At 35.3% G+C, this 144,179-nt stretch overlaps 1 pseudogene; it reads right to left on the reverse strand.

The window, feature by feature from the left end:
- Nucleotides 1-6,278: 6,278 nt before the first annotated feature.
- On the reverse strand, nucleotides 6,279-64,685 carry LOC105033373 (cellulose synthase-like protein G2; annotated as a pseudogene).
- Between the last annotated feature and the right edge of the window lie 79,494 nt (nucleotides 64,686-144,179).

Raw genomic sequence — 144,179 nt, forward strand, 5'->3', positions numbered from 1 at the left:
GTCGGCCGAAGTTCGGTTGGGGTGCCTGGCAGAGAGAGGTAGCTATCCATCTGAGAGGAGCTCGGATGTTGCAAATCCTGTTGGGTGCCTTGGGCGTCAAGACTGCATGCGAGGACCGCTTGCCATAGGAGCTCGGTCAGAGGCTTTCCACAGATGCAGTCCGATTTTGTGCAGACTTCGGCTGAGGGTCGACTGACGGTGGATGTCGGATGGTGCTGGAGAGGTTCATCCGTTGGAGGGGTCCAGCTGCTGGATTTCTTGAGCCCGGCATTTGCCCGCTTATAGAAGTTCGGTCGGAGTTCGATCTCCGTAGAAGTTCGGATGGGGATCATTTGTCTAGGAATCCTGGCCAAGGCCTGTCTGCAATAGAAATCCGAAAGGAATTCGTCCATAATGGAAGCTCGGGCGAAGGCTTACGGTGAGAATCCAGCACGGACCGCTCATGGTAGAAATTTGAAGTAGATCGTTTGTAGCGAAAACTCAGAGTGGGTCGCTTGCAGTAGAAGCTCGGAGTCCGGCCCTTGTAGGAGTTCGGGGTGAGATCTATCTGCAATAAAAATTTAGGGCGGAAGTCCGGCTCCCGTGGGAGCCCGGACGAAGTCTACCTGCAGTTGGAGTCGGAGGCGAAGTCGGGCTCCCGTAGGAGTCCGGATGAAATCTTCCTGCAGTCGGGGTCGGGGATGAAGTCCGGCTCCCGTAGGAGTCCGGATGAAGTCTTCCTGCAGTCGGAGTCGGAGATGAAGTCCAGCTCCCATAGGAGTCCGGATGAAGTCTTCCTACAATCGGGATCGGGGATGAAGTTCGGCTCCCGTAGGAGTCCGGATGAAGTCTTCCTGCAGCCGGAGTCGGGGACAAAGTCTGGCTCCCATAGGAGTCCGGATGAAGTCTACCTGCAGTCAGAGTCGGGGACGAAGTCCGGCTCCCGTAGGAGTCCGGATGAAGTCTACCTGCAGTTGAAGTCGGGGACGAAGTCCGGCTCCCGTAGGAGTCCGGATGAAGTCTTCCTGCAGTTGAAGTCGGGGACGAAGTCCGGCTCTCGTAGGAGTCCGGATGAAATCTTCCTGCAGTTGAAGTCGGGGACGAAGTCTGGCTCCCGTAGGAGTCCGGATGAAGTCTAGCAATAGAAACTTGGGTGGAGTCCGTCCGTCGTGAAGAATTCGATCGACACTGGTGGGGGTTTATCCGTCGGCAGAACTTGAGAACGTTGCAGAGGTTCGGCCATCGGAGAGGTTCGAAAAGATGTCGCCGAAGGTCGGACGTCGATAGAACCCCCGGAGGGTCACTCCTGACACGAACTTCAGCTGGGGGGGGATTTTATGCCCAACAAGCATAGATAGCTCTTTTTAGCATGTGCATGGTTCAGCCACTCCAAAATCTACATCCCGAATATAAATCTGAGGCATCCATGATATCATCGTAATACTACCTCCCTACTCCTGAATCTAAGAATCAGACGAAAAGAGTACCATTGAAATGATGCCTCGGGCCTAGGGATGTTCATCCATGCATCCCATTAAGGCATCTGTTCCTCATTCAATGCGAGCAGCGGAAGCAGCTTTGCTCTGCTCTTCATATGATTGGCAGCATGTGCACTTCTTGTAATGCGAGAGGTAGCGTGTGCTTAGCTCATCTTGTGAGCGGCAGCATGTACACTTCTCATTTTTATATGAGAGACTGTTTGTACCTATAGGCAGCATGTGCACTTCTCGTAATGTGAGAGGCAGCGTGTGCTCAGCTCATCTTGTGAGCAATAGCATGTGCACTTTTCATCCTCATATCATAGGTTGAGGGTCCTTATCGGTTAGCCCTTCGGAAGTCTCTTGGGGTCTCCCTCCGCTTCCCACACAACTCGGGCCCTGATGGAGTCTTATAAGTTAGCTCTGCCTCTAAGTCGCCCAGGTTTGCTCGCCAAATTATAGATCGAGGGTCTTATAAGTTAGTCTTTTGGAGGTCCCTTAGTGTCTCCCTCTACTTCTCACATGACTCAAGCTCTGATGGGATCTTGTAAGTTAGCCCTGCCTCTAAGTCGCCGAGGTTTAACCCGGATAAAGATCGATGGACTTTGGGGGACTTGAAAGTTAGCCCCCACTTGATCCAACCTTAGCTTTGGCTCAATTTGGCTTAGGGACCTATGGTCCTGTAAAAAGAAGAGAACAAAATAACGGATGAAGGATTTGAGAGCCTTTTCCCATGAGGGATTCCATTTGAGAGTCCTCTAATTTTGCTTAGCTTTTTATTTGTCTCGGATCGGCACACTCTCCACCTCAGCTTGATTTGCTCATATTGGTCTTTCGATGACCCTTTGAGGCTAGTTTCTTGAAGGTCTTGAAGATCTATTGTTCAAAAATAATAATATAGAATAATAAATAGGATCTGAAAGCTTTTTACCATGAGAGTTGTGAGCTCTGTTTGGGAGCTTTTGGGCTTTGTTTGACTCCTCTTGTTATTTATCTTAGTTTGAACTGGAACTTTACCTCAGTTTGGACTTATTTTTCTGCTTCGGATTAGTCTGATTTTTACCTCAAATCTGCATGCTTTCACCTTGGATTTGAATGATTTATCTCGGATCTGCATGCTTTTAGCTCAGATCTGCATCATTTACCTTGGATCTGCATGCTTGGATTTTGGATTTGCATGATTTACCTTAGATCTGCATGCTTTGATTTCGAATTTGCATGATTTACCTCAGATCTGCATGCTTTTAGCTCGGATCTGTATGATCTGCATGATTTACCTCGGATTTGCATGCTTTTAGCTTTGATCTGTATAATTTACCCCGAATCTGCATATTTTGACCTCAGATTTACATGATTTACTTTGGATCTGCATGCTTGGACCTTAAATTTATATGATTTATCTCGAATGGATTCGATTGGCCTGGATCTGAATGTCAAACCCATTTGATATGAATCTGGCTTTGCATTGGCCATGTTCCATGATTTTCATGCACTCTTGTGCTTCATTTTTTGACTTAGAATGTTGTGGGTCCACGTCCAGTATGTGCTCTACTATTTTCTCCTATAAGTTGTCCGCTTGGGTCACAATGAATGAAAATAACGTACCTTGGAGCCACTCATGGGTGGCCATGGCACTGTCGTAAGCCGGACTTCGGCTGTGGGTGATTTTAGTGCTATTGGAGGCAAGACACGCGAGCAGAGAGCATCACACGTTGATAACTTCGAATCTGCCACGATCTAATCCTCGGATCAGTCTCGATCTCAACTTCACGTTGATCAAATTTTTAGTTTGACCCAAACATGCTGCTTGAGGAGCTACAATCCTGCAAGAAAAAATAGAGATGTGAGCTTGAGAGAAAGATCTATTGCTCCGTCCAACCTATTTTTGATCTGGGTGGGCTTTTGCCCACGTGGAGGCCTCGGATGCATCCACAGGTGATCTCAGTGCAGTGGGCCCAAGGTCATTCTACCAGCGACCTTATTGGGATTGGGACCTCAGTTCAGCACCGTCGAGACCTTGGAGAGATCATCAAGAACTGGGGAGGCTTCAGCATCAATGGAGGCCTGGTGTGCATGAGAAGTACCTCGGCCTAGGTGAGCTTGGTATCGATGAGGCAAGGTCGGTAGTGATTCACTTGTGATCGTTAGAGGTGAGGTAGGAAAGTGGAGAGCTTAGAGGCTCAGATCTGGCAAGTTCGATACCGACAGAGGGGGTGCAAATGAGAGCCTGGATGGAGATCTCGGAGCTATCCACGTTGGGGTAGGAGGTGGCCTCCACCCCCAGATCCGTCTATAGGGGAAGGTCGGATGCGAGTGATGGGGATACGGTCGGCCTTGAAGAATGCGGCCATCTGAGCGGAGGTGATGCAGACATCGGGCCCATCTTGGGTTGAGCCTCTTGGCACCGTTGATGATGAGGTAAAAGTGGAGGGAGCACGGATCCAATGAGCTCGACATCGATAGGAGAGGCACGAGCGGGGAAGCACCTCGGGAGCTCGGATCCGACGAGCTTGGTGCCATTGAAAGTCAGGTGCACGCGGAGAAGACCCTAGGGCCACGGATCGGGGGACCTTGGCTCACGTGGGGAGGAACTCGAGGTTGGAGCTCGGAGAGATTAGCATCATCGGCCAAAGGGAGCTGGCCGTGCAGAGGCAGCCACAGGGGCCGTCGTGATGGACACCGGCCACGCAGGGGGCCCTGGATGCACCGGAGCGCAGGGGAATGCACGGGGGAGCCCCGCGACCTCCCCTTCCTCCTGCTTCCTCGTCGATGGGCCTCGGGGCCGGTCGAGCGCGTGTTAGACGCATGGGGGAGTCGTGAGGCCGCCGGTGCTGGCCTTGGCACGGGCCGAAGAGGCCTGAGGTTGCCGCGAGAGAGGTCGACCGGACGCGTGATGGCTTGCGGCCGCCGCTTTCTCCCCTCTTTCTTCTTTTCCTATCTTTCCTACTTCTCTATTTCTTTTCTCTTTTTTTTATCATATTAAGTGATGGGATGAGCATTATTGCACGCCGAGCTCTGTCGAGAGGCTTCGAGCTCTCCTCTTCTTCTTTGTTTTTGTTTTTTCCCTTTTTCCTTTTCTTTGGTTCGGATGTGATTCTTAGCCCGGATGCTCACGGTCCTATAGCTCTGTCAGTAAAAATAAAAATAAAATATTAAATAATAATTTAAAATTTTTTATTAGAAGAGTTTTGAGTTACAGAAACTCAAAGGAGTATCCTCTTTTGTTGGATTTCAGTCTGTTATAATTCTAGATATTGTAATATTTTTTTTTATTTGATTTTTTTTAAAAATTTAATTTTAAAATTAAAAAATTAAAAAAAATTTATTATCTCACTTTTATTTGGGCATCATAATCTCCTTCCCTATTTGAATTTGCTTAACGATATTAAAAATATATATAAAAAATTAAAATAATTCGAGGATCGAAAAATTTTCATATCCCCTTCCTCGTCTTATAGACTTTCTTGCCTTCATTGCAAGTAGGTGGCAAGTATTGCACCATAAAGATCGGGGTTGACATGGATGTGGGAGCAAGATATGTCTTCCACCACACATTGTTGTTCTGCCGTATTATTTAGATCGCAATGGTTTGGCATATATTCACCGAATCGGAGCATTGAGCTGATCCATGCTTATCTCCATGGCTGGCTGAGGTGGCGGTTCTGGTGGTGATGGCGATGCGGGGGAATCGCTACCAGAACAAGCTCCTCCATTTTTGGAAAAAGCATTGTTAGAATGCCATAAAGAAATTTTGCATGTCTCCATCGCATGCTCACTTGGCTTCCCGAAAAATAGACCTGAGCCCTCCTCCATGTGGAGGGGCCGGTTGTTGTGATGTCAGTACATGATTTTCTCCGACGTCGATAACAGTTCGAGAGGTGGTAGATCATCCCGATTATCTGGTGGTAGTTTTCTTTGGTGGCATGATGCAAAAGTATGCCCTTCCTCTACCTGTTACTGCTCGATTCGGTCGAGATCAGAGAGAAGATGGCTGAACCTCGTGCAAGGATGCTAACACTGGAGTGACCTGCAAAATAAGTCCAAATCGGAGATTTTTATTCCGAAGAGGATCCTTCGATGCTTAAGTTAGATTCAAAAAATAATACGAATACCAATGAATTCTTTGAGAGAGATTAATTGGCTTATCTTGATTCTCGGAGCTTTAGTTGTTTATATAGAAGACTGTCGAACAGCTGTTCACACAACTGTATGATCATACGATCTCGAGATTACAGGATTGCTACACATGTCATTGTGGGTGAGATAATCTAACCCTTAATCACTCCTATGGAGTGAGGAAGCTGTTACTAACAATATATTTAGTGAAGAATTTGAATATCCTCAGAGATCGTGCATGACCAATTGGCCTTCTTAAATTGAATGAATGGTGTTACCTTATAGTACATGAAGATCTCACCTCTTAATTGCATGGGTTGTCAATCAGGAGCTGAGAGTATGGGAGATCTTAGCCTTCGCATGCTTTCCATCTGGGGGTATTTATTATTTTTGACCTTTTCTACATGGTGTGGATGATTACCATGATATGAAGATGGCTAAGTATAGAAGGATAGCTCAGCTCAGTACATAACTCATGATAGCTCAACTCATATCAGCATAAATAGCTCTTTTTAGTACATAGCTCAGAATAGTTCAGCTCATATTAGCATAAATAACTCTTCTCAGCACATAGCTCAGGATAGCTAAGCTCATATCAAGATAGCTCATATCAGCATAGATAGCTCTTCTCAGCATATGCATGGCTCAGTCACTCCGAAATCTATATTCCGAATATAAATTCGAGGCATCTCTGATACCATCATAACAGAATATACTCTTTTTAATCATTGCTAGCTGATCTAACCCTTCCCTTTTACCACAAGAATCAATTATTTACAAGAATCGATTATTTTGCAAGACTGGAATGTTGTATACACCTCTCCGCTTACAAATGGGGATCGGTTCCGAGATAAGACCGATAGAGAGAGATAAGACTGATAGAGAGAGATTGTCATAGCTCTAAATGCATACAAACAGCTACAAAAATACATCAGGGTATAAAAACCTATGAAGAGTATGCTGTAGGCGCTTATTTAGTGAACAGAAACAAATAGAAAATACATGCCAACGTTAGAGACTGTCACCCAAACAAAAGCAGAAGGATCATAGTTAACATAATAGACCACAAAATGATGAAGGTTGGAACTCTACCCTTGTCTCTTCTTATTATGATCCCTTCAAGCACTGGATAGCTGATGACCAGTATAAAACACGAAATGTAGAGCTGTCCGAAAAAATCATGGAGGCTTTTCTGCATGATCACCCGACATCCCCCTCCAATCAATGTAGCCACATTTAGGATGCTGAGGGTTGTTAGTGGGATGAGTGATAGGGACGTTCCTTCAAAATCAAAAATCCCATTTTCATATCTTTGGATTTGCTTCTCCCTCACTGCTTTGTTCGTAAGAGCGAAGTTGATTCCCTTAATGCCAATAAGCTTCATGATTACATTTAAACATGCAAAGAGATAGGCTGTTACAGAAATTGTCATCCAAAATCTCTGCTCGTTCCACCATGTCCTTACAGATCCTTTGGTGTGAAACACCTCCCTTAGATGCTGAGATAAGGAAGATACGTGTACAGCCACGAAGACAGCAAACCATGGGCTGGAAACCTAGAACAGAAGCTTGAGTGGTTAAAGAGAAGTGCCAAATACAACTTGGATAGTGGAGATATTTTTTTTTTTTACCTCAGGAAACAAGGAGATGCCATTCAAGAAGCACAACTGGGGGATGATGCCATAGCACAACAAAGATAATGAGGTCAAGGGCAGGAATGCCTGCCAGGCATAGCACATATTCTGAAGCATACAATTTGCACTTGAAATACCAAATGTGAGAGGGCAAAATCTTGAGAATCCCACTTCGAGCAACCCAGACATCCATCTCCTTGTCTGAATCAGAGTGTCATTGAAGGTAGTGGGAACGCTGCCAAGAAATGCAAGCCTTGGAGGCATATAGTAGGCTGAGTTCCAACCTCGACAGTGCAAATGAAAGCCTGTGAAGTAGTCCTCAACTACTGAACCATACAAGAATCCTATCTGGGGAAAGAGATATGCAATCAGATAGCTATGAAGTCATTAAGAGCATCTTTACATATCATTTGCAAGAGGCTTGCCTGTTCACCCCATTGAGTGCCAGCCTCATATGTACAAGAAGCTAGAAGCGTGGCTTCTTGTGAGCATGTGTATGTCGTAGCTCCGGTGTCAAGGTCATGTCTTCTATTATTAAGAAACGAAGCGATAAACTCATTGGAGGAACCAAAACCTTGTTTGAGTTCTGCTATCTCTGTCGAGGTGAACCCTGCCAAAATAACATCTGATCTTTAGTACAGAGTAATGGAAACATGTAATGATCAATGGTCATCCAGGCTTCTTTCTATCAAAATGTCTAACATCACCTTCTCTGTTGACTTTTGGCCTGGTTTGGCACCATACAATGCATTTCGTTTGATGTAGAAGCCTGTCCCAGAGAGCATTGGTCCCTTGAGCCCATCACATCCCTTCCATAGAATCTGCAAGGAAACTCACTCTCCTTGTTGTTATCAAAATCCTTTAACATAGCACAAGCAGAACATTCTTCTTGGTTGGATATGTACCTTGAAAATCGTCCTCAATTCAGCACAATATGTCATTCTTGCTAATGTTGTGGAAACTCTGGGGGAATTGAACAAAAGCTAATGAAGGGGATAAATGGGGATCAAGGTGGAAGCACATTGCCTGTCATGCAGATGCCGGGTTGTTGGCATACATGTCACAATCTAGTACCAATATTATAGGAGAATTGCTTATTATGCTTGAGATGCGAAGCTGTAGGGAAGATAATGATGACCCTTATTGTTCTCATCAGACTATAAGAGAAAGAATACAAAGAGGTGAGGAAGAAAGCTCACAAGGACATTCAGTGCACCAGCCTTGAAGTGGTGAGGACAGTTCTTTCTTTTCTCACGGGAGACATGGACTAATAAAGGTATCTCTGCTTGTTTCTCAAAGAAGTTACTCATTTCTTGGTCACCTTTGATTATCTAAGTGAAAGCCAAAATGTTCTTAGATTCCCTGAGTCAGTTGCTTAATAGGAAAGTGATTAGTTTTCCTATTACATGGATGGTGAATTTGGAGTAAACTAACAAAACTAAATTTGAGCAAAAAGGGAAAAGGATTAATAGGACAACATATTAGCATATCATCATAATATGATGCTAATAAAAATAAACCAATAACATTAATCAACCTTTGACACTTAAAACATGATAACACCTTTTATGCAGATATTATCTCAAGGGACCCAAACTTTTCAGAACAATAAAATGCTGGTATGTGGAAATAATTATAATTAACTAGATGAAGACAAAATTAAAAGTTAAGTTACTGTTTTTTCTTTTTTTGAACGAAAGTGAGAGTAATCTATTAACTCAAAATCAATTATGTGATAAATTGAATCTGGCTCCAGCTCATTTCTCCAAAAAAAGAAGAAAAGAAAAAGAAAGAGACAATAAATTAAGATTTATTCATTGTTCTTTAAAATTAGCAAAACTAATAATGCTCATCTTAATTATAATTTTACAGCCAAACTAAGGTCACATTACTGCATGCCTGAAGAAATTTCTAATATATCTCTAGTTTCATATGTGAATAAATTATGAAAGGGATGATTGGCCTAATGATCTAATAAGATCTGTTTCATTTTTTACTTTTGTAGATTTGGGCCACACTTTTTCAGAAATTGTATGATTTTCAATGCAAAAACTTTTAAAGAGAACATTTGATTTTGTGGTTTGAAGTTGCTTAACCTTTTCTAGAGAACACACTTAAATTTGTTGATGGAAATCTGATCACCTTTTGTGCCTGTGACTATGCGAATTAGATAGTATTCAGAAATGTATGCAGATCATGAGCATGAGACTGTAGTTTGGAAATTCTTTATTATTTGAAAGGAAAACAATGACTTTTGTTTTTGTTAGGTCTTTCAGTTTGTCATGCCTCCAATCTGAGATTACAATCTAGGGGTCATCGCAATTGCTACATACTCATGAAAAACTATCTTAATAAGTATGCAAGACATTTTAAATACAATATCAATATATTACAGTAGAATTAATAATAAATTAAGTCTAAAATTTAACTAACTAAAATTATCAAATTCTAATGATATTCAAAGAATCTTACATCAGTTAAATCTTAAATAAAATATAATAATAAAATATATAAAATATAATAATAAATCTATATATAAACTCGGTTGATACTATCCACTCTTGCGCTAAACTTACTCCCAAGTACACACTTCTGCAATTAAGAATCTGAATCAAAGAAAAAAGGATAGGTAATGAGCTTGATAGTTAGTCTAGTAAGTAACGAATATTTCAACTATATATTTCAGATATTATCATAAAATATGATATTCAAAAGTAAATATCATGAATAAATATAAAAATATATTCTATGCTAATTAATATAAATTAAATTCTTTTAAATATTCATATACATACATAATTATAAATTGATTTGAAATAAATCACATATAACTCGACAGCCTTTGACTATAACCATACTCATACCCATAGTGGGGCTAGAACTTAATAATAATCAAAGTGTCAATGTGTAACCCCATTAGTAGGGTCCACGAATACCAACTGCATAACCCCCATTGGTAGGCTCCATTGATTAGCGATGCATAACCCTCATTGGTAGATCCATTGACCACCAATGAATAACACCCATTGGTAGGTCCACTGAATATAGATGAATAATCTCTATTGGTAGGATCCACTATACATAGTTATACTGAGAGTTAAAATCTAATGCATAAACAAAAATACTTTTGCAAAGTAATATATATATATATATATATATATGTCATAATTCCAATCAACGTATACATATTCCATAATAAATCAATAAATTATAATATTTCAAAAAATCTCAAATTTACAAATCACTCTCTATTTAAATAGAGTTTCATAAATCATACATAATTCAAAGAATAATTATTTGCTTTCAAAATAAACTATAAAATATCTCGAAAAGATGGTTCATTACTTATTATTACAAAAATAATGAACGGATAGATTTGATCAATCCTTAGAGAATTCTTCTGAACTTATTATTCAAAATATATTCTTTCATTAAAATTTAACATGAATATTTAAGATAAATCCTAAATTTCAATATCTTCACAAGATGGCGAAGCAATAATGTCCAACATCACAATCGGTCCAATCAAAAAAAATTCATTTGATCATTATTTGAATAGAAAATAAATGGTTCAATAGAGATTAATGATGATCAAATCTATTAGTGCCCAACAAAAGTCAAAGTGGAGGTCAGTACACTAATTGGCAATTAGAGATCAATTTTATCAAGTAGCTTCATCTTATTAGAATCACTGAAAATATAATGATTTAATAGAGATGAATAAGAGTCAGATTTTGCAATGCTCGATATAAGCTCGAATAGTGTGGATATATTGCCCAACTAACAAAGCAGTTCAAAATCTCTTATTAGAATCAACTCAGATTTAAAACAATAGGGTTTGGGATCGTTCACTGGGTTCATAGATTAAGTAGAGAAAGAATGTCAGAGGGAGAGAAATTAAGAGGGTGAAACAAGATTGATCAAGCAATACTATCCGACATCCCAATTGATCCAATCAAGATGATTTAATAAAATCATTATTGAACTAGTGTACATATAGTTCAATAGAAATCATGAATAATCGAATCTAGAACAAACTACTCTGACCAAGATCGGTGTTGGCATGCTATCTAGCAACTACGGATGAGGATCCTTTTCACTAGAATCAGATCAAAATCAGTGAAAGTAAACCTTTTACTAGATCAATCTTAGAGAAAAAAATCTTGAAGAGAGAGATAATCTAGAGAGAGAAAATTTTAGAGAGAAACTGAGAGAGTGAAACTTTCTAGAGAGAAAGTGGGATGCAAGCTAAGAGAGAAGGGAGAGAGGGAAGAAGAGAACCTCTCTCTCTCATTTTTTCTTTTCTTCTCTTCTTTTTTTCTTTTCTTTCTTCTTCATATCTTCTTTGGCAGAACAAGGGAATCACTTTGAATTACCCAATTCCCCAAAATAAAGGTCCTTCATGGGGATGATGGTGGCCAAGGATGCAACACAATAGTGCTATCAAGGATCCCCGGTCTGAGGATTAGTGGCAACGAATGGTGCTGGAAATCAAGGATAAATCATGGAAGAAAATAGTAGAACTATAATCAGATTTTTCATAAAGATTTTGGGCAACAATTGTGATGACATGGGCCTCTTTCTTTCCAATTGGGACAGCCCCTCTTTGACATGAAGAATGAGGACTTCTCCTCCTCCTTGGACTCTATTGGAGGCTAGGGAACCCAAGCCTCCACTCTATCTAAAGGACCCCAAACACCCCTTCAAGCCTCACATCGCCAACCGTCGTCACCCTTCTTCCTCTCTTCTTCCCTCTTAAGTTCATTATTTCCAATACTTGTCTGCTAAAAATTGGGGCTGAAGATACCATCGAAGCTAAGGTAAGCCCTGATCCTACCTTCTCTCTCTATTCACTTTCTTGCTATAACCCCATGCACTATCGCCGGCCATCAATGTCATCGAAAAAACCACCGAATAGAAGAATACCTATTCATCCTCTTTTTTTGGCTTTCTTTTCATCTTTTTTCAGCCACCAACATCGCTGTCCCTTGATGCTGACTAGTGGTCGAGTCGTCCAACCTCCCTATGAGCCTCCACAACAAGTCCATAGCCACTAGCAAGCAGCCAATGACCAAAGAACATCAAAATCTCCTATTTCTTATTTTATCCAATCCCTTTTTCATTGATTCTAGCCGACCAATCATCATCAGCAACCATCCACCGCTGCTAACTGTCGGCGACCTGCTGGTGCCACCCATTGCTTGACTTCCAACCATGAGACACCAGCCCCCTTCCTCTTTGTTCGGCCAAAGAAAGGAAGGAAAAGAAGAAGAGAAGAGAAGAAAAGAAAAGAAAAAGAAGAGAGAGAGAAAAGTTATCTCTCTCCTCTCTCTCTATTGTGTCTCACTCTCCTCTCTTATGTCTCTCTTTACCCTTTCTCCTTCTCTCTCTATCGATCTATGGACCCCTCTATTATCGTGCTCCCCTACAATGAATCAAGAAATTCTCTTAGAAAGGAGACTTGAAATCACTTTGATATCTATGTAGTATGTCGAATCCCAGCCCGACCCTTGCCAGGTATGCATAGAATCTTGATCACTATTAGCCTCTATTAAGTCACCCTGACATCACCTCTGATGATCTCGATCATGATTTCTTCTTTTAAGGGATATAAAAACTTGCTCTACTTTTCTTTCTAAGAAGACTTATGAATCCTAGTATCAAATCTGCTCTCATTATCTCATAGATTCATGTTGACCCTTGACTAGAAAGCCCTGAATTGCACAGGTGCCTAGATAACCTATTAAACCGACTGTCCAATCTGTAGTCTTCTTTCCTTACAATTGAATTTATCAAAAAAATTAATTATAATTTTAATTTTTTAAATAGATTCGATAAATTTGTCTAACAAAGTTTGAAGGGCAAAGGCAGAAGAGGTAAGTAACGTCGAGTCCCCAAATCTTCTTACTCGCTTTTTAATTATCGATTATTTTATCATAAAAAGAATCATTCTATATTTTCATAAAATAAGCATCGAGCATATGTATTATAAAGCTCATAATTTATCATAAAATAGTAATTCTATGAATGTTTTAATATAAATGACTTGTTTATAAAATATGAACTCTATATTTATGAGGTTTGTGCATTGTTATGAAATGAATGATTCCATGATTGTCTTATTATTAAAGATTATTTATGAATCATGCACTCTATAAAATTATTCAGTATCATTGAATCATGTAATCTATAAAATTATTCAGTGTCATATTCATGTACGATTTAAGAAAATGTGATTCAATAAGACCAATGTTATTGGAGCGGAAATTTCTGAGGGGATGTCGATGTCTCCTACTATTGTAGCTGACGAAAATGAGTATAATTTAATAATACTTATTTTAAAAAATATGATAAAAGACTCTCAGATAGCTATGTATGATCTCTAAAATTAGAGAAAATTGACATCCGAAGCTAGCAATCATACAGCCCTGCTAAATGGATAATAGTTGCTGGCATACGACCAAGCCAATGGATAATAGTAGTTGACATATGATCCTAGCAGTAAGTAATAGTAGTTGTACATAACCCTGCCAATGAAAATTAAAAGTTGGTATTTTATCGATTACGATCCTATCATGGGTATAATAATAACCTTAGTATTTAGTCTAAGAGAATTATTAAAAATTATGATATGAAAAAATGATAAATAATTTATGACTTTATCTATAAAATCAACATAATTTATGAATTTATTTATACTATGCAATAGAAACCATGTTTATGTAAATTGCATGATTTATGCACATACAAGAGTATGATTGATTTATGATATACTATTGTTATAAAAATTTTATCTTCTAATGATAATCATCTTCTTTAAAAGATTTATTGGTGCATATATAAAATTATGCTTGATCTAGTAAGATAGTATAAGATTTATTTATTAAGCTGGTGTAGCTCTTATCTCTTCATTTATCCTTTTCTTTTATACAGGAATAAGATTAGAAACGATGGATAATCCAAGCCTAGGGGTTTACGCTAGCAAGCTTAGAAATTATTGGATGATTATGGACTTATTGTCAATTTTTTTTATGAATTTTGAGATATGGATTTTAGTATTTGATTTTATATTTTGATGCTCTAAACCAATCTTGGTTTATTTACCTGATGAATGATCAAATTGAACCTCTTATTATATTTTGTTTCTAATGAATTTTAGCTGATTATGATTTGGGGCATGACATTTTGTCCCGAATTTGGGGCATGACATTTTGTGGTATCAGAGCAATGGATTTGATCATGAGTAGAACATAAGTTTAGGATTATAATTCATGGGATTAGGCAAATGAATAATATGGAAGAATTGATCTAGATTAGAATTATACAATGGAAATATGATGGAGTATTAGATGAAGATTAAGTAATCTTATTTATTTAGATAATAAAAATATGTTAAATTTTGAGGATGAAACTCTTTTAAGGAGGAAAGAAAATGACCTAGGCCTCTTTCTTTCAAATTAGTGCAGAGAACCTCTTTGACATGGAGAAGGACTTCTCCTCGAACTCTGTCAAAGGTTAGAGAACCCTAGCCTCCACTCTATATAAATGACCCCAAATCCGCCCTTGAAGCCTCATATCACTGACAATCATCACCCTTTCTTCCTCTCACTTCTTTCCTCTTGAGTTTGTTGTTTCCTATACTTGTGTCCACCAGATATTAGGGCCGGAGATGCCATTGGAGCCAAGATAAGCCCCGATCCCACCTCTCTCTATTCCCCTTCTTCCCATGAACTTGTGCACTATCAACGTCGTTGGAAAACCCATCGAAAAGAAGAATCCCTATTCATCATCTAATTTTAGCCTTCTTTTCTTCTTTTTCCAGCCATCAACACAGTCGTCCCTTAATGTCGGACTAGCAGTCGAGTCATCCAGCCTCCCTATGAGCCTCTGTAATGAGTCCATGGCTGCCGACGACTAGCCAATGGCCAAAGAACATTGAAAATTCCTATTCCATGTTTTATCTGGTCCCTTTTTCCTTTAATTTTGGCTGGCCAATCATCATCAGCAACTGTCTACTACTGCCTGCCATCGGCCGCCTACTGCCACCACCCATTACCAGACTTTCGACCATGAGCCACATGCCCCCTTCCTCCCCTATTTGGCCAAAGAAATGAAGAAGAAAGAAGAAGAAGAAGAGAAGAAAAGAAAAGAAAAGAAAAAGAGAGAGAAGTTGTCTCTCCCTTGTGTCTCTCTCTCCTCTCTTATGTCTCTCTCTATCCTCTCTCTTTTGATCTCTATTTGATCTATGGACCTCAGTGTCTATTGTCATGCTCTCCTACTATAAACCAACAAATTCTCTTAGAAAGGAGACTCAGAATCTTGGTTTGATATCCATGCAGTATGTTGAATTTCAGCCCGGCTCCAGTTAGATATTCATAGAATCTTGGTTACTATGAACCTCCGTTGAGTCACCCTAGCATAATCTCTGATGATCTCAATCATGATTTTTTCTTTTTAAAGGATATGAAGACTCTCTCCACTCTCTTTAAGAAGACCTAGAACCCTAGTATCGAGTCCCATCTCCTTGTCTCGTGGATTCGTGTTGATCCTCACCTAGGAAGCCCTTAATTGCCCTGGTGCCTATGTAGCCTATTGGACCAACTACCCAATCTACAGCCTTCTTTCTTTATGATTGAATTTATCGAATAAGAATTTATTATATTTTTAATATATTAAATAGATTTGATAAATTCATCTAGCAAAGTTTGAAGGATTAAGACTGAAGAGATAAGTAACCCTAACACTTCTGACTCACTTTTGAATTATCAATTATTTTATCAAAAAATAAATTATTCTATATTTTCATAAAATAAAGATTAAACATATGTTATGAAACTCATGATTTATCATAAAATAGTGATTCTATGAATATTTTAATATGAATGACTTATTTATGAAATATGAACTCCATATGTATGAAATTTATATTTTGTTATGAAAAAAATGATTTCATGATTGTTTTACTATCAAAGATGATTTATGGATCGTGACTCTATAAAATTATTCAAGATCCTATTTATGCATAATTTAAGAAAATATGATTCAATAAAATATAATTTAAGAATACTTATTCTAAGAAATATAGTAAAAGGCTCTCAGATAGCTATGTATGATCCCTAAAAATAGGAAAGATAGACATCCATACCTAGCATCTATATGACCTTGTCAATGGATAATAGTTGTTGGCATACGATCTTGCCAATGGTAATAGTAGTTGGTATATGATCCTACTAGTGGATAATATTAGTTGGTGTATGACCTTACGAATGGATAATAGTAGTTGATATTTTGTTAGTACGGCCCTATCATGGGTATAATACTAGCCATAGCATTTAGTCAGATAGAATTATTAAGAATTATGATATGGCAAAATGATAGATGATTTATGACTTTATCTATAAAGTTATCATGATTTATAAATTTGTTTATGTTATGCATTGAAAACCATATTTATATAAACTGCATGATTTACGCATATGCAAGAGTATGATTGATTTATGATGTACTATTATATGAAAGTTTTATCTTGCAATTATAATCATCTTCTTTAAAAGATTTATTGGTGCATGTATAAACTTATGCTTGATCCGATAAAATAGTATAAGGTTTACTTACTCAGCTGGTATAGCTCATGCCTCTTTATTTATCTTTTTTCTTTTATAAATGAATAAGATTAGAAATGATGGATAATCTAAACTTGGGGCTCTATGCTAGCAAGATTGAAAATTATTGGATGACTATAGACTTGTAGTCAATTATTTTTATGAATTTTGAAACATGGATTTTGATGTTTGATTTTAGATTTAGATGTTTTAAACCAATATTAGTTTATTTACTTGATGAATGATCAAATTGAACCTCTTATTATATTTTATTTGTGATGGCCAATAATTGGCTTAAATCCAAGCTTTAGGAACTATAAGAGATTAAGAGTAAGACGATTCAAGTGATTTATCTTGACTCTGATGAAGATTGGCTATGATTTTTAATGGCTGTAGTGAATCTAAATCACCGGCAATCAAGAGGAAAAGAGGGAGAAAAGGGTGGCAAACTATGGCAATCTCTGGTGAGAAAAAGTGAGGGATTGTGGCCTTTAAATAGACATGACATCAAGGATCCAATGCCCCTTGAATTAGAGTCCTTGGGCATTTAGACTCCATATCATAATAGAGGAAGAAGATGACTCCCTTTGGGTGTCCTCCTTCCATCATATTTTTCATCACATGCAATGCATGTACTGGCTTTTCCCTTTTGCTTTTTTCTAGTTGGACTTCTTTAGCTCGGGGCTGGGTATTATATTCTCCCCCCCACTAAAAATAAATAAATTTCATCCTTGAAATTTCTTATTTGGAATTTATAGTTCAAATCTCTTTTTTGAACATTTTGATATTCTAATATCAAATCATTTCATAAGAAAAAGGTCAATACCACCAAAAGTTGATCCAAATCAAAACCACTCATTTCTTGTAATTGAAATCAATATCTTCATTGTCGATAAAAATATCAATTTTTTTGTCCAAACATCAACTGCTGTTAATTAATCCATCCATCACATGATCATAAACATATTCTAACATATGAGTATAAAATATACGATCGATAAATAATCTCACATTCCTTTTAATAGATAGAGAAACATAAGCTTCAATTCTAAGAGAAAAAATCTATGCCAAAATATTCGAGATCCAAAATCAAGAACCAATAGTCAACTAGCCCTGAACTCAAGATGCTAAAAATTTTCTTGGCATGATAGATAGGAGACCTACTTGTGAAAATCACATAGCAACATCCAAAATAATCAAGAATTAAAACTATTATCCTTTTCATTATCAATGAATTTCATTTATGAGGAATATCAAATCATATCATCTATCATAAATTTTTAATTAAAGAATCAATATTGCTGACAGCTCAAAATAATCTAAATCATCATACTTTTATAGCACACCCTAATTTAAATCATTAAAATTTTTTAGATTCACGAAATAAATTTAATCAAAATATTACTCTATACTATAGATGAAAAAGTTGGACCGAGTAGAGCAGCGGAAACCAACGTATCCAAAAAAACCAGACCAAGTTGCTTGACTTATGAGCCTTCTTGGATCGTTCTTCCCTTTTTATGCTTCCAGATCCTCCATGAGCGTCTTCTCCTCTCGCATATTGCATTTCGGATATGAAGAGGGCTACCAGAGTCGTGGAGGATTTGGAAGCATAAAAAGGAAAGAATGATCCAAGAAGGCTCTCGATCTAAGAAGGCTCGTAAGTCAAGCAACTTGATCAGATTTTTTGGATACGTCGGCTTCCGCTGCTCTACTCATTCCAACAACATGTTTTTCCATCCTTGGACAATATAATTTTTTCTTGATATGCACCATTATCTTATCTCATCCAAAATGTCCAACAAGTCCATTATCTTGGGCTTCAAAAAGAATAGCTTGTTGCAACAAGCATTAAGATACATATAGCTGGTTACCCTTGAAAAGAAATTCCTTTTGATGATGAAATTGCCAATATGAAACTTCAGCACTAAGCTTCCAAATCTTTCCAAAATCTGGATCTTTCTTATACAATTCCTTGATAACTTCAAATCTAGCAACTCTCAGCTGCATAGTGGAAAAGAGTGCATGTCATCGACTCAAAGCAATCACTACTCGACTTTGGGTGCCCAATTTATGCTTGAGAAGCTAAGAAAAAGTTTAAAGGAACTCATTCCAAATGGCATATTGGCAGCCAGGTTTGTGTTAGGAATTCATATGCTTGAGTGCCTCATCGTTGAAGCAGAGAATAAACCATTAACGCAAAAGTTAATGACTCCCATGATCCAAAGTGTGTATGATAGCACACAAATATGCAGAATTCTTTGTCATACATTGAGTACTTGAGCTTGGCATTGTTCAATTTTTCACTGCAGAAAGCAATCGGATGGCCTTCTTGGTTGAGGATGGCACCAATTTAGATACTAGAAATATTGCAATCAACTTTGAAGACTAGGTCAAAGTTTGGAAGGTGCTAATACTGATGCTTTAGAAATCTTCTTCAATTCTTCAATGCTCCATTGTGCTTTGTTGATCCACCAAAATAGATCCCCCTTCATGTGCTTAGTCATTGGTGCACCAATAGAACTAAAATTCTTGATTAGTTGTTAATAAAAGGAAGCTCAGACATGAAATTTTCTCACCTCATCCAATTTCTAGGATATGGATCAGCTAGTGATGGCATTGGCTTTGCTAGGATCCACTTCAATATCTCAACTTGACATAACAAATCTGAGGAATACTAAGTTGTCGGTGAGTAATCCAAGTTGGCAAACAATTTTTGCTCTCTTAAAGCCTGAAAGATATGTTAGAGATGTGCCATGTGCTCTTCCTTCTCCTTGCTATAAAAAGGATAGCATCAAAATACACAATGAGAGAACTCCCAATGAATGGCCTGAAGACTTGATTCTTGAGATGCATGAAGGTACTTGGAGCATTGGAGAGACAAAACAGCATGATTGCCCACTTGTATAGACCATCTCTGGTCATGAGGGCAGTCTTCCACATTCATCACTTAAGCGTAGTTGAAAATCTGGTGATAACCACTTCAAAGAATGATGGTGATCCTTTTTTAATAGCATGACTATCGATACCATACACTATGATCCATCTTTCTTATATACTAGCAACACTGGTATGGCATAAGGACTGATGGTTTCTTGGACTAGCTTTTTCCCTATGAGCTCTTTCACTTGATGCTAATGTTCTGCATGCTCTTTGGGACTCATATGGTAAGCAGCTTTATTGGGGATGATAGCACTAGGTACAAAGTTGATGTAGTGTTGGATGTCCGTGTAAGAGGCAGTTTGGTTGGGATATCATCAGGCACAACATCAACAAATGCTTCAAGCAGTTTGATTTCCCTAGGATGATTCATGGGCTCCTTGCTCTCTTCTATCATGATCAGGATACATACAATCATGGTTCTCAAAACTATCCCGAACCGGACTGACGGGGAATCAAGATGGTTTCGGTGAAAAAAACGGCACACACCGATGCTAGAGAAGAAAGAGAGAGAAATAGAGAGGAAGAGAGAGAAGGAGAGGGAGAGGCCGATGGCCCTGTGCAGAAGCCGGTGGTGGCCCTCTGCAGCCACCCAAGGGTAGCGGAAGCCGCCGTGACTCGATTCTTCCGATGGGGCTACCACAATGATCGAAAAAGAGAGAGAGAGGGGAGAGACCACCGGAGATGGGAGGACGGGATGGCAGAGAGGCCGTCGGAGGTCTCTGGTTGGCCACCATGGCCATCGGACAGCAGAAGCAGTGTGGGTGGAGGCACGGAAGTGGTGGGCGTCGGTCATTTTTAAAAGGAAAAGACGAACAGTGAAGCTGACACTTGGTTTGCCGGCTTCATTGTTTTAGGATTTTTTTTTTAAAAGTTTAAAAATAGTGAAGTTGGCACTCGATTTGTCGGCTTCACTATTTCAAACTTTTTTAAAAAAACTCAGAAACAGTGAAGCCAACAATGAAAGCTGGTAAATCCATTGCTGGCTTCACTGTTATCAAGATTTTTTAAAAAAACCCATGAAACAGGGGCGATCGCTCCTATTTCACGTCGTAGAGCTGCAGGTGGTGTTTACGCCGTCCGACGTTCACGGCGGCTAGATGGAGGCCTTTCGACGACCCTCCCTCCCTCTTTCTCTTTCTCTCTCTTTCTCTTCCTCTCTTTTCCTTTCTCTTTTTCTCCTCCGATCCTTCCTCTGTTGGTTTGCGCCAGTTCAATCCAGAATGAAACCGTACCGGACCGTGCCATCGACCGATCGGAACGGCCACCGGTACTAGTTTTCAAAACCTTGCATGCAATAGTAGACTCCTTACATGCCTTGAGGAGTTTAGACATGGAGGTGAAGGCATTGATCTCTAATGGGCGCTTGGGAGGATGCTCCATCTTCAAGGGTACTAGGATGATCTTCACGCCATTCTTCATAAAGATACAAGAATTCTTGAAGCCGTCATGAATAGCTTTGCAATCATACTGCCAATAAGAATAACATTGCACTACACCTCGCCTTAATATCATTTTCCAATGAGGACTTGGACCAAACAATGCTTTGACATCTTTGCTTCATTGTCTTTCCTCAGCCACTATAACTTGAAGGCATAAGGATGATCTTCAGTAGGCAATTCTAACTTATCGACCATCAAAATTGCAATGACGTTCTCTCAGCCACCTCCATCTATGATGACATTGTGTACCTTGCTATGCGAGGTGCACTTAATATGGAAGATGTTATGGTATATCCAATCATCTTCATCACTATGATATCGTCAAGGGCAAGAATGGACCGCTCTCTTTGAAGGCCGAAAACACTAACTTGGCCAGGCCACTCTAAGGATACAGCACTTACATGCTCACTTGCAAACCCCGAATATCCACCAAACATAAGGAGAGAAACAATAAAGAGAAAATAATGGATGAATGATTTCTGTAATAGAATCTCCACTAATCATTATATCAAGTATCTCTAATATGATTACAAGACCCTCAATGGGGATATTTATAAGTAGTATAATATGACTTTTCATCAGGTTTTCAGTATAGTATTTCAAATCATATACTAACTTATAGAATCCTAACTATATTAGCATTCCTAATAATATTAAATATTTAAAAAAAATTCAAAAAAATCAAAACACCCTAGAATTATGTAACATCAAATTTTCCTAACACAACAAAACTCATGTTGGGTTTCTAGTCTCGTACATCTAGAACTAGCGACCTATGCAGCTGGGAACCATGACCTGTGCGGTCAGGATCTACAACACGTGCAGCAGCACATGCCCCTAGGTGCTCCAGCATCAGTTGGCCTATAAATGTCTTTCATTGTGTTTCCCTCAATCTTTTCTTCTTACTCCTCTCATTGAACATCTTCATATAATGTGGCCCCATATGATTCTGTTCATTAAACTCTTGTCATATTTTCTTCTAGAAAATTTTGGCTGAAATAAAAAAGTGTATGATAATCATAGCCGATAAAAATATATACACTCATTGCAAGTAGGGAACTTCAGAACCTTAAGTGAAGAGAAAGCAAGGCCATATGTCTAATATGGCTCTTCCGTTCTAGTCAAAACATTTAAGAATTAAAGTATAATCTTCACAATTAACCTTGTAAATATTTTATTGGACTTGAATGCCTCCACATGATTGATTATCATGATAAATTTATAGGCATACTTCTTGAATTCATTCATGTTTAAAGATTTGCAGGACAGGATGCAAGAGTCTTAGGAGGAGAAGTAGAAGTACAAGGTGTCACCATACTGAGAGGCCTTTGAGGTGAACTTCTAACTTCATAAATATGCTTAAGCGGCCCCTTTCCTTTAAACTAGTCTTATGGTTGCGAGGAACGAACAACTTCAGATGATAGTGATTGCTTATATCTAGGAGTTCTAAAAGCCATGATTTGTGATAGCATGGCTTGAAGCTGTCCAAAGCGATCTCAAATTTGTTTCCTTTTCTTTGAACTGATTATTTAGATCTTTAAGCTGATCAATTGCTACTTTTAAACATTCACCAACCCATCCTACTATTCTAGCCAAGAGTTCTTCATATTGATGTGATAACTCTTCATAATATGAATGAAGTTCATCATGCTTTTTGTTGTCTCAGATCATGATTTCAAGATGGAGATGTCTTCTTGAAGAAGAGAGGATAGCATAAAAGATAAAAGATCAATCTGATGTTCTAATGCTGACACCAAAAATAGCAGGGACTAATCAAAAGATGAGAAAGAGATAGTAATAGAGAAGAAACAAGTAACCAAAGGGAGAGCAGGATCCACCACTAAATTTAGATAGAATAACACAAATGGTACAAATTTGCACTTCACTAGATTTCTATATCCAGTACATATATATATATATATATATAGATAGAGAGAGAGAGAGACAGAGAGAAACAAGATGACCTTTCATATCACAATATATTAAAGCTTACAAAATTTTAAAACAAAAAGAATAATTGCTTTCTTAAATTATAGGAGACACATGTATGAACTATAATTAATAAAGCTTAAAAATACTAAGGGATGCAATTCCATATTTATAAATACATAATTAAAGCATAATAACCACTAGGTATTAATACAATATAAGAAAAACTAAATCAATTTAAAAGAAATAAAGTTTGGGACTTAGTTAAAAATGCTCAAGAGATCATCCTATTATTGGCACAAAATAAATCTTTAAAAATAAATTGGATGAACAAGATAATGTAATTAGAAATAGGGCTAGATTAGTTGCATAAGGTTGTAATAAAGAAGCAAGACTTGATTTTGATGGAATTTTTGCACCAGTAGCTAGACTTTGAAGCTAGTAGATTATTATTAGCTTTTGTATTCTTCATGAATTTCAAACTTTTTCAAATAGATATTAAAAGTATATTTTTAAATAATTACATTATGGAGAAAGTTTACATCGAACAATCTTCTGATTTTAAAGATATGAATTTTTAGATAATATTTTCAAATTAAACAAAGCTTTGTAGAGTTTAAAACAAGCACCTTAGGCTTAGTATGAAAGATTAAGTTTTTGCTTGAAAATGATTTTAAAAGAACAAATGTTGATACTATCTTGTTTATCAAAAGAAAGTTAAATAATCTCTTAATTGTGTAAATTTATGTTGATGACATAATTCTCGGTGCCACTAATGAAATCATGTTTCAAGATTTTGCTAAGCTAATACAAAAAGAGTTCGAGAGGAGTATGATAGGAGAGTTAACCATCTTCCTTAGACTTCAAATTAAGAAAATAGAGGAGGGGATCTTTATCAACCAAAGCAAGTATACAAGAGAAATTTTGAAGATGTTTGAGATGGAGATAGCCAAAGGAATTGGTTCATTTTTTTGTGAAACTAGACTTGAATACCTCTAACGGCCTTAGATCATGAATGAATATGAAAGTTGACACTCAAGTTGTTTAAAGCTTTCGAGAATCAAAACTATTAATACCTATGCTATGTTAGCTTTCAAAATATAAGAAAAGTTAGGCCTATATAATCTCTCAATCATTTTAGGAGCTTATTATTGCAAAGGAATAGGAGATTTCAAAAAAAGTTAATACTATTTTACACAAGTTTCCAGCACAAAATTTAAATGGCAACTTTTGCATGCTTCGGATATTTTTAACTAATAGTTCTATATGCAAAATTGGTGGTAATCTAAGGTGGTGATTGGAATGCATCCTTCAATTCAAGCACAGAAAAGGTTTCAAGGTTAATCACCATAACCTTTTAATCTGTTAAAGATAGTTGGAAATCTGAAGGTGGGACCACATAAATAATTTTAGCTTTTTTACTGTGGAGAAATATGATTGGAGAGAGCAAACAACTCTATGATAATTTTTGTTCCCCAAAAATAATACATTTAGTAAATTGAATATTATATGCTTATATATCTTTCAAACATCTTTTCAAGAATATAGATAAAGTGTGATCTTATAAATAATTTCTGAACTTTTTATATGGAGAAATAGAATTTGAGAGAGCAAATTACTCTATGGTGATTTTGTTGTCCAGAAAAAAAAATAGGTCAAAATTATATACTAAATAATCTTTTAAATGTTCTTATATATGAAAATTATTTAGACTTGTCAGAGTGCTTTTTTAGTTGAAAGAAAAGTGAGTTTTTGAAGAATAGCCAATGCATAGAAGTATTATTTGAGTGTCAAGAAATGAAGAAAGAAAGTCTCCCCTAGGTTGGACTTTGCTTATCATATCATTGATCATGAATAGTATGCTTGACATGTTTAGAGTTGACATGTGGAATATATTTTCTTCTAATTGTTGTTTCTGCAATAAATTAATCAGTTGGAATAGATGTAGGTTTAAATATATAAAATAGGGTTCTAGTTTTCTTTTAATTATGGATGTCCTTTGTTCTTCAGTGAAGAGGACAACAAATAAATACGATATAGAAACATAAGGCGGACAAATAAGGAGTTTGCACAATATCAAATTCAAAGGTGAACAACCCAATATGGAAATTCAAGTCATTGGATATAACCTACATGGTTTGAAATTTCAAAAAGACAAAAATGATCATATGTTTTGGAGGACTCTTACTTTCATAGTATAATAAGAAATTAATGTCCGATAGCGTGGTATGATATTTAAATTTTGGAATGTTTTGATCAGTAGATAAGGAATCTTCAGAACATATGATTTTCGTGGGCACTCTAGACCTTATGAATAATGCCCAATGTCCAGATTTCCTCTTTGCAACCTCCAGCTTTTATTTTAAGCTACAAGTAAGCCCTCCATTTTCTACCATTTTTTCGTTATGGCTCTGTCGTATCCACCTGCCCCCATATACATATGTAGTGGAAGAATTAAAAAAATGATTATTATTTATCTAAAATAGCTAGGATAATTTGTTATTTTGCATAAGTTGTTGAAATGCAAATCTGGTTCAAGTAAGATAGAGACATTTCTTTTTCCATCTTGCTTTAATTGAATCTTAATTAAACAATTAAAAGGACAAGAGGATGTTTCATCGAGAATCAAATTTAGGGTCTCATAGAAAGTCATCACTAGGATTTTGTTTTTTGAGAGTAAAAACTTTGCTATAGAAAAGTGTTGCCTTTATTTAACATATAATTACAAGATTTCTTCTCAACCATATTCAAAGTATGTCTCTTAAATTGAAGATGTTGTATCCATTATAAATGTAAAAATCATATTGAATATAAATAGTAAAGAGAAAATTTGGGCCAAAATTAGCTTGATAATTAGACAATGTCATTTACATCTACTTGATATTTAAGAATATCCTAAAGTTCCTTCAAAAAGAGGAGTTATACTTACATTAAAATTGATTGTACGAAGTGAGCCTTTCTACCATTTCCAGGCAACAAATGTGTGAGGACTTGTATAGGCATGCATTTAGTACTATATCGACTATGCATTGGATAGATATAGGATAATTATATAAGGCCAAGGAACCCAAATAATATCTTCTAGAGAGGCTCTATATTGATGTGTATTTAAGCCCATATCAACTATACAATGGAGAGATGTTGGGCACTTATATAGGACTAAGGAAGCCAAATAATATCTTCTAAGTAGCTTTTTTAAATGATGTCCTAGATTGTGATATATGGTATCAGAATGAACCCAACCTATAGCCTATGTAGACTATGGAACTATAGCATAGGACCCTTGGGACTGACCATGGGCCAATCATGGTGCTTGTGATTAAATTTGAATGGATTTGGATCCTTAGCCTTACAACAATGTTAGGGCTTAAACTGGAGCAGTACGTGAGGATCCATGTATGTATCTATTTAGTTCCACATCGACTACGTATTAGATAGATCTTAGGTACTTATATAGAGGTGAGGAAACCGAATAATACCTCCCAACTAGCCTTACTGAGTAAGGTCTCACAACTGCTATGCAATAAGGAGATCTTGGGTACATATATAGGATCAAAGAACCCAAATAATACCCTCTGGCTAGCGTTTTAAGGTGAGGTCCTAGATTGTGACAAATGATATCAAAGTAAACTAGCCATGGCCTATATAGAGACACTATAGCATAGGCCCAATAAGACTGACCACAGCCCAATTATGGTGCTTTTGATTAAATTTGAATAGATTTAGATCTTTAGCCTAATGAGGATACTGGGACTTAAATAGGAGTATGTAAGCATTTGTATGGATGTATATTTAATCCCATATTGACTATGCAATAGGGAGATCTTGGATATATATACAGGAATAAGGAGCCTAAATAATACTTTCTGGCTAGCATATCTGGATAATGTTCTATATCGTGAAAAATGGTATCAGAGTGTATCTGGTCTATGGCCTATGTGGACTAGGAAACTCTAAAGCACAGGCCCATTAGGATGGACCACAGGCCATGATTAGATTGGAATAGATTTAGACCCTTAGTCTGGCAAAGTTACTAGGGCTTAAATGGGCGGAGTATGTGAGGACCCATGCAGGCATATATTTAGTCTCACATCAGCTATGCATTGGATAGATCTTGGGTGTTTATACAGGGCCAAGGAATATGAATAATACATTATGGTGCCATGACTCTAAATTCACACTTTATCAAATCCTAAGTCATGACCAGCATAATGAACACTAAAGTATTCTTGAAATTTAACATCATCAAACAAAACCATATGATCAAAACATGTGTAACTATGGATATATTATAACCTATAGTAGTTAGACAACTGTCCACTTACAAACTTGACATCCTTTGGTACATACCACTATTATAACATTCAAAAGACGGGCACCTGGACAAAAGCTAAGATATTGTCAAATTCCTCTAACCACTGAAAATCCAAAGGCAACATTAAAATATAGAGTCTACCTCTTCAAAGAGATCCACTAATGCTTTTACTCATCACTTTGAAATATTGTATGAAAGAAAAAGTTAGCTATATATATCGACAAATAAGCTTCTTTGATCAAGAAATTTAGGTTTCCATGATAAACACATAACTCTACATTATAACACATTAACTAAATTATTACCAAAAATCTAAATGTGGGATCATTGAATTAAAATCAAAGGTTCCAATGTAAACAATATCATTGTGACAAGAATGAAAACACATGATTGTTTTGGAAGAGTTTGGATAATTTGTTGAATCAATTCAATAATGAATATTTTAGAAATTAAAACCCTTAGACAGAAAATGATCAAAACATGATACCTAAAAATTTGTTGTTTCACATTGTTTCATAATTTCTTATAAAATTTTCTTGTAACCATAAGACAACTTATATGCTTATTGCCATTGAAAGCGAGGCCACTTATATCCTAACTGATATTTCAGATGAAGCTACTCATTGTCCATGTTGCTAATGCGAATGGTCATGACACTTATACTTTTGGATACATTCTTACGACTTGAACAAGGGTGCACATATACAACATATCTAGCGGTTCCTTCTTGATGACTTGGGCGAGGCTACTTATATACCAATTATCTTAAAGTCCTCTTGTATTCTTCAATTAGAATATCCATTTACTTAATTAAAATTATTTTTGTAAATATCAAATAGAGTGTTTATTAGAAAGCTTCAACAAATTAGATATATGCAAAATTGTTTCTCTTGAGAACATATTCCCAGGTCAAATATGAGTTCTAGAATATGGAATGGAAGATTAATACAGATTTCATAATTTAATATGGAAATTATACATGAATTCAAGGTATCACAGGACCATAGAACAAGTCATGTTTAGAAAATGTGGAACAACTCTAAATAAAAAGTCAGCTTTAAGTAAAGATTAAATTATAGGAAACCCTAACTTTCAAAAGCTCACTAAGGGTTTAGCATATTAAAATAGTAAGGTATCTGAAAAAAATTGATGAAGTGTTTTCTCTCGAAATTCTAATGCAACAAAATATTTTGACATTAGGATTTCTAGGAATTTTTAGACTTGAAATAAAATCTAACTGGTTTTCAAGAGTTATAAAGAATTGTATAAATGAATCCCTGGATTTCATAATGAATTTGAGCTTTAGAAAATAACATCTAAACCTGAATAAATTTTCCAACTCAAAAACATAAAGCAATGTTAATTTCAAAATCATCAAACAATTTCTTATGGAAGAACCAAGTACGTGGCTTGAAGTTGATTGCATAACCCAAAACTTATGAAACTTAAATTCAATAAGCATGTAGATGCTACTTATAGTATATTGCATATGAAATCATTAATCCTTATCCAAGCTTTCCATCACTATCATCATTATCATCTGCCTTTTTTCCCCTACATAAGAATATTTGGTTTGGTCAGCTAGTAGATAGGTTTTTTTTTAATTTTTTTTATTTGTTTTTAGAGGACAGTAGGTATGGAAGTTGAACACATGTCTCAGCAAGTAGAAAATAAACCAAGAAGACACGGAATAGAAAGGCTTAAATGTCCCCATTTTAGTTTTATTTCAATTTCTATTTCTATTTACTTAAGATATTATATATAAATAAAAAACATCCCCTTTTTGACATCAATAAAAATACTCAAGCATTCCAATCCTTCGGAAATAAAATGTTGATTCCCCATCGTTAGTACAAAATCTAAATTTTTGTTTTCTGATCAAAATAGAATCTTTAAAATGCTCCTATATATATTTCTAAAATGTTAAGATCTCATAAATTTGTTTATACCAAAATATTTCTAAAATACAAATTTTCAATAGCAAAATCATATATTATGCCCTCCAATAGAATGTCTTCTAAAATGATGCTTGATAACACGTAGCACTTCAATAGACAAATACATTTTGAAGGTTATGCATACATATATACATATATGTGTTTTTCTAGTCATAGGTAGGTCTTTTCAAATGACTCAAATTAATCTTTACTAGGTTGATTTACTGTATTTTTCATCAAATCTAATTATTTTAAAACTTGAAGCATTAAGAATGGATATCATATGCCAGAAAAGAAGTTCTTTTCAGTTACGTGTTGCAATTGAGATTTGTATGGTATATATTTTATTTCCATACCCTCCTATAGATAAAAATTCTTGTAGTTAAATTCCTATTGGACTTGTTTAATGGTTTGGTAGATTTTAATGAGACTCGTCTAAATGTTTTTAGAGGAATTGTTGAAAAATTAAAGCTATCAAGAGAGTTTTTTAAAATGTAGCTTAAGAAGTAAATTATTATTTAGATATGATTACCTAGATAATTCAAGACTAAATTAAGAGGTAACAACCAAATAACTACTTTCTCTCTTGACAGAAGTGTATGATCTTATGGAACATTACTTATACCACTACTTATAGCTATTGGTCAAAAGAACACTGAGAGCCAACATTTATGTCCACCATTGTTCATGATGCTATTGTCGTAGTGGAATTTACCTCAATACAAGAAAGCTGATCTTCAATTCCTTTGGTCACAACTTGACTAATTTTAGACTTGTCTTTTGCCTTCTCCACATTTTCCTTAAAGGACTCATACAAAAGCTGCATTAATCAACATATAATTGATCATTATTAGTTATTCTTTATGCATAAATGTCTTAAAATTTATAAAGACAAATATCGTTTGTGTCCTTTAAAAAGTAGTCATGTATCAATGTAAGGGATATGAAGAGTTAAAAAGTAGTTTGTGTCCTTTAAAATAACATTTATGTCTTTCAAAATGTAATTATCTATTAATGTAAGAGACATAAAGAGTTATATAGTCTCTACATTAAGTCATATAGTACAAAATGAATAAAGAAATAAAAATAAGAGAGTTTATTTCTATGATTATAAAAGTTGATTCTACTATCTTCTCCTCTATCCCAATATCTCTTCCTCCTTTTTTTTTTTTTAATGCCCACAATTTTGACATTGGCTAGTACTAGAGCATCATTTCAATCTATTATCGCTTTATCCTATTTCTCTTACTGAAAATGCATTCCTTTCCAACATTATGGTATAGAAAAATGGAAATCATGAACTTCTTGAACATCATAAGGAATTACTTCACTTATATGAAGATGTCTTGGCCAGAAACAAAATGAAGAAATATACTATGATTCAAAAGACAAGCAAATAAGTTTAAAGGTCAAACAAGAAATTTTCAAGATTTTCTTGAGAAATCAATCCATGCTATTTCATCCCATTACACAACTAAGGTTCCTTCAGATGATAGACAATAATTAGATTGTCATTCGTTCCATGCAAATTCAATATCCACAAAAAGGAAAAGAGACAAATTAGACTTCTAATATTGCTCCTTTTGCCCCTTCAACAGCTAGTTAAGGTGTTTTAGCCATTCCTGAGGATATTTGAGGCTTAAAATTAAATGGGGGAAGACATCTAAGTGAAAGGAGGTGTATTTAAGAGAAAAACTTCAATGATTTCAGTGTGAAACATTGAATACACTTGAAAGGAACAAAAGGAAGAGTGAATGTGCATTGATTTGGAGTGAGCTACTATGAGTACATCCACAACCACCCCCACCTCTTTTACTCAAGCCTTGAAGAAGAGAAGTCAAAGCAATCAAGAGCAACTTACCTCAACTTCGCTGTGCCTCAAAGAGTTTTTAAATTTAGCTCGTAAAGGAGCTTTTGCTCATATTGTCATTCATTTTACTTGTATTTCCTTGTTTATAACAAGTTTTAAGAGAGTGGAACTTGGGAAAAGGTTGGTTCAAACCTTGAATTGGACGATATTATCGGACTAAGCCAAGGTAAGGCTTAGTTTATAGGTTTTGTTTGATTTCCTATTCAAAAACAACTAGGTTCATTGTGAGCCCATGCAAAATGATGAAACTATAATCAAGATTAAATATAGTTGAATTCTTAAGCAAGGGATCTTAGGGAGTGGATGTAAATACTGAATTTGGCATTGGGCCACTATAAAATAGTGTTTGTTTGTGATTGCCTCTTTCTCACTTGCAATTTTCTTTTCCCTGCATATCACTGCTTATGTTCATAGTTACCACTTTCACTTAATTAAGTAGAATTGGTGCATATAATTGCTTTGTGTTTTTAAGAACCCAAGTCATCCCCCCTCTTAGGTTGCATATCTTGATAACAAGTTGTATTAGTGCAAGCACCAATGAGCATTTGGTATCATTGATTAGCACATGCTAGCATGGATTTGATTTCAAAATTAGTTAGATAAGACTTAATAACCGATTTATCTTAAATTAATTTTGATAAAGATAAAATTTGTGATGCATGCCAAATAAGAAAATAAATTAGGATTTTGAGAGCGAGACAAGACACCTCCGGACCATAGTATAGGGCGACATCAAGGCTTTCACTGTAGAGGCTAAGTAGATCACCAAGCATATGCATGATATGCTGACTCAGGTCAAATATGAGTATGCACATTTGACAATCTCTCACCATGTTTGCTACTACACTCATCGACATCATTGGAAAAGTTGTTTGGGAGCTTGGGGTGACCAGACCTTCATAGCTTCCTTCAGCCCAGCTTGGACCTTCTTCCTCCCACCTCAGTGCTAGGAGACTTGGTCCTCACCATGGCTCATCCTTCTCATCACAGCAGTCATGTAGGGTTATCCCTTAGTATCCTAGGTTTTTGATCCCTAGATATATCATTTTGTATAGATTTTACTATATTGATTAGATTGACTATAGTGCATGATTAAGCATTTAGTTTCACTACATTCTGTACATTTTCACTTTTGTGTTAATGAATTTATCTTATTATTTAGTTATTCTTATTATGCTTACTTCTCATGCTTAGTATGTTTTTGCATTCTCCTATATATTGTGCTTTGTTTCTGATAATGACAAGAAGGAGGAGAATAAGTTAATTATGGAAGAATAAGCAAGGAGAATAAGTATGGAAGAAAAGCTAATCAAAGTACAATAGGTAAACAACAAAAGAATAATATTTATTGGAACTTAATGGGATCAAATGTTTATCACCCAAAAGAATCAAGTTTATTGTGGAATATGTTGCTATCAAGTAAAAGACTCAAATTGATTGAAATATTATAATGGAATCAGGCAGAAAGATAAATGAAATTGCATGAATTGTGTTCATTTATTTTAAGCACACATTGCCTTATTGCTTGATTCTCAAAAGTTTTATCATCATTAGAAAAGGAAAGATTGTTGACCCATGTTTAGATTTTGATGATACAAAACACTTAAGTACAAAGATGCTAATCATGTGTTTAAGAATGGTCATAGGACTTCTAAACAAGCTTAAAATTTTCAATTAAATTAATGAAGGAACTCACTCAAATCATTGAAGTCAAAAAGGATTTAAAAAAAAAATTAATAAATTTAAACTTAGAGGAGTCGACCCCAGATAGTCTAGAGCTAATCCTTGAACACCCATAGTATTAAACAAAAGACCCTTATTGCAGGAGGTTCCAAGAGTCAACCCAACACTTGAAACAGACCAGCACATTCCATGAGTCAACCCTAGGATTGGATGAGTCGACCCATCCACAAGATAAAGCATCAAAAATTAGCCCTCCTAAGATTCAACAGTAGAGCCTCATGAGCGAACCCTGGTCAACCATGAGTCAACTCCGACTTCAGATGAATCCACAACAATCCTAGAAAGAAGACAAAAAAGCATGAAAAAATAGCCCCTTTGAGAGTCGACCCTAGTGCTTTAAGAGTCGACCCATACCAAACATGAATCGACTCCAAAATAGTCTCAGACAAAAGATGAAGGACACTCAAAAATGCAGACTTCTAGATTTGATCCGAAGAGAAGAGGAGTCAGCCCTAAAGATGATGAGTGGATCCTTGAAGAAGTAGAGTTGATCCTTGTTGATCCAATTTTGATAAATACAAAATATTTGAATATAAATTTTGATACTAATAGGTTGTTGAAGTGCATATTAAGAATATTTCAGAAACCTAGGATCACTCTTAAGTAGATTCATGAGAATGCCAAATAAGAGAGCAAAAAAAAGCAGATTTTGGAAGCCACACCATGTGAAACTAAATTGATAAAGTCAAGCACTAACTCCAAACTTCAAAGAGTTGACTCTAACATGCAACATTCAAGTAGCATAGTCTGCAAGTCGACCTCTATGAAGTATAAGTCAACTCTCTCAAGCAAGATAGAGAGTTGAATTTTTCAGTTTGGAGATTGAGTCAACCCCAGACCAACCACAAGTCAACCCTCAATAGCCGAGCTGATTCTCTCAAAAAAGACAAAAAGTCAAAACTTTCAGACAGGATCTCAGGTCAATCCTAACTTATCTCGAGTCGACTATAAGTTAGCTGATGCGTAGTCGTTGATAGCACCAAAAATAACTCTACTCACTACGTAGGTAGGATGAGTCGAGATCATATCCTCAGGGACCTTGGGCTAAGTTGAGATTACAAAATAAAAGAAAGAAGTATTCTTTTGATTTAGAAAATAAATTATCTTAAAATTGATGTAATTAGAAAATAAAGAGCTCGGGAGTTTTGAATTAATTTTGCACTAGTAAAGTTGTATCTCTTTTATTAATTAAATAGATACGATTAATCTTAGGAAAAATATCTATCTTTCTTCGGCAGACCCCGTACCCGTAGATCACGGCGCGTCTCTGAAAAGTACTAGGTAAATAACTCTTCTTTCCTTGGCACGTCCCGTACCCATAGATCACGGTGCGTCTCCAGAAAGTAAAAGTTGTTCCTAATATTAATCTAACAGGAAAGCATAAATAAAAGCATATGAAAGAGAGCAAATAAAGAACTCATGATGATTTAAATAAAAAGTATAATCTTTATTGCATATAAAAAAATACAAGAAAGTTTAGAACAATAAACCCACTCTGTGTCATTACAAAATTTCTTCTCCACTTTCGAGACTGCTAGCCTAGCTGCTCATGGAGTAGTCTCTTTCTCTTCCTCTATGCAAGGCTTTAGAAGAATTTCTGGGCTCCCCCTCAAATGGGAGTACAAAAGCCTTTTTATAGGTGTTAGGAGGGAGGAGTTTTATATAATTTTTCAATGTGGGACTAAAGAAAATACTAAGGACTAAAAGATAGATGGATGAGATGGAAAGATCACAAGCAGATAAAAAAAATACAAATTCTTCCTCTTGAAGTATTTTCAAGTATTAAATTTTTTTTTTTTATTTTAAGATCCCTCTGTTCGCCACTGTGTCCGCCTTGCCAAACTCCCCACGTGCCTGCCTTGCCGCACCCGATGTCGCGATGTCGTGCCCGCTGCCGCGATGCCGCGCCCACGCGCCCTTCTGCGTGCTCCTTCCGCGTGAACCCATTAACTGTTTATACTCCTTTACAAAAAGAAACTTTTATTTCTTTAAAATGATGTCTATATCTTTTTTGGATTTCTTGCATAGTATCTTCATTTTCTATAATACCGTATGCATCCTTCTTTTATTTAAATTTTATTTTAAGTCCAATTTTTTTCAAACTTGAGTCTTTTTGATCTACGAATCGGACTTTTTGTATCGGCGATCATCTTTCCTATAAAACATAAAAAGAAGCATCAAATTTTTAATAAATAAAATAAATTAAATATAATTTTTTACTTTAAATGACTTAAATTAAGTGTTTATCACACCCTCCAACTTGAATTTTGCTCGTCCTTGAGTAAAATAGATATATCAGCATTGTGTACCGACTCGGTCTTGAATAAAAAGTTAGGTTAGGCATTCCAAAAGATAGATGATACCTGGTCAGACCATTAAGAGATACTTCATTAGATTATCAATTTGACCCAATTAGTGGCTGAATATTAACTAAAGAAATTTTAAGAGCTTTTCTTTCACCAACTCCCCACTTTACTCTTTAAATCCTCTAACTTAATATGAGAGAGGTTTATTATCTTCTTGAAATTTAGTCCCCTTATTATCCACTATTTTTTTTTTTTAATATTGCCCACCTTTTTACGCGAACCACAATGCTTACTTAGGCGAAGGAGCCCGGTTACTCAGTAGAAAACTAATATTTTTTTTTAAAATAAATTTTAAGGAAAATTTTTGCATACCTCGACCTTTCCACCCAATCTCTCATGAAGCAGATTTTTTATTGAGATCAGTAAGAAGAGGGTTGTAGAATCACTTCTAAAATTTGGTCTAGTCTAAACCCTATCATTCATTGAGTTTTTTTAATAATTTATTCCTCAGTATTTCTAAAATTATCTTGACTATTAATCATTCATTGATTAAGATGCCTAATTGACTCTTAATTAAAATAAAATTCGGATATACAAAACTAATTATTTCTGACCATACTCGAAGATTTGATTAATTTCCTTCTCCCCCCAACTTAATCTACATTGTCCTCAATGGAGTAGGAAAGCAAAGAAAATAAAAGGAGAGAGTGCACCTGGGATAATTTTACTTCGGAAGTTGAAGATAGCTTCATTGATTAATAGGCTCTTATTCTAAATTCCTGCAGCTGCAGTAAAGTAAAAATATAAAATCGTTGGGTTGCCTCCCAACAAGCGCTAAGTTTTACGTCTTCAGCCAGACGTCAAATTTATTATTCATTATAAAGTGGATCACACAGGTAGATGGTGTCGATTCGTTCTTTATGTGCAATTTCATCTACATATGGCTTCGGACGTTGGCCGTTTACCTTAAATATATTGCCATTCCGGGGGTCATGAATTTCAATTGCTCCATGTGAGAATATTTGTGTGACCATGAAAGGTCCATCCCATCGAGATCGAAGTTTACCGAGAAAAAGGCGTAACTTGGAATTGAAAAGCCATACCTTTTGATTTAGCTCAAATAATTTTCTAGAGATATATTTATCATGAAATACTTTGTTCAAGCCTTGTAAATTTGTGAACTCTCTATGCATCGTTGTGAAGTTCTTCCAGTTCATTGATTGCAACCTTCAATTAGAACCTGCATTCTTCATGTTAAAATTAAACTTCGTATGGCCCAGAGTGCATGATGTTCTAATTCAACCGGCAGATGGCAAGCTTTGCCATAAACTATCAGTAGGGTGACATACCCGATAGGGGTTTTAAAGCTATACGGTAAGCCCATAATGCATCATCTAAGCGAAGAGACCAATCCTTTCTATCGGGCCTAACCGTCTTTCTAGATATATTTAATCTCTTTATTTACACCTCTACCTGACCATTAGTTTGAGGGTGATATGGTGTGGCCACTTTATGTGTAATATTATATTTTTTATAAGTGCTTTCAAATGTTTATTCGTAAAATGAAGTCCCCATCATAATGATCACCCTTGGAAAGCCAAATCGACTAATGATGTTTCGTTGGATATAAACTAGTTACAACTTTTATTATCATTAGTCCGTGTAGCTATTGCCTCTACCCATTTTGACACGTAATCAACTGCCACCAGAATATAATTCAAATTCCAAACGAGGCTGAAAAGGTCCCATGAAATCAATCCCCCAAACATCGAAGATTCTACTACTAAATGGGGGTCAGCGCATCATATCCTTCTTGGATAAATTTTTGTTTGCTGACATTGTAGACAACTTCGGCCAAATTCATGTGCCATCTTGAAAAGTGTTGGCCAATAAAATCCCCTCTGCAGCACTTTTGCTGTAGTTTTTCTTCCATTAAAATGGTCCCCCCAATACCGAAGAATGGCAAAAAGTGAGAATGCTTTAGAATTCACTTCGGGACACAACGGTGAATAATTGGTCAGACAGTATTTGAATAGTTCAGGTTCCTCCAGAAATAATGTTTATTTGCAAGAAAAATCGATTATTTCTTGTTTTGTCCCGTGAAAGGTACTTATCTGTTGACAAGTAATTGACAATATGGGCAAACCATGGAGGACGGCTTAGAGAAGATTGCCAAAAGTTGTTCGTCAGAAAATTTTTCTTTGACCTCATCTATGCCTATTGGTGTCAACTAAGATCCTGGAGATGTGATCAACTACCCATTCTCGAACCCTTCTTATCTCGGATTTCTAGATCAATTCTTGTAAAGAAGGATCCATCTGATCAAACCCGGTTTAGTATCTTTCTTTGAGAGAAGATATTTCAGAGCTGCATGATCAGAGTAAACTAGAACCTTAGACCCTAACAGATATGAGCAAAATTTTTTCAAGGACGAACACTACTGCTAGTAGCTCTTTTTTTGTTGTTAGTGTAATTTAATTGGACATCGAAAGAGTCTTGCTAGCATAATAGATCACATGTGGCTTCCTTATTGATTTTTTGGCCTAAGATGGCACCCTATTGCAAAGTCAGAGGCATCACACATATCTCAAATGGAATGGACCAGTCAGGGGTTTTTATTAGGGTGCTGTTGTCAGGGCTGTTCGTAATGTGTTGAATGCTTTCAAACAGTCTTCGTCAAAGACAAATGGTGTTCCTTGGCCAACAGATTGCACAAGGGTCTTGAAATCTTGCTAAGTCTTTGATGAAGCGTCTATAAAATCCGGCATGACCTAAGAAGGATCATATTTGTCGGACCGAAGTAGGGGGTGGGAGTTTTTGAAATGACCTCAACTTTGGCTTTATCTACCTCGATCCCTCTTTCAGAAATAATATGTCCTAATACATTCCTTTCCGCACCATGAAATGGCTCTTTTCCCAACTAGGATAGATTTGATCTTCATACACCGTTTAAGAACTTTGAAAAGATTATGGAGACAATCCTCAAAGGTGGTTCCAAACAAGAAAAATCATCCATAAAAACTTCAAGACATTTGTCCACCATATCCGAAAAAATGGCCAGTATGCACCGTTGAAATGTAGTGGGTGCATTGCAGAGCCCGAATGGCATACGCCGAAAAGCGAAGGTGCCATAGGGGTAGGTGAAGGTAGTCTTTTCTTGATCATCTGAAAATACAGGTACTTGATTGTACCTGAATAACCATCAAGAAAATAGAAGAAACTTTGTCCTGCTAACCGTTCTAAGATTTGGTCGATGAAGGGCAATGAAAAATGTCCTTCCTAGTAACGGCATTTAGTTTTCTATAATCTATGCATACTCGCCATCCAGATGATATGCGAGTGGGGAGCAGTTCACCTTCTTCGTTCTTAACACAGTAATACTGATTTCTTAGGTACTTCTTGAGTGGAACTGACCCATTTACTATCGGATATGGGGTAGATGATTCCAGCATTTAACCACTTGACCACCTCTTTCTTTACTACTTCACGCATGTTTGGGTTCAATCTCCTCTGCATATCTCGATGGGGTTTGGCATTTACCTCAAAATGAATATGGTGCATGCAAATGGAGGGGTCAATTCCTTTTAAATGACAATGGACCAACCAATAGCCTCTTTGTTTCCTTCAGAATACCAACCAATTGTGTTTCCTGATTAGGGGTCAAGTCTGATGCAATGATTGCCGGGAGGGTGTCATTGGGTCCTAGAAATACATACTTGAGCGTAGCAGGAAGGGGTTTCAATTCTAACGTAGGTGGTGATTCTAAAGATGGGACTATTGGTGTACTGGCTAATGTGGACAATGACTCATACTTGATTGTCCATGGAGGAGTGGTTTATCGTGTGGTGTATCCACAAAGTGTTAACTTCTTTCATATATCCCTCAAGTCATACACTCCAAAGTGAGCCAAGCAAGTATCTAAGGGGTCTGGTGCTAGAATTGTGGGTGTTGCATCTTCTATAATGTCTTCTAGTGTAATCTACTTCGAAGCAACTATCCATTGATGGTCCTTGGAAGCACCAAACACATTCAATCTCATTTCTTATTCCCAAACGATACTCCATGACTCCTGTTCTACAATTAATGCATGCATTTGTCGTAGCTAGGAAGGGTCGTCCCAAGATAATGAGATTTATCTTGGGTTGCCACTTAGTTCCATGTCGAGAACCAGAAAATTAACTGAAAAGTAAAACTCATCTACCTTGACCAAGACATCCTCAAGCATTCCACGTGGTTCTTAATTGATCTGTCGGCTAATTGTAGTGTGACTGATGTGGGTTTCAGTTCTCCGAATCTAGTTCATACACTGAACTAGGTAAAAGATTCACACTTGCCCTTAAGTCCAGAAGAGCTTTTTCAATGTGATAATCTCCTATAACACAGAAAATGATGGGGGCTCCTGGGTCTTTAAGTTTTGGAGGAGTGGCATGCTGGAAGACAGAACTAGCCTGTTCAGTGAGGCATACTTTCTTTGGGATTTGTAATCTAGATTTACATTTTTGGGTGTAACAATCCTTCAAAATTTGACATAAGCAGGGACCTGTTTGATTGCGTCTAGAAGGAGAAGATTAATTTGGACTTGCTTAAACAATTCCAACATCTCGTCGAGTCTTCCTCCTTCTTATCTACAGGAATAGGGGCTTTCAGGGCATCCAAAAATGGGACTTTAGGCAATAAGATGATTCCGGTGCAGTTGGTTCATTCTCTATTTTTAAGGTCCTCCTTGTTCTTGGGTGATTTGGCTTCGGTTAGAGGTTTAGGGTTGGTCTCATTGGTTTTACTAGTGTGTTCAATGACCTTCCCACTTCTCAGAGTCATGATTGATTTGGCATGTTCAGAAAAAGCTTCTGGGGTATTAGAGCTCTCATCACAAATTGCCCTCTTGGGTTGCTCTCGGTTGGCTAGGTAATTTTTCCTTCCCTCCTACTGAATGCAGTTGCTAGTTGACCTATTTGGGTCTCTAGCTTAGCAATTGATTGTGTGTGGGAGTTAAGGGTCTGAGTGTTGACTTCTAATCGTTCTAGTGCTTTCAGAATTTTTTCCTCAAAAGCTGAGCTATGACCAGTAGTAGACGGTTGAGGAGCATTTTGAAATTGATGGTATGGTCCATGCCTATATGTTGGGTCCTGATATTGAGGTCGAGGTGCGGCAGGGCCAACCACTGGTTGTGGTCTCTAGAAAAATTTGGATGGTTTCTTCAGCCGGGGTTATAAGTATTCGAATATGGATCGTTTCCTGGTCTGCGAATTGTTGGACTTGAGCTTGCTGAACCTGCTCGTGCATAAACTCAGAAATTGAGGTGCGGCTGGGCATTCATTAACAAATGGTTCGGACTTGCACACAATGCACAAACTTTTAGATTGGGTTAGGTGGAATCGGGGATTGTCCAGTATTTAGAAGACGGTCTAATTTTTGAGACAGTTCATCTACCTTACTGTGGATATCCATGACGTTTTCAATCTGATAATTTCACTTCTTTTTTGTTGAAGCATGGGTTGTTCTCTAGAGATGGCAGACATATGATGTAGGAAATTCTCACTAAGTATTTCAAAGAGCTGCCAGGCTTTATCCTCACTCTTTAGCATGAATGTCCCACCATATGATGCATCAACCATTTATCGATATTTCTCCGATAGACCATCATAAAAACTGACCAAGTTACCATTTAGGGACAGCATGGTGTGGAATTTACGAATGAGGTCCCTTAACCTTTCTCATGTCTCATGAAAAAGTTCACCCTCTAATTGGAAAAACTAGTGATGCTTTTCTAATTTGATTTATTTTTCTAATTGAAAAGTATTTCTTGAGAAATTCTCTCTGAAGATGATCCCAAGTTGAAATGGTTATAGAGTCTAAGGAGTTTAACCAATGCTTGGCTTTGTCCTTAAGTGAGAAAGGGAATAGTTTCAACCTAAGGGCATCATCAGAGAAGTTTTAGATTTTTACCGTGGAACAAATTTCAAGAAATTCATCAAGTGTTGTATGGGTCCTCGTTACTAAGTCCATAGAATGATGGCAACATTTGAATAATGCTAGACTTAATCTCATATTGGGTAGCTTCTATTGGAGGTGCTTGAATGCATGGAGAGTAGGTATACGAGGATGAAGTGAAATATTCTCTCAATGAGCATGGAGGATCAGCTCACCAGGTGCAGCCATGTTTCTAACTCGGATAGTCCTAAGAGTCTTTTCTAATTCTTCGTCTAATGGTTGCAATTCGGGTTTTAGTGATCGTCGACCTAACATGCAACTAAAAGGTCTATGTAGGATATCCTAGTCTGTTAAGGATTTTTTTTTTTTATTAAGAGGAGAAGAGAAGAGAGAAAGAGTTCTAAGAAGAGATCCTAAGAAGTTCTAAAACTAATAGAAGAATTAGTTGTGGTTAGATTTTAATTACAATCAAGTTAGCACGCAGTGGACTCTCTATCTTAAAGTTATCCTAGTTTTAGACACTCCTAATTGTAGTTAGCCTTCAAGCCCTCCAAGTCAGAGCTTGACCAACCAACTGGCTAGAAAAGTGTAAGGTCGATGAGAGTCCCTCGTTGCTTTTCTTAAACACCAATTAAATTGGTCAGGTAGCGAATGGAACCAATTAAAAACCACCTTCCTTCGGGCCCAGTCATCCCGCAAACCACTTACCTAGACACCAGCTAGCTGACCAAGTCTAACCTGATTCAACTCTCAGGGTCACTTATCCTAATGAGCTCGAATCCTTAGGGGTCAATATTTAATTAATTTTAGATTAAGGTCTAGGTTATGCAATGCAAGGGAGTGATTTGTGGGCCAAGGAAGGGTGATCAAATCTCCACCTTATCTTAGTTAATCGGTTGCGCCCTTAAAGTTAATTATGGAGATGCAATGCAAAGAAACAAGGTATCCAATCAAGTTAGAAATTTTTATATTTGAGATTACATTATTTTAGTTAAGTGTTATGAAATGTCAGTGGTTTTTTTTTTTTTAATACAACCGTGCCAAGGTCTCCGGCAACGGTACCAAAATTTGATGCGTAGTCGTTGATAGCACCAACAATAACTCTACGCACTACGTAGGTAGGATGAGTCGAGATCATATCCTCAGGGACCTTGGGCTAAGTTGAGATTGCAAAATAAAAGAAAGAAGCGTTGTTTTGATTTAAAAAATAAATTATCTTAAAATTGATGTAATTAGAAAATAAAGAGCTCGGGAGTTTTGAATTAATTTTGCACTAGTAGAGTTGTATCTCTTTTTTTAATTAAATAGATGCGATTAATCTTAGAAAAATATCTATCTTTCCTCGACACATCCCATACCCATAGATCATGGTGCATCTTCGAAAAGTACTAGGTAAACAACTCTTCTTTCCTCGGCACGCTCCGTACCTGTAGATCACGGTGCATCTTCGGAAAGTAAAAGTTGTTCCTAAATTAATCTAACAAGAAAGCATAAATAAAAGCATATGAAAGAGAGCAAATAAAGAACTCACGATGATTTAAATAAAAAGAATAATTTTATTGCATATAAAGAAATACAAGAAAGTTTAGAATAATAAACCCACTCTGTGTCGTTATAAAATTTCTTCTCCACTCCCGAGTCTGCTAGCTGCTCATGGAGTAGTCCTTTCTCTTCCTCTATGCAAGGCTCTAGAAGAATTTCTGGGCTCCCCCTCAAATGGGAGTACAAAAGCCTTTTTATAGGTGTTAGGAGGAAGGAGTTTTACATGATTTTTCGATGTGGGACTAAAGAAAATATTAAGGACTAAAAGATGGATGGATGAGATGGAAAGATCACAAGCAGATAAAGAAAATACAAATTCTTCCTCTTGAAGTATTTTCAAGTATTAAATTTTTTCTTTTTATTTTAAGATCCCTCTGTTCGCCACTGTGTCCGCCTTGCCAAACTCCCCGCGAACCTGTGCACCCACCTTGCCGCGCCCGATGCCGCGATGCCGCGCCCGCTGCCGCACCCGCGCGCCCTTCCGCGTGCTCCTTCCGCGTGAACCCATTAACTATTTATACTCCTTTACAAAGGAAACTTTTGTTTCTTTAAAATGATGTTTATATTTTTTTTGAGTTCCTTGCATAGTATCTTCATTTTCTATAATACCGTATGCATCCTTTTTTTATTTAAATTTTATTTTAAGTCCAATTTTCTTCAAACTTAAGTCTTTTTGATCTACGAATCAGACTCTTTATATCGACGATCACCTTTTCTGTAAAACATAAAAAGAAGCATCAAATTTTTAATAAATAAATAAAATAAATATAATTTTTTTACTTTAAATGACTTAAATTAAGTGTTTATCATTAGCTCGAGTCAACCCTTACTTGATCCAAGTCTACTCGACTAAGGCTAACAACTCCAATAGTGAGCTTTGTAGAAGTTCTAGAATTATGCAGAATGACTATTATCTCTAGTTTTTGGTCTCTAATAGCTAGAAACTGATTTTTAAATATTTTAAGATGGTTTAAAGGCTACTAAACACATTGAAGAACATAGATAGAGAAAGACAAAGAGAAAATCTAAAAAACATTAAGTGCACATTCAAGAGAGAGAAATAACTTTCCAACCACTAAAATCTTAAAGTCTTTAGGGGTTTACATAAGAAGAAGAGAGTTTTCACTCCAAACCTTCCTCAACAAATCTCTCATGAGCTTTAATGACTTTTAATTTTGCTCTTTAGGAACTTTTATAATTGTGCTTGAAATTATATCTCTTTTCTTTGTACATGATTTTCAATTGGGATTGAAACTTTGGAAAAGACCCATCCAAGCCTTGAATTGAAGTGAACTTGTGTAAAAGCCTATGTTGCCTAGAAAGTTAGCGAGCCAAGAGGGGGTGAATTGAATTTTTCTAAAAACTTCTAGCAAATTTAAAATCTAAGCAATTATGTGCTTTAATCAAACTAACTTGAGTATTTGTGGTAAATATCCAATGTGCAGTAGTCAAATTAAGTCAATAAATGAAAGACAAGAATGTAAAAGCAAGAAAGACAAAGCACAACACAAACACTATAAATTTATAGTAGTTTGGTGCAACCCCACATCTATGTCCGCTCCCCAAGCTCCACTTGAAAATTTCACTATAATCACTTTGATTATAGTGCGATTGTTTTATCTAGACTCACAATCAAATCTAATTGATTTTTCGGACTCACCAATCAAAATCTTACATAATTAATTTTTAGGATCATAATCAACCTAGTTGATTTTTCGGACTGACCAACTAAAATTTTATAATATCCAATTTTGGCTTTGGACGGATCCAACCCAAGTTTCTTTCATCTCAAAGAAGCTTAAAAAGAAAATCCAAGAATACAAGATATAGAAATTTGAGAATAAAAATAAAATAGAAAAATAAAACTCTTTTAGATGTAAAGAAGTGGCTGAAGGATTGCTCTTTTGAAGCTCAAATTCTCTTCCTTGATGTTTGAGAGAATGTTTTTTGATGATGGAGAAGATCACTTTCCAAATGGTTCTCTAGCCTTTTATAAGCTAGAAAGTGGCTGGAGAGTGAGATTTGACTATTAGGAGGCTTGGACTTGCTATTCAAGTGGAGAAATATCCATTGGAGAAGTATAGAAAAACTAACTGTTATAGCTTTTTCATGTCAGAAGTTGACTCAAATTCCTCAAGAGTCGACTTGACCTCTTCAGGAATTGACTCGACCTCAGGGTTCAAAAATTCTACATTATATCTTTCATGAGAGAGTTGGCTCACCATCTTCATGAGTCGACTCACCTATCCAGAGGTCAATTCAACTATTTCAAGGGCGCCAAAAATTCAATCTTCTATCTTCATTGAGAGAGTCGGCTCTTTCTTTTCATGATTTGACTCACCATCCTTGCTAGTGCGTTCCAACATGCTAGAGTCAACTCGCCACTCCTAGGAGTTGACTTTTGAATTTTTTTTGAAACTCATTTTTATTCTATTTTCTATCTATTTCAATTCAGGGGTCAGGTTCAATGCTTTGGGGGTCGACTGCTCGCACTAAGTCAAAAGCCTAAAAATTCATCTTGAACCCTTTTGACTTAGTCCCTTTGAGAGGATTTATCCCATTGGCAAATTCTTCATTTTGAGCACCTAGAAAATCCTACATCCATCTTTGAAACATATGATTAGTACTATAATTACTCAATATTTTATGATCATCAAAATCAATCATAGGATCAACAGCATAGAAGTGACTTAGAGGGTAGTTTTGGTTGATCTCCACTATAAAAATCAACTAAAATTTGATTGTGGGCCACCAAAAATATCAAATTATAATCTAGGGAAGATTATAGTAGAATTTTCAAGAGTTGTCTAAGGAGTGGATATAGGTGCTGGTTGGCAACAAACCACCATAAATTTTATTATTTGTGGGCCTTGGTAGATTTCTATATTACTTTTCCTTGCATCTTCATGTCTACTTTCATATTGCATTGCTCTCATTTGGTTATTGCCTCACTTAGTTTAAATTCTATGCACATTAGTCTTTAAATTTTAAAAATCTAATTCATCCTCCTTTTTGATTGTCTATCCAGGTAATAAGTAGTATTAGAGCTTGATATTCAATCCTCTTTTGATCTAGCAATCAAAAGTTAAAGATTAGATGACAGTCCAAATTGGAGTATCTTTTGTCAAATAGCAATCGACAAATAAACCTTTGTTTAATGATATAAATTACACATATTAGAAAGCATGCATGCATATTTTCATCGAAGCACTTGATTATATTCTTTGGAGCATCATAATCTATGGCTCGAACATACCTACAATCATGGTAGATGGCATTATCACTCCCAAATCTGAAAAGGATTGGAGTGACTTAGATAAAAAAATGATCCAGCTTAATACAAAGGTCGTGAATATTTTTTATTGTTCATTAGATATAAATAAATTTAATAAAATTTCTACTTATGTTTCGGCCAAAGAAATATGAGATAGATTAGAGGTTAGCCATAAGGGTACTCATCAAGTTAAAGACTCTAAAATTAATATGTTTATCCATAAATATGAATTATTTAAAATAGAACAAAATAAAACTATTACTGAAATATTTACTAGATTTAGTGATATTATTTATGATCTTAAAGGTTTAGATAAATCTTACACTAACAATGAGTTTGTTCACGAAATTCTCAAATCATTTTCTAAAACATGGGAGACCAAAGTTATGCAATTCAAGAGGCCAAAGACCTTAACACTTTGCCACTAGAAGAGACCCAAGAAATAGAAGACCATAGCTCTCAAGTCCATAGCCAAAGATGAGAATGAGAGTGTGGAATTAAAAGAAGGGGATGACGATGAAGATATCGCACTAATCATCAAAAAATTTAGAAAGTTCATGAGAAAAAAGAGAAAAATTTTATAAAAAAGTCTTTTTCAAAGATTGAACCAAGCAAGGAGAATGAAAAAGAAAAAGAGCAGCCCATGTGCTATGAGGACAAGAAGCTCGGATACTTTAAGATTGACTGTCATCTTCTCAAGAAGTTTTTGAAGAAAATAAAAAAAAAAAGACTATGATGGCCACTTGAAGCGATAGTAAGGACTCAAGTTTGCATGAGAAAAATCAAGAAATAGCAAATTTTTGTCTTGTGGCACATGAGGAGGAGGTAATTTCTGAACTTAAAGCTGAATTCACTTTTGATAAATTACAAGATGCTTTTTCTGATTTTTTAGATGAGTTTAAAAAGTTTGGTTTAAAAATAAAGAAATAAAAAGAAGCAAACATATTTTGGCCAAGGAAAAGGAAGTGTTTGAAGAAAAATGAATCATTGCTTCAAGAAAATCAAATGTTAAAGAAAGAACTTGAAAATCTAAAAACCCATTATCGAAAAATACATTCTTAGCTTTGAAAAACTTCAAATAATATTAGGCAATCAAAGAGATATTTTTAACAAAGCTGGTCTTGATTTCAACCCTCTTACAAAATAGAAATTTTTGAAAAACTTCTTTGTAAAATCCACATCAATATCATCTTCAAATGTCCTTATTTTTGCAGCAAAAAACTCGGACACAAAGCATACTCATATGATTTCAAAAAATTAAATAAAAATATTATTAAAAAATTTGGATTTCCAGAGGAACCACTATGAATGACTATGCTAAAGGATCCAAGAAAGCTTAGGTACCTAAAATTATAATTTAATTTTTTTTATAGATATGTCTTGCAATCCAAGGAAGAAAAAGAAGATGGTATCTTAATAGTGACTACTTAAGACGTATGATAGATGATAGGTCATAATTTATCACCCTTGAAGCTAAGGTATGATAATATTTGGTGATAATGGCAAAGGATACATCATTAGAATTAAAAACATTTACATCACTCCTGCCTACATTGAAAATATTTTATGAATAGATGGTTTAAAATATAATTTATTAAGTATTAGTCAACTTTATGACAATGATTTTAAAATTGTCTTCTAATCTTTAATGTGTATTATTTTTAGTCCCAATGATGATGACATTGTGTTCATTAGACATAAACATGATAATATCTACATGGTAGATCTTCATGATCTTCCATGAAGAATGATCAATGTCTAGCTACAATAGATACCAAAATCAATGAGACCAATTAGCTATAACATCATAAATTAAGATATAGTAGGAAGTTCTTTCAAATCAAAAAATCTTTTTCAACTTTTAAACTGAAAAAAAAATTTGGGACTTAGTTAAAAGACCACCTTGTCATTGGAACCAAATGGATCTTTAGAAATAAGTGAGACAAACAAAGAAATATAATTAGAAATAAAGCTACTCTAGTTGCACAAGGATATAATCAAGAAGGAATTGATTTTGATGAAATATTTATAATTGTTACAAGATTAGAAGCAATTAAATTATTTAGCATTTGTATGCTTCATAAATTTTAAATTTTCATAAATGAATATTAAAAGTATGTTTTTAAATGATTTTATTATAAAAAATTTATATTGAACAACCTCTTGGTTTTGAAGATCATGAATTTTTCACTCACATTTTCAAATTGAATAAAGCTTTCTATGATTGAAACAAGTGCATAATATGAAAGATTAAGTTTTCACATGAAAATGATTTCAAAAGAAGAAACTTTGATACTGCTTTATTTATAAAAGGAAAATTAGATAACCTTTTGATTGTGCAAATTTATTTGATGATATTATATTTGGTGCTACTAATTAGAATATTAGATCATATGTCAAGAGTTTATCAAGCTAATACGGAGAGTTCGAGATGAGCATGATGAAAAAATTAACCTTCTTCCTTCGACTCCAAGTTAAGCAAACAGAAGAGGGGATCTTCATCAATGAAAGTAAATATACAAGAGAGATATTAAAGAAATTTGGGATGGAGAATACAAGTGGAATTGACTTCGTATGAGCTTTACTTGAAAGCTTAACTATATTAAAAATGGTAAATGTGTAGATTTCAAACATTATAGAGGTATGATGGGATCATATCATTATTTTATTTGATTACTACTAGAACTAATATTATATTTAGTGTATATGTATGTGCTAGATATCAATCTAATCCTAAAGAATCATATGTTATTATAGTTAAAAAAATTTTTAGATATTCAATTGAAACTCAAAATATTGGTTTGTAGTATTTTAAGCTTTCCTCTATTGATCTAATTAGATATTCAGATACTAATTTAGCTGGATGCAAGTTATATCAACAAAGTACTAATGGAACATCCTAATTTGTAGGAGAGAATTTGATCTCATAGTTCAGCGAAAAGTAATATTTGGCGGCCTTATCCATAGCGAAGCTAATTAAATATATTACAGCCAAAAATTATTGCACTCAAATCTTATAAATCAAACAACAAGAAGAAAATTATGACCTAAAATATAATAATATTTTTATAAAATATGATATACTAGTATAATAAATCTAACTAAGAATTCAATTCAATATTCTAAAACTAAATATATTAAAATTAGGTATCATTTTATTAGAGATCATGTACATAATAATAATGTTGTGCTTGATTTTGTTTCAACTAAAAAATAATTTGCTGAACCTTTGTGTGAAGATAGATTTTATATGATTAGAAAAGAATAAGGACTCTGTGATCTTTTTAGTTGAACCTAATTGTTAGAAATATTTATCTGGATTAACCAAAATTTCTTTCAGCATATTTTTGATGCTATTTGATTCCACTTGAATTGAATTCTCTATTGAATCAAATCTCTCTTTTGTTTGTTCTAGCTTGAGGAGTAAACCTCTGATGGGAATCAAGGTACTGCATCCAAGTCTGAATTTCAGGTTTATCGACGAAGATGATGCAGATTAGCAACCTAAAACAGACATGTGGATTTGAGGATTTTTATTTATTTTTGAAATTGTTTGTGTTATTTGAGTTTATCATATTTCTTTTAGATAAGTTCCTAGATTTGAAATTAAGAATTATCATCTTATCTAGATTTGAAATTAAACTATTTTTTTGATAGAGTTTATTATCCATGCATGTATTTAGTCTATAAAAACCCACAAGGCTTTTGGAATTAGAGACTTGATTGATTGATTAAATTAAATTCCAAAATTTAGAGTTTGGTTTTCTTTTTCAATTTTTTTTATTTTTTCATTTAGGAGTACTGCATCAATTTGGTATTAGAGCCACGCTCGAGCCCTCTCACACTTTCCAGAGCACTCGTGGATGTCCACTATCACCTCCTCTCGATCTCTTCGATGCCACCTCCTGTCAATCTTCGTTGTTGCCCCCTCCCCAAGAATCCTGACGCCACTTTTCGTTGGCCACTGCTGTCACCTCCTGCTGGTCTCCACCGTCGCCTTTCTCTCGATCGTCATGTGCGTCGGCCCTCCATTCCGATCTCCCTCAGGAGCCTCAATCGAGTGGGAGGCTCCGGACTCTTCACCCTTCTCCTCGATGCCACTTTTCGTCGATTGCTGTTGTCACCTCCTACTGGTCTCCACCATCACCTTCTTCCCGATCGTCACCAGCATCTGCCCTCCCTTCTAATCTCTTCAGGACTCTCAATCGGGTGGGAGGCTCTGAACCCTCCCTCCTCGATTTTCTTGATGCTACCTTCTGTCGGTCTCCACTGTCGCCTTCCTCCCTCATCGTCACTGACGTCGGCCCTTTCAATCTCCCTTAGGTGCTTTCCTTCCCATGAATCTCCTTCCTGTCACCCCACCGTCGGTCGTCTGCTCACTCGGTTGCCTCTTCCTATCGCCCCACTACCAGCCGACTGCGACCCTCCGAGCAAACCCTCGTTGGAGTCCATCGGAGAAAGGAATCCATCATAGAAGCCTTTGCGATCCATGGGCCGTCGTCATCCACAGGCACACGATCCACAGCTGCGGTCCATAGACTGTGTGTGAGCCATGGTCCATAGACCGCATGGTCCATAGACCTGATCCGCAGAAGAAAAAAAATAAAAATTCAAAAAAAAGAAGCAAAAAAATCTGGAAGCTCTTGTGGACTCCCTTGTCTTCAACCTGCAAGCACCACTAGGAGGTATTAGATTCTGTCTTGTGAAAGGTATGATCCCCTCATTAAAATTTGGATTTTAAATCATTAGATAATTTATATTCTTGCTTAGGTCCTTATTTTACCTTCCATCATATCTTTGCTGTTGCACGCATTAGACATTCCATTTTACCTTCCATCATATTTTTGCTTTTGCACGTACTAGACACATTGGCATTCTGTTTGACTTTACAATTTTATTGTGAGCATCGTAGCTAGAAATTTTTAGTATAAGTAATATTTTGCCTAATATAAAAAAAAATCCTTCTTTACTATCATGACTATTGGTAACCTGAAAGATGCACATACTACTATAGAAAAAGAACTTGAATCAGTCAAAAAGATCCAAACAGCATTCCAAGAAATCTTAAACCAAATATGCCAGTCATTAGACTAACTTCATACAGAGATTGATGAGCTTCGTGCTAACCAAGCAAATATTCGCATAGACATGACCAATCTCATAGGTCAACAGGTAGAACACCAACTATCCCTAAGAGAGTCAAAAAAGGCAAACAACCTCTGAAAGATGACCTTCCTAGTAGTCAGCCTATCCATCGATCTCTTTCACGATCTCTTAAACCTACTGGAGATCAGAGTCATGTCATGCATGCTAGTTAGTCTTTTCAAACATCCCCAATCCACACAACAGCCCCTCCGATTATCCATCATTCTATGCACAATTTTGAAGGTTCTCATAGGGGAGATGTATACGATTAAGGGGACTATGAAGGAGAAGTAGAGCCATCGAAGTCCGCCCCTAGGTATCCCAGGCAACCTTCTGGGTATGTACAAGGCCCTGGACACTTTAGACCCCAAGGACAATAATTTAGAGCATATCCAAAAAGAAATGAGGATTTTGAGGAACCACTTAAGGGGGTTAAGGTTGAAGTCGCCTCTTATGATGGTAGATTAGATCCAGAGGAATTCCATGATTGGTTACAGGACTTAGAGGCCTATTTTGAGTGGTATCACATGTTGGATGCCTCTCGTATCCATTTTGCAAAAACGAAGTTGGTAGGTTCTACCAAGCAATATTAGCAATAAGTCCAAAGGGATTTAGAGTGGTTAGGACAACCACCTATAGTACTTTGGAAGGAAATGAAGTTTAAGTTGTGCGAGAAATATGTTCCTATTTACTACAAAAGTTAGTTTGTAGACCAATGGTATACTCTTAGGCAAGGAAACACTAGCATCATTGACTATATGACTCGCTTTGAGGACCTATAGTTGAGATGTGATATCTTTAAGGAGTCATGAAAAATGGTTTCTAAATTTATTAGTGTTTTATGAAATGAACTAAAGAGAGAAGTTTCCTTGTATTCACCAGATTCTGTAGGAGAAGCCTATCATAAAGTCTTAAAAATTGAGAAATTTCATAGAACTTCGTCACAAAGGAGAGGAGCTCTTTTTCCTAATAAATCTGGGTAGTCTAGGTCTATTCCTGTTAGTCGTACAAAGAGTGTATCACAAGTAGCACCTTCTCATCTGAGACTGAATCCCATAGACATTAGGACCCGAGAATCCATTTCGAGGAAATCTCAATCGGCTAGTTCTTCAAATATAGTGTCACTATTGCCATGGAAAGGGTAACATAGCTGCTAGATATCCATGCTGTACTCTGACCATAGAACCAGAATATGAGGAAACGATACCTAAAAATGCATTAGAAGACTTTAACCCCCTAGAACCAGCTAATTCAGAGGAAAAGAATGAGGAAGAATATGAGGAAGGAGTAAATCATGTTAACATCATGCGATGTATAGTCACCACTCCTATAGACTCAGAAGCATGGAAACGTATTAGTATTTTTCATACATATGCCCAATGTGGGGATAAGGTCTGTAAATTTGTCATTGATGGTGGAAGCTCTATGAATGTTGCATCTAAATCTGCCATTAATCGACTATAACTGAAACCTCAACCCCATCCTCACCCTTATCGAGTTGCTTGGGTGGATAAAACATCTCTTCCTTTTAATGAATGCTGCCTAGTGCTGATTCATATGGGAGCTTATTCTGCTGACATTATGTGTGATGTGTTACCTATGAAGGTAGCTAGTGTCTTGTTAGGTTGGCCTTGGATTTATGATGTAGATGCTCATAATTTTGGTAGAAAAAATATCTATGTTTTTACACACAATGGTAAGAAAATTAGGTTAAATCCTACCAAACCTAGCATGTCCCAAACTTTAAAAAGGGATAATAGTTCTTCTCAACTTCCCGATCAGAAAAACTGTCACATTTTAACTCATAGGGAATTTAAAGAAGAGAGTTCGGAATCTGGAATTGTATTGGCGGTCATTCCTAAGGGTGAAATTCGGTTTACCTCAAACTTTTAAAATAATCCACCTCCTGAGATAGAAATGTTATTAGAAGAATTTAAGGATGTGACCCCAGAAGATATACCAGATGGCCTTCCTCCCTTGCGAGACATTCAACATGCCATTGATTTAGTTCCGGGGTCCTAGATATCTAATCTTCCATACTATAAGTTGAACCCCAAGGAGCATGAGGAAATGAGAAGGCAAATAGATGGCTTATTGCAAAAAGGTCACATTCGACCTAGCCTTAGTCCTTATGCTTTACTAGCCCTTTTGACACCAAAAAAAGATGGTATATAGAGGATGTGTGTAGATAGTAGGGCCATCAATAGGATCACTGTCAAGTATAGGTTTTCCATTCCTAAACTTAAGGACTTGCTTGACCAATTAGTTGGCTCTATAACCTATTCTAAATTTGAACTGCATAGTGGGTATCATCAAATTAGAATCCAACCTAGGGATGAGTGGAAAACTACCTTTAAAACCTAGGATGGTCTTTATGAATGGTTAGTTATGCTATTTGGGTTATCCAATGCTCCTAGTACATTCATATGATTTATGACGAAATTGTTGAGACCCTTCATTGGTAAATTCTTAGTCGTATATTTTGATGATATCCTAGTCTATAGTAGTTCTAGAGAAGAGCACCTACGTCATCTTAGAGAGGTCTTTCTTACTCTTAGATCCGCTAGGTTGTATATTAGTCTTAAAAAGTGTTCATTCCTTCAGGATCAAGTATTATTTTTGAGATATGTTGTATCTTTCCAGGGGTATCATGGCTGACCCTGAGAAGGTGAAAGCCATTAAAGAATGGCCAGAACCAACATCCTTTTCTAAGATTCGTGGCTTTCATGGTCTAGCCTCTTTCTATAGGTGCTTTATTAGGAAATTTAGTACCATCATGGCCCCCATCACAAATTGTATGAAGAAAGGGGAGTTTCATTGGTCAGCAGCCACCATAAAAGCTTTTAATAAAATAAAGCTTAGGATGATCGAAGCACCTATTTTGATTCATCCTGACTTTTCAAAAGTTTTTGAAGTAGCCTGTGATGCATTAGGCATTAGAATTGGAGTTCTTTTTCAGCAAGGTCATCCTATAGCCTATTTTAGCGAAAAACTAAATGACGCTAAGCAAAGATATTTTATATATGACAAAGAGTTCTATACTATAGTACAAGCTCTTAGATATTGGCGATATTACCTTTTACCCAAAGAGTTTGTCCTATATTCTGATCACTTGTCCCTTATATATATTCAATCTCAGATGAAACTTAGTGCTAGACATGTCAAGTGGGTAGAGTTTCTCCAGGATTATACCTTTGTTCTTAAACACCAAGCTGGTGTTGAGAATAGGGTTGCTAATGCGCTAAGTAAGGTAATTACTGTCCTCCAATCTATGAATGCCAAGGTAGCGGATTTTGAGCAAGTAAAAGATGACTATCAGCATTGTCCTGATTTTGCTAACATCTATCAAGAGGTTAGTCAAGAAAACTATCAAGAATATGTTGACTTTGTGATCAGAGACAGTTATCTATTTAAACACCGTCATCTTTGTATACCTCGGACATCTCTATGGGATTTTCTTATTTGGGAACTTTATGCAGAAGGTTTAGCGAGTCATTTTGGGCGTAATAAGACTATAACTATGGTTGAAGATAAGTTTTATTGGCCATCTCTTAAAAAGAACATGGCTAGAATCCTCGCTCAGTGTCACACATGTCAATTAGCTAAGGCTCGAAAGCAAAACACTGGCTTATATACTCTTTACCAATTCCTCATTCCCAATGGAAAGACCTTAGTATGAATTTTATTTTTGGATTACCCAGGACTGCTAGATGACACGATTCAATCTTAGTTGTTGTTGATAGATTTTTCAAAATGGCATACTTTATTCCTTGTCAAAAGACTTCTGATGCCTCTTTTGTTGCTAAGTTATTTTTTAGGGAAGTTGCCAGACTTCACGGGTTACCCTCTTCTATAGTGTCTAACTGTGATGTCAAATTTGTGAGTTATTTCTCAACTTTTCATCCCCAAATGGATGGTCAAACAGAAGTTGTGAACTAAAGTCTTGGTAATTTACTTAGGTGTCTAGTTGGTGATAGACTTGGAATGTGGGATTTGTCATTGCCTACAGTGGAATTTGTTTATAATAACTCAGTAAATCAGTCTACTAGCAAGAGTCCTTTTGAAATTATTTGTGGCTTTAATCCCTGTCAACCCATTGACTTTATTCTCTTATCTATGAATAACCCCATTTCTGAATCTGCCACTTCCTTTGCTAAACACATTCATGACATTCACATTGACATTAGGCAAAAGATTGCTATGAGTACTAAAAAATATAACTTGCTGCTGATGCTCACCGTAGAAATGTGGAGTTTAACAAGGGTGACCATGTGATGGTTCGTATTTGTCCCAAATGCTATCCTCGATATTCATTCAAAAAGTTGCACTCTCGAGCCACTGGCCCATTTCGTATCCTTCGCAAACTGGGGCCTAATGCTTATATACAGAATTACCCTCTGATTTGAATTTTACTCCAATTTTTAATGTTGAGTACTTGCTACCTTATTGAGGCACATTCAAGCTTCCTACTATGCATGCAGGTAATGGCAAGGATTGCACTCCATCCCCTTCAGTGCCAATTCCAATTCTTCCGTCACTTCCATCATCTTCAATAGATTGAATTGAACACATTATCACGAATGAGATTGTTTCTTCTGCTGATAGAGGATTTCGATGATTTTTGATCAAATGGCATGATCATCCAAACTCAGATGCTACTTGGATTCTCGAAGAAGAGCTACGTCATATTGATCTAGACATCTTAGAAGATTACTTCAATTCCTCGCCAGAGTCGAGTTCTTTCCAGTCAAGAGGGAATGATGGGAATCAAGGAATCACATCCAAGTCTGAATTCCAGGTCTATCGATGAAGATAGCGCAGATCAGCAATCTGAAACCGACATATAGATTTGAGGATTTTTATTTATTTTTAGAATTATTTTAGTGTTATTTGAGTTTATCATGTTTCTTTTAGATAAGACCCTAGATTTGAAATTAAGAGTTGTTATCTTATCTAGGTTTGAAATTAAACTTTTTTTTATAGAGTTTATAATCCATGAATGTATTCAGTCTATAAAAATCCATAAGGCTTTTGGAATTAGACTTGATTGATTGACTAAATTAAGTTCCAAAATCCAGAGTTTGGTTTTTCTTTTCAATTTTCTTTGTTTTTTTCGTTTCGGAGAGCCGTATCAACCTCTATAGATCAAAAATGTTGCTATTTGAGGAGTCTACTGTTGGCTGCATTTCTATGAGTTGACCCCTCTCGAGCTGACTCATGAATAGTTTGATTCGACTCGACTATCGAGAAATAGCCATTTTAAAGAGGTTCATGATGGACCATCTCATTTCTTTTTTTTTCTTTTGCCAACCCCACCCCACAAAATCTCAACATCTCTTATCATTTTCCCTCAAATTCTTATCACTTTTGGCTATAAATGGCTCCTTTAAAACAACTAGCCCACCAATTGAAGAAGAAAAATATCACACAAACAAATCCTAGCATGCAAGAAAATGCTCCTCCCTCCATGCCTAGATGAACAAGATCCAAGAATGAGGGTAAACAAGTTGTCAAGAAAGATCTTTCACCATCATCATGATTTCTCACTCCTCAGTTGGTCTCTATAAAGGTATCACTCTCCATTAGGGTTGTTACATCTGGTAGAAGTATGGACTTCAATTTTCTCGAAATGGAAGTATTTGCAATTGGAAGAAAAATCAAAAGGTTAGGATGACACTCAAGACATTGGAGAAGCCTATGCCAACCAATTGTCCATCGAAGTGTGACTCCTCCACAACATTATCTGTAGAATTTTCTTTCTTAGAATGAGAAGGTTTGATTTTGAGACTGAGCAGGATGTGATAGTAAGGTACCGCATCATTAGGGAGCTCCTGCCCAACCTCCTCGCCCTAATACTGCAATAGATCTTTGAGTCAGTTAACAGGCCCAAGGACACTCTCCCTTATGGCATGGTATTCATTCTGACATTTCAGACATGGAGAATTAGTCCAGTTGGAGAGACAGTCAAAACTCTACTTAGGACTAATACTTAATTATGATGACCAGTTGCTGCATCACATGGGCTTCTAAAAGGTGGATGGTCAATGGATGAGAAGGGTTGCAGCAATCGAAGACTTGAAAAGCAGGACAAGAGATGATGATGAGGTTGGACCCTCAGAGACTACTGTGCCGGTTAGACCTAAACAGCACCAGATTGACTCATCTCAACCACCTTGCAACAGCTTTGTTAGATTGGTCCCAAATCAGTTGAGGATGATAGTTTAGGTGGCCACTGGCACTCTTTGATAGGGGGAGCATAGTAGTTCTATTTTTGTTAGTCGTCTAGAGTCCCACATGTCCTTACTGCACAGGTTGATCATGGATTTGCAGTATCAGATAACTGATGTTCACATATTGATCATTCATTTGATTCAGAGAGTCACAGATATTGAGACTGAGATTAGAGCTACTCACAAGAGCCAGAAGCACACTACATTGACTATTCCTCCTATTCAGACTAGACCTCCTACCTTCTCAAGCCTCTTTCTCTAGGGCTCCTACCTCCATCAGGCACTCAGCCCATCGTTGCAGGGCTAGGATTCCATCGATTGAGCTTATTGATAGTGATTCCTCTTAGGATCCTCCTACTCTCTCTCCCGTTACCCTAGGATGCTAAGACAATTTATCTTGTGCGTTAGTGTTATCTAAATATCCTATTTTGGCACTTTATAGTTAGTTAGCTTTTATATCTATGTGTTTTTTGCTCACTCAACTTTGTAAATGAATGTTTAAATCAATGAAATTATCTCTTTTCATCCATTACTTTGTCTAATGAATGTTTTGCTTCATTGTGCCAATATTATCATTTACTATTTTGATAATGATAAAGGGAGAGAAATGAGAAGAATAGAGAAAAGAGAAAGAAGACGAATAGAGAAAAGAAAAGAGAGAAGAGAAAAAGAACTGGGAAAGAACAGAGAGGAGAAAATATTTCTTATTTGCTTATTGTTGTTGAATTATATAAACAAGGGGGAGTTTTGGCTCCACTAAGAAATTCTTAAATATTTTCCATAAACTATCAGATAAAGGGGGAGCAATGCATGTTTTATAACTCTTTTGTGATAACTTGTTCGTTATGTATGAAATTCTTATGTATCAAGCTTTTATTTCAATTTTATTGCTTGGTACACTAAAAATTTTGTCATCCTCAAAAATGGAAAGATTGTTGATATAAAAATTAATTTTGATGATACCAAAATACTTGAGTACATTTCGTACTAATGCAAGTTTGAGAGTATGGCCATAAAGATTCCATTAATACTCAAAGGTTGAACACAAAATCAAGAAGAAGCCCTTTTTAAATTATTCAAAGAAGAAATTGCCAAAGCTTTTGTTAAAAGGTGGAAGAGAATAGCCGACCCTAAGTTATCAAGAGTCATCTCTAGCATGCATAAAAAAAGACTAACATACTCCATTAGTCAACCCCAACAAAACTCGACCGATCCTAGAACAATCTCAGGGTGCTAGACAAAGAGCAGTAAAATCAAGACCTTTCATGAGTTGACCCAAGCATTTCATGAGTTGACCTTAGCTTTGGATAATTTAATCCTAATAGCAGTCAAGTCAACTTATAAATGACTGCAATAAAAAAATAGATAGCTCTCTTAAGATACAATACTTTATAAGTCGACTCCTGAAAAAGTCGAGTCGATCTTTGATCAAGACCAGTCAACCCCTGAATATCTCGAGTCCACTCTAATAGTTCAATGACTTATTTTTTAGAATGGCTCCAATGAATATAAAGTGGTTGTAACAACTAATTTGAGCTGTCCAATGATCATTTCACCTCTTCCAACCAATTTTAGACATATTTAAGCAAGAAATTTAATTGAAAAATATATCTAAACAATCCAAGGAAAAAGAAAAGCCAAAAAAGAAGGAGAACTCAAAAGAGTTACTTCATCTAAGAAGAGTAGTTCTGAGCATTCATTGTATGATTACTTCAAACCTCCCTCAAGCATTCAAGAAGGAAGTCGACGCATTCAAAAATCTTTATTAATGATTTTCTTAAGCTTCGAAGAGTTTTATTTATTTAAGCTTTAAATTATCCAATTATTGTATTCTTGAGTTGTAACAAGATTCTTTGAGGAAGAAATTTGGAGATTTAGATTGATCCAAGCCCACAAATGGATGATTGTATTTGACTAAATCTAGGGGGACTTAATTGGAAAGGTCGTGATTGGTGAGATTGAGCAAAATTATCTAGGTTTAATTGTAAACCCAAGTAAAACAATCGGATTGTAATCAAGTAGTAATTATAGTTGAAATTCTCAAGCAAGGGGTCTTGGAGAGAGGACATAGATGCTGAATTCAACACCTAACCATTATAAATTTACTGTGTTTGTGATTATATATTGAATTTTCTTTTATCTAGTGCTACTATATTATCTATTTCTCTTTTAACATCCCACATGCACACTTATATCTTGCAATAGTGCATTTATTTGCTTTAAATTTTAAAAAATCCAATTCACACAGCCCCCTTTTGGGTTACTATTTCTAGGCAACAATGGATAAGTCAACCTGAAACAGATGAGTCAACTCTTTTGCAGATGATAACCTACCAGCCAGTTTTTCTAATAGCTTCCAAGCAATTTTCAACTCCAACGGCTATTTTGACTTCCAAAGTACCTAATTTATCCTTTCCAATCAAAATTGAATCTATTTAACACTTGAAATTCAAATAGGAAGCAAGAGAATAGAAGTAAATAGTGAAATGAATGCTCAGAGCCTATAAGCCATATTTCAAAATTATATTCAATTCTTTCAAAGGAATTAAGAGTATTTACTAATTGAACAATCTTGAGTACACTCTCACCAATCATTTAAGAGCCTCTAAATGGATTGAAAAAAAAAATCTAAGCATTAAAGAGCAATCTACTCCAACTTCAATCAAGCTTCATTGAGTTTGACTTTCTTGAGCAGTAGCTCATTTAATTCAATCCTTTGTTATACTTTTTGTATTGTTTGCAAGTTTCTTGGGATCGAAACTTATGAGAGAATAATCCAAATTCGAAATTGGACAATTGTATTAGTACCTCTAACATAGTTAGAAAGATTTTAGTTAGGGAACCTGTACAAAATCAACTTGATTGATTGTGAGTTCAAATAAAACACTTGGACTATAATCTCAGAGATTATAGTGAAATTCTTAAGCAAGGATTCTTAGAGAGTGGACATAGGTGATTGATAGTTACTGTTTTATTCTGTTGCATTCATCTTATTTACACTCACAAAACTCAATTAGAGCACATTATTGCTTTAAATTTCAAAAGAGACCAATTTACTCCCATTCTCGAGTTGCTACATCTGGACAATACATCCTCCAACCACCTTGGCTATACTAAGCTTCAACCCCAACCATAACCCTAAACCCTCCGCCAATCTAGAACTTTAGATTTAGCGGTAAGAGAATATTGGAGCTCATGATCACAGAAGAAGGAGATGACTCATGGAGAATGAGGATCTCAGCAATGATGAGAACAGTGTTGCCATGGGGTGTGGAGTAAGCTGACCTTACGGTCAAGGATGGTGACAATAGGGTGAAGTTGTACCAGGTATAGGTTTTCTTATTAAAGTAGTGCCAAAATTATGGGTGATGGATTTAGAATTGTCAGTGGATGGAGAAGCAATTGCACTTGGAGGATAATGACCCACAAAGGTCGATAACCTAGAGGTGGATCAACAAGTAGTGAGAGAGCACTTGGGAGTTTCCCCCTAAGGTAGAAGAGGGGGTGGCGGTAAAATAGCCACAAATCTTGAAGTAGAGAGAATATGGGGCATGGGCCCTAGTGTGGAGGAACTATGATACTATCTACCAAAGACAAGAGAATGGTCCCATTTTTTCCTCTTCCATTGCCATTGTCATTGCCACCTCCATCATCCTGGAGCTATGGCTAGCAATGATCATCATCCCCTCATGGTGATTCCCATAAACAACCATCCTATCGTCCCCCTTTCTGCTCCATCTTGCTTGTTTCATCCCTCTTTTCCCAAACTTTCCTACAAACAAAATAGTTGAGCTTCTTGGCAAATAGTGAAACTTATATTGTAGTGTAACTAAGTTGCGATTTAACTTCTACTATAGGACTCCAAATGGATCATTTCATCTCAACTAAGTCTTAATCCTAAACTAGTTGGGATCAGTTATATCTTTTTCATCTATAATTGAATAATTAGAGGCGATAAATGTTAAAGTAAAGAGAAATTTTATATACAAAAATCATATAGATTCTGCATAACTTGTTGATTGCTTTCATGAATAAATTTTTGTTTAAGAGCATACAACTTTATGATAAATGGACCAATGAAAAGGATACACCCCCATACATAACCGCTTTATATGAAATTTCTATGTTGTGCAATTTCTTTAAGGGCCTGGTGCATTTGTTACTTTTCTTTGATTTTGACGCACCACAAGCCTCCCACTCAACACAAGAAAACACCATACATAAAGCTAAAAATAAAATAGGTTGAATAGAGGATTGGCAAACCTAAATCCAATCTATATTTAAATTGGGCAAAAGTATTAAATCTAAGCTACATCCATTTTCTTTTGCATTACACTAGTTCAGACTTGATATTTATTTTAAAAAAATTACAGGAACACCCTTTAACTTTAATCTAATTTTATTTACACCTTTATACTTTAAAAAGTGTCAAACTAATCCTTTTAGTTATCAATATGTTCTAATATGGTCCAGCCGTTTATTTTATAAATAAATGATGTTAGCTTTTTTTCTCAATGGATGAAAATGTCCTCGTTAATGGGTGAGCTTGGAGGAGAAAGAGGATGAAAAAGGAAAATAGATAAGGAAGGGGAGAGAAGAAGAGCCAAATGGGTTGGAGGAGGAGAATGAAGATAAAGAGGAGAAGAGAATGGAGAGAGAGAAGATGGGTTGCTGTCGAAAAGGGGAGGAGATGGAGGATCCATCGTGAAGGAAGTGGTTTATGGATGGCTTAGAGGAGGATGAGGAGGAAGATGATAAGGAGGAAGAGGAGGAGGTGGAGGGATGGATGGAGGTGGAAAGAGCCGCCATGAAGGATGAGACATGGGTGAGGAGAAAAAGGAGGGGAAAAATGAGTTGTTGGTGAAAAGAAATGGATGTGAAGGAGGTCTTCATAGAGGGATGGGGTCATGGATGGGTTTGGAGGAAGAAAAGGATGATGAGAAGAAAGAAGATGAGAAAGAGAAGTGGATGAGGAGGAAGGAGATGAGAGAGGGGTTGCCGGCCGTAAGGAATGGGTTGGAGGAGGACAACGAGGAGAAGAGAATGGGGAGAAAAAAGAGGATGAAGGTGGAGGAAGCCACCACAGAGAATAAGAAATAGATGAGGAAAGGGAAAGAAAGGAGAGGAGGAGGGAGAAAGAGGATGCCGACGATGGAGGAGGAGAGGATCAATTGGAGAGAAAGAATGATGGTGGGAGGAGATGAAGATAAAAATATTTTTATCATTTTATAAAATTCTGTTAAGGGAGATAGATGGCTGGACCACATTGGAATATATCGATAATTGGAAGGGTTAGTTTGATAATTTTTGAAGTATAGAGGTGTAAAAGAAATTGGACTAAAGTTGAAGGGGTGTTCCTGTAATTTTTTTTATTTTATCAATCCATCATATTTTTATAATTAAATATTATTTAAACTAATACAAAGACAAACAATAACAAACATATATTGATTATCCAATTATATCATACACATATTGTGTAATAAAATAATAGATAATCTGAGCACATTATAAAGAACCTATTCTACCAGAGATTTATCTAATAACCAAACATATAAATTATAATTAAAACATAAATTAGAAAGTAATTATGTTAATCATATTACTAATTAAAAAAAAAACTAAGTTTCTGTGTTTGAAAAAGGGTTTCAAAATATATAGTGTACCAGGTCTAAATCAATTTGGGTTAGCTTAACTATGGTCTGTATTAAAAATTCATACTAAATGAATATTTCAGACGGATCATATTTTGAATTTAAATTTAATTTAAATAATTTTGATTCAGATTGAAGAATAATTTCGTACATTTGCAGTCATAATCTTCATATGGTACCTTTTTTTTTATTTTATTTTTTTTTTTTTGGGTACATGGGAAGCAGAAAGCCGTCGCTGTCTTCGTCCTTCTCCTCCGTTTGCATTAAACAAAGCCGTCTTCGTTTCGTACCCAAAAGAAAAAAGAAAAGAAACAAAGCGATCTTCGTCCAACAGTCAAAAAAATCGGTGACGTATGGACCAGACCAACAGAAAACCAAAAAAAAAGATTGATTACTTGGAAAGCAGAAAGTCATCGCCGTCTTCGTGCTTTTCCTCACTCTGTTTGCAGTAAACAAAGCGGTCTTCGTCCAAACATCAAAAAAACCGGCAAAGGATAAGATCAACAGAAAACGACAAAAAATTTAAACGTGGATCGTGGAAACACTGCAGCTAGTGGAAATTTTTTTTGGTAAAGAGCAACTAAACGAAATTGACTCTTGACCGCAAGCTAAAGAGACAAAAAAACAATAAATAAATAAATTTCCCTGTTGCCAATAAAAATGCCTTGTCCAATTAAGTGATCCTTTTGTGTTATTATTCTCCTAATTACTAATGACGATTAATATTCTCTTTTCCAAAATTAATTGTAAGATTCAACAAGATCACAGAATTTATCTGAAACACTGCTACTACGGGAATTAATTGAGAGTAAGCAACAAACTGTGATCTCGCAATAAGGTTGTTTCCATAGACAAAATGCAAACTAGAATTCTATAGGAGAGCAAGAGAGTTACCATACCTTGATTCTCCGTCGTCCCTCCTGAAACTCCCAGCTTCCTCCACCTTCAACATCGGAACCAGAGAAGTAGGCCTCTGGACACCGTGTCTCGATCTTGCACCTCCTGCAGAAAGGCAGCCATGATCTCGCAAAATCGTAGGCCAGCCTAGTAGCTGACAGAGTACGTGATCGGTGATCCTCCGTCATCGGAGAGGTAGACGTGGAGCTTGCTGGTAGGATAATCGAGGGACATGATGGAAATGAGCGTGTTCATCACCTCCAGGGTCGGCTCTTTGTCAGGGTCAGCCGTGACGATAAAAACATCGATGGGCGGGAGGCTTCCATCTCCCAGCAGTCTCTCAGGAAACACGGTTCGGGAGATGGGTCGCCATCGGAAAGCCTGCGCGAGAATCCACAGGAAAAATAGCAAGAGCTCAGAGCCGAGGACGAGAATCCAGGCCAGTGTGGTGAAGGAGAGTTGATTGAGAAGGAGCGGCAGCCGTGAAACTCTGTAGTAGACCACGGCGAGGGTGACCAGGACATGCACGAGGATGTGGAGTCGGTTAAGCGTAGCAAAGGGTTGATCCACCCGGCTGTCGTGAAGTGGCTGATCATTTTCTTCGAGTCCTTGATTATATAAAAAAAAAAATTATTTATCTAAATAATTTAATTTTTAACTTATTTATTAATTAATATAAAATTGATAAAATATCATTTTAAATGACGTTTTATCATCGCCATGTCACCCCTATTTTTCACATAGATGATCCAAAAAAAATAAAAAATAAAAATAAAAAATGATAAATAATATGTCAAATAATATTTTTAAAATATCATTCAAATAGCGTTTTTAAAAATGCCATTCCAAATGGCGTTTTTAAAAACGCCATTCCAAACGACGTTTTTAAAAACATCATATTATTTGACGTTTTTTATTTTTTCTTCAAAAAAAAAAATAAAAAATAAAAAAAATTAAATTTATAAAAAATAAAAATTTTAATTTTGATAAAAATAAAAATTATCATTTAAAATTAGTATCTCTATTTCAAATTATCTTTTTAAAAAATATCTGAAAAAAATTGATGTAAAAAAATTTAAAAATATCATAAAAAAGAATAAAAAAAATAAAATTATAATTCTAAAATTTAAAAAATAAAAATTTTAATTTTAATTCAAATAAAAATCATCATTTCAAATTACAATCTCCTTTTCAAATTAATTTTTTAAAAAATATCATAAAAGAAGAAAAAAATAAAAAAAAAATTATAATTTTGAATAATTTTAAAGAATAAAAATTTAATTTTAATTCAAATAAAAAATATAATTTAAATTATTTTTCTATTTAAAATTAATTTTTAAAAAAAAATATCTCAAAAAAAATTTAAAAAATAAAGAAATAAAAAATACCATAAAAAAAAAAAAAATAAGAGCCAAATAAAAATTATAATTTTAAATTTAAAAAAATAAAAATTTTAATTTTAATCCAAATAAAAACATCATTTCAAATTATTTCTCCATTTCAAATTAATTTTAAAAAAATATATCAAAAAAAATAAAAAATAAAAAAAAGTATCATAAAAGAGCAAAATATTTGAAAAATTAGAAAAAAATAAAATTATAATTTTTAATTTAAAAAAATAATTTTTTTTAATTTTAATTAAAATAAAAAATACCATTTCAAATTACTTTCTCCATTTCAATTTTTTTTTAAAAAAAATATTCCAAACAAAGAAGTAAAAAATGAGAAAAAATGAGAAAAAATAAAAATTCAAATTTAACTCAAATAAAAAACATAAATTCAAATTATTTTTTCATTTAAAATTAATTTTTTTAAAAAATATCCCAAAAAAAATTATGGGGTTAAAAAAATAAAAAATATCATAAAAAAATATCAAAAAAATGAGAAAAAAATAAAAATTATAATTTTGAATTTAAAAAAATAAAAATTTTAATTCAAATTTTTTTTTCATACCCACCGTACGTAGCTGTTTGTGCCCGTACCAAATCGAGATATACCAGTGCAGTCCTGTTCATCTCATAATTAAATTATTCGATATATTATTATTATTTATATTATAATTTCTATAGCCCTTTTAGTATAACTTTTTCTCTCCTAATGTTCTGAGACATATTAGAGTATGTGTAACCATATCCACAAAGCATAATATCTGATCATTGAAATTAAATAATATAAAATAAAATTAATAATTAATAATATTAAATAGAATAAAAATATCAAGCGTACAAAAATTAGTAAATAAAAGTTTCAAAAATACTAAGTACAAATTAAAAAAGACTAAGCCCCACAAAGACGTCGTGGTGCTGTGGTCACTTGGACCTTTTCAGGAAGGTCCTCAATGGCTGCTCCTGCTCTGCTTCTGCTGTGATGGCTCCTCTTTATATCAGTGGAGGAGATCTGCTGGTCATGCTGCTCAGGAATAATGGATGTGTCGGATCATCTACGAACTGAGCGACCCCTCAACCCTCTCATCTAGATACACGGATGGGCCTGAAAAGAAAGTATCATACTCATGTGGCAACTGATACCTGGTGATGTCATCTGGAGGATGTAGAAAGAAGAAACGCTGCCATCTGTAGATCAAAAGGTGGTGGCATCTGTGCAGCATCTAGTGATAACATCTGCGGAATATGCGTGATGGCATATGTGGAAATATGGTGACGGCGTATATTTATATCTACACATCGGCTGTCCATACCAAGGCGCACAGCTATATGGATCAATACCAATTGCCACCAATATTTGAAACTTGTTCTTTCTATCTCACGCAATATCCAAATCCGTTCGTCCTCATCAGTCATAGATAAAGCATGACGAGCGTCCAAACAAGATCCGACATAGAATCAGTCTACAAAATAAAAATAAAACATCAATATACTGTAAAATATAAAATAAAAATATAACACAAACAACATAAAGTAATTTTTATAGTCTTACCAAAAGACGCACAGCAGAACTCTCATCCTCATATCTGAAAATGCATACCGAGACTGTCCAATGACTCGCACTGTAATGCTAAAAAATCAAGCCATGTAGTCATCGGTATATGAACGGCCTCTCAAAATGGGATCACCATGAATAATATAATCTGACGTGCATCCCAAATATCGATGTACTCTGCATGTCTGATACGCCAGTCAATACGAGCTCTCCCTCTTGATCAATAGATGAAGTCCCTGGTTGGTATCAAACTGCTCTGGGATACCCTAAATCTGACCAAACTGTCGTAGGACACGATCGAAAAGATGCCACTCTACCATATCAAAACAAATAAATGGCACCTTAGCAGTCATATGTCATGTCCAACTGTACACATCTGCAGCAATATAGCCAATATTCATCTGTATATGGCTCCCACAAAAATTGATAGAGTTAAAATAAAAAAAATTAGTAAGTTAAAATTTTAATAGATTATGAATACTGTAAAATGATATTTATAAAAAATTCAAAATTTATCCATCTATATGTATCAACTAATGTATCCAACTGGCACTTATAAACCGTGCCACTCTCGTCGATACGTGATGAACGTTGAATGCAACGTTCCATCTGTTTCACAATCTACTCATGTTAAATAAATTTTATCGAATTTAAAATAGTAATTTCAAATAAAAAAATAATATTTTTATACCTATATCCCAATGGTCCGTCCAATCTGAATGGAACATCAGGATCATGCTGTTCTGATGGCATCTCGAGCAACTGTTGTCGAATGGACTGATAGTCGGTATACGCTCCCATACCCAAATCTATAAATTTTAAAAAAATATACATGATATACCCAATGTTTAAAATATAATTGAATATTAAAAATAAAAATTTTAATTCACATACCTGTAATAATACAAGATAACCATCAATCTCGCTCTGATCAGCATAAGAACCCCGACACATAGCTCTATACAGGCAAGCTAGTACTGCACTGCTCCAATGAGTCTACGAGCGAAGTCTAAATCCTCTAATAATGGCAAAAATATCAACTTCATCTTATTCGATGAAGTATCAGGTAACAGAATACCACCTAACAATCGCAGCACCTGACCCTAACATATTGCTGCACCATCTCCTTTAGTGCATCATCCGCAATATGAAAATATCGATAACGATCATCCAAACACTCAATCCTGAGTCGTGAATGATCGAAAAAGTATGCATCAGGCTCAAACCCTAGCAATCGCAAGCACAAAGCCTATCACTCCGGAATGGTAAGCATGGGATCAACTCTGGTAACTGGATCGCCATCAATTAGTAGTCCAGTAAGGATGCTGACATCCTGTAAAGTAATGGTCGCCTCACCAAATGGAAGATGAAATGTGTGTGTCTCTGGATGTCATCTCTCAAGCAAAGCAGTAATAAGACCAACGTCCATCTATATACGACCAATCTGATATACTCCATAAAATTCAAGATATCGTAAATAATTCAGCACTCTATATGGGATGTCCTCTGTCCTCTAGAAGTTAGCATCGGATCATCGTAGATGAAGTGTCTGGGTTCCTGCAATAAAATATAATAATTAGATAATGTATATAATTTTTTAAAAAAAATTTAAATAGTAAATAAGATTGGAATGCTTACACTGCCATCTAAAATAGTCTGTGATCGATGGTGCTCCTGTAATGTAAGAATACTGCTGTCTCGAGGACTGAGATACCGTGGATCGTAAGCCATAATATGCTAATGAATCTAAAATAATGATATTATCACAAGCATATTAAAAAATAAAAAATATAATATGATAGCCATTCATTTTATGAGAAATATATTTTAAACACAATATTATCACACAATACAACTTAAATACAAAATTCAGTTCATCTCAAGATATTAAACACATATATTCAAATAAATCTCACAGAAATACATAAAACAATAATGAAAATACATCTTCAGAACCTTTAATTTCTTCCACTACTTGAAGTTGAAGTATGTTGAAGTATCCTAGGACAGCGGTGGCGGTCATGACCTTGTTCCTTAAAATGCCACAGTGGTTCTTACTTCTTATTTGCCTATCATCCATCTCATTTCGTAGTCTTATTGACTTTGGTCTACCTTTCTGCTTGGATCTCAAACGATGATGATCAGAATATATTTGAACATACGTGTATGCATCCAATAATCTTCGTGTGGTAATGGATTAAAGTCACCACTCTAAGCATTCATATATGCTTAATTATATATACATCATCCACAAAATCACTAAAATGTACAGTAATTTTTTGACACACAGCTAAAACGTGTGAACATAGATATTTGTACATGCTTCACTTTTCACAAGAATATTTTCTTTCAGCTAAAGTAACAGTATGAAAATTTCTTCCATCTCGTAATCTTGCGTTTGCTCTCCTCATAAGCACTTCATATATATCTCTTTGAAGGTTGAATGCTGTTACTCGGTACTGGTTAGCTTTAACTTGATCTTCAGCAATCTTAATTGCAATATGAGTAAAAAGATTATTTGGATTCTCCTCTACATATCTTAAGGCTTGGGCATGCCTCGTATTGAAGTATTTCACAAGACGATAAAATGTCATTTGAAACAAGTTGTAATTGGCACATTTCTAGCTCCTCATAAACCACTGTTAAAAATCTCCGACAAATTTATAGTTAAGACACCATAGCGCAGGCCATCATCATGTGCCAACGTCCACTTCTCCTTTTCTATCTCAGATAACCAGCTCCAAGCCTCTTCATTCATTGTTCTGATCTTACCCATGATAAAGTTGAACTTGCGAACTTGATGAGTGCTTCCTGCTTGCCATACTGCTCTTTTCAGCTGTACATTTTAAAATGAGTGTTGAAATTACTGCAGATATGTCTTAAGCAGTATCGGTGATAGGCATGTGGTGGACTCCATCCAATAGACTCATCTGTGATGGTATTTAATATATCTGGATGCCTGTCAAAATTAAGCATATTCATTTCTATCTTTGACGATATGTATTCTGAGCTGGAAAAGAAATCAACTCCAACTTGCAGTCGTCTCCTCATCCACAATTGCATATGCTAATGAAAATATCCCATTCTCTGCATCAATTTCTATTGCAATTAACATCTTACCTTTAAACTTTCCATACAAGTGCGTGCCATCAATGCTGATTACAGGACGATAGTGCGTAAAATCCTGGATAGATAGTTTGAAAGCCCAAAAAATATAATTTAAAACTCGGACATTGAAATTTACAGTTTGAAAAAAATTTCATGAAATAACTGTATCGGGATTTGCATATTGAAGTGCAGCCATATAATAGGGTAATTTAGCATAAGACGGCTCTCATTTCCATAAATATCAACCAATGCCTTCTGCTTTCCACACCATGCTTTCCTGTATGACACTGTATATTGAAATTAATCATTAACGGCTGTCATAATAGCTTCAACTTTGACACCGGGATCTTTCTCAACAATATGTCGGACTAGTGTGCCAATCATTCTTCCACTGACATATTTGTGGTCTCGACTCAACTCCGTAAACAAATAAGTGTGAGGACCCTCATATTTTGTGATTTGAAAATATCCATATTTTTTTGACAATACAGCACGAAGCCTTCATTTACAATTTTGAACATTATCTGATGATGCGCATCATACGGATCATAATTTCGAATGCGACTGAACTACATTGTATATCTGATGCTTCATAATGTGATAAAGATCAACAGCTCTCCTTTCATAATCTTTACTCTCAAATATTAGACCTTAAGAAAATTCAGTTATCGAGGAGTCTTAAAATTGATAGCCAGAGTTCAATCTTCGACCAGCACTAACACAACCACCATTATCTAAATTTATATCGTTAAAAAATTATGAAGGTTCGTGCAAACGAAGTTGAGGTTCTCCCACATTAATATTAGCCTGAACATCTTCATCATCATTCTCATCTTCACCATCATCATCATTACTGTGACTGTCCTCATCCATCCAATAGTCTTCATCTTCGCTTTCATCTGACTCAAAACTTAGATTATCAGAATTTATTCCACCGACTACCCAGTCATCATTCCCTATATGAGTATTTTCTCCTGCACTTACCACTACTTCTAGCAAAGGAGAAGTCACCATAGCAGAAGACACATGAGAAGTCACCATAGGATTTTGAATAATTGAATAACTAGGGCCGACAGTAGTGGAATATTATTTTGCAAATACGGCCTCAACACTATCGGTTTGCACCATAGGAGTTACGAAAGGTGAGGAAGGCCCAACATTATTGTCTGCTTGAGTTAAAAGCTGACTATAGTATCTAAAGCTCGGTACATCTTCCTTTTCAATATATAATTCTAAAAATTGACATTCTGAATATTTCAAAGGAAAGGTCAGCATTTCTTCGACATCTTCATCATTATCAATTGGAACTAAGATATAATTGCTCTGTATTAACTATCCCGATAGATTAGAAGATTTCTTTTTCAATTTTATTTTATATTTTTTTTATCTACCGAAATACTGCTGTATAAATGGTCCAATAATTCTTGACATGATAATGATGAAGATACTCTAATCATCTGATTTGCAGGGTGACTGTACTGCGCACCAATTTCATCATTCTATATCATGCCATCATAATGCAATAGTACACGAACTCGAGTACTGGCCATTTTCTCGAAAAAACCTATGACAAAATCAAAATCAAAATATTTAGTATTACTAATTATTTTATCGTTTCAAAAGATTTACATGATAAATACATCATATCATCAATAAATAGGTACAGATAGATCCTATCCCATTCGAAAATTACATTAATTCTATAGGTTAATTACATTAATCAAATGATACGCAAAAGGGACCGAAAAAAATTTCGGTAGTATTTTTCCTTAGTTCTCCCCACATGACTGAAAATGTGTGAGGAGAACTAAAAAAAAAACTATCCGAAATTTCTCTCGAACCCTCTATATATCATTCGAATAATGTAATTACCTATAGAATTAAATGCAATTCTCAAACTATCCAAACTAGACAATCAATTGATCAATGTATATATTTTACGGTATCCGTATAAAAATATATAATCAAATATATATTTTATATGGATATCGTAGAATATCCTACATTGGTCAATTGACAGGTCTACATTTTCATAAAATGTAATATATTTTAAAAATTTTAAATTATGATCGAATTGAATTTTAAAATAAATCTGAATCTAATGAGATAAAAATAAAAAATAAAAAATAATGAGATAAAAATAAAAATTAAAAAGATTGAAATAGAAGGGTGCTGCAGGGCCGCATGGGCCCGCCACCAGAGGGCCGCTAAGGCCCACCGGGGCCCGACGGGCCCACCACCGTGGATCGAAAGAGAAGAACGCCGCATGGGCCCACCGTCGGAGGGTCGTCGGGGTCCATCGGGCCTCGCCGCTGTGGCCTGCCGTCGAGGCCCGCCATCGAGGCCCACCACCGCGTCCCGCCGTCGGGGCCTGCCACGGCCCGTCGTCGGGGGGCCGCCGCAAGGGCCCGCCGTGGCCCATCGTCGGGGGGGCCGCCGGGGCCCCCCGCGGGGAGCCACCGCTGGGACCGCCATCGGGGCGTGCGGGCCCACCGCCGGCCCTCTGTCGCCGGCGGCCAAGGAAAAAGAGGGAGAGAGAGAGGAAGAGGGAGAGAGAGAGAGGAAGAGGGAAAGAAGAGGGGGCCGGCCAAGGGAAGGGGAGGGCTGGGGCCAACCATCGGGGGCCACCGCCGGGGCTGCCGTCGAGGCGTGTGAGCCCGTCGCCGACCGTTTGTCGCCGGCGGCCAAGGAAAAAGAGGGAGAGAGAGAGAGAGGAAGAGGGAGAGAGAGAGAGGAAGAGGGAGAGGAGGGGGCCGGCCAAGGGAAGGGGAGGGCCGGAGCCCACCATGGGGGGCCACCGTGGGGTGCGCCGGCCCACCGCCAGCCCTCTGTCACCGACAGCCAAGGAAAAGAGGGAGAGAGAGAGGAAGATGGAGAGAGAGAGAGGAAGAGAGAGAGGAGGGGCCGGCCAAAGGCAGGGGAGGGCCGGTGCCCGCCGCGGGGGGCCGCCGTCGGCCCTCTGTCGCCAACGGCCAAGGAAAAAGAGGGAGAGAGAGAAAGGAAGAGGAAAGAGAGAGGAGGGAGCTCACCGCCGTCAGGAGCTCACCACCGTGCCGTCAGAGAGGAGAAAACGTCGGAGAAACACCAGAGAAGAGGGAGAGAGGGGGTTTTTTTTTTGTTGGATTTTAAGCTTCAAAAATGCCAAAGGGAATGGCATTTTTGAAAATGCCATTCCCTTTGGCGTTTTCCTCTATTTTTTTTCCTTTTTTATGATTTTTTTAATTTTTTTTAATTTTCTTTACTTATTTTTATATGATTTTTTAATAAATAAAATTAATTTAAAATGGTCATAGTAATTTGAAATGATAATTTTTTATTTGAATTAAAGTTATTTTTTTAAATTAATAATTATAAATTTTATTTTTTTACCATTTTTTATTTGAATTATAATTATAACTTTTAATTTTTAAAATTTAAAATTATAATTTTTATTTTTAAATTAGAATTACAATTTATATTTTTTTCAATTCAATTATTTTCCCTTTTTCTTTTTTATGATATTTTTTATTTTTTTACACCAATTTTTTCTTTTTTTTAGATATTTTTTTAAAAAAATAATTTGAAATGAGGAAAATAATTTGAAATGATATTTTTTTATTTTAATTAAAGTTAAAATTTTTATTTTTTTTCAAATTTTAATTTACAATTTTTATTTTTTTCATATATATTTTTTTTCACTTTTCTTATGGTATTTTTTTCTTTTATTTTTCTTGAATTCAAATTAAAATTTTAATTTTTTTATAATTTAAAATTATAATTTTTATTTTTTCCTATTTTTATCATTTTTTTCTATTTTTATGAAATTTTTTAAGATATTTTTTTCATTTATTTATAATATTTTTTAAATAAATTAATTTGAAATGGGGAAAGTAATTTGAAATGATGTCTTTTATTTTAATTAAAATTAAAAATTTTATTCCTTTTAAATTTAAAATTATAATTTTTTCCCATTTTTATGGCACTTTTATTTTTTTATTTTTTTATTTTTTTGAACATCTTTTTTTAAAAAAATTAATTTGAAACGGGGAAACTAATTTGAAATGATGGTTTTTATTTGAATTAAAATTAAAATTTTAATTTTTAAAATAAAAAATTATAATTTTTATTTTTTTTCATTTCTTTCTCATTTCTTTCTTTTTTTATGGTATTCTTTATTTTTTAAATTTTTAGGATTTTTTTAGATATTTTTTTTAAAAAAATTAATTTTAAATAGAGAAAATAATTTAAAATTATCTTTTTTATTTGAATTAGAATTAGAATTTTTATTTTTTAAAATTCATTCAAAATTATAATTTTTATTTTATTCTCAATTTTTTATTATTTTTTCTTCTTTTTTGATATTTTTTTTAAAGAAATTAATTTGAAAAAAATTAATTTTATGGTATTTTTTATTTTATGATATTTTTTAAGATTTTTTTTGAGATTTTTTTAAAAAAAATTAATTTTAAATTAATTTTAGAATTATAATTTCTATTTCTTTTCAATTCTTTATTTATGGTATTTTTAATTTTTTTTACACCAATTTTTTTTAGATATTTTTTTAAAAAAATAATTTGAAATGGAGATACTAATTTTAAATGATAATTTTTATTTTTATCAAAATTAAAATTTTTATTTTTTTATAAATTTAATTTTTTTATTTTTTTTCCATTTTTTACCATTTTTTTCTTTTTTTTGGAGAAAAAAATAAAAAATGCCAAATAATATGGTGTTTTTAAAAAGGCCATTTGGAATGGCATTTTTAAAAATACCATTCCAAATGATGTTTTCAAAAATGCCATATTATTTGATATTTTTTATTTTTCTTTTTTTTTGGCATCGTTTACGTGAAAAATAGGGGGTGACGTGGCGATGATAAAATGTTATTCAAAATGATGTTTTATCGATTTTACATCAATCTGATAAATAAGTTGGAAATTAGATTATTTAGATAAATAATTTTTTTTATATTAATTAGGAAAAGGACTCCATTTTCTTCTTTCATGCTTGTTTCGATCTTTCTTTGGTGCATATTCTTCCCCGAATCCCTATTTTTACTCTGGCCCAGCAGAGATAAAGAGGGATGCCGCTGCAGTGTCCTTGCAACGAACCGTTGAGGAATCTGGGAATCAATACTAGCAGCTGTAATAGCCAGCCCACACGGCCCAGCTAAGAAGAAAAACGTAGCCCAAAAAAGGCCTGTACACGAATCTTGAAGCACCTAAAAAAAAGGAGAGAGAAAAAAAAAGAGAAAGGAAGGAAGAAGACTCCCAAATTCTACGATATATATGGATGGAGCTGGACTTAGAGCTCCATCCTATAAGAAGAGATGCTCTTTGTTAGGGGGTAATTTGTCACCCAGGTCAAAGAGATGAATTAGGCACATAATGAAGCTTATGGGGCCGATGTCATAGCATTATTGGAAATGAATGTCTGACCATGGAGGTAGATGTATCCCTCTGATCCCTCTCATGTCTCTTCAATCTCTGGGAGGGTTGCATGAAGTCATCTAGTACATAATTCGGGACCTTTCGATCCTAATTTTGGACCTCGACGATCCTTGACTCTTGACAATCTTCTCAAACGAAACATTAAAGTCCGACTGATCTTGACTTCAATCTTAAATTCCAGTTCCAACTGGCTCTAATCTATGCAACAGCCAATATCTGAACAGGTCGATCTCAGACTTCGACTGCAAGTATACTTCAGCCCATGTTGATTCTTGTCCCAATGTCCCATAACACAACTGGTTTTAGCCACTTCCTTCCTTCGACACCTATCTCCATCGGATCATGTCGAAGCCTCCATAAGTGAAACTGGTCCAATCCAATCTATGCCCTTATTTCAAATTCAAAAGCACTCATGACACCATGGCTAACTCCGAAATACATAAGATAGGTGCAATCATCTGATTTCAAAAATTTTGATCAAAAATCTCATCATATCGCAACTGAATTAGCAACGCAAACTGTTCGAAATGATTTTTCATCCTTCACCTACAAAAAGTCCTCTAGAGGACCCCCAAGGTATGCGCGCATAGTCTCTCAAATGCTCCTTGTCACTGTTTTTCTGAGATCTAACTTGGCGTCGAATGGTCTCCGTCAAAGCCAACTCCAGCCATGACTTGCTTACAGGTCGTTTCTCTGGGAGGATGCGCCACCGCTCTAGCTTTTTCGATCGAGTTTGAATTTTGACGGAAACAGATTGGCATTAGAGGAAGGGTGCATGTCTGACCCGATTTCAAGGAGAAAGAGATCAAGATCATAGCCCCATATAGGATGTCTTTTTAGAGATAAGCTGCCGCTGCCACCTCCCAGCCAACAGAGAACACGGCCAATCCCCAGGCCTAGACACAACCTCAAGGGTTCTTCCATCGCCTCCAACATCGGTGGTGGCTATCAGTGTGGAGCAATTCAACCTACTATTTCAGCAGGTGTAAACCCTGACCACTGCCGTCCAGGCGATGTAGCAACTTCAAGCTGCACCGACGATAGTGGCCCCAACGTAACCTCTAACTTGGTCCACATGTCAACACTTAATATGGGCCAAACATCCTATACATGCCACATCTCATACGACATGATAGGAAGAACTTAAAGAAAATTTTATTCATTAGGTTAAGCTTATTTCTAAAGAAAATAAGAGATGATCAGTGAAGCTCATCATGGATTAGACTATATCAAATAGAGTCCTATTTCTAGTCTTACCAACCCGTCAAGTTGAGGTGCACCAGGAAAAATTCATTATGAGTTATGCCATTTTCTTGAGATAGGTTAGAAACTCCCACTAAGGCATATACCTCTTTGATCTCATCGAAGAATCTTAAAAATTTTTTAATTTATTTTCTTACTTCATATCCAGACTCTATAAACTTCTCAAGATTTTAGATTGTATCTCATACATATACCCATAGTCACCAATATGAGTAATCAAGTAAAGAGAATCAACCCTAACCAGCTCATCAAATGGGTTGTATACATCAGTATGTATTAGGGCAAGTATATTAGTGGCCCTTACCTGATATCCCATAAAAGATTAGTTTGATCATCTATCTTTGAAGGCAGAACCCATAAATCAAAAATGACTTGAGAGTTGATGAGCCTAGCTCATACCTTTTCAATTTATTTATTCTGTCCTCTTCAATATGATCAAACCTGAGATACCACATATACTTCGGATTTATCTTATCTATGTATCTCTCAAATCCTACGGCACTCACTATCTTCTCATACCTTCGAAAGGTATGCCCCTTATTCTTTTCTCTAGGCTCTCTAGGTATACAGGAATGCTTTGAACTCTTCAAGATCCCATTGGTAGTCACCAACTCAATCAAGGTGCAATCAATTTTATTCATATAGTAGTTTACTATAAATTGCCCATATGAACTAATAAGAAACTACAGGATCAAATCCATTCATAATTCTTTATGTTTAGACATACTAAACTTCTTAAGCTCATCCAAGTCCTTAATCATTATCAGACAATGATTATAAACTGATTGCTCTTTGGTCAATGTCAGATGGTTTGATGACTTAGGGATATCCTGATTAGCTCAACTTCTCAAAATTTAAAATTATTTTAGTTTTCAAAGCTAATCTTTATAACTTGATCGATTAGTCAATCGGTTCTAAATTTGTGAGGATTGAAAGCTAATTTTTAATTCTATCAAAGAATAGAGATTTTAGTTAAATATTTATACTTGATTTTATATTTATTCTAAAGATTTTTAAAAAAAATATGCTCCTACTAATTTTTTGGATCCCAACACTCCTCGGATTGGAAAGCAAAAATTTCTTCACGAGTTAAGATTCCTAGTGGGTACTGTGGTCCCACCGACTAGCACACCATCTCACCTGATAAATCTTGATGAATATGTCAACCAATGAGTGGACAACTCTTGTCCAATACTTTTCAAGCAAATTACAGCAAATTTGGTCTCTAAGTCTTAAGACCTCACCTGACAGATCTTGGCCTTATTCTTTAATTAAGTCAGATTCATCATTGAGCACGAGTGAAGCCATCATTGGACCCTCACCTGATAGATCTTGGACCCAATCCCATCTCCATCCCACATATAGAGTGGTTGCTTCTCTTTTGATGCAACTAAACCACTGTATCCAACCGAGAACCATCAACATCAGAGAGGGTGCAGCACTTTACAATGATACAAGATCCCTCGACTTAATATTATTGGAGAGGTTTTAATTTAGGTCTCTTTAATCCTTTAATTGCTAATTTACATCTCATGTAAATCCATAATTACAATAGATCTAATCCTAATTAGTCATAATTGTTATGACTAATCCTAAGGATATGGACTAGCTCGAATCATTAAGCAACCATATCAAGATTAATTAACCAAATTGATCAGAAAAATATAAGATTGGTGGGGGTCCCTCCTAGAGCCACTGAGCCAAATGAAGTCTTTAAGTTAATCGATCCAACATGAGGCTGTTAATCGATATGACCAATTTATAACTATTAGATTGATCTTGAATACTTTTGATCTAATCCTAATTAACTCTTGATCAGGTTGGGTAATTGCTCATCTCGATTGAGCCCTACTATGTACAAATCGATTATCCAAAAGTAATCGAATTACTAGACCTAATTGAACTATCCAAGCTCAAACCCTCATATTTTATGCTTAAGATTAAGATCTTAAATTCTTAATTTCAGATCCTTAATTAAGTATATTATGAGCATGAGGTAGTTTAGATATCGAAACTACTTTCATATCTAAATATTTAATTTTATATCTCATACATGAATCTAGGATTTTAAATTAAAGAATCTCATCTCACATCATCCTAGGATAACTATTCAACATAATCTCCATTACACTAGGGCAACCTTATGTCAGGATGATTTTGATTATCCCAATCAATTTAGATCCAATCTAAAATAGGTTTAATCATTTATACATCTCATGTATATTTAGATCTCATAACATGCATCTCATGCAATGTCAAATCAGATTATGTATCTCATACACAACTACATCTACATATATCACATATGCATATCACTTATACATTTCATGTATAAATAAAATCTAATACATCATATGTATTTAAATTAGATCTAATCTAATTTACTAAATCTGATTTTTAAATCTAAAGATTTAATTTTCAGATCTATACATATCACATATGCATATCACTTGTACATCTCATGTATAAATAAAATCTAATACATCTCATGTGTATTTAAATTAGATCAAATCTAATTTATTAGATCTAAAGATCTGATTTTCAGATCTTAATAATATGCATGTGAAATAAAATCTGACTCTGATACTACTTGAAGGAAGTTCAACTTCCGAAATATGCATGCAAAGATCAGAATATGCAGATTTTTAATTCTTAAAAATCATGAACATAGTAAAAATAAAACTGACCTAGATTTAAAACTATTTTAAATCTAACATGTATAAAAATTATAGATCTAATCTACACATACCAAGAAAGTTCACATGCTGAAATTAAGATGCTGAAAAATAAAAATCAGATTTAGACCTTTATCTTTGCACAGATAGATCTTCACCACGATCTGATGAGATTCTCGTAGAGCCGCATACGTGTCTGATTTTCACGGATATCCACTGAGACTGATCTGATCAGGACTCGATCTCATCGAAGTGCTAGCTCTCTTACAGAGATCAATCTCTGAATTGACGAATCGGATTGATCTTTTGATTCTCTTCTCAAGAGAATTAATCAGATCTATAAGAGGATGATGAAATCAAATCACATCTGATTTTTTCTTACATTTTTTTTCTCAAAAAAAATCAAAGATTTATTGAAGAAGATAAGAGATCAAATCTCTTTTTTTTCTTTCTTGTCCAACTCTTGGACTAAATCTAAGAAAAAGAAGAGGAGAACTGTTTATCTCATGGATCAAAAAAATTAAATCAGATCAAATCTAATTTTGATGTCTAACTCTTGGACACCTTTGAGAGAGAAGAAGAGGGAGACATATCCAACTCTTGGACAAGGGAGAGAGAGAAGAAGTTACCTCTAACAACTAATCTTTGGTTGTAAAAAAGAAGAGATAGGTAGGCACCCCTTTTTCTCATGCTGAACACTTCCATGCAACAAACCTTGGGCATCTCCTTTTTTCTTCACGCCAATCTCCTTGTGTGGGGCATGCAAAATCAGATCTCATCTTCAAGTAGGCATCCCAAATGATTCTCTCATTTAAATACTAGGTGGTTAGGGTTTAGGAGATAGAGTTTTTCATAACTAGGACTCTCTCTCATATTTTGTGTGTTAGAAAATCGAGTAGGATGCATGTATAGATTTTAAAATCTTTTGAAAAGCAGCGGAAATAAATCAGGTTAAACCCTTTAATCCCACATGCATTAGATTTTATCTAACCCTACCTAAGCTCAAGAATAAAGACATGCATATAATCTAAAAATAAAGATAAAGATGAGATCAAATCACAATACCTTTGCATGGGTTAAAATTCATCGCTACCGATGATATTAGATTCAAAGATCTTTGAGCCGCATATGTATCCGATCTTTACAAGTATCCATCGAGATCAACCTTGAATCTTTCTTTTTGTGGTAGATCCTTCTTCTCCAAGTAGGATCTTTGCCTCTTTGAACCTTGATCAGCAATTGATTTTGACTACAACTTCAACCCTTGGACTACAGTATTTTCTTCTTGTTCTTTGCTATAAAAGAGACCCTTCTCAACTCAGACGTGTGGAAGATGGATGCCCAACCCTTGGGTATAGAAAAGAGAAGAGGAAGAGAGGGTAAGGCATAGAGAGAAGAGAAGAGAATTTTGATTTCTCAAAATTCAATTAATTAAAATACTAAGAGACTATCTCTTTATATAGACTCTTTTTTGATTCCAAATCAAGAATCAATCAACCTAAAAAGGCTAGTCCTTATCTCATAAAGATTTATATCTTTTTAATCAATTATTTTTTTATTAAAATCAGACTTAATTGGTAGGATCTTTACCTCTTTTGACAAGTAGATGGGGTGCCCCAGTCAAAATAGGTAAATTGAGTGGACGCCCCTCATCAAGAGAGGCAAGTAGTTGGGGCGCCAACCCTTGGCACCCCTTTTAGGTTTTTCATGCAAGAGAGGGGGTGTGGCCCCTCTCTCTCTCCCTCCTTCCATGCCAAGACAAGAAGAGGGGGTGGGCCTCTTTCTTTTCCTCATACCATTCCAAGGGGTTGGCACCCCTTAGACCTTCCAAAAAGGGAGGATGGTGCCATCTCTTCTTTCTATCAATTCTCCACTTCAAAAGAAAATATCAAGAGAGAAAAGGAGGAGATTAGATTACCAACTCATTGACATGATTTAATCCTCTTGGGATCACAATTAAGTGCCCAGCTAAACTCAAATCAAAATAAATTTAGATTAGGTTTAAGGCTATGGACTTGATCCAATCGAAGTCCTGAGAAGAATTAGGTTTAACCATGTGCTAGCATAGTTCTTTTAAACCCAATAAGATTTCAATAAATCCTAATCTAATTAGAACTTCACAAGCCCAATTGATTAATTCAAGATTAAATTTCTTAATGTGTGACTCCATAGGTTCCATTCTATTTGGGAGTGAGATATATTATGATCTCTATCACAATATCATCGAAACTCTTTTTGATAGATTGAAATAATTCCAGTTCTACCCTTCCAGAATCATAGATCATTAAGATGACGTTCGATGAGCCCCATAATTCATTAGTGATATCTAACAGTATGTAGTGGCAATCTAGTAGAATGAAAGTGTGAACCTCTAGGCACAGTTATCGTATGATTCAGTTCTTTTATCGAGAGTTCCGACTTGATGGAGGTTATGAAGAACTCATCAAATTCAATCGTCAGTCATTGCTAGATTGGCTCGACTCGAGTTCATTTGTAAATCCTATGAAAATTCTTTTTCAGTATTCACACTTATTTTGGCCAAAGACTTTTTGAACTCAGTCTCATAAATCGCATAGGACTTCTTTTTTTCTATCAAGATCGATAGATTCCATCTAGGTACATTCTACTCTAAATAGCAAACCTAAATCTACTGTAGCCAACATACACAGTAAAGATCCGAATGATCAGGGACCAAAAAATACTACGAATAGCCAATGACATCGAAGGTCAAAAGACCACTCATACCATTGTAGCATCGAGTCAACCACTGATGAGTGAATAGACATCTAAGTGATTTTTCATGTTGGTCATGCTCAGTACAAGTTGCTCTCTAACAACCATCCGCACCATCTCCCCAGTATCTCTATACTGTTGAACCGAGACTCATCTGCCTACAAAGAAGGTAAACTGTGCACCGATCTCGAATAGATTGATCACTATCTTCCGTGATGATCATTTGATCAAAAGTATTTAGAAATTAACCACTAATTAATGAATGTCTCAAATTCTCAATACTTTGAGAATATACAAAATCATCTTTATTAATTTTTAAGACAAATCATAGACACATAAACATGATTGGAATAAAATTTTTTTTATTGATAATAAAAATATTACAAGTATAAGATTAAGTCCTAGAATTATAAAATGTGTCGGTTCATAATTGACTTCTAGGGCACATATCTAATAAACTCCCATTTGACCTATAGCCAATTGGCCATATACCTAAGACTCATCTTCTCAATGTGAGCTTCGATCTTCTGCTAGCTGAGAGGCTTGGTCAGCGGGTCTACCACATTATGTATGAAGTCAACTCTCTGCATCTCGATGAACTTTTTCTCGAGGTATTCGCATATGATGTGAAATTGTCACTCTATATGTTTGGACTTCTGGTGAGACCTAGGCTCCTTAGTAAGGGCTATGGTGTTGTTATTTTCGTAATATAGTGCAATAATATCTGATGGTATCATATCTAGCTCTGCAATAAATTTTTTGAACCCAAAGGCTTCCTTAGTAGCTTCAGAGATGGCGATGTACTTGACTTTCATGGTCGAATCTACAATGATCGGCTGTTTGAAACTCTTCCAGCTAACTACACCACCATTACATAAGAAGATACAACCTGTTGTAGACTTTCTATCATCAATATCAGTCATGAAATCTGAATCGATGTATCCCTCAACTTTCAGCTCTGATCCTCCATCAAAGATCAACAATAAATCCTTAGTCCTTCTCAAGTATTTAAGGTTCGAACCTAAGCTGGTAGTATAGAAATCAATTCCTGTACCAGTCAAAGTAACCATCTAGCAATGATTTTGACGTTCAGATAGGTCGAATGTATGCAAAGTAACATTCTAAGAATCCTGACCTATGGTTACCGTATAATTCATCCTTTTGACCAATAATACTCAAGACGACTTCGAGTATGTTGTTAATCACTCATACAAATCATCTCTATTGTGTTTTAAAATTTTACAAATCTCATGACTCCTCACGAGGATTATCCAGGCCTAGGTTTTGCTAAATTAAAACACAGCGAGACATTCTCTTCCTGAAGTTAATCAATGTAGGATTTCAAGGTGGGCATGCACAGTGAAAACATAATGGATTTTAAAATTTTAATAAAGAAATTTTAAATATTAAACTCTTAAACCAACATCTCCTTGATGATTAACAATCATATATAACATAAATTCAAGATTAAATTTAAGTTATAGAAAAATACCTGCAGTGCTTAATCCAAATTTCGACAGAAGCTCCATCAGGTATCCAAGTGTTCGCCCTCCAACGGTGATCCACACAAGGCTATGATCAGGACACCAACTTTTTGAGATGATTTTTCCTCTAAAATTCTCACTCTGAAAATTTTTTTAAACACCAGAACCCCAAGACCCTCTTCCTCTTCTCCTAGCCTTCCTATCCCTACCTTTCTTCTTTCCTTGTCTTCCTTAATTCTCTTCCTAGACTCTTGTCCTAAAATTAGACTTGTCCCTTCTATTTTTAGACTTATCCTAATAAAAGAAGGAAGAGACTAATTGGACAATAGGAAGAGGATGTTAGAAAGAAAGGAGAAATTGAAAATCTGAATCAATCCAATCCCCCGGCGCACCCCCCTTTAAATACTTAGCGATGGGTTGCCTTCGAAAATTTTTTGTGCCCCTTCCACGCACCATCTCGCATCTATTAGAAAATCTCATACCTCCTGATGAATTCTTATGCCCATCTAAAAGTTTTTGATATATGGCAATCATCGAGAAAAAATCCAAGAGACGTTTCATGCAGAAGGACTCTTCGAAACATTTTTCTCGATGATTCTCCGATGCATCGTGCAGCTTCCCATGGTATAATTTTTTTCCACCATCCATCAATGTAATTTTATCTATCCAATGACCAAAATCAAGGCACTAACATGAGAATGTCATGAAAAAAAATTCAGATTAAGAAGTGGCATGACAAATGGGTTAGAGTCCTTCACAAGTTGGACTCTTGGTCAGGTGCATGGATCAGGCTGACAGGATTTCCATCTTCAATAAATTTCCACGATGAAACCAGAAAGAATTTTAACTTTAGAAAAATTTATCATGCTCAAAATAAAGATAGAAATTATCAAAAAATTTATTTCATCATGGAACATGGGATAAGCTTGAGGATGAGGCATCCCATCTCATGGAATGCGAAAGCTATTTCTGCACACAAAAACTGCACCCACGCACAAGAAAAATTCTTGACTCATGGAGACCTGGTTTCCTATCTCTAAATTTTTAGTACATATAGACAAGGCCTAAACCAACTCAAACCTAAAATTGATTTGAATTAATTTGGCTTTAATTAGCTCAATCTGGAATTAATTTTAAACCTAATTTGAAACAAGGAGCTAGTTTTTTTGCAACATGTGCTAGCATGTCAATTTTGCAAACATGATCTAATCCAATTAGACCCCTGATCAATATCCTTTGTGTGTGACCCATTGGGTTCCACATCTAGCCAGTAATAGGTTTGAGTTTAAGTCAATTTGATTTGATTAAAATTTAATCTAATCGATCTAGATCCAATCGAGCTAACCCAATTTCAGCAATTAGAACTCTTTCTAATTGGTGATTGAATTAAACTTTTTAATTCGATCAAACCCATAAGACAAGATTGACGTCTAGAAACGTATCATGTCTACCTAAAAGATATAAAATTTTTGATAAAAATATCAAAAATATCCTTTAGTGGAATGTTACCGTGCAATTTGATCCTGCGATCTTCCTGCACCCTGAATATGACTCTGGATATGGAATGATGTCAAATCCAATATCATACTCATATTTCTCTCAATCTTATATGATGATTCAATTAATAAAATATTAAAAACTCTTTTTAATTTTTATTCTGCTTTGGTCAAAGACTTCCTGAATCATCAATCGATCAGAACAAGTAGGATGCGATTTGCTCTTACCAGGAGTGATCGATTCCATGTTGACCTACTCACAACCCCATACACATTCTACCATATCTAGAACACCCCGTACATGACTAAGTCATGAATGAGTATGAACCAAAAAATATGGATTCATGTATACAAGGTTCTATGGTAGTCTCAGGTCAAAGGATTACATGCACAACTCCTACTATAAGAAAACATCTCTTGACAGGTAAGTAAATTTCATAAGATGTTTCTTAAGTCGGATCAATTTAGTGAACTCATTCTCTAATGAACACCCATTTCTTGTATTAGTGTCTCATACAAGTGGCATATGAGATCTGCCACCCTCTTCATCGAGCATACATAGAAAGTGCTAATCTATCCGGAACATTGATCCCCTACTTAATGCTCCTATGACTAGGAATATTTTAAATCAGAATTTTTAGGATTTTAAGTCTCATAGGTATGATCTCATCATAACTCTAAATTTATTTTCCTGATTTATGGAGTTCATTATAATTATTACTAAAGTAAGATGCAGCATGTGATGAAAAATATCTTTTATTATTTAAAAGTCAATACATAAGTATGAAAGATTACAAGAAAAATTCATCAAAATATAAATTTCGATTGGCTTGTAGGGCATATTCCTTTCAATCTCTCACTTGCACTAAAGCCAATCGCCCTTATATTTTATCCCCATACAATCAAGATGACGATCGAACTGCTGCTATGGTAGAGCCTTAGTGAATGGGTCTGCTATATTATTCTTTGTTTCTACTCGTTCAATGACAACATCTTGTCTTTCGATTATTTTACGAATGAGATGGAAGCGTATTAGAATGTGCTTGGATTTATGATGAGACCTTGGTTCTTTTGCTTGAGCAACTGCTCCAGTATTATCACAGTAAAGTGGTACTGGATTCTTAATCTCAGGAATAATATCCAACTCAGTGATGAACTTCTTCATCCAGACAGCTTCCTTGGCGGCTTCACTTACAGCTATATATTCTGCCTCAGTGATTGAGTCAGCTACAGTCTGCTGCTTGAAACTTTTTCAACTAACAGCTCCATTAAGAGTAAAGACATACCCTGAAGTGGACTTGCTATCATCAGGGTCTGATTGAAAACTAGAGTCAGAATAACTTTTTAGTTTTAAATCAGATCCTCCATATACCAGAAAAATATCTTTAGTTCTTCTTAGGTACTTAAGAATATTTTTCACTGCTTTTCAATGATCTTTTCCTGGATCAGCCTGAAATCTACTAACTATGCCTAAGGCATAGGCAACATCAGGCTTAGTACATAGCATAGCATACATGATCGACCCTACTGCCAAAGTATAGGAAATAGAACTCATTCTATTTCTCTCTTCCGGTGTTTTAGGAGACATCCTTTTAGAGAGATGTATGCCCTGACTCATGGGTAAATAATCTCTTTTACTTCCATCCATGCTAAACCTCTTTAGCACTAAGTTTATGTACCTGGATTGGGACAAGCCTAACATCCTTTTAGATCTATCCCTATAGATCTTTATACCTAGTATATAGGATGCTTCACCCAAATTCTTCATGAAAAACTTACTTGATAGCTATGTCTTGACCGATTGTAATATTGGGATATTATTCCCAATAAGAAGTATGTCATCCACATATAAAACTAAGAAGACAATGGTACTCCCACTAGTCTTCTTGTATACACAAGGTTCATCCATATTTTTGATAAAGCCAAACTCTTTGACTGTAACATCAAATCGGATGTTCCAACTCCTCGAGGCCTATTTTAATCTATAAATAGATTTCTTAAGCTTGCATACCTGATTTTCTCTCCCTTTTGAGACAAACCCTTCTGGCTGAGACATGTAAACCTCTTCCTCAAGATAACCATTAAGGAAGACGGTCTTCACATCCATTTGCCAAATCTCATAATCATGGTATGCTGCTATTGCAAGCATAATCCATATAGATTTGAGCATGGCAACAGGTGAAAATATTTCATCATAATCAATACCCTATTTTTGCTTAAAATCTTTAGCTACTAATCTAACTTTATAGGTTTCAACTTGGTCATCCACTCCATTCTTTTTCTTATAGATCCATTTGCATCCAATAGGGGTCACACCCTTTGGTGCATCAATCAAAGTCCACACTTGGTTGGAATACATGGAGTCCATTTTGGATTTCATAGCCTCTAGCCATTTGTCTGAGTCCTTTCTCATGATGGCTTCCGTATAGGTCAAAGGTTCATCATTTTCAATGATGTGGGCTTCATTATTCTCAATAACGAATCCATACCTCATAGGTGCATTCCGCACCCTATTCGACCTTCAGAGAGAAGGTGTACTTTGTGTTTGTACTTTATTAATGGATATTTTTGGTTGAGGATCATCTTGTGCTTGCATTTGTAGGTCTTGAATTTCTCCAAGTTTAATTTTCTTCCCACTGCCTCTTTCTAGGATAAACTCTTTTTCCATAAAAGTGGCATATTTACTGACAAACACCTTATAGTCAGTAAGATGGTAAAAGAGGTATCCTATACTCTCTTTAGGATAACCTACAAATAAGCATTTATCTGCCCTAGCACTCAGCTTATGTCCAAAATTTCTTTTAACATAAGCTAGACAGCCTCATATCGTAAGATACTTAAGATTAGGCTTCTTTTCTCTCCATATCTCATATGGATTGCTTGGCACAGATTTTGAAGGTACTCTATTCAGAATATAAATAGCAGTTTCTAAGACATATCTCCAGAAAAAAATTAGCAAATCTATAAGGCACATCATGGACCGCACCATATCTAATAAAGTACGATTCTTCCTTTCTGCTACACCATTTAGCTGTGGTGTATAGGAAGGGGTCCATTCTAAGAGAAATCTATTTTCTTTAAGATGATCTAAAAATTTATTGAATAAGTATTCTCCTCCTCGATCAGATCAAAAGATTTTAATACTTTTTTCAGTTTGTTTCTCGACCATACTTTGATACTCTTTAAATTTATCAAAGGCTTCGGATTTGTGTTTCATAAGATACACATATCCAAACCTAGATAAATCATCAGTGAATGTTATAAAATAAGAGTATCCTCCTCTGACTTCTGTTGTCACAGGACCACATACATCAGTATGTACAAGTCCTAATAACTCACTTGTTCTTTCTTCATGTCCACTAAATAGAGTCTTAGTCATTTTTTCATAAGACAAGATTCACAAGTACCTAATGATTCATAATCATAAGGATCAAAGAACTCTTCTTTGTATAACTTGTTAATCCTTATCTCACTTATATGACCAAGTCGACAATGCCAAAGTAAAGTATTATTCAACTCTTCTCTCTTTTACTTTTTATTTTATTAATATGAAAAATATTGTCATTAGATAGAATTAGAAGATCATTATTAATAATGCCATGACAAATAATTTTATTAGAAAAAGAAATTAAGTAACTATTGCTCTTTCCATTTATTTCATAACCTCGTTGCAATAGTAACGATACAGAAATAATATTTCTAATGATCTTAACATATAATAATAGTTTGCTAGCTCTAAGATTTTTTCAGAAGGTAACTTTAACATATATGTCCCTACAGCCTCTGCTTGGATTGACTCTTCTCCAGCACCGTAGAGCTCGAAGTCACCCTTTTTCAGTACTCTAATATTCTACAGCCCCTACAACGACTTGCAGATATGAGAACCGCAGGCAGTATCCAATACCCAAGAGTTTGAATTGGAAGAACTTAATGACAAAATTATATGTATCTCATACATACCTTTTGGTGCATCGCTTGCACCTACCTTTACAGTTGCAAGATATAATTTATAATTTTTTTTCCAGTGTCCTGCCTTGCCGTAGTGAAAGCAGGTACCCTGTTTGGAGACTTTCTTCCCTTCTTCTTCATCTTGCCACCCTTAGAATTCAGTGCTTTCTTTGAACCCTTAAAACCTGACTTCTTCTTTGAGATTTTACCCACAAGAAGAAGTGGAGCATTTTCTTTGTTAATATGGCTCTCAGCTGTCTTAAGATATTTAACAGCTCAAGCAAGGAGGTATTCAGTTTGTTTATATGATAGTTCACAACAAACTGAGCGAATGACTCAAAAAGAGATTGCAGGATCAAATCCTGACTTAATTCTCCATCCATCACAAAATCAAGTTGACCCAATCTAGTGATTAGATCAATGACCTTCCGGACATGGTCTTATACGGATGATCCCTCAGTCATTCTAGCATGAAATAACTACTTAGATATCTCATATCTAGCAGTTCTACTCTGTTCTCCATACAACTCTTTAAGATTGAGGAGTATGGATTGAGTATCCACGCTCTCATGCTGCCTCTGCAACTCATTGCTCATAGAGGCCAGTATGATGCACTTGACAGTCAAACTATCATTCTTCACATCTTGTATATGGATACCTCCTCTTCCGTGGTATCATCCCCAACCTCTTGTGGTTCAGAGATGTCAAGAATATAGGAGAGCTTCTCCTGAGTGAGTATGATCTTTAAATTTCTCAACCAATCTATATAATTGGGACCGATCAACTTGTTGGAATCTAAAATTTCTCACAATGATAATGAAGATGCCATTTGTAAAATTTAATCTACAATAATTAAAGAATATTATATAAGCAAACAACTCATATTGACTCATACAATTAAATAAGGTCTTTAGATTTAATTGTGCCTCCTACTATTTTATCGAACATCATAACCCTCTACTATGATGAATAAGATATGTTTAATATTTATCTTAGTGGGATTGAGATCCTAATTCCTCATAATGATCTTGTGTTAACACAACAAATCTTATGAGTTCATAGGTAGGAAACTCTTTCCAATTGCACTTGATGGGGTTTAACCTACCTAATTTTCTAATTGGATTAGGGCCTAATTGGATTCCTAATTAAGCTAGGACCTGATTAGTCATTTGGTTATAACTAATTCCTATGTTAGTTAGGGTTGGTCCAACAATTAGTTAGGGAATTAAACTTAAATTCAAGAAAGTCCTAGTTGGACTAGGACTCATCTAGATCTTGGACTCTACCCATCAAAGCCCCACAACCCGCCACATATGGAAGCCCAAACAAACTCCACGCTATCTTTCCTCTTTGCATGAACTCCTTCATGCTAAAGTAAGAGGGATGCCCCATCTTTCTTACATGGTGAGAAAGATTTCAAAAAGGGCAGCAACTTATCTTCTCCTACATGCCACAAAAGTAGGAATCGGATTCCTATTGAAACTCTCTTTGTGAAGTCCTATTACATGCCTATAAGTGGGACTTGTTGGGCGTGGGCAGCTAAGTTTATAACGTAAGAAACCTGTTGGCTTCCATGTGAGTTTGCTGCTGTTTTGGCACAGAAAAATTAGAAGGCTATGCTGGGTTTCAACATGAAAAAAAAGAGAGGAATTGTTCTTCTCCTTGGCGTGAGAAAATGATGAGGAAGAGGGTCTTCCTCATGGGCTGAAGAAAGGAAAAGAGTCTTCCTTCTTATGTGCTGATTTTTGGAGAGAAAATGCATGAGAATGGATGAGAAAAAGGTTCTCTCATATGTGAAAGAAAAAGAGAGGAAAGGGTTCTTCACTAGATATCTAGCATAGAGATCGTGTGCATGATTTAGGAAGAAAAAGGAGAGGTCTCCTTGATGTTCATCTTCCTATTTATCCTCTTGATTTTCTTCTTCTCTAAGAGTGTCTTGAGAGAAAAGAAGAATTTTCTTCAATCGTCAAGATGTGACTCTGCAAAGGAGCTAGCACCCTGATGAGATCAAAGGATTTGATTAGATCAAGACCTTGTGTGGATATCCATAGAGGCTGGATGTTTGTATGGCTTCAAAGGGACCTGGAAGACATCCAAGATCATCGCTTTGTAGGTGAAGATCAGTTCATGACGAAGATCCAATTTTGAAGATGGAAAGGCGAAACAGGTATGCATCAAATCGTATGTTTTATTTTTCAGATTAAAAATCAGATTATGTAATTTTCTACATATGAACTAGATCTTTAGGTGTCTACATATGATGTATGCATGTTTATGATTAAAAATATTTTAATCAAATATTCTACTGCATTTTGATTTTGAAAAACTATTGAAATCCATATGTGGACCACCATAGAAATCCCAACAGTGATATTAGAACCACTAGTTCATATGTATGAAAATAACATGCATGATTTGAAAAGAATTTTTAAAATCTGATTTTTAATCTATACATGAGATGTATACTTATTTGATTTAGATCTAAAAAAATTTCAAGATCTGATTTTGATTCATATATATGATATATAAAGCATGCTTAGGTCTGAAATTAGTTTGTATAATCTGAATTTTATTCATATATATGATATATGATTGCATGTTCAGATCTAAAATTAATTTCTATGATCTAAATTTATTCATATATATGATATATGATTACATGCATAATCTAAAAATTATTTCGAGATCCAAAACTTATTTTTTATGTAATAAATTTAGATCTAAAAATTTAAATTTAAGATCTAAAATTTATGTTTGTGTATGAGGGATTGGTCATGGGTGGATCAAATTAGATCATGTAATTGGATTACACGTAGGATTTTGATTAGATCATAATGGGTCTAAATCGATTTAGTGGTTGATCAAACAGGATCAAGTGTTGATTAGGTTAGGTCAATTAAGCTTAAGATTGCATGATTATTATTGATTGAATCGATGGACATCCATATATAGAATCGATCAACCTAAAGATCTAATTTGGCTCGATGGTTTGAGCCTGATTCGCTTTAGCTAACCTATTTGGATCAATTGATCAATTGATGTTTAAGGCAAGTAATTGAAAGATAATTTTTAATTGGTTCTGTTCGCTGACCTGATCAATTTATTAGTGTCTAAAGAAAGCAATGAGGGACTCCTATCGATCTCTACTTATCTAACCAATTTGAAAGATTGAGTCTTGAATATGGTTGCTTGGTATTTTGGTTTAGCTCATGTCAATTAGATCAGTCATTTGATGACTGATTAGATGAGATCTAAACTTAAACCTCCTCATAAATATTAAGTCCAAAGATCTTTTACCATTGTAGATGTGCGGGCATGCTACTGGTGTTGATTGTTCGTGGTTAGTCATAGTGGTTCAGTTGCATTGAAAATATGCAACCACTCTATTAGCAAAAAGTTATTTAGGGCAAGGATGGGGTTGGGTCCAATATCTGTCTGGTAGGGACCTAATGACACTTTACACCTACTTGTGAATGATGGATCAGGCTTAACTAAGGAGTGGTCAATATCTGTTAGATGAGCCCATATGACTTGGAGATCAAGTCGCTGCAATATGTTTAGAGAAGCATCTGAGTAAGTAGTTATCCATGCATCGATGTTTGTATTATCAATATCTGTCAGATGAGGTATACGGCATCAGTGTGACTACAGCATTCACTAGAAACCTAGTTGTCACATTAGGATTTTCGCTTCTCCACCCGGGAGTATAGGGATCTAACAAAAAATAGTGAAAGCCTATTTATTTCTTAAAGTTTTTAGAATAAATTATAAAATAAGTACAAATATCTAATTAGAATCTTTACTCTCTGTAGTTTATTATGTCAGCTTCCAACTCTTAGCTCGAATCCTAGATATCAACCATTTAATCGAGATCAATTACATAGACTAGCTCAATAATCTAAGAATCATTCTTAGTTTTAGAAAATTGCCATGTTCTTGATCAGGTTATCCCTATATTATCAACCTGCCTAATCCATAGTCAACGAGCTATACTTGATAAGTGGATGGTCAATAATAATAGAGATAGGTGCTATAAATTGGAGTCTATGCATGATGAACTCCAATATGTGCATAAAGATATGTATACTACCAACGACACACTGATTCATCTATAAAAGTTGTGAGATGATCAGAGTCACATAGCGCATAAGATGCACAATGGACAGTCAGTCCATGATCACTGTTTGACAATGATCAAAGATATTAAGGAGTTTGAAAAGCTCGACATGATCATGCATAAGGAATTGCTAGTGGATTTGATCATACAATCTCTTCCTATTTTGTATGGATAGTTTATAGTAAACTATCATATGAATAATCCTGATAGCACCTTATCTGGATTGGTCAACATGTTGGTAACTAGGGGACCTTGAAAAGTTCAGAGGAATAAATCTGGAGAGCCTAAAAAGAAAGAACACACCATGGAAAGGCTTGTTGAAATTGCTCAAAATTATTCTTATGTTTTTTTTTCTCCCAGTGGAGTATTAGACTCTACTACCTATTTATGTACTTTAATACAGGGTCTAAGAGAATGCAGAGAGCTGAGGAAAGATAAAGTAACCCTTTGAGTCAGTAATAGGGCAAGAGTTGCTATTGTGGCTATGGGCACTTAACCTTTGCGACTATCATTTAGATTTAGTTCTTAGAGACAGTCTTTATCATTAGCATGGTGATACATCTGTGAACTTATTTGAGCAAATAGTGAGTACCATTGAGTCTGAGAGATTCATATTGAGATAAACTTGAAGTATATATGGTATTTTAGGCTAGATTATATAGGAGAAGAAATGATTAACAGACTAGAAAATATAGATTTTTAGGCTCATTGACTGTTGAGTCATATCTATTCTATGTATTATTTCTTTGAGGATAAATGATCAAGCTGCTCTTTGTGGGACAAGGGGATAGGACCATTGAGATACTTGTCTAGTGCACATTTGATGTATATGGCCCATTTGATAAGCGGATAAGAGAGGTTATCTCTACTTATTATCTTTACTGATGATTAGTTAGGATATGGATATGTGTATGAGATATAAATCTGAAACCTTTAAAAAGTTCAAAGAATTCAGATATGAAGTAGAGAAGTAAATTAAAAAAAATCCTAAAGATACTTCAATAAGATCGAGGAGGCAATGCCAAAGTACAAAATTTCTATATTATCTCAAAGAAAATGGCATAGTTTTACTAATGGACCCTCCTAATAAATCTCAGCTCAATGGGGTATTTAAGAGGAAGATTAGGGCTGTGAGAGATATGGTCCGATCCATGATGAACTTCACTAATTATCTTTGTTTCTTTAGGGATATGCTTTAAACTTACCTATTGAATAAGGTATCCTCTAAATTCATTCCTACCACATTGTATGAGATATGTCAGGATAAGAAACCAAGTCTTGATTATTCCAAGATTTAAGGATGTCCAGCCTATGTCAAAGACAGTAGGCAGACAAGTTAGAGGCTAGGTCTATGAGAGCTTATTTCATAGGATATCCTAAAGAGGTTAAGATACTACTTTTCTTCCTAGAGGATCATAATGTGACTATGAGCCATTATGCTATCTTCTTAAAAAATTATGAGAGAAAAGTTGAGCTCAAAGAGAGAGTCTTTTAGAGCAACGGGTCATAAGACCTATAGAATCTATTCATGATAGGCCAGTACATGTAGTACCTCCTCTACCTTGTAGATCATATAGGATCTCCCATATTTTTGAAAGATACTTGGTATGCTTATAGAGGATTTAGGAAAAGTGTTTCTATGAAAGACAGAAAATATAAAGATGATCCCAAAATCTACAACAAGGTGATGTTGGACATCGACCCCGAAAATTGATGTGTAGATAGCCTTCCTGAATAGATATTTTGGAAAGATATATATATAGAACAGGCTATAGATTTTACTTTCAGTGATAGAAATCACAATGCAAAGGTCCATATATGGACTTAAGCAAATATCTCAGAGTTAGAACATTCATGGTGCGATCAAATTGTTTAATTTCATCAACAATGAGGAGGACTCATATATTTACATGAAGGTCAATGGGAGTACTATCTCATTCCTTATATGGTACGTGGATGATATTTTTCTGATTGGGAGTATCCCATAATGACATTGGTTAAAATGTGGTTGCATATAGAATTCTCTATAAAAGACCTAGGGCAAACATCCCATATTCTGAGAATATAAAAGTTATAGAGATATATCTAAAAGGATGCTTGAGTTTTCATAGAAAAGTATGCAGGGGATATGCTGAAAAGGTTCAACATAGAAATCTTCAAGAGGGGTTTGCTACTCTCTTGGACATAGGAGTATGTCATGCTATATTGAAAATTATATCCTAAAATTAATCATGTGATGATTGAATTCATCTTTGTATATGAATTATTGATAAATGAATAATAATTATTCTGATATTTTTCATCACAAAGTTACATCTTTTTTGAACTCTTATGCTGTGATGAAGTCCTTAGAACTATATTAGGATACGATAAAGAGAGAATTTATCGTATAGTTCTTAAACATATTCACGACCAAATGATATGTCATTATGAATGATGATATTTATCAAGTGAAGGTCGTTGTGTGCTATATGGAATGGTTGTCCTCTTAATCAAGGAGTGTGATGATGCTGGTATGGCATACAGTTAAGATGTAGGAATACATCGTCACTAAACAGGTGACTCACCTACTAAGTATTCTGCTATCAAGAACTACTCACGAAGCACATAAGTATAAGTATCCTTCAGACCTAGATCACCATAGTGACTTGCAAGCAATGCACTATGCTTTGGTGTCTGACTATATAGATTTTTAATGCAGTGATGGAAGGCTATTGGGTACAGTCAAGTACTTGCAAAGTTGTGTATGGATCAAGATGAGATTGACCCCTCTGAATTATTGGAGTTGATGTATCTTATATTTTAATTTAGTAAAGCCTTGGCCAAGATAATCCATGAGTTGGATTTGAAAGGTTAAAATACAATGTGGATGAAGCAATCTCGATTGACAGTTAACCTGAGACCATCCTAGAGCATTCAGGTCAAAAAGATGAATTATGCGATAACCATGTGTATGAGTTCTGAAATATTTTTTTATGATAATTTGATCTATTTGAACATTGAGAACTATTGCTAGATGGTATCTCGATTAGTGCAGAAATCACTTTCTGTAATACTGGCTTAGTGTTTGAACCTATGAAGTCACACACACAAGTTAGACACCGTAGAAAAATATTGGCCTATGTTTATATGTCCAATTTGGAAGTACTTGACTTGATTGAACATGTAAGCTAACTTGTTTGAGAATTAAGTTATGGGTCAAATAAGATTGAAGATTTGAATATATCTAGCTAGCATTATATATGAGATTTAGGTTCGATCTTGAGGATGAACAATTTTTGATCTATGATCCATGGACATATGAAAGATTGAATTTAAATACTAATTAATTTTATATTAGATCTAAATTAATTAAATTAATTGGATCTAAAAATTTAAGTTAGATTGGTACAAAAATCTTAAAGAGTTGGGATTGACAGTCTTTCAAAATTATTTCGAACCAGCTTTGAATGGATTCGAATCATATCCATTTTTGATAAAATATGAGGAATATTCTTGCACTGGGATTTTCTTCTTTTATGGGCTGTCCAACACCTAAAAGCTTCCTCATTGTGGGCATCCCATGTGGGTGAGGGATTGGGTGCAATTTGGTTGTTATATGTGATGGCAATTCTATCTCATGTAGGAGTCCTTTCATGAGTGTTGGACTGATCAAAGCATGTTTGAGTTAGGAGTCCTATATTTATTAGGTTATAGAATTATATATAAATAGAAAGGTCTCTACCTATAGCATGGTAAACAAATCAGATTGAGAGAAGAGGAAAGAGAAAGAGAGACGTGAGAAGAGAGGAGCCCTTCTTCTTCTCCTTGAACTCTCCCCTTTGTGCCACCCCTCCCTTGATGTGGGCCCTTCTTAGGCATTCCACTTGCTGGTGTGAGATATCACACCAGTACATCTCCTCTCTTGTTTGATTGGATTGCGAAAATTAGACTTCATCCTGCTTTCCTGCCGCATCTGGCGTGTATGCGAAGTAGAGGGTCTACACATCCAAGCCTCCATGAAAGATTGTTTCAAATTTTTGAAGATTTGATCTCTGATTTATCTATAATAAGATAAAAATTTGATTTTTATTCATGTAGATTAATAAAAAAAATTTTATATGCAACCTGGGCTATCTGAAAAGAAACAGTTTTCCTTTCCTTCAATTAGAATCAGAGCAGGTTGAAACACATACATGCATATCTAAATTTTTTTGGATTAATTATATATTATATATAATTAAAATTTAATATTAAATATTAAATTTGATTTAAATTATTTATATAAAATTTTTGATTTAATTTTGATGGATTAATGAGTATAATCAATTGTTGATTAAGATTGTTATAAGTTTGTTATAACAGAATTTTGTTGTTGTTGAATTTTTAATGAAATAACAACATAAATTAAAATTTATTTTAAATTTATTTTAATAAAATTTTAATATTATTATTTTTATTATAAGTGAGATTTATTTAGATCTAAATTAGATCCATTTCGATAGATATTTAGATCTGAATCCTATCGAAATTTAGCACTGCATGAAAATAGATTTTACCAAAAATTTATTCTTTATGCATTCATGTTTGCATCTAATTAATTTTTATATGATATCAAATCTAAAATTAATATTTTATAATCAATATAAGATGTATTTCAGATCTGATATGTGATGCATCGAATCTAATTGGACTAGATGAAAAACATAATTAATAAGATCAAGGATATGTTTATGATATAAAATAATTTTGTCAATAATTGCATGTTGATGTGATTACATATAAAATTAAATTTTAAATTTTAGTACCTTAGTACTTGAATTGATAAGATCACTAAACCATCCGATCCTAGAAGATTGAAGAGATTAATCTCTCTTTTGCCTATTTGATAGATTTTCTTATGATGTGTAGGGTGTCATTATGATCTGGGTTCATGAAGAAGAAAAGTGAATAAATTTTTATAAATTATTTTAATCATAAATATATTTAAATCATATCTAAGTAATTTATGATTCATTACAATAAGATAAAATTTAGATATAAAATTAGTTTAGATCTGAATAGCATGTTACATAAGATGTAATCGGTATTAATCTAAAAGTTATCATGATACATGAGATGTATGTATGAAATTTAGATCACACCTATGCACATTTAATTGTTAAAATACTATAAAAATTTATTTTTCTGAATTGAAACATATGGTATACTTCACCTAAAATTTGGTAGAATAGTTCTACAGATTGAAATACATTTTCATATATTTAATTTTGAATTAAGCTTTGAATAATCTAGATTTGAGAATTAAAGATCATTAAGATACCATATAAATCAATGGGCAAAAGGTTAGCTTGAATCAGGTCCTTCTAATGGGTTAGACCTAGGATTAGAAACATATATGGACCAATAGAGAAATTAATTAAATCTAATCAAGTGTTGAATTAGATTAGATCAGGATTTCTCTAAATCAATCTCAATAGTTGAAGTTTGATCAAGTCCATATGTTTGACCCTAATAAATGGATCATGATCATGGCTTTGTGGTTGAGCCTAAATCTTTTGATGGATCAAATTAAAACTAATTAACTAATTAGTATCTAAGGTAAGTTTGGCAGATTCGATCAACTGATTTTTAATTGGAGCTATTCACTTAGATGCGTCTATAGTGAGTTAGGGGCACATCCCTCCCATTGATCTCACTTACTTGATGGATTTGGTAGATTATGTTTTGATTAGGTCACTAGTCGATTCATGCAAATCCATGCTATTAAGGTGAATCAGTGTGACTAATTTAGGTGTCTTTAAACCAGCTTGTGTCTAATTCCCTACATGACTTAGTGAATCAGTGAGAGGATTTACAGCTTGCAGGTCAACTTCTTCTCTTATTCTCAAGTCAATGAAATCAAATTTTCTAAATTTTTAGGTCCATAAAATGATAGAGTTATAAGATAATTTGGTCATAGCCTCCCATTAAGGTGCATGATAATGAGTTTTATATTCTAAATAGGCATTGAAGGCACCAAATACCTAGTGTCTATTATATATTGGAATTGTCATGCATCATATGACCATCATGATGTACCTTCAGATCAATGCTCAGGTTGGTCAAGCCACACTAGGGTCTGGACATCTGTTTGTTGGATGCACTTGGTGTTGTCATATTAATGGTTGGATCTAACCAGAATTTCAATGGAAGCGCCACACACCTGCTGAAGGGATGCCTAGAGTAAAACCTAATTGCTAGAAGTTGTTTGGAGAAATAATTGATTATAAACCTATTATGGATGCACTAAGATTGACTGAGCCACACTCGGATCCGAATACAGTCTGTGTGGATTCTAGTACCTGCTAAGAAATTAGTGTAATTTTTCGAGTTGGAGATAGAGGTATCAATTCATAAAATAGTGGGAGAACCTTTAGACTAAAGTCCATATCTCAGGATTAAAAGTAATTCATATACTAATAGACTTATATTTTTCTTTCAGTTATGGCCAACACACTATCCCTTCGTTTGCTGTTGGATAGCGATAAGCTTATCGAATCTAACTTCGATAGCTGGTATTGAAAGTTGAAGATCATGTTGGAGCACGAGAAGATTTTATATGTCTTTATGGATGAGGCACCTAAAGAATTTACTGCCAACGCTCCTCATGTCGTGAGAGATACTTACATGAAGTAGATCAATGATCGAACAACTGTGCATTATATGATGAAGGCAGCCATAAACTATGAACTTAGTCGTAAGTTCAAAGATGCACAGCCAGAGGAGATCATTCAAATATTGAATGAGTCCTTCGATACCCTTAAAGATGTGGAGAGACACAAAACCTCCTACGCAGTGTTCAATGCCCGTATGTAAGAGGAAGCTTCAGTCACCGATCGTGTATTATACATGATTGAGCAGATTGAATGCTTTAGCAAACTTGCTTTCGTTGCATGAATAGTTAGGCAAGGATGCTATCCTCAATTTGCTATCGAAATCGTACCTACCCTTTCTCAGTCATTATAAAATAACGAAGCCTGCAGTGAACTATCATAGTTTGCTAGGGTTACTACAGACTTTTGAGAAGGATCACCAGCTCAGAAAGAGCCAGTGAATTTAGTGGGAGGTTCATCTGTAGAGCGTCGATCCTCTAAGAAAGAAAGAAGAAGAAGGTGCAAAAATCTCATGTTGTCGATCCTAAGCAGAGCAAAATATCAAAAGTTAATAAGAGCCAGGCAGTGCTTCTTCTGTAAGAAGTTGGGTCATTGGAAGAAAATTATCCTACTTATCTAGCCACCCTTGACCCAAATAGGCTAAAAATAAGAGAAAGAAGCAAGCGGTTGCTTCACAATTACTTATATGATAACTCCTTGTAATTTTTTATTTGTAATATTACTACCTGGGTACTGGATAGCGAAAGTTTGATTAATATATGCAATTCATTGCAGAGACTATAGGTAAGTAGAAAGTTTAGAGAGGGCGTGGTTCCTTAACGTTGGAGATGGAATCTTTGTTCCAGTTCTGGCCTTGAAAACTTTACGGCTTGTCTTCGAGTCCAATAGTATCATTATTGTCTCTTTTTTTTTATGAATATCATCTTTATAGGCTTTTGGCTAAACTTAGTTCAAATTTATAATAAAGGATGATTTTTGTATATCATTATGAATGATACTGTAATTATGCATGGACAATTAAAACATAGTATATACATAATATCATGATCTGTTAGTGTAATGTACACAGCTAGCAAACACCCTAATTAGATAATGTCAGTGAATCCTACCTTTAGCATTATAGGCTTGGTCATGTGAACAAGAATAGGATTGATAGGTTGATCAAGGAACATGTCCTTGAGATAGATGATTGTGAATCATTGCCAACCTGCGAATCTGTCTACTTGGTAAGATGACAAGTCACCTTTTAAAGAAAAAGATGAATGAGCCAGTGATATCCTAGATCTAATACATACTGATGTATGTGGACCTATGAACATAAGTGCCAGAGGGAGATACTACTACTTCATTATATTTACAGATGATCTATCAAGGTATGGATATGTTTATCTTATGAAGCATAAGTCAGAATTATTTAAAATGTTCAAATAATTTATACTGAAGTAGAGAAACATACTAGAAAGAGTATTAAGACCCTTCAATCAAATCAAGGTGGTGAATACCTCACTAGTGAGTTCTGACATATCTAGAAGAGAATAAGATTCTCTCACAGTGGACCCTTCCTGAACACCACAACATAACGAGATATCTGAAAGGAGGAATCGAACCTTATGAGACATAGTCCGATCCATGATAGGCTTTGTGAGTCTACCAATCTCTTTTTGGGATATGCTCTAGAAACTGCCTGCTATATTTTGAATAAAGTGCTGAGCAAGTCTGTTGATAAAACTCCATATGAGATATGACTAGGTGTCAGTCGGTGCTCTCATATCTTAGGGTCTGGGGGTGTCCAGCTTATGTCAGCATTTAAAGATAGACACGCTTGGACTTATGTCCGACAGATGCTTGTTTGTAGGATACCTAAAGAAAATTAAAGAATAATACTTCTACCTCGCTGCAGAACAAAAGATTTTGTCAGCAGCCAAACAGTCTTTTTGAAAAAGAATTCTTTAGTGAAGAACTAATACCTGTAAAATTGAACTTGATGAAGTTCATGAAGTAGAAGGACTGACACACACAAATTAGATTTGATATGATCGCGAGAGTCAGGGCCGGTCCATCAAAAATATTTCATGATCATAGGCACGGTCCATGAAGCGGAGATGATTTCGCATGATCCGACGGTCTACGTTCATCCCGACCCAGATGAATGGCTGATAGCTTTCTCGAGTGTAATAAGGATTCCTGGGCACGATCTGATGGCCCAGAATCCATCTTTCGCATGATCCAATGGTTGAGAATCGCTCCCAACTTTGAATAGGAGATCTGGAGCATGATCAAACTCTGTGGTGGAATCCAACCCTGATAAAGATTTAAATATCAAATTTTGGACAGATCTGAGCGGTCCGAAGCCAATCGACGGTCAGAAATTAATGTAAAAGATATTATATGAATTCTAAAGATTTTAGGACTCATTTTTCTATCAAAAAAAGATAAAAAATTCACCTATAAATAGGGGGTCCGAAAGTCTTGGGAGCAAAAAAATTGAGTGGAAAGTTAGGAAAAAATAGAGAAAAAAAATAGAGCTTTAGGGATCAAGAGAAGAAGGAGAAAAGTCAGTTCGCTCTATGGAGTATGACAGAAGAAGGAGAGATCATCAACCATTTTTTGATGAGGTGGACTGATCAACTTCAGATCTTTGTTACAGTATTATTTTTATTTTATTTTATTATTATTTTTAAATTCTCTGTATTGAATTTTAATTTCAATTAATGTAAAATTTATTTTCTTGCACTTTAAATTTTTATCTTTTATTTTTTTTATAATTAGATGCTAGGATCTAATTAGTAGATCTTAGTATCAATTTAATTTATACTTTTTAAATTTTTTTATTTATTTTTATTGCAAGTAGATGCTAGAATCTAGTTAGTAGATCTTAGTATCGAATTTATTTTTATACTTTTAATTTTTATTTTTTGACTTAAATTTTTTCTTCAAATTTTTATTTTTTTTGCAAAAATCAAAGATTTCAAATCAAAATCCTGCCTTTTTATGGATTCGATCTGACTCGCTACTTTCTATGTATTTTTAATTTTTATTAAGTCAAAATTAGATTGATAATCACGGTGTCCTAACAACAACATCGGATCATATCAATTTTTGACGCCATTGTCGGAGAAGGCACCAATTTTTAATATTTGATTTCTTTGATTTTTTTATAAATATAGCTTACTAACTTTTTTGATTTTTTTTTAAAAAAAAAAAAAAAATTAAAAAAAAAGAGACAGAAAGCTTCCACTTTTGCTTGGTGAGATCAATCCTAACCCTAACTCTAACTATTTTTTTTAGTATTAATTGCTATTTTTTTTTCAAATTAACCTAAAATTCACCCACATAAATTTAATAAAAATTACATGACAAAGAAAAATTTAATTATTTAGAAGCATTCATCATCTTAGATTTACTTTTGGTGATCGCTGGAGATAAGGTAAGCTTTCAAGTTTGATTAATTTCATGCATCTAATTTAGTTGCATAGAATTCTTGTTTAAATTGATTGTGCATATTTATCTCAAATCAACTTAAGAGTAACACCCATAAATAAGATAAGGTAAAATTTCTCATCCTTTTTTAGCCCAAAAATAGCCAACCAGCATCCTGCACTAACCCAAACCTAACTAAAATCAAGTAGACATGGGCCCCTAGGATCAATTGAGTTCGATTTGAGATTGTGGTGAAGTCAAGTGCAAAGTAAGTTTAGAGTCATCTTTGAAACTAGTGTCTAAGACAAGAGGTTACAAAGGCTCAGCCTAAGTAGACTCGTGATTATTTAATTGGTTTCATTAGCTTACCTGGCTAATTTAATTGGTGTCTAAGGCAAGCAACAGGGGCACCCCCACGACCCCATCTCTTACCTGGCTAGTTGAAGGAAGTACGAACACACCTAATTTGCATCTAAGCTAAGCCACTTTACATCAAACTATTAGGTCTAAGAAACCCATAGATGTCTAGGTTTAATTATCTGCTAACTTGATTAAATTAACACTCAACCACAATTAATTCTTCTTATCTTTCGTCTTTAGGTCTAGGGCTTTCTTAAGGATTTACCTTTAGAACTTCTCTCTTTCTTTCTCTTCTCTTTTCCTTTCTCCCTCTTCTTAAAAAATAAAATTTTAAAAAAAATTTGAACCACACATATTAGGGTTTGCATTGGTACATGCACGGTATAATTTTTTCTGACCTAGTTGAACCTAATCCTGAAATTGAATGACTGATCATGTTAAACATGATAATCAAATGGCTAAAAATTCTAAGAACCACCTAGACAGATGAAGAAATATTTTATTCCTTTCACCTATAATCTATTGATGTTTTCATCATTCTATGGGATCAAACATTTAGACTCTAGCCTAAGGTCGATTTGAACCTAATTGTCCAAAAATTAGATAAAATCGACCTTCTTATAGATAAATGCTTAGCCCTATGTCTACAATCTCCTACGCAATACACACCATCTCTCAATTATCAGGAGATTTATTCTATCTGTGCTAGCCCAGCCCATCATGTGAGTGAATATCCTATGGCTGTATAGTTTTTATCTTTATCCAAGAAAAGTTTAAGCTGCTCAAGGTTCTCCATCTTGTCAATGATCCATTTTTAAATGCATAAAACCAAGATTGGAGGAACCACCCTAATTTTTTTTGGAGATCCCAACAGACTCAGGCTCAACTCAAATTTTTTTTATGCAGAACTTTCAGAATAAGCCCCAATACCAAAATTATGCTTATAATAGAGGTCAGTCTAGTCAGCCCACTCAGTCATTTATTACAATCAACCTCTATACCCACCTCCTCAACAGACCCCTCTAGCCGACGATAGGTTTAGCCAACTTCACCAAATGATTATGATCTAACAGCAATCTCTTGTCAGGCTAGAAGCACAAATAGGTCAATTAGCTGAGTCTACCATGAGGAGAGAACTAGATCGATTACCGAGCCAATCAATATGAATTTTGAAAATAACCCACCCATCCACCAACTATCTGGATCTAGTCATCAATCCAATATTCCACCTAAGAATCTTCAATTTGAAAATGATAAAGTAATCTCTGAGCTTAGAAGTGATAGGATTCTCAAGAACTCATACCAAGATTAGGTGAAAGAGGCTAGTACTGTGCTAGCCAAAGTGTGAATTAAGAAGAGGAGACTAGTACTGAGGCTAACCCAATAGAAGAATCTGAGCCTGAAATTATTATTGATTTGAGTGAAAAAAAAAAATAAGAGAGTGGATGAGTTATCCGAGATATATTCACCAAAAGTCCCGTTCCCTTCAGTCTTAAAAGTCAATTTTTCCACTTTAGAATCATCTCCTCCAAAACTGAAGTCATCTTTGATCACATCTGAGTACACATGTTTAAAATCAAGTGACACCCTTCCAGCACCCATTACTTCAAACTCAACTCCTAACCCAAAAACTAAGTTCATGAGCATTTTAGAAGAACAAATTGGAAAATTTTCAACAAACAAGGGTCTGTGAATAGGTTTGTGAATTATCTTACTACAATTAAGAATGGAGATGTGAAATACTTTTTGAAGATTGGCAATAAAATATTAAAATTTATTATAGACCATCTTCCTGAGATTGATAATTCAAAATTATTAGAATTTGTTAATCCAATATTTGACATGGGGTAAGTGAGAGAATCAGTATGGTCTGGCTGAAGATGGTAAACTTAGTGCTTTCTGGGAGGCAACCTAGTTTTTGCTTTTATTTTCTTTTATATTTAGTTTAGGTTAATCGAGTTTTGCTTGATATCTTTTGTAGAGATCTGAAGACAATATTGGCTAAGTTGGGAGAAGAACTAATTTTGAAAAGATTTCTGGATCAGGTGGTCTCTCTCCTTTTCTTTCTCTTTATATACACCTTCATTTTTCTTACTCTATTAAGGATAAGGTCGATTAAGTTGAGGATGAGAATAATAAATTTTTTTATCTAATAATTTTTTTAAGTCCTCAAATAAGTTAGTATTTAGCATTTAAGCATCTGATTATACTTAAGAATCGAGTTAAACCAAGTATTTTTAAAAGAAAATTGATGTACAGACTAGAGAGTTTGTGAGATATTGAGAGATCAAGTATTAAAAAATTCAATAAAGAGTTAAGAACTTAAACAGTTTTTTTTGAGCATTTCTAAATTTTTCTACCAGCATCGAAGAAGAGTTTACTTCCTATGGACTTATGTAAGGTAACTATATATTTCTTCATATATATATTAAAAAAAAATTTAAGTACTTCATGCTGAGTAACCGGGTCTCTTTATCCAAGCAAGCATTGAGTTTCGTATCAAAAGATATAAAGGACAAAGAAGCTTTGTTGTAAAGCTAGTTTTAACTCGTAGCCTATTTGATTTGAGCAAGTAACGTCTAAGGGGTATTCTATACCTAGTGCCCTAAAACTATTTGATTTGAGAGTCATTGGCTGAAAACTCGCTACATAGGTCAAATAGAAAGCTTAAGAGGTTAAGACACTCAATAGCGATATAACGTTAAAAAAAAATCGAATCAATAAATGAAAGATGGAAGTAACAATATACTTGTCCATATGAAGATTAATGATTTGGAGATAAAGGTAGGAATAATTTAAAAAAAATTAGTATTCTTGGTTTAACTCTCACATTGATTTGTATTAATACCCAATGATATACCTCACTCACGCTCTACTGAATATTAATAGTTTTTATAAATTATTTGATAAAATTTAATATTTTAAGTTAAACAGTACTTAATTCTAAATTCTTTCTTTACTCAAGGATGAGTAAAATTCAAATTGGAGGATGTGATAAGTGATATATTTTTATATTTATTTTAAAATTTTTGATAATTTATGATGCTAACATCTTCTTAAAAACCTAATTTCATAAAAAAATTAAATTTTCTTACAAAATTAAATAATTTAAAAAAAAATAAAATTAAAGCATATTTATGAAAAATAGATATTAATTTAATTGAACAATTTAAGCATCAAAATAATAAAAAAATTTTAAAAAATTTAATACATATTTTTTATTATTTTTTAGATAAAAATCAGAATGAAAATCAAGCCAAAATATTCTAAAAAATAATTTTTATAGCCTTCGATGCATGGTGGACCGGCCGCTCGATCCATAGAGTCAAGGTGCGATCCATCAAAAATATTTCGCGGTCCACAGGCACGGTCCACGATAGATAGAGATGATTTCGCATGATCCGACAGTCCACGTTCATCCCGACCTAGATAGAATGGCTGACAGCTTTTCTGAATGTAATAAGGATTCCTGGGTGCGATCTGATGGCCCAAATTCCATCTTTCGTGCGATCCAACGATTGAGAATCACTCCCAACTTTGAATAGAAGATCAGAGGCATGATCTGACGGTCAGAATTCAATCTGGAGTGCGATCGAATGGCTGTGGTAGAATCCAACCCTGATAAAGATTTAAACATCAAATTTTGGATAGATCTGAGTGGTCCGAAGCCAATCCGATGGTCAGAAATTAATGTAAAGGATATTATATGAATTCTAAGGGTTTTAGGACTCTTTTTTCTATCAAAAAAAGGTAAAAAATTCATCTATAAATAGAAGATCCGAAAATAAGTCTTGGGAGCAGAAAAATTGAGTGGAAAGTTAGAAAAAAATAAGAAAAAAAGATATTAGAGCTTTAGGGACCCAAGGAGAAGAAGGAGAAAAGTCGGTTCGCTCTACAGAATACGACGGAAGAAGAAAAGATCATCAACCATCTTTTCGATGAGGCTGGATTGATCAACTTCAGATCTTTGTTATAATTTTATTTTTATTTTATTTTATTATTTTTTTAAATTTTCTGTATTTAAATTTTAATTTTAATTAATATAAAATTTATTTTTTTGCACTTTAAATTCCTATCTTTTATTTTTTTTGTAATTAGATGCTAGGATCTAATTAGTAGATCTTAGTATCAATTTATTTTATACTTTTTAAATTTTTATTATTTATTTTTATTATAAGTAGATGCTAGAATCTAGTTAGTAGATCTTAGTACCAAATTTATTTTTCATACTTCTAATTTTTATTTTTTGACTTAAATTATTACTTCAAAATTTTATTTTTTTTAAAAAATCAAAGTTTTCAAATCAAAATTTTGCCTTCTCTGTGGATTCATCCAACTCGCTACTTTATACATATTTTTAATTTTTATTAAAGTCAGAATTAGATTAATAATCATGGTGTCCTAACAACAACATCATAATCATATCAATTGATGAATCGAATCTAGAGTCAGTAGAGGCACCATTAAGGAGATCCAGTATAGTACCATGTTAGCCAGATAGATACTATGATTTTTTAATCCAAGATGGTGATCTCATTGAACTTGATGAGAATGATGAGGATCCGATCACCTATATGGAGGCCATGCAAAGGCCGACTCTCAGAAATGGCTTGAGACCATGAAGTTGGAGATGGAGTCTATGGAGATCAATGGTGTAGGACACTAATTGATCCATCCGAAGGGATAAAATTCATAGGGTATAGATAAATTTTTAAAAAGAAAAGAGGAGCGGATGGGAAGATAGAGATATATAAAGCCCATCTAGTTACCAAGGTTACTATCAGCATTATGATATTGACTATGACGAGACGTTCTCTCCTATGGCAATGCTCAAGTCCATTCGGATTATGCTTGCTGTCACTGCACACTTAGATTATGAGATCTGGCAGATGGATGTCAAAACCACTTTCCTTAATGGGGAGCTGGAAGAAGATGTGTATATGATACAATTGAAGGGTTCACATCCATAGATGAGTCGAAAGTGTGCAAGCTAAACAAGTTTATTTATAACTTAAGCAGACGTCTAGGAGTTGAAACATGCATTTTGATAAGGTGATCAAAACGTATGGCTTCATTAGGAATGGAAAAGAGCCTTGCATCTACAAGTGGGCTTTCGATTCTATAGTCATCTTCATTGTGCTGTATGTGGATGACATACTATTACTAAAAAATGATATCTCAAATTTGCAGATTGTGAAGCTATGGTTATCATCACAGTTCTCCATTAAGACTTGCAAAAAGCATCCTACATCCTAGGGATGAACATCTATAAGGATAGATCTAGAAGGTTGCTTGGATTATCCCAATCCACGTACAATGATACCTTGTTGAAGTGGTTCAACATGGATAATTCTAAGAAGGCTATCTTTTGATAGGTCATGGAATTACTCTTTTCAAGAAAGATTGTTCGATAACTCTTGAGGAGAGAGAATATATGAGTAGAATACCATATGCTTCGACAGTGGGATCTATCATGTATGCTATGATGTGTACGAGTTGATGTGGTCTATTCACTAGGGGTAGTGAGTAGGTACCAATCTGATCCGGATGAAAAGCATCGGAAGATTATGAAAGTAATTCTTAAGTATTTGAGAAATACTAAAGACCAATGACTTATCTATGGAGACACTAACTTAAAATTATGGGATATACTGATTCTAATTTTCAGTTAAATTATGATGATAGCAGAAGCGTGTTAGGCTACGTATTTATTCTGAATGGAGGAGCTATTTGCTGGAAGAGTTCTAAGCAACATAGTGTGGTTGATTTTTATGCGAAGCAGAATACAATGCTACATTGGATGCTGCAACATATTCTGTAATGCTATCACCTGTGTGAGAGATCATGAACCAAGGTGACGTCACCTTCAGAAGATTGACAAAAAGGAGAATCTAGCTGACCTCTTTACTAAAGCTCTCGAGATTAAAGAATTCGATGACTTCAAATGAAAGATAGGTATAAGATACTGTCCCAATTGGCTTTAGTTCAAGTTAGAGTTGTTAAAAATTATATCCTAAAATCAATCGTGTGACGATTGAGTTTATTTTTGTGTATAGTTATGATAAATGAATAATAATTATTCTGATATTTTTCATTATAAAATTACATCTTCTTTGAACTCTTGTGCTATGATGAAGTCCTTAGAACTATGTTAATGTATGATAAAGAGAGAATTTATCGTATAGTTCTTAAATATATTTACGATCAAATGATACATCATTACAGGGTGATGATATTGATTGAGTGGAGGTCGTTGTGTGCCATATGGGTTGGTTGTCCTCTTAACCAAAGAGTGTGGTGATACTGGTATGGCATACAGGTGAGACATAGGAGTATATCGTCACTAAATATATGACTCACTTGCTGAACATTCTACTGTCAAAAACTGCTTGCAAAGCATATGGGTATAAGTATGCTTCATACCTGAGATCACTATAGTGACTTACAAGCAACTCACTATGCTTTGATGCTGGACTATCTGGATTTCTAATACAATGACGGAAGGCTACTAGATACAGTCAAGTACTTACGAAGTCTGTGTGTGGATCAAGATGGGATTGATCCTCTGAATTATTAGAGTTGATGTATCATTGTATTTTAATTTAGTAAAGCTTTGGCTAGATAATCCATGAGATAGATTTGAAAGGTTGAAATGCAATGTGATGAAGCAATCTCGATTGACAGTTAACCTGAGACCATCCTAGAGCATCCAGGATCAAAAGGATGAATTATACGGTAACCATGTGTATAGATTTTAAAATATTTTTTTGTAATAATTTGACATATCTGGATGTTGAAAATCATTGCTAGATGGTATTTCAATTAGAGTAGGAATCAATTTCTGTGCTACCGGCTTAGTGTTTGAACCTATAGAATCACGCACATAAGTCAGACACTTAAAAAATATTAACCTATGTTTATATGTCCAATTTGGAAGTACTTGACTTGATTGAACATGTAAGCTAACTTGATTGATAATTAAGTTATGGATCAAATGGGATTAAAGAGTTGACTATGTCTAGCTAGCACTACAATGAGGTTCAGGTTCGATCTCGAGGATGAACAGTTTTTAATCTATGATCCATGGAGCATATGAAAGATTGGATTTAAGTGTTAATTAATTTTAGATTAGATCTAAATTAATTAGACTTAATTGATCCAAAAATCGAAGTTAGACTTGGTATAAAAGTCTTAAAAAGTTTAGGATTGACAGTCTTTTAAAATTATTTGAACCAGCTTTGAATTGGATTCGAATCGGATCTATTTTTGATGAGATATAAGGAATTCTTCTTGCATTAGAATTTTTCTCTCTTGTGGGCCGACCAACACCTGGAAGTTTCCTTATTATGGGTGTCCCATGTGGGTGAGGGATTGGGTGCAATTTGGTTGTCACATGTGATGGCAATTCTATCTCATGTAGGAGTCTTTCTTTTATGAGTATTAGACTGATTCAAAGTATTTTGAGTTAGAAGTCCTATACTTATTGGATCATGATATTCATCTATAAATAGAGAGGATCTCTACCGATAGCATAGCAAACAAATCAGATTGAAAGAAGAGAGAAAGAGAGAGAGAGGCATGAGAAGAGAGGAGCCCTTCTTCTTCTCTTTGGCCTCTCCCCTTTGGTGTCGCCCCTTCTCCCTTGGCATGGACCCTCCTTGGGCATCCCACTTGCTGGTGTGAGGTGTCACACCAGTACATCTCCTTCCTCATTTGATTGGATTGCGAAGATCGAAGTTTATCCCACTTTTCTACAGTGTCTGGCATGTATGCGAAGTAGAGGATCTAAACATCCAGGCGCCATAAAGGATTATTTCAGATTTTTAGAGATTTGACCTCTGGTTTCTCTGCTTATAAGGTAAGGATTTGATATTTATTCATGTAGATTAATAAAAAAATTTTTAGATCAATCTGAGCTATCCAAAGAGAAATAGTTTTTCTTCCCTTCAAAGTAAATATCTGGAGTTGAAACATTCATGGTGTGATCAAATTATTTGATTTCATCAATAACGAGGAGGACTCATATGTTTACATGAAGGTCAATAGGAGTACTGTCTTATTCCTTGTATGGTACGTAGATGATATTTTTTGATTGGGAGTGTCCCATAATGACATTAGTTAAAATGTGGTTGCATATAGAATTCTCCATGAAAGAGATAGATCTAAAAGATGCTTGCATTCTCACAGAAAAGTATGTAGGGGATATGCTGAAAAGGTTTAGCATAGAAATCTTCAAGAGGGATTTGCTACCCCTTTGGGCATAAGAGTATGCCATGCTATGTACTTGACTTGATATGAAAAAATCTTTGCTGTGAGTGTCACTAGTAAATATCAATTGAATCCAGACTAGGAGTGTTGGATTGCTGTGAAAACATCCTTAAGTACTTGAGAAGCACAAAGGATTTGTTCTTGATCTTTGGAGAAGGATTAGAACTAAGAGTAGGAGGATACACTGATTTAGACTTTATGTCTGAAGTTGATGATAGAATATCTACATCAAATGTGTTCTTGGTTCGGTATATTAGAAGGATTCCAAGTAACCGATCAACGGAAGCTGAATATGCTGTGGATACATAGGAATATTCTAGATCTTATGTTAGTTGCAAAACTCGATGTCATGCCATCAGATGCCATGATACTGTACCATAAAGACAAGGCCCATAGCCCTCGCTAAGGAGTCAAGATCTCACTAAGAGTCCAAGCACATAGAGCAACAATACATGCGACTACCTTGAATAGAAATATATAGAGGTGCAAAGATGAGACTCCATATATGATGTGGTAGGCCTAAGTTACTTATTCAGTCGAAGACCAAAGCCTAAATGGGACTTAGGTATATAGCAGATTGACTTTAGTGTAAGTGAAAGATTGTTAGATGTATGCTCTAGAAGCAAGCTTGACTGATGCATATCATATTTCTAGGATATGATTTTATACTTAATGAGCAATTTTATAACTATTCATATTATATATGTCCATGAATCATCCAAGGGATTAACAAGATGATGACGTATATTCTTAAAGTGTTGAGAATTTGAGGCATGTGTCATTAACGGTTAATGTCTAAATTGCTCCGATCATAGGATCATCATAGGGATGGTGATTGATCCAGACAGACCGATGCACAGATTGCTTTGTTTGGACAGATAAATCTCGAGTCTGCAGTGTAGGGACACTGGAGTGAGAGTGTAAGTGGTTGTTAGAGAATAATTAGTACTGAACATGACTAACATGAAAAGTCACATGGATGTCTGCTTACTTGTTAGTGACTTTTTTGATGCTGCAGTAGTGTGACTGATCGTTTGACCTGCAGTACTACGACTACTCATAGTGAGGCTACTGAAATTTGACTACATATAAACATAGTCTCAATGAGTTCTTATAGCGGATGTTGGTGACAGTTGGTTCACCATAGGAGTAGGATGTGCATCTAGATGGAATCTATTGATCTTAGCAGAAAGAAGAAGTCCTATGTGATTTATGAACTGAGTTCAAAAATTTTTGCCAAGGCAGAGTGATTCATGGAAAAGAGTTTTCATAGATATCATAATATGAACTCGAATTGAATAAATCTTATATATGATTGACGATGGGATTTGATAAATTTTTCATGATCTCTGTCAAGTCGGGACTCACAATAGAGGGACTGCATCATATGTAAATTATACCTAGAGATTCATCATTTTTATTCTGTTAGATTGCCACTACATACTGTGGATGTCAATAGTGGATTGTGGGGCCCATAAGTATCATCTTGATAATTGATAAATCCTTAATGGGTAGAGTTGGAATAGTTTTAATCCATTGAAAAGAGTTTCGATGATATTGTAATAGAGATCATAATATACCTTACTACCAGACATAATAGAACTTATGGAGTCACACATAAAAGAAGCTTTTGACTGATCAGATGGTTGAGTTTGATTATGAGTTACAATAGAATTTAATTATCAATTTGATTGATGATTAAATAAATGCAAAAGTTACAATATTCAATTTGCGAAGGGTTAGTGAATTGTTGGAAATTTAATTTGCAATTGGATTGCAATAAGGGTACAATATGATTGAGTATGAGGTTCAAATGAGATTTAATTGAATTTGATTCAATTTAATTTAATTTGGATTTGATTGGATCAAGCTCTATTGGATAACAAGCTTTATTGGATCAAGCTTTATTGGTTATAAGATGACCTTATATCTAAAAACTCAATCTCTAACTTGATAGATTTAACCTAATTAATTTTCTAATTGGATTAGAGTCTAATTGGATTTCTAATTGGGCTAGGATCTGATTAGTCATTTGGTTATAACTAATTCTTAAGTTAGTTAGGATTGGTCCAATAATTAGTTAGGAAATTAAACTAAGATTCAAGAAAGTCCTAGTTAGACTAGGACTTATCTAGATCTTGGACTCTACCCCATCAAAGCCCCACAACTGCCACACATGGAAACCCCAACAAACTCCATGCTATCTTTTCTCTTTGCATGAACTCCTTCATGCTAAAATAAGAGGGACGCCCCATCTTTCTTACATGGTGAGAAAGATTTCAAAAAGGCAGCCACTTATCTTCTCCACCTGCCACAAAAGTAGAAATTTGATTCCTATTGAAACTCTCTTTGTGAAGTCCTATTACATGCCTATAAGTAGGGACTTGTTGGGCGTGGGTAGCTAAGTTTTTAACGTGAGAAACCTGCTGGCTTCCACGTGAGTTTGTTGCTATTTTGGCATAGAAAAATCAGAAGGCTATGCTAGGTTTCAACGTGAAGAAAAAGAGAGGAATTGTTCTTCTCCTTGGCATGAGAAAAAAGTGAGAAAGAGGGTCTTCCTATGGGCTGAAGAAAGGAAGAAGAGTCTTCCTTCTTATGTGCTGATTATTGGAGAAGAAATGTTCCTCTTGGATGTGTGAGAAAGGATGAAAGAAAGGTTCTCTCATGTGTGAAAGAAAAAGAGAAGAAAAATTTTTCTCTAGATCTCTAGCATAGAGATCATGTGCATTGTTTCAGGAAGAAAAAGAGAGGGTCTCCTTGATCTTCATCTTTCTATTTATCCTCCTGATCTCTTCTTCCTTAAGAGTGTCTTGAGAAAAAGAAGAGTTTTCTTAAACCGTCAAGATGCGATCTCTGCAAAGAAGCTAGAATCTCGATGAGATCAAAGGCTTCTGGTCAGATCAAGGCCTTATGTGGATATCCGTAGATATCGGATATTTGTGCAGTTTCAAAGAGACCTGAAAGAGATCCAAGATCATTGCTTTGTAGGTGAAGATTGACTCATGATGAAGATCCAATTTTGAAGATGGAAAGGCAAAACAGGTACTGATCAATCATATGTTTTATTTTTTAGATTAAAAATTAGATTATGTAATTTTTTGCATATGAACTAGATTTTTAGGTGTCTATATATGATGTATGTATGTTTATGATTAATAACATTTTAATCAAATAATCCATTTATTTGATTTTGAAAAAGTTTTGAAATCCACATGCATAAGCACCTTAGAAATCCCAACATGAGAGCGATCGGAGGTGGCATTCCGAATGTGAGATATAAGAGCTTGGACACCTAGGTGGAGGCCATTACTGAGAGGTACTTGGACTTGGAAGAGAAGTTCAAGAAAAGAGAGGTGGGGCTTCGAAGAAGAGTCTCCAAGCTAGAGCAGAGGCTTCATGAGGAGAGGCACAGGAGTGCTTCGCTGGAGACGAAGCACAGGGAGTCAGAGGTCTAGAAGTTCATCGTAAGCAAGGAGCACTACTCATCGACTTTTTTAAATATTTGGTATCCTTTTGATTCTTCATCTGATTCTTCCTCTTCTTCCACTTCTTCATCTTCTTCCTTTTCTTCTTCTTCTTAGATAGGATTGCCATTTAAAACAAACTCAGAATGATCTATCTCCTCATGTTGGCCATCATCTAGGAGAAAATCTAGAGTATCCAACTCTGTATTTATGAAAGATTGATGAACTCCAGATGTTTCATTCTCCTAAAAGTGTTCTGATAAATGGAGCTCTTCTTCTTCTTCTTTTTGTATCCCATGCCTAATCTTTTCATTATTTTTTTTGAAGTATAGAAGCTCCCAACAAGCTTCTCATCCTTCGATAGCATCTTTTTTATTGTTGCTACCATCCTACCATAACAATTGATCATCATATTAAACTTGACATTCAAGTTCAACAACTCTGATATAACTGATAATACTATGTGTGTTTCACATCCTAACAATAGTGGTTCATCAATATCTTTTAGCATACGATAGAAATCACTGTTGCCAACTTCTGGATCATCCTCCATATCTCAGTCAAATTCAGGATCAGCCACATCCATAACGATGTCTACCATTCTATCTATGTCCCTATCCTGCTGATATCTAATCCTTACAATTGTCTCCCACATCTCCATATGCAGGTGCCAATATTGTAGTTTGGCATAAATTCACTTCTATATAAATGGATAATTATTATATTCCTATCAAGAATTTTTCTGTTGACACATCTCTTATAAGGATAATGAGCCCATCTTAAATTAAGAGTGCCACATTTTCAAAAGTATAATCATAGAAGTACTTGACACCTTCCTTATATTAAGTAGAAATCATCCTGTTGACTACTCGACAGTCCATCCAACTACGATCCTTGGCACACTATTTAAGAATTTTGCATATACAAATACAAGGCAAAATGCTTATCAATTATTTTATCATTTAAAATAACTTATATAATAAATACATCTTACCATCAACTAATAGGTATAGAACATTCTATCCCATTCAAAAATTATATTAATTCTATAGATCAATTATAGTAATCAAACAATACACAATAGGGACTGAAAAAAATTTCGACAGTAATTTCTCTTAGTTCCCCTACACAACTGAAGATGTGTAAAGAAAACTAAAGAAAAATACTGTCTAAATTTTTTTGAACTTTCAACATACCATTTGATTACTATAATTATTTATAAAATTAATTATAATTTTTAACTTATCCAACTGGACAGTCAATTGATCAATGTACATAATTCTTCTATCCATATAAAAATTATAAATATATGGATACTATAGAATATGTACATTAATCAAAAGATGGATTTATGATTTATGTAATACAAAATTTTTAAAAATAGATGACTAAGTAGAAAAAAAGAATAAAAATAGAGCAAAGCAAGAGCAAAAAGAGACTCAAAAGATGCAATATCCAAGGTTTACGGTGCCAGTATCGATGGCCATTCCGATTGATCCGTGGTATGGTATGGTACGGTATAGTATCTTATCAAACTAGCACAAACCGATGAAGGGGTCGAATCGGGGAGGAAAATAGAGAAAGAGAGAAAAGAGAGGAGAGAAAGAGAAGGAGGGGAGGGAAGGAGGTTAAGGCAGCGGAGACGCCACCGGTGGCCACTGAAGGGCTACGTGGGCCCTTGAGGGCCACCGTGGCCACCACAGCTCTGTGTCATCCATGGGAGAAAAGAGAGAAGAGAAAGAGAGGGGAGGGGAAGAATCAAATTGAGGGGGGTCGACAAAGAGGCCACTGGAGGATCTACGGCTGGCTGCCATGGCTGTCGGATGGCGTAAATGCCTCCTCTGGGTCCACGATCGTGAAATAAGAGCTTTTTTAAAAAAGCCCTGAATCAAGGGGGGCTGGTAGAAAGGCCATCGGAGGATCTTCAGCTGGCCTTCATGGTTGTCAGATAGCGTAAATACCTCCTCCGGCTCCATAGCCATGAAATAGGGGTTTTTTTAAAAAAATTCCTATTTCAAGGGCTTTTTTATAAAAGTTTAACAATAGTGAAGCCAGCAATATGTCTGCCAGCTTCACTATTTTTGTACTTTTTTGAAAAAAAATTGAAATAGTAAAGCTGGCAAACTAATTGCTGACTTCATTATTTTAAAGTTTTTTTTAAAAAATTTATAAAGTGAATCCAATAAACCAGTGCCTGCTTCACTGTTCTTCTTTTCTTTTAAAACAGGGCCAACATCCTATTTTGCGATCGTGACTACATCCGCACTGCTTCCATCGTTCGATGGCCATGGTGGCTATCCGGAGACCTCCGACGGCTCCTCCGCTATCCAACCCTTCCATCTCTGATAGCATCCCCCCCCTCTCTCTCTTTCTCACTTGTTACGGCAGCCACATTGGCGAACTGGGCCTCGGAGGCTTCCATGCCCCTCCAGCAACCACGGAGGGCCACCGCCACCCTTGGATGGCCTCTCCCTCTCTTTCTCTCTCTCTCTTTTCTTCTATTTCTCTCTCTTTCTTTTCTATCACTAGTGTATACCATTTTCACTGTCGAAATCATTTCGGTTCCCCATTGGTACAGTTCAGTACCCCTCGATCGGATCGGTTCAAGATGAATCCAAAAATCATGGCAATATCTGCTCTAATAAGGATCATTAATTGAAAATCAGCCATCCAAAATCTTCATCATAGTTAAATAAAATATCTAATTAAATAATTGAACTAATACCTAATTAATTAATTAATTAATTAAACATCTAATGAAAATTAATTAAATATTAAAATAAAAGGACTTTAAGCGATGGTTATGCTGTCGTCACCACCGCCGTCGCTAATACTCACCAAAAGAATGGGTATGCGGATGCAGGTGGTGTAGGAATGGTGGTGCGGGATGGGGACGGTGGATCCGACAGGGGGAGAGTGGATCCAGCAAGGGGATCAGCGGATCTAGCAAGGAAACAGCGGACCCGGCAAGGGAACGGCATCACCGATGCAGGGAGGATGAATCCGACAAGAAAATGGCAGCACGGAGACTTCGATGGTGCGAGGACAGTTAAGGGGGAGGCGGCAGCACATGGACGAGGAGGGCATGAGTTGCGGGGATGCGGTGCAGAAAATCTGACAAGCGAACGGTGGCAACAGGGAAGCGGTGCAGGGATGCGGCAGGGACGATGGCACGCTTGAGTTGGGGAACTGGGAGAGCGGGGGGTCAGTCAGTCGTTGGTGGGGGAAATAAAAATTGAGGGCGGGGGGGCGGGGATTGATGGTGGAGAAGTTTAGGGGTACTAGTGGTGGCTAAAGCGTCACTGATACCCTGCCCCTGCCATCGCTAATACTATTTCATTTAAAAAAAATTAAAATTTAGTATTATTAGCGATGGTTTTATACCGTCGCTAATACCATCATTCCGTCACTAATAAGCTTACTGGTCAATTAAAAAAATAAAATCGCTAATTATTAGCAACGCTTATAAGAGTTGCTAAAAAACCAAAAAAACCATCGCTAATAATTTTTTTTTGCATAGCTTCCTTTTGGTCGCATTGGTGGTCGGTAAAAATGGTTATTAGCAACGATAATATTGCCATCACTAATAGTCATCACTAAAGGTCGTTTTCTTGTAGTGATCAAAGCATGGGTTTAACCTATTGGAATGTACCTAAGTCCTAGGATATGACTAGCATTGTGTAGGTAGGGTGGTTATTAGATACAAAGATATAATTGCTGTCTATTATGTTATCAGTGGTTAATAAACTCAAATTTTTAGTTTATTTGAAACCTGTAAGGAACTTTTATTGTTGTTTCAGTGTGGATTAGAAATGGCACCTCATTGTGTTCAGAAGTTCGCTAACATTATTGACGACTATCATATGGAGGAAACTTCAAATCAACAAGCTAACAATACTGATCAGCAGAAGGGTGCCGCACCTCTAATGGTAATATCCAGACTGATCAACAGAGCCAACAATGCTCTGGTTTATAGAAACTATGGTTGGAATGATGCAACAATAACAATTGCTATTCTGAGAATGACAAGTAGAGCAACAAAAGTGTTTCCAGCAACAGCAATTGCAATTTCAACAATAGATATGGCAACAATTTCTGCAACAACAACTATAGTGTTGTCGCAAAAGGAATTATAGTCGATTAGTGTTAGAGCCTATTTAGCTCAATTGGGGATCTTTTAGAATTTAAGAAGATGTCTTACCAGCTTTCAGATGAACTAATAAACCATTGCTGTGTAAAATTTGCCAGACGGAATGGGAAAGCCTTTGCGATTCTAAAATAGCCAAAAGAAGACAAGACAACTATGTCTCCTACATGCTATATGGAGAAAACTCTAATTGCTATTGGATACCACAAACCAAGCATGTCTCTGAAATAGAGCTATGTATCTGGGCAAATTCAATAATGCTTTTTATGAATAATATTTTTCTTCTAGTATTAAAGCTTAGAAAGAATAAGAATTTACTACTTTGAGGCAAAAAAACATGATTGTAGCTCAATATGAAGTTAAATTTAATGACCTTGCTTGCCCCAAAATTAGTAGAGGATGAAGAGATCTGAGCCTATAAGTTTCAAATGGGCCTAAGAGCAAAGACTAGAAAAGGCATAGCACCTTTCAAATTGACTAACTATGGAGAAATGATAAATACAACATTGATAATAAATGGATTAATCGAGCAAGAATAGAAGGAAAGGGAAGGTTAGAGAAAAAGGTCTAGATCAATATCATACAAAATGGGCAAAGCTCAAACTAACACTCAAACAATCCAGCAAAATGTAGGTGGCAAGGTAGTTTAATCATTGTTCACGGTATTGGAAATGTTAATTAGATATGGATTTCCCTGGAATATGGGTGCTTATTTTAGATGTGGATAGAATTGTCATAAAATGGCAGCCAGTCCAATGACAACTGAGAGTTGGACTGCCTTGATTCCTTCGGTAGCTTAGTTAACTCAAGCACCAAGAAGTAGAACACCTCCTACTGTACGAAGCAGAAGAGGGAAATTCTAAAAGAGGCTTATAATACCAATTGTACAGTATATCCTAGCAGCACTAAGATGTGCAGGAATGTAAACTTGTGTTACATAAGTGTTGCCCACATGTAGAAAATCAAGAGGGTGAAGGGGCAAATTAGATTTTTCAAAAATTTTTATAATCTTAAAATAAATATATGCTCAATTAAAATTAATTAAGTGTTACGGTGGTTACCGTGAGCACCTCGGATCAGCACTATATTACAAGGAATCTCAAGTTCTCGGATCATCAACATGGCCGCTGACCGCTATATAAGTTGAGGAGTCCGCTCCATGCTAAGCTGAGGCATCTTCGAGGTCTAATCTATATATGAGCTGCTCAGCTGACTTATATCTTCAACATGCACAACAACTGTCTATCCCGAATATATAAGATTTGGTGCAACTATCTTCCCTGATCTCGCGAGAGCGATTGAGGGCTGAATTGTCTCGTCCAGTTTAGAATACCCAATGACCTAGCAATCTCGGGATCGTGCAATCTCACAGCTAATAATCCAGCTATCTGACATCCTTCTATATAAACAACCAAAGCCCCAAGGACCCAGGTAAGTTCAATCGAATCCCTCTTAGAGAACCCATTGCTGCTCCTTTGTTCTTTGCTTTTCTGACTTGAGCGTAGGAGGGTCCTCATCGAAGCCACAATCTTCAGTTTGGAGACCTATTTTGCAAGTCGCTCTAGTACCAGTGTCCCCGCTCGATGTTATCAAGTGTTCGTCTTCCGATTCCGATCAATTTCACCAGCAATAGATAGAGAAAGGGTCTGATTTTACATTTATGGCTCCAAGACGGACATCTTTCCAACTTTCTAATGCCACCACTTTCTGACAAGTGGCCAGCCAAGCTGACAATCAAGTTCAACCGATGACATCAAAAATCTCTCTGTCAGTTCAACTGATCATCCCTCCACTGGTTCAATAAGCCCAACCAGCGCCAATCACAACTAACCAATTCGGTCAGTTCTTCCAGTAAGTTTAACATCTGACGACCACGATCCACGTAGTCCAGACCTTTCTCACACTCTTTCAGGTGGCACCACAGCCTCCTCAGGCTATCCTGCACCCCCTACAGTGGTGTGTCATACAATTATCTTGGTGGTGCCTTCTGTACCTTCTACAATGGTGCCTCCACAGAATCTTGCTTTGACTATGGCTCCGCAGCCACTACAACAACCAAAGCCATAGGCACCTTTTCAAAGTTTGGAGAGGAGGTTGACTCATCAAAGTTGCCTTAGGGCTCAGCAACCGGATAGACGCGATCTCCAAGCCCATAGTCGAACCATGACTCAACTCCCGGACGTCAATCTCCTTTGCACTTCGAGGCTGGTATTGTCTGTGAAGTTGATTTTGAAATATGATTTCAGGAGCTCGACCAGCAGTTGGGCCAAAAAATAAAAAAGACCCTCAATAATAATGGCTCATCGGTACTGCCCTACGAAGGGTATAACAGCCAGCCATCCTTCTGAAGAGAAGAAAAAATTTTTCTCTTCGGAATGCTCAGGTTGCATCTAAAATTTTTTTTATTCATCTACATAATTAAGGATCAAATTCTTACCTGATTAGCAATGAAATCAGAGAGCAAATCTCAAATAATTTGATATAAATCTTCATATAGGCCTGGATGTGCAGACCTTCTATTTCTTATGCACGCTAGATGCCATAGGAAAGCAGGATGAACTCCAATTCAATTACCTTCGTAATCCAATCAAACGAGAGAGGAGATGTGCTGATGTGACACTTTATACCAACAGGTGGGATGCCCAAGATGGATCCATGCCCAAAGGAAGAGGGGCAGCTACAAGAGGAGAGGGTCAAAGAGAAGAAGGGACCTCTCTCTCTTTCCACACCTCTCTCTCTCTTTCTCTCTTCTCTCAATCTGATTTATTTACTATGCATCCATAGGTAGAGACCCTCTCTATTTATAGATGATTTTCATAACCCAATAAGTATAGAAGTCCTAACTCAAATTTGATTTGAATCAGTCTAATACTTATGAAAGAAGAATTCCTACATAAGATAGAATTACCATCATATATGACAACCAACTTGCACCCACTCCGTCACCCACATGGGATGCCCCAAACTAGCACCATTCTAGATGTTGGTCAGCCCACATGAGAGGAGAATTCTAGTGCAAGTGGGAATACTCATATCTTATCAAAATGGGTCTGATTCAGATCCAATTCGAAGCTGGTTCGAAATAATTTTAAAAAACTGTCAATCCCAAACTCTTTAGAACTTTTATACCAAGTCTAACTTGAATTTTGGATCCAATTAAGTCTAATTAATTCAGATCTAATCTAAAATTAATCAACACTTAAATTTAATCTTTTATGTGCTCCATGGATCATAAATCAGAAACTGTTCATCCCCGAGATCGAACCTGAATCTCATGTGTAATGCTAGCTAGACATAGTCAACTCTTCAATTTTATTTGATCCATAACTTAATTCTCAATTAAGTTAACTTATATATTTAATAAAATCAAGTACTTTCAAATTAGACATATAAACATAGATCAATTTCTTCCTACTATGTCTGACTTATGTGCGTGACTCCATAGGTTTAAACACTAAGCCGGTAGCATAAAAACTAATTTCTACACTAATCAAGATATCATCTAGCAATAGTTTTCAATATCCGAAAAGATCAAATTATCGCAAAAAAATATTTTAGAATTCATATACATGGTTATCGCATAATTCATCCTTTTAACCCTGGATACTCGAGGATGGTCTCAAGTTAACTGTCAACTGAGATTGTTTCATCCATATTATATTTCAACCTTTTAAATCTATCTCATGGATTACCCTGGCCAAGGCTTTACTAAATTAAAATATAGCAATACATTAACTCCAATAATTTAGAGGGATCAATCCTATCTTAATCCATACACAGACTTCGTAAGTACTTGACTGTACCCAGTAGCCTTCTGTCACTGCATTAGAAATTCAGATAGTCCGACATCAACGTATAGTAAGTTGCTTGAAAGTCACTATGTTGATCTCAGATTTGAAGGACACTTATACCTATATGTTTCAGGAGCAGCTCTTGATAGCAAAATGCTCAGTAGGTGAGTCACTTGTTCAATGACGATATACTCCTATATCTCACCTGTATGTCATACCAGTGTCACCGCACTCCTTGATTAAGAGGACAACCAACCCATATGGCACACAATGACCTCCGCTCGATAAACGTCATCATCCTGTAATGACGTATCATTTAGTTATGAATATGTTTAAGAACTATCCGATAAATTCTTTCTTTATCGTATACTAACATAGTTTTAAGGACTTCATCACGGCACAAGAGTTCAAGAAAGATGTAACTTTGTGATAAAAAATATCAGAATAACTTTTATTCAATAACTAATAACTCATATACAAAGAAGAACTCAATCGTCACACAATTGATTTTAGAACATAATTTTCAACAACTCCCACTTGGACTAAAGCCAATCGGGATAGTATCTTATACCTATCTTTCATTTGAAGTTATCAAACTCTTTGATCTCGAGAGCTTTAGTAAAGGAGTCGGCTAAGTTCTCCTTTCCATCAATCTTCGAAAGTTTGACTCACCTCAGTTCACGATCTCTCGCACCAGGTGATAGCAACGCAGAACATGCTTGGTATGATGGTGCGACTTAGGTTCTTTCATTTGAGCTATAGTACTGAAGCTGTCACAGTACAGTAGGACAGGACCATCAATAGAAAGTATAACTCCCAGCTCGCTGATGAACTTTCGTAATCACACTGCCTCCTTTGCAGCATCCGATGTAGCAATATATTCTGCTTCACATACAAAATCAGCCACAATATGTTGCTTGAAACTCTTCCAGCAAATAGCTCTTTTATTCAGAGTAAATATGTAGCCCAACATGTTTCTACTATCATCACAATCTGACTGAAAATTGAAATCAATATATCCCATAAGTTTCAGATTAATGTCTACACAGATAAGCCATTGATCCTTAGTATTTCTCAAATATTTAAGAATTACTTTCGCAATCATCCAATACTTTTCACTCGAATCAGACTGGTACCTACTCACTATCCCTAGTGAATAGGCTACATCCGACCTCGTATATGTCATAGCGTATATGATAGATCTCACTGCTGAGGCATATGGTATTCTACTCATGCACTATCTCTCCTCAAGAGTTATCGGATAATTTTCTTAGAAAGAGTAATCCTATGGCCTATTGAAAGATAACCTTTCTTGAAATTATCCATGTTGAACCACTTCAACAAGATATCGATGTACGTAGTTTGAAACAATCCAAGCAACCTTCTAGATCTATCCCTATAGTTCTTCATCCCAAAGATGTAGGATGCTTCTCCTAAGTCTTCATGGAGAACTGTGATGATAACTATAACTTCACACTTTGCAAAGTTGGGATGTCATTTTCTAGTAATAGTATGTTATCCACATAAAGCACAAAAAATATGACTACAGAATCGGAAGCCCACTTGTAGATGCAAGGTTCTCCTCCATTCCTAACGAAGTCATACAATTTGATTACCTTATCAAAATGCATGTTCTAACTCCTAGACGCCTGCTTAAGTTTATAAATAGATCTTTTCAACTTGCACACTTTCGACTCATCTGTGGATGTGAACCCTTTAGATTGTATCATATACACCTCTTCTTCCAGCTCCTTATTGAGGAAAGCAGTCTTGACATCCATCTGCCAGATCTCATAATCAAAGTATGCAGCGATAGCAAGTATAATTCGGATGGACTTGAGCATTGCCACAGGAGAAAATATCTCGTTATAGTCAATACCATAACACTGACGGTATCTCTTGGCAACTAGATGGGCTTTACAGTTCTCTACCTTCCTATCCACTCTTATTTTTTTTTAAAAATTTATTTACTATTGAAAAATGTATCCTAAAGCCAATCATCTAGGTTGTAAATGATTGTGCTCTATACATGTATATGAATTATAAAATGATAAATGTTATCTGATAGATTCATCATAAGAAATAATCTTCCAAAATAGAACTCATATGTTATGATGAAGTCCTTAAAGCTATTTCCAAAATGATAAAGGAGGATTTATCATATGGTTCTTAAATTCTACTCATGATCAAATGATACAATTATTACAAAGATGATAATTATATCGAGTGTAGGTTGTTGTATGCTATATTAGTTAGTTATCCTCTTAACTAAAGCGTGTGGTGTCATGAGTATGGCATATGGGCGATATATATAAATATATTTCACTGAGCGTGACTACTTTTAAAGCACTCTGCTATCAAGGATTGCTCTGATATGATATGTTTATAAGTGTCCCTCTGACTTAAGACTGCCTTGATGACTTACAAGCAACTCACTATCCTTTGATGCCGAACTATACAAATTTTTAATTCGATGATGGAAGATTTTTGGATACAGTCAAGTACTTGTGAAGTCTGAATGTGAGTTAAGATGAAATTGATCGCTCTAAGTAAAATTAGAGATGATACATCACTGTGTTTCAATTTAGCAAAATTTTGGCCAAAATAGTCCTAGTGAAGAGTCATAGAATTTTTAAGATTGAAACACAATGTGGATCACTCTTCCTGAGTTAACAGTTTAACTCTTAGTCATCCTTGAGCATCAAATGTTAAAGAGATAATTATACAGTAGCTATATCCATATAGGTTCTAGAGTGTTACTGGGATACAATCGGCCTATCCAGATGTTAGGAACTATTGCTAGATGGTAACATCGATAAGTATAGAAATTATTCTTATGCTACCAACTTAGATTTGAATCTATGAGGTCACACACATAGAAGTACCTATCTAATCAAATGGCTAATCGATGATTATGAATCGTTAAAAGGTTTAATTATCAATTTGATTGATGATTAATCCTATGCAAAGATTGCAATAAATTATTCACTAATGATTGATAAATTAAAAAAATAATTAATTAATAATTTAATTATTAATTGACTCAATTTGATTGAGCAATAGGGATTGGATCTGATCTAATTGAATTGGATTCAATTAGATTAGCTTTAGATTGATTGGATGCATCCCTATTGGATAACAGAGCTTGTTTCAATTGATCTCAGAGATGCAAATAAATTTTAAGTTAAATAAGATTCAACTATTTTATATAGATTTTGATTGGATCAAATCCTATTGGATAATAGGTTCGATTAGATCAAGCTCTATTATCAAAAATTTTCCTGATATCCATCAAGAATCAATTCCTGGATCCATGAAGTTTTAATCTAACTAATTCTCTAATTGGATTGGGGCCTAATTGATTTCATAATTGGACTAGGACCTAATTAGCTAGTTTGTTAAAATTAATTCTTAAATTGGTTAGGATTGGGTCCAAGAATTAGTTAGAGTTTGATCAAGATTCTTGAGTCCTATTTGGAATAGAACTTAACCAACTTGAAACCCCCATGTGATATTTAATCTCCATGCCTCACCCTCTTTAACATAGAATAACCCACACCCATTAAGATGTCATGGCCCCTTTTTGTTTCTTTCATGAGAAAGAAGTGCTCCTTTCCTTTCTTGTCACAAAAATAAGGAGAGGGTGTTCAAGGGTGGGATGCCCCAAAAATCTCACACGTCAAGCCCTATTTTCTCCTCCCTTCTTAAAGGAATTTTGGAAGATTTTCTTCCTAGTTTTTAGGGCATCAAAGAGAGTCTTCTCCGCTGGTAATACAGCAAAAAATTAGAGAAGAAAAGTTTTCTCAATGAGAGAAAGAGAAGGAAGAAGAAGGGTCTTCTTTCTTGTGCGCAGCCTTGAAGAAGGAGTTCTTCTTCTAGATTTTTTTTTTTTTTTAAGATAAAATCAAATTTGATCTGATTTTTAATATAAAAATTTAGAGAAAAAATATCAAAAAAATTTGGTTGGGTGTTTGGGGCTTCCTAGAGTTCTAGATCAAAGAGAAAAAGAGAGAAGAAAGGAGAAGAACGGTTCTTCTCTTGGGTCTCTTTTTTGGGTTCTTCTAGGGCTTAGGATTTTATATGACTTTTAGCATAAAAAATTAGATTAGATCTAATTTTTATCATAAAAAATTAGAGAAGAAAGGTTCTTCTTAAAGGTGTGAAAAAAAGAGAGAAAAGTTCTCTCTTATGTGTAAAAAAATTGAGAAGAAAGAGTTCTCTTGATCTCTATTGTAGAGTTCTGATGCATAGATCCAGAAAAAAAAGAAGAGGATCTCCTTATTCTTCATCTTCTTTATATTCCTCTTAGATCAACCAAAGCATGGTGTCTTAATGAGCTAGCACTCTCGGGGTCATCGATCAGCATAAGGGACTCATGTGGATACTCGTAGAGGCCGTACATGTGTACGGTTGTCGAGCATCATGAAGAATCAATTACTATAAATTTTAGATGTGGTGATCTACTATCTGTGCTCAGGTATGAAGTTTTGAATTCAATTCATATTTAGATATGATCTAAATATAAATTAGATATGATCTAATTACATATAGATATGATCTATATTTGTTAAATTTTAGATTTCAGATTTACATACATGTATATTAGTTCATGTCATAGATCCTGTATGGTAGTTTTAGATTTGATCTATGTATGTATTATAGATTAAAATATTTAATCTATGTATATTTTACTGTAAAATTTTAAAAATACATACACAAAACCACCACGCTTCTCTTTAAATGGTATTAGAGCAAAGTTCATCATGACATGAATATATATGCATGTAAAGTTAAAATCTAGATTTAGTAATACATAAGATGTATTTTGATCTAATTTTAGATATAATCTAATATAAATTTAGATTTGATCTAAATTTTTGCATATATGATATGTGAATTAGATTAGATGTTCTGAGTAGCAAAGTACTCAGATTGGATAATCACCAGGCTATCCGATCATAGGAGCAAGTAGGGTTATATGACCCTCTCTTTCCATCCAATAGGGTACTCTTATGGCGTGTAGGGATGCCACTGTGAGGTCTCATGAAGAAGAAAGTAAAAGAAGAAAACTTACTTTCTTGCAAAATTTTAGATCTTAAAATCCTAGATGTTGTTGTATGTGATACAAGTTATGAAAAAACTAGTTACATCTAATCTTGATTAATCAAAATTATTTTGATTTAAAATCATAAAAATTTAGATTTGATCTAAAAGATTTTATGATTTAATATAAAAGATTTACATAAAAAATTATTTCGAAACTTTAACCATGTTGATGCAAAAATTTAATTGAGAATTAAGTGTTGAATTGAATAGATCTAGAATTATGATTTGAGATCTAATGATGTTGCATAAAATATGAAATATGGTTAGCTCAAATCAAGTCTTTTTCTATAATTGGGTTAGACCTAAGGTTAGAATCAAAGAATAGATTGACCATGTAAAAAAATTGATTAAGTCAAACCAAATATTAAATTAGATTTATTAGGATTTCTCTAATACAATAGTTGTAGATGGTCAAGCCCATGTCTTTGATTAGACCAAATGGACTTTGATTGTGGCTCAGTGATTGAACTCAAATCATTAAGTTGGTCAAATTGAAACTAGTTAACCAATTGGTTTCTAAAATAAGTTTGACATTTTGACTGATGGTTTTTAATTGGGAGCGGCTTATCTGACCATTTAGATGGTGTCTAAGGCAAGCTTAGTAGACCCTCCCACCAATCTCACTTACTTGGCCAATTTGGTGAATTAGATTTTGATTAGATTACTAAGTGATTCGAGTTAGCCCATGCCACTAAAGTTAATTAGTATGATTGATTTAGGTGCTTTAGATCGACTTGTCTCTAGTCCTTCTCATGACTTGATGAAGTCAGTGGGAGGATTTACGATATGCTGATTGGACCCATTTGTCACTAATCCTTTTCATGACTTGGTGAAGTCAGTGGAAAGATTTATGACTTGTAGGTCGACTAATATCTTTTAAAAGATTTAATTAAATTTTTTAAATTATTAGATCCATAAAATGAGCTAGTTATGGGAATAACTAGATCATAGCCTTCCATTAAGGTGAATGGTAATGGATCCATTATTTTTGATTGATATTGTAGGCGCCATCCGTCTGATGTTTTCTATGAATGATAGAATCATCGTTCATCATATGATTGACTTAGTCGAGTCTCTCTGATGGTGGTCAGGTTGATCGAGCCATCCTCAGGTCTAATCATTCTTTGGCTAGAATCACTGAGTAGATTCATGTTAATGATTGGACCCAACCGAAACTTTTAGTGGAGGCCCATCGCCTACTAAGATGAAATCTGAGGCTAAATTAAATACTAAATATTATTTTGAGAAATAATTGATTAAGAACTTACTCGTTGGTACATATGGGTTGATCGAGCCATGCTCAGGTCTACATGCAGTTTGTGTGGATTTTAATACCCGCTAAGAAATTAAGATAATTCTTCGAATTGGAGGTAGAGGCTACCAATTCATATAAAATAGTAGAAGAACCTTTAGACTAAAGTTCAAGTCTTTAAGCTTAAAATAGTTCATATACTAATAGGTCAATTATTCTCTTTTGAGAAATAGCTAGAAAATTATCGTTCTCTTCACTATTAGACAGTGAAGATGTTATCAGACCTAGCTTTAATAGCCAGTATCAAAAGTTGACTATGATTTTTGAGTGAATTGATCAAGAAGTCTTAAGCTAACTCAAACAGGCTTAAAAGAGAAATCAGCAAATGGTTGCTGGCCAAGATAGTTATGTGATAACTTTTTGAAGTTTTTCTATTGATAATACTACTATTCTGGGTATAGGATACCGACAGTACAAGTTATGTTTGTAAAAAGTTGTAAAAGACTTCAGAATAGTAAAAGATTTGAAAATGGCAAGAGATTCCTAATTGCAAGATATGGAAGTCTGTTCCAGTCTTAACATTAGGAATCGTTGAGCTTATTCTCAATCCTGAAGATGTCATTTTAAGTGATTGTCATTATTGTCCAATCTTATTGATGGTGTCAATAGGAGTGATTATTGTGATATCATTATAAATGATACTGCAGTAATGAGTGGATAATTGAAAATGACATAAACTCAGTACTATAGTCTGTTAGTCTAAAGTACACGTCTAACTAGTATCCTAGATTAGATAATATCACTAAAGTCTATCTTTGGCATAATTGACTTAGTCACCATTTATTGGAAGGGGTGAATAAGCCAATGATGTTCTGAGTTTGATATATATTGATATATTTACACTCATGAATATAAGTGCAAGAAGAGGGCTTTACTACATCATTAAAATCTTTGACGACCTATCTTGGCATGGATGCATCTTGCTTATGAAGTACAAATTTGAATTGATTGAAATATTCAAATGATTCCGTAATGAGGCAGAAAAATAAACTGCAAAGAGTATTAGAATTTATCAGTTTGACCAATGAAGTGAATACCTTTACAGTAAATTTTGACATATCTTGAAAAGAATTGGATTCTCTCTTAATGAACCTCTCCTGGGACATCACTGTTTAAAAAGGATGTCAAAATGAGAAATCGAACTTTGTTAGACATGATTTGATCCATTATGGGTTTGCTGGTCTGCCTAAGGTTATCAATAGAGATTACTTGATATGTGCTTAAGAATGTTCTGAGCAAATCGATCATCAAAACTCCATATGAGATATGGACTTGGTTAATTCGATGGTCTCTTACCTTAGGATTTAGGGTGTCAAACTTATATGAAATATTCACAAATCAACTAGCTTGGATCTTGATCTAATAAATATTATATTAAAGATATTTTTTCTACCTTTCTGATGGACATGAGATGTTCATAAATCTTAAGGCATTCTTTTTGAAAAAAAAATCTCTTAGTGAAGGAACTGATGCCATTAAGAGCAAATTTGGTGAAGCTTGATAGGTAGAGGAACCGACTCTGACATAAACCAACAGATCGGAGTTGATTAGATCAATTTCGGAGTCCGATGTAAAGACATCATTGAGTAGATATGGTAAAGTATCATATCAGTCGAATAGATACTTCGATTTTTAGATTCAGAAAGAAGATTTGATCTCCCATACGAATGCAATATAGAGATCTAACTTTGAGAAATGGCTTAGAGCATTAAATCTGAAATGAAATCTATAAAGATCGACGATGTATGGATATTTGTTAATTCACCTGAATGGGTAAGACCCATAGGGTGTGAGTGGATTTTGGATGGATAAGAGGCACAGACGGAAAGGTGGAGACCTATTAATTCTGTCCGATTGTCAAAAGATTTCATTAAAGTTATAGTATTGACTTTGATGAGATATTTTTTTTGTGACAATCCTCAAGTTCATTCGGATTGAATCAAGCTTCTTAGAGTTAGAACATATGTTTTGAACATATGGCTTTGTTGAGAATGAAGCAGGATCCTGTATACACAAATGGACTAATAGTTCTGTAAAATCATTCTTTGTGCTGTTTGAATGAAATTCTCTTAATTAAAAATGACATCCCTACATTATAGGGAATAAAAGCTTGATTGTCATCTCTGTTCTCCATAAAAATTTGGAAGGTTATGAGAACTATTCTTAAGTATTTATGAAATACTAAGGATCAATGGCTCGTTTATGGAGAGTCTGACTTAAAACCTATGAAATATTGATTCCAATTTTTAGTCAGATCGAAATGACAAAGTTATGTCAAGTTATATTTTTATCCTAAAAAGAGTGACATGCTGGAAAGGTTTCATGCAGTATTTAGTAGTCAATTTTATTTGTGATATAGAGTTCTTTGCGACATTTGATGCTAGTAAAGAAGTTGTTTGGTTATGGAAGTCCATTAGTGAGTATGGAGTGGCACCCTCCATTGATGGTCTAGTCCTTCTGTATTGACAGCAGTATTAGAACCATAGCTCAAGTTGAAGAACTGATATTCCATCTGAGAATCAAATACAATCTACATTGTAATTACCTTATTCGATAAGATTGAAATAAAGTTGACCTTAGAAAGATCGATTGAAAGAAAAATTTGACCGACCCATTGACTAGAGCAATCGGATCTAATGAGTTCGATAATCTTAAATGAAAGATGGGTATTTGATACCGATCTGATTGACTTTAGTCCAAGTGAGAGTTATTTGAAAATATGTCCTAAAGCCAATCATCTAGGTTGTAGATGATTGTGCTCCATACATGTATATGAATTATAAAATGATAAATATTATCTGATAGTTTCATCATAAGGAATACATCTTTCAAAATAGAACTCATATATTATGATGAAGTTCTTAGAGCTACTTTCAAAATGATAAAAGAGGATTTATCGTGTGGTTCTTAAATCCTACTCATGACTAAATGATACAATTGTTACAATGACGATAATTATATCGAGTGTAGATCGTTGTATGTCATATTAGTTGGTTATCCTCTTAACCAAGGTGTATGGTGACATGGATATAGCATACAGATGATATGTAGGAGTATATTTCACTGAACGTGATCATTTTCAGAGTACTCTGCTGTCAAGGATTGCTTTGATGGGATATGGGTATAAGTGTCTCTCTGACCTGAGACTGCCTCAGTAACTTGCAAGCAACTCACTGTGCTTTAGTGTCGAACTATCTGAATTTTTAATTTCATGATGAAAGATTTTTGGGTACAGTCAAGTACTTGTGAAGTCTGAATACGAGTCAAGATGGGATTGACCACTCCAAGTAAAATTGAAGATGATGCATCACTATGTTTTAATTTAGCAAAACTTTGACCAAAGTAGTCTTAGTGAGGAGTCACAAAATTTTTAAGGTTGAGACACAATATGGATCACTCTTTCTGGGTTGACAGTTTAACCCTTAGTCATCCTTGAGCATCAAATATCAAAGGGATAAATTATATGATAACTATATCCACATGGGTTCTAGAGTGTTGCTGGGTATATATTTGGCTTATCTGGATGTCGTAAACCATTACTAGATGGTAACATTGATTAGTACAGAAATTATTCTTATACTACCGACTTAGGTTCGAATCTATGGGGTCACACACATAGAAGTACTTGTCTGATCAAATGGCTGATCAACGATTATGAATCATTAAAAGATTTAATTATCAATTTAATTGATGATTAATCCTATGCAAAGGTTGCAATAAATTATTTACTAATGATTAGTAAATTAAAAAATTAATTAATTAATAATTTAATTATTAATTGACTCAATTTGATTGAGCAATGGAGATTGGATCAGATCTAATTGAATTGGATTCAATTAGATTGGCTTTGGATTGATTGGATGCATCCCTATTGGATAATAAGGCTTGTTCTAATTAATCTCAGGGATACAAATCAAATTTTAAATTAAATAAGATTCAATTATTTTATATAGATTTTATTTGGATCAAATCCTATTAGATAATAGGCTTGATTAGATCAAGTCCTATTATCAAAAACTTTCATGATATCCATCAAGAATCAATCTCTGGATCAATGAAGTTTTAATCTAACTAATTCTCCAATTGGATTGGGGCCTAATTGGTTTCATAATTGGGCTAGGACCTAATTAGTTAGTTTGTTAAAACTAATTTCTAAATTGATTAAGATTGGATCCAAGAATTAGTTAGAGTTTGACCAAGATTCTTGAGTCTTATTTGGAATAGGACTTAACCAACTTGAAACCCCTATGTGATATTTAATCTCCATGCCTCACCCTCTTTAACATGGAATAACCCACACCCATCAAGATGTCGCACCCCCTTTTTGTTTCTTCCATGAGAAAGATGTGCTCCTCTCCATTTCTTGTCGCAAAAATAAGGAGGGGCACCCAAGAGCTGGATGCCGCAAAAATCTCACACATCAAGCCCTCTTTTCTCCTTCCTTCTTGAAGGAATTTTGGGAGACTTTCTTGCTAGTTTTTGGGGCATCAAAGAGAGGCTTCTCCTCTGGTAATATAGCAAAAAATTGGAGAAGAAAAGTTCTTCCCAACAAGAGAAAGAGAAGAAAGAAGAAGGATCTTCTTTCTTGTGCGCAGCCTTGAAGAAGGAGTTCTTCTTCTAGATTTTTTTTTTATTTTTTTTAAGATAAAAATCAGATTAGATCTAATTTTTAATATGAAAATTTGGAGAAAAAATATCAAAAAAATTTAGTTGGGTGTTTGGAGCTTCCTAGAGTTCTAAACCAAAGAGAAAAAGGGAGAAGAAAGGAGAAGAACGGTTCTTCTCTTAGGTCTCTCTTTTGGATTCTTATAGGACTTAGTATTTTATATAATTTTTAACATAAAAAATCAGATTAGATCTAATTTTTATCATAAAAAATTAGAGAAGAAAGGTTCTTCTTAAAGGTGTGAAAGGAAGAAAGAAAAGTTCTCTTTTATGCGTGAAAAAATTGAGAAGAAAAGGTTCTTCTCTTGATCTCTATTGTAGAGATCTGATGTGTGGATCCAAGAAGAAAAGGAAAAATTTCTTTATTTTTCATCTCTTTCATGTTTCTCTTAGATCAGCCAAAGCATGGTGTCTTCGTGAGCTAGCACTCCCGAGGTTATTGATTAGCATAAGGGCTTCATGTGGATACTTGTAAAGGTCGGACATATGTGCGGTTGCCAAGCATCATGAAGAACCAATTACTACAGATTTTGAATGCGGTGATTTACTACCCGTGCTCAAGTATGAAGTTTTGAATTCAATTCATATTTAGATATGATCTAAATATATATTAGATATAATCTAATTACATATATATATGATCTATATTTGCTGAATTTTAGATTTCAGATTTACATACATGCATATTAGTTCATGTCATGGATCTTGTATGATAGTTTTAGATTTGATCTATGCATGTATTGTAGATTAAATTATTTAATCAATATACATTTTACTGTAAAATTTTAAAAATGCATGCACAAAACCACCATGCTTGCCTTCATTTACATCCGATGGATTTTATCCCTTCGGGGGATCAACTAGTGTCCATACACCATTGATCTCCATGGACTCCATCTCGGACTTCATGGCCTCAAGTCATTTCTGAGAGTCGGGCCTTTGCATGACCTCCATCTAGGTGATCGGATCCTCATCATTCTCATCAAGTTTGATGGGGTCACTGTCTCGGACCAAAAAACCATAGTATCTGTCTGGCTGATGCGGTACTCTATCGGATCTCCTCAATGGCACCTCTATTGGCTCTGAATTTGATTCACCAATCAAATCTAATTCTGTGTGTGTCGGTTCTTCCACCTCATGAACTTCATCAAGTTCAATTTTACAGACATTAGCTCCTTCACCAAGGAACTCCTTTTCCAAAAAGACTGTCCAGCTATTGACAAACACCTTTTGTTCTGCAGCGAGATAAAAGTAGTACCCTTTAGTTTTTTTGGATACCCTACGAATAAGTATTTGTTGGACTTCGATCCAAGCTTATCTATCTTTAAACGCTTGCATAAACTGGACACTCTCAGACCCTAAGGTATGAGAGCACCGACTTACATCCAGTTCATATCTCATATGGAGTTTTATCGACAGACTTGTTGGGCACCTTATTCAAAATGTAACAAGAAGTTTCTAGAGCATATCCTTAGAAGGAGATTGGCAAACTCACAAAGCTCATCATAGATCGAACCATATCTAACAAGGTTCGATTTTTCCTCTCTGACACCCCGTTATGTTATGGTGTTCTAAGAGGGCTCCACTGTGAAAAATTCCATTCTCTTCCAGATATGTCAGAAACTCACTGGTGAGGTATTCACCTCCTCGATCTGATCGAAGGATTTTAATACTCTTCTCAATTTATTTCTCTACTTCAGCATGAAATCGTTTGAATATTTCAAATGATTCTGACTTATGCTTCATAAGATAGACATACCCATACCTCAATAGGTCATTTGTAAACGTAATGAAGTAGTAGTATCCTCCTCTGACATTTATGTTCATAGGCCCGCATACATCAGTATGTAGTAGACCTAGAACATTGCTGACTCTTTCACCTTTTTCTTTAAAAGGTGACTTAGTCATCTTACCAAGCAAACAGGACTCGCAGGTAGGCAATGATTTACAATCATCAATCTCAAAGACATGTTCCTTGATCAACTTGTCAATCTTATTCTTATTCACATGACCAAGTCTACAATGCCAAAGGTAGGATTTACTGATATTATTTAGTTTAGGATGTTTATTGGGTGTGTACATTACACTAACAGATCGTGATATTATGTATATTCTATATTTCAATTGTCCACACATAATTGTAGTATCATTCATAATGATATCATAAAAATCATCCTATATTATAAATTTATAATCAAGTTTGGCCAAAAAGCCTACAGAGATGATATTCATCAAAAAGGAGGGATAAAAATGATAATCATCTAACATGACACTACTTGACTCGAAGACAAGCTACAAAGTTTCTAAAGCCAAAACTAGAACAAGACTTTCATCTTCAATGTTAAGGAATCGCTCGCCCTCTTGACACTTCCTACTTACCTGCAGTCTCTGCAATGAATTATATATATTAATAGGACTTCCAGTATCCACTATCCAGGTAGTAGTATCACAAATAGAGAAATTTTAAAGTATTATCATAGAAGTACCTTGTGAAGCAATCGCTTACTTCTTTCTCTTGTTCTTAGGCCTATTTGGGTTAAGGATGGTTATATAAGCAGGACAATTCCTTTTTCAATGATCCAGCTTCTTACAGAAGAAGCACTCTATCTAACTCTTATCAACTTTTGATGGTTTGCTCTGCTTAGGATCGACGGCACGGGATTTCTATACTTTTTTCTTCTTTCCTCTCTTAGAGAATCGACGCCCTTCAGATGAACCTCTTACTAAATTCACTGGCTCTTTTTGAAGCTGGTGATCCTTCTCAAAAGTCTGCAGTAACCCTAGCAAACCATGGTAGTTCATCACAGGCTTCGTCATTCTATAATGACGGAGAAAGAGTAGGTAAGATTTTGGTAGGGAATTAAGGATAGCATTCTTGCCTAACTATTCATACAACGAAAAGCTAAATTTGTTAAAATATTCAATCTACTCAATCATGTACAATACATGATCGGTGACTGAAGCTCTCTCTTGCATATGGGCATTGAACACTGCACAGAAGGTTTTGGTATCTCTCCACATCCTCAAGGGTGTCGAAGGACTCATTCAATATTTGAATGATCTCTTCTGACTGTGCATCCTCGAACTTACGACTAAGTTCATTATTCATAGCTACCCTCATCACGCAACATACAGTCGTGTAGTCATTGAGCCACTTTATGTAAGTGTCTCTCGCGGCACGAAGAGCATTGGCTGCAGGTTTTTCAAGTGCCTCATTCGTAAGGATATATAAAATCCTCTCATGTTCTATAACGATCTTCAACTTTCAATACTAGCTATCGAAGTTGGGTCTGGTGAGTTTGTTGCTATCCAACAGCATACGGAGGGATAGTGTGTTGACCATAACTGAAAGAAAAATATTAGCCTATTAGTATATGAATTATTTTTAATCTTAAAGATATGGACTTTAATCTAAAGGTCCTCCCACTATTTTTATAAATTGGTAGCCTCTATCTCCAACTCAAGAAATTACACTAATTCCTTAGCAGGTAGTAGAATCCACACGGATTGCATTTGGGCTCGAGTGTGGCTCGGCCAATCCTAGTGCATCATGGATAGGTTCATAACCAATTGTTTCTCCAAATAATTTTTAGTAATATGTTTTGCCCCAGATATCTCTTCAGCAGGTGTGTGGCGCCTCCACTAAAAATTTTGATTAGGTCCAACTATTAACATGACACACCAAGTACATCCAACAAACAGATATCCAGATCCGAGTGTGGCTCGATCAATCTGAGCATTGATCTGAAGGTACATTATGATGGTCATATAATGAATGACAATTTTAATACGTAATAGATGCCAGACGTATGGCATCTCCAATGCCTATTTGGAATATTGGACTCATTATCACGCACCTTAATGAGAGACAATGACTAAGTTATCTCATGACTTTATCACTTTATAGATCTAATAATTTAGAGGATTTGATTTCATTGATCTGAGAATAAGAGAAGAAGTTGACCTACAAGCTGCAAATCTTCCCACTGACTTCACCAAGTCATATAAAGGATTAGACACAAGCTGGTCTAAAGATACTTAACTCAATCATACTGATTCACCTTAATGGCATGGGTCTGCACGAATCGACTAGTGACCTAATCGAAACATAATCTACCATGTTGGTCAGGTAAGTGAGATCAGTGGGAGGGATATACCCTTAACTCACCGTAGACGTATCTACGTGAATAGCTCTCAATTAAAAATTACTTGATCAAATTTGTCAAACTTACCTTAGACACCAACTGATTAATTAGTTTTGATTTGATCCATCAGAAGATTCGGGCTCAATCACGGAGTCATGATCATGGTCCATTTATTAGGATCTTTATATGGACTTGATCAAACTTCAACTATTGAGATTGACTTAGAAAAATACTGACCTGATCTAATTCAACACTTGATTAGATTTAATCAATTTCTCTACTTGGTCATATGTATTTCTAATCCTAAATCTAACCCATTAGAAGGACTTGATTCTTGCTAACCCTTTGCCCATCATTTTATGTGGCATCTTAGTAGTCTTCAATTTTCAAATCTAGATCATTCAAAACTTAATTCATAATTAAGTGTATGAAACGTGTGTTTCAGTCTGTAGAACTATTCTACAAAGATTTTAAGTGAAGCATACCATATGTTTTAACACATAAAAATAAATTTTCATAATATATTTAATAATTAAACATGCATAGGTATGATTTAAACTTCACACATACATCTCATGCATCATAACAACCTTTAGATCAATACTGATTACATCATATGTAACATGCAATTCAGATCTAAAATAAGTTTATATCTGAATTTTATGCTATTGTAATAAATCATAAATCACTTTAGATCTAATTTAAATATATTTATGATCAAAATAATATATAAAAATTTATTCACTTTTCTTCTTCATGAAATCTGATCACAATGACAGCCCTACACGTCATAAGAGAATCCATCGAATAGACAAAAGAGAGATTAATCTCTTCAATCTTCTATGATCAGATAGTTTGATGATCTCATCAATCTAAGTACTAGACTACTAAGATCTAAAATCTAATTTTATACATAATTACATCAACATACAATTATTGACAAAATTATTTTATGTCATGAACATATTCTTGATCTTATCAATTATGTTCTTCATCTAATCCAATTAGATTTGATGCATCATATATATCATATCAGATCTAAAATATATATTATATTGATTATAAAATATTAATTTTAAATTTGATATCATATAAAAAATTAATTAGATACAAACATGAATGCATAAGGAATAAATTTCTAGTAAATTCTGTTTTCGCACAGTACTGAATTTTGATAGAATTTAGATCTAAATATCCATCAAAATCTATCTAATTTAGATTTAAAATAAATCTTACTTTATAAGAGAAATAATAATATTAAAATTCTATTAAAATAAATTTAAAATAAATTTTAATTCATATTATTATTTCATCAGAAAGCAATAGCAGAATTCTGTTGTAACAAACTTATAACAACCTTAATCAACCATTGATTAGGCACTTCTAATCCAATCAAAATAAGATAAAAAATTTTATATAAATAGATCTAAATTAGATTTAATATTTTATAAAAAATATTAATTACATCTTATATAATTAATTCTAAAAAATTTAGTTATATATGTATATATTTTAAGCCTGCTCTGATACCAATTGAAGGGAAGGAAAACTTTTTATCTTCGGAAGGCCCAGGTTGCATCTGAAAATTTTTTTATTCATCTACATGATTAAAGATCAAATTTTTACCTAATTAATAGTAGAATTAAAGATCAAATCTCAAATAATCTGATATAAACCTTTATAGTTGCCTGGATGTGCAGACCCTCTATTTCGCATGCACGCCAGACGCCGCAAGAAAGCAGGATGAACTCCAATCCAATTGCCTTCACAATCCAATCAAATGAGGAAGGAGATATGCTGGTGTGACATTTCACACCAGCAGATGGGATGTCCAAGATGGATCCACGCCCAAGGAAAGAGGGGCGGCCACAAGAGGAGAGGGTCAAGGAGAAGAAGGGACCTCTCTCTCTTCCCATGCCTCTCTCTCTCTTTCTCTCTTCTCTCAATCTAATTTGTTTGCTATGCATCCATAGGTAGAGACCCTCTCTATTTATAGATGATTCTTATAACCTAATAAATATAGAAATCCTAACTCAAATCTGATTTGAATCAGTCCAATACTCATGAAAGAAAGATTCCTACATGAGATAGAATTGCCATCACATATGACAACCAACTTGCACCCACTCCCTCATCCACATGGAATGCCCCAAATTAGCACCATTCTAGGTATTGGTTGAACTACATGAGAGGAGAATCTTAGTGCAAGTGGGAATACTTATATCTCATCAAAATGGATCCGATTCGAATCCAATTCGAAGCTGGTTTGAAATAATTTCGAAAGGCTGTTAATCTCAAACTTTTTAGGACTTTTGTACCAAATCTAACTTAGATTTTGGATCCAATTAAGTCTAATTAATTCAGATCTAATCTAAAATTAATCAGCACTTAAATTCAATCTTTCATATGCTCCATGGATCATAGATAAGAAACTGTTCATCCTCGGGATCGAACCTGAACTTCATGTGTAGTGCTAGCTAGACATAGTCAACTCTTCAATCTCATTTGACCCATAATTTAAATCTTAATTAAGTTAGCTTATATATTTAATCAAGTCAAGTACTTCCAAATTGGATATATAAACATAGGTCAATTCTTTCCTACTTTGTCTGACTTGTATGTGTGACTCCATAGGTTCAAACACTAAGCCGATAGCACAGGAACCAATTTTTGCACTAATCGAGATACCATCTAGTAATGATTTTCGATATCCAGATAGTCAAATTATCAAAAAAAATATTTCAGAACCCATACACATGGTTACTGCATAATTCATCTTTTTGACCCTGGATGCTCTAGGATGGTCTCAGGTTAATTATCAACCGAGATTGCTTCATCCACATTATATTTCAATCTTTCAAATCCATCTTATGGATTATTCTAACAAAGACTTTGCTAAATTAAAATGTAGTGATACATCAGCTTCAATAATCTGGAGAGGTCAATCACATCTTGATCCACACACAAACTTCATAAGTACTTGACTGTACCCAGTAGCCTTCCATCACTGCATTAAAAATTCAGATAGTCCGACATCAAAGCATAGTGAGTTGCTTGCAAGTCACTATAGTGATCTCAGGTCTAAGGATACTTATATCCTTATGTTTCGCAAGCAGCTCTTGACAGCAGAATGCTCAGCAGGTGAGTCACTTATTCAGTGATGATATGCTCTGACATCTTACCTGTATGCCATACCAGTATCACCACACTCTTTGCTTAAGAGGACAACCAACCCATATGATACACAATGATCTCCACTCGATAAACGTTATCATCCTGTAATGACATATCATTTGATCGCGAATATGTTTAAGAACTATATGATAAATCTTCTCTTTATTGTATATTAGCATAGTTCTAAGGACTTCATCACAGTACAAGAGTTCAAGAAAGATGTAACTTTGTGATAAAAAATATCAGAATAACTTTTATTCAATAATCAATAACTCATACAAAAAAAAAACTTAATTATCATACGATTGATTTTAGGACATAATTTCTAACACCTTCATCACGAGGATTGTGCAAGAACCACTCCCCCTGCACTTCAAACTGCCTCAGCTGGAGATCTACGATGGGATCATGGATCCCATCGATCATGTGAAGACCTTTAAGGCTGCCATGCTCCTTCAGGGAGCATTGGATGCAATCCTCTATCGAGCGTTCCCTCCAACCTTTAAGGGTGCCGCTCGACAGTGGTACTTGAGTTTGAAGCTGGTATCTATCCATTCTTTTGAAGAGTTATGCCAATCTTTCACCGATCATTTCATCAGCACCCGACGACAGCATAAGCGATCCGACTACCTCCATACCATCAAATAAAAAGAGAGCGAATCAATCCACTCTTTCATGAATAGATTCAACATGGCAATCCTGGAGGTCTAAAACCTAGACCAGTCGATCGTGATAGCCACAATGATGAGCGATTTGCTGAAGAATGACTTAAAAAAGTCATTCATTATAATTTATCCTCGAGATCTCCCAGATATGCTTGCCCATGCGTGAAGTATGTCCGCATGGAAGAGGCCTTTGCTGATGATACTCTTGCCGGTTCAACCACGGTGAAATCTAGTAAGAAGCACCATCCAAGGTGAGAAGAGAAAAGATGCCAGTGCTCCCAGTCCCCACCTCTGAGGCAAAATAATGGGGGTTGCAATCGACGATCTTGGAGTCCTCTGAGAAATGTTTGGCTACCATCACCTCCTTGGCTATACGATAGCTACACATCTCTGACTGTTCCTCGAAGAGAGGTATTGTTACAAGTGGGGCCTGAGTTACTTGAGCCTCGACTGATGAGAACAAGATCAAAACACCACCAAGATTCGAATAAATACTGCTTTTACTATCATAACCATGGTCACGATACTGAAGACTGCCACCAACTTTGTGATGAGATTAAGAGGCTTGTTAGGCAGGGGGGTTGAATCATTTTGTTCAGAGAGTGATCCCTCAACGTCGAGCTCCGAGAGTTCCACAGCTGCTCCCTCTACCTCAGCAGCCTCTCTCTCAGCCTCTACCTCAGCAAGCACCAATACGATAGGAACGACAACAGGTCAAAGGATAAATGGTGGAAGAAGAGTGACCCATCCAAAGAGAAATCCACATGATTATTAAGGGGTCATCTGGATCAGGAGAGTCCCTCGACTTACAACACCATCCTCAATCGAGGACCTTTTAGATGTCCCATTCAAGGAGTATCCGAGCCAGATGGTGAAAATCGACTCACGAGATAATCAAATACCGACTAATTAATTTTTTACTGAAAAATACAGATCTTCTCGCTTGATAATCAACTTCGATCTGACGATCTGAAGCAACAGTGAGCCAAAGTCTCACAATCTACCAAGCAAGCACTAGAAGGAGGGCTATCGCCCAATTGGAGGTCCTTACTGGGTGGATAAAGTGGTATGCCCAAGAGCTTATAAGCTAAAGCAGCTCGATAGAACTCTCATATCAAGACTAGGAGCTCAGTGAACCTTCGCATATATTACCAATGATGTAACTATTTTTTATGAAAATAAAATTTGCAGGGCCATCAATTTATGATGGGCATCCGAATTCTTCAAGAGTTGCCTCCTCCTTCTACTTAAGATCCCAAATTATAGCCATGGTCAACTAATGCGAGGGCTAACTTACCAGACCTTCGAGAAGATCTCGATGATTCCAAAGTGGGGCTAACTTATTAGACCCCTGCAAAGCTCGAGTCACATGAGAAGTGGAGAAAAATCCTTAAAGAACCTCCGGAGGGCTAACTTACTAGACTCTCGAGAAGACCTCGATGACTTCGAGGTGAGGCTAAATTATCAGACCTCTACAGAGCCCGTGTCGTACGAGAAGTGAAGGAAGACCCTTAGAAAACTTTCGGAGGGCTAACTTACTAGACCTTCAAGAAGACCTCGGTGACTTCGAGGCGGGGCTAACTTACTAGATCCCTGCAGAGTCTGAGTCATACGAGAAGCAGAGGGAGACCCTTAGGGAACCTCCGACGGGATAACTAATCATATCCTCAGAATGCCATTGAGAATGCAAGATGTCGTAGGCACAAGCTTGCCACTAGCACACACTGCATCTCACACGAAGATGAGAAGTGCTAGATGTTGTAGGCACAAGATTACTGTGGGCACACAATGTCACTCGTAAGGGCTAACTTACTAAACTTCGAGAAGACCTCGATGACTTCGAGGTGGGACTAACTTATCGGACCCCTACA

Source organism: Elaeis guineensis, chromosome 4 (assembly GCF_000442705.2).
Source record: "Elaeis guineensis isolate ETL-2024a chromosome 4, EG11, whole genome shotgun sequence".
NCBI classification, from domain to species: domain Eukaryota; kingdom Viridiplantae; phylum Streptophyta; class Magnoliopsida; order Arecales; family Arecaceae; genus Elaeis; species Elaeis guineensis.